We start from the raw sequence: 117,104 nt of genomic DNA on the forward strand, positions 1-117,104 counted from the left end.
TCAGTAATGAGAACTGCATCCTTTATCCTCCATTACTAGCAACATCTCTGACCTTGTCTCCTTTAGGCACACTTCAGCCCACGAGCTGCTCCTGGCTCCCAAACCACTACACTGACCTGCCTTTATGAACACTGTATTCATAAAGTTGACGTTCATTGAAACTTCCTTAATTCCTTGAGTGTGCTACCCCTTGTAGTTGCCACCTATGAGATAGGTAGGTACTATCATTATTTCCATTTTATAGATGAGGGAAGTGGGGGTTAGACAGGGTTAGGAATTTTCCCAACATCACACAGCTATCAGTATATACTGGAAACTACATACAGTGTTTCAGAGCTGATGGCCTGTCCTTCCACAGGAATGATGCAGTCCTTATCCAGGAAAGCCAAGAGAAAGGAAGAGATGCATTCTGCCCTGGTCTTGTCTGTCTTCTTCCCACCATTGAGGCTCCATTTGTCCCATGCTGGGATCTCTGCTTCTTTATCCAGAGATTTGCAGATTTTATGTAACACTGAATTGTCTCCAAATACTTCAAGCTTACTTTAAAAACGTCTTTATGGAGACTTCACTTCCTTTCTGCAAATTTCTAGTTGCTTGTTCTACATGTCAGGAATAGCTGAGTGATGCTCCAGCTCTCTCACCAGAATTTTGTCTTACATCTGTGTTCACTTTGCCTGTTCCATTGTCTCGCCATCTCGTTCCTTCTAATGGAGAAGTAAAGATGTTTGAGGTCCAAACTGAAAACCCATCACCTCTTTCCCACTGCTATAGCAGTGTTAGCCCTGGGGTTCATTATCTAGCCAGTTCACACCTTCTAAAGTGAGGCTCTGAAAGTGTCTCACTTCCCTCACAGACAAAGCGTTCTCAAGTCTCCTGAGATGACACACTAACCAAAGCAACTGCTGTCACTCGGAGGTGCAGTTGAATTCTTCTAATTGTGACACAAACTCTTGAAACTGTAAAAACTGAGAGATTAAATGAAGTTATAATGCTCAGAAGCTTTTACAAGTAAAGGTAAGTCAAATCAATAGGTCTTTATTTCATATCCATAATGGTTTAGCTCTGCAGGAAGTGTTAGCAGCTATATGAATTAGGAAGAATTTAGAAGACAATCCCTAAACACATGAAATCTCTAAGTAAGAAGATAATGTATTTATCCAAATATTTAAAGTGAAATGCTCCAGATATGGGAAGCTTACAGTTTTCAAGGAAAGGTTTTTAGAAAGAATTATGGAACTATTTTAAAGGGAGCTAAACATTTCTCTGCCTTAGGCAGAATATACAGAACATAGATTCACCTCTTCTGTATGTCTCTAGATGATCACGAATGTCAAATATCACACCACACTGTGATATGGGGATCCCCTTGGGGATTTTCACATGTATAGGGTGCCTGCAGCTACACTAAACATCTTAAAGCTACCACAATGTTCACTTCATATTTTTGCTTTTTATAGGTTTTCCTGGTCTCCTCCTATGTTCCCATCATTTATCTTGCTTTGAATCTGTAAGAATCAAGTTGAATCTTTTCCATTTTAAATTTTCTATAGGCCGAGAAACTGTTTAGCCAAGTTTGGATAAAATTGTATCCAAAGTAAGAGTATACAAGCTATGGGCAAGTCCAAAATCAAGGTATTCACAGGACCACATTCTCTCTAAAGGTTCTAGGAGAGAATCCTTCATTTCCTTTCAGCTTCTGTGTGGCTGCTGACATTCCTGGACTGGTGGCTTCATCCCTCCAATCTCTGCCTCCATCTTCACATGACCTTCTTCCTCGTGTTGCTGTGGGTTCTTTCCTGTTTTTTATAAAGACATTTTCATTGGACTTAGAGCCCATCCTAATCCAGTATGATCTCATCTCGTTTTACCTAAATTATATCCGCAAAGGCACTGTTTCCAAATTACATGCTGAGCTTCTAGATGGATATAACCTTGGGGGCCAAGGGGAACTCTTCCACTCACTGCAGAGATCCATCTCCCTAAATAGGTAAGAACAAGAGAAATGTAGAATAAAATCTCAAGCTCCCAGGATGATGTTCCAGGGTCTTTCTATTCCACCCTCAACCTGTATCTTTGACTTCCTTTCCTGCAACCACACTCCAGCCCACATGCTGTTTCTGGCTCCCAAACCACTGCACTGGGCTGCCTCGACACTGTCTTTATAAAGTTGGCATTCATTGAAACTTCCTTCGTTCCTTGAGTGTGCAGCCCCATGTAGTTGCCACCTATGAGATAGGTACTATCATTACTTCCATTTTACAGTTGAGAGAGGTAAGGGTTACAGAACATAGAGAATTTCCCAATATCACACAGCTAGCAATAAGCGGAACTGGAGTTCAAAAACAGATCCAGCTGGGTTTAGAGCTTGTGCTCTTAACCATGAAGAATAACCTTACCATGTTCCTATAACAGAAAGGACAGTGGACTTCCCAGAGCAAGACAAAAAGTGGTAGGAGATAGAAAGCTAAGAAAACCACCACTTGATTGGTGGGGTCTCATATGCATGGAAAGGTGAAAAGGAATTCTGAGTGTGGTGGGAATCCACCAGGGACAACGAAGAGGACGAGAGCTTAAAAAGGACTGTTACATTTGCTTGTTATAAAGAGACATTTCATTTAGTCATTCATTCATTCATTCAGTTATTCACTTATTACATGAATATTTCCTGAGAACCTATTATGTGCAGGCCACAGGTGTGCATGGGGGGGATACAGTGGTGAGCATGTCGGATGCAATCCTGTTCTTGAGCTGATATTCTAGTAGAGGGAGAAAGATAATAAGCAAGTGATGTGGTAAGGGAATTGTCCCCTGCAAATCTCATGTTGAAATTTGATCCCCAGTATTGAAAGTGAGGCCTAGTGGAGGCTTTTGGACCATGGGGTTAGATCATACATGAATATCTTGGTGCCATCCCTACGAATGAGTTCTTACTCTATTAGTTCAGGCAAGATCTGGGTGCTAAGAAAAAGCCTAGCACCTCCTCCTCTCTGTTCCTTCTTCTTGCCATGTGATGCTGTTCCCCTTTGCCTTCCACCATAAATGGAACCTCTCTGAAGCCCTCACCAGAAGCAGATGCTGGCCATGCTTCACATACAGGCTGCAGAACTATGAGCCAAATAAACCTCTTTTCTTTATAAATTACCAACCTCGGGTATTACAGCAACACAACAGACTAAGACTAAGACACTAAGTAAGCCATTAAACAAGCCAATACAGGTAGCGATATGCACTATTTTAAGAAAAAAAAAAAAAACCTACTATAGAGTGGCAGAGAAGAGGGGGAGCAAAACTCCAGACTGTCCAAAGAAGAAACATTGAACTAAGATGGAGGCAATGAAGAGGAACCAGCTGAGTGACTGTCTAGGGGCAAGATCTAGGGGAAAGTCAAGAGAAAGAGACTGAAGAGTAAATGTTAGGGCTGATTTAGTGAGCAAAGATCCAGGAAAGGGAGAAGTTTACAGTATCCTGAGAACAGCAATAATGCACAGACATTACTATTCCAACAGCTGCATTGAAACACCCTTGGTAGGATTGGGAGAAAGATGAATTATTGCCATTTGGTCACTCCAGAACTGTCCATTAATACTCCTGACTAATGGAAGATGATAAAGATTGGGCAAGAAAAATGACCGCAGCGAATGCCTTGGCATCTTCAACTTGTCACCTTTGACAGGAGGCCTCTTCAGCAGCTCTTCGGCTGTGTTTGGCAGCCAGGCACTCTCAAAACGGCAAGGAGACATAGCTGACGTGATCTTTGCGATGCAACAAAACCAAGAGATCTTAAGGTAACAGAGTCCAAAAGATGACAGAAAACTCATCCAACTCCTGAAGCATGTGATGCCACCAGAAAGACTTGACAACAGCCCTTGCAACCCCAGGCTACACCACCTCAGTCAAAGCCAACTCCTAACATATCTCCCTCCCTCTCCTGCAGCCAAGCTGGGCAAGAAGGGATTAGACTCCAGCCCCTTGCAAAAGCTTCAAGCTGCATATGTCACCAAAAGACCTTGAGAAAGTCACAGGAAAGTTTCTAAAATCTACATAGAAAACATTTGCCCAAGGAGACTTGTGTGACAAGGCAGGGCCCACTCTGCAGAGTTGGCAGATGTCACCATTGCTTGGCAGTTCTTCTCCTTGACTCAGTTCTGTAAACCAGATGCCCCCAAACACCCTCTAGTTTGATAAGGGCATATTTTCTTTTATCATCCAAATAAAATGGGTCAAGCTCCCATCTCGTGTACTAGGAGAGGTCCTGTGACCTTTCCAGTGCCTCAGAGAGTGGGAATGGGAAAGAGGAGTGGATGGAGTAGGGCTTACCCTCCTGCGGGTCACCTCTCTTCCCTGCTGCTTCTAAACCCCACTCAGCCTCCTTCCCTCTTCCCCCGCAACTACTCGAAAGCTGTTACAGTGTGTGGCGAACATTTACTGAGGCTTTTAGGGGTAACAGAAGTGGTTTCTTTACAACCACTCCTTCATAGCCAGAATGCACCTAATTTAAAACTGTGTCATTTTCACACTTTCCATAATGTCTCCTTCATGGGGAACTTCTCATGGCCTCGGTTTCTCCCCAGGGGCTGCCTCTGGCCATATTTCTGGGGTCCAAGTCTCACACACAGGGCCCCTCAAACCCTCATTCTTGGGCTGCCCGCAAACAGTCAAAATCCTTATTTTCTAAGCTGAAGCATTTGAGCTCCCTCACTTACCCTAGGTTTTGCCTAGAAGTAGTCAAAAAAGCAAGACAGAGGCATCTTCATCAACTACAGAGTCTCATCAAAGTATTTTACTCCATCAAAGAGCCATTCACTTCTGATAACCATGTTCTTCCTCCCTTAAAAGGCAGATTCTCTTTATTGTTTTTTGTTTTTTGTTTTTTTTTACTAAATACAATTTTTCTTCCTGTCACACTGCCTCATGAGATATCAAGACATAAGAGATATCAAGATATAAGAGATGAGATATAAGAGATATCAAGATAAGCACCAGCCATGAATTCACTTCCTTCCACAGGACACTAACGTGATGCTTTAGTGAAAATAAACAAAACAAATATTTAGAAATTAAACTAGGGCATTTGGATTCTTAGAATGGGTAAAATTGCACGGTAGTAGCATATGGTGATGTCCTAGATTCAATTCTATGACTATTCAATGGCTAGAGTGGATCCTCATGACCTATACAAATTCTTTAAGACCCCTGGGCTAGTTAGCACCCATGCAGTGGTCAGCTACATTCCCAAAGCACTGCCCATCTCCCACCATTGTTACAAGCCCCAACTCCATGCCTAGAAATTAGGCAAGTCCAGTCCCCCACCACATAAGCCAAGGGAGCTTCAGGTATTGCAACCGGGATCATAGCCACGGTCTTAGCTTCTGTCACTTTTTTCCTGGTTTTGGTCCTCACTTCCAGTTCTCCAGAATCTACCTGTATCCTGACTCTGGCTTTGCTTCTACTCTAAGCCCCATACACATCCCTTTCACCACTGACAGATGTTGCTTCTGGTTTTCACATTCGGCATTCTCTACTGTAGGACTTCTCAACCTTGGCACTACTGGCATTTGGGTCTGGCTAATGCTTTGCTGTGGCAACTGTCCTGTGCATTGTAAGATGTTAAGCAGCATCCCTGACCTCTGCCTACCAGACGCCAGTAACACCCCATCGTTGTCAAATGTCTCCTGGGGCACAACATGGCACCTGGTTGATAAATACTGATGTACTCAACTTGCACTTGTCATTTTGGGGCTATGAGAAAGACCTCTCAACAGTAAAGCTCTCCAACGGAAACCAGTGTGGATGATGTGTTGGCCTCATCTGAGTTCTCCAGTGAACCTGGTGAAGTTCTAACTGTCCAAGAAGTGCTCCATCAAGACTTGCCTGAAGAATTCTAAGCAGTTCAAATCCAAAACTTGGCCTCGTCTGGTTGGCCAAAGTCAAAACATATGATTGAACATTAATTTATCCAATTTTTAATATGCTAGCAAGACTCGGTGACTGAATTAACTTTTCCTTCTTTTACTCATATTTGGGGGCTTATACTCAACCCAATCACTGGGGAGCCAGTAGTATCCAGAGCACACAGTTGAAATTAGACATAATTAGGAAAAACTAGGCTGTTTAATATCTATATTGAGTAGCTTTGCGAGTTACTTTCACAAACTTCCCTACAGACTTAGTTCTAACAGGACTGTTCAGGGCCAAGGGTTTGTTTTTTGGAGCCTGGGGGAGTCATCTTTACAATTTTAATATTCCATTAGAATGCCTTGCCTCTAGAAGGAGGGTCCATCTCAATCGCATCAATAAATTGATCCCATCCTTTATAAAAATAAGCTTGGCTAGAAAGGCAAATGAGAAGACTAAGGAACTCTGGTAGAACACTAGAAGGAGACATCTTTTAAGGGGAGGACAAGAAAAGGCGTGAAAACAGAGAACGTGGTCCTACATAAGGCAACTGGCTTCACTGCTACCCTGCAATTCTTATTTCCACTCAACATCTGTTCTAAGGTGGCCACATTTACAAATGTTTGCAACCCCACAGTGAGAAAACAAGGTGTATTAGTCCGTTTTCACGCTGCTAAAAAGACATACCTGAGACCGGGAAGAAAATGAGGTTTAATTGGACTTACAGTTCCGCAAATTTGAGGAGGCCTCAGAATCATGGCGGGAGGCGAAAGGTACTTCTTTCATGGCAGCAACAAGAGAAAATGAGGAAGAAGCAAAAGCAGAAACCCCTGATAAACCCATCAGATCTCATGAGGCTTATCAACTATAAGGAGAATAGTACGGGAAAGACCAGCCTCCATGATTCAATTGCCTCCCCCTGGGTCCCTCCCACAACACATGGGAATTCTGGAAGATGCAATTCAAGTTGAGATTTGGATGGAGACACAGCCAAACCATATCACAAGGGAAAGAAGACAAGAAGCTATCCTGTCTCCAACAACCAATATGTTGTGTTTACATAGCTTTGAGTTTTTCAGATGCCCCAAGATTCTAGAAGGGAGATAACTCAGAAAGGAATTACAAGGGGTTTGTAGAGGAAACCTATGGTTGGCATTATAAGAATTACTTTGTGTCCACAAATTAGAAAACTGCAAGGTTCTCATGCCCATACCTTCTTGAAATTCAAATGCACTTCTCATTCCGAAGGTGGAGAATTAGGGGTTTCTTGAAGAAAATTATTTTTTAATGAAAGCATGAGAAATGAACAGTTTTCAAACAAACTTACTACATATCTAAAGTTCATTCCAACTCCCACCCCAGTTTTTTCATATACTTTCAGCTTTTGTTTTAGATTCAGGGGGTACATATGCGGGTTTGTAACGTGAGTATGTTGCACGATGCTGACGTTTGGGGTAAGAAACATCCTGTCACCTGGGGAAGTGGGCAGAGTACACAACAGTTCATTTTTCAACCCTTGCCCCCCACCTTCCTTCCCCCTCTAGGAGTCCCAGTGTCTATTGTTACCATTCAAGACAGAGTATTTGTGAAGAATATAGAGTTTAATTAGGAACTATTAGGTTGGTGTAAAAGTAGTTGCAGTTTTGGTTTTTTTTTGAGATGGAGTCTTGCTCTGTCACCAGGCTGGAGTGCAGTAGCATGATTTCAGCTCATTGCAACCTCCGCCTCCCCGGTAAAAGTGATTCTCCTGCCTCAGCCTCCCAAGAAGCTGGGACTACAGGCACATACCACCACACCAGCTAATTTTTGTATTTTTAGTAGAGATGGTGTTTCACCATGTTGGCCAGGATGGTCTCAGTCTCTTGACCTCGTGATCCACCTGCCTTGGCCTCCCAAAGTGCTGGGATTACAGGTGTGAGCCACTGTGCCAGGCCTGTAATTACTGTTAATGGCAAAACTGCAATTACTTTTGCACCAACCTAATAAAACTCAGAACACCACATTTACTCAAGACGCATGAGAAATGGCATACTAGTCATCATTAAGCCTTTCAGAACAAGGGGAAAGGTCAGCAGGAGGATTGCTCAGCTAGTTCCAGGGCACGAATGCTGCCTTGGGAAGAAATACCTTGTTCTTTCAAAAAAAAAAAAAAATGCATCGGCTTTGAAGATTTTCCTGTTTTGAAGTCCTATCAGTTCTAAAAATCAAGATATTTCCTCTAGCTTATTTATGTTAGAAGAACATTCCCGATTGATATTTCTTTTACAAAAGCATTGAGCATCCTGGGATAGGGAGTTACTCCAAGCTGCCTGTTTGGGCACATGCTTTGCTATTTGCCTTTTTACTTCAGATCCTTGAAAAGAAACTTTGACTCCTTGTTCTGATTGCTGGGCTACACATTTAAGCTACCAATGGCAATGTAAAAGACTGCTTATATTTTCAAAGATCCTGATTATTTCTTGTGCAATTATTAGTTATTATTTGAGATTAAATAAAATTAGGGTTTGTTTTTTCCTTTGCAGTGTTCTTTGTGCATCACACTTAAATTAGCACACTCTAATTCAAATACATCATAAATTTTTATGGAGAGATTGGTTCACAGAGAGGTTTAAGAGTGTGTCTTCATTTTAAAGGGAAATGCTTACTTTAAAGTTTTATAGACATTGAGCTTCCTGCCTCTTTGGTAAGAAAATAATGCATTGTGAAATGAGTTTTTAAAACAAGCAACTGATTCTTCAACTGTTTTTTCTTCAGCCTTATCTTTCCTGGTTATTTATGAGCCTGCAGTCATTCCAAGACACCATTGTAAATAACTTGCAAAATCTGGTGACATTTTTCAGGGTCAAATGCGTAAATGTAAATGAAACATGCTCTTGCCTCTGGCAGCCAATCTCCCATTCCATAATGAAGCAGAACCCGGATAGCACATACCTACGAGCATCAGGAACTTACCGTTTTGTTGATTTAATCTTCCATTAAACTAATATTTCTTGATGTCCTGTTACGTACTAGGTACTGAAGATACGGCAGTGAGCAGAACCAGTCACGGTCCTTGTCCTCATGGGGCTTACAGTGGGGGGAGAAAATTTTAAGTAAAAAGAAAACACAAAGAAATACAACACAGAAAGCACAGGCATGAGGAAGGAGGGCATGGTTCTGGGAAGGCTTCTTGGTGGCAGCAACCAGACAGCAAAACAGGCTTGGCCAGGACAGACATGGGCCTGTTATGCAGCTGGCCAGTGATGGAGCTACAAGTGCCTTTGCCTCCAGAATCATGGAGGCGGGTACTGAGCCATTTATCCTCCAGTGAAGTCCATCCTAAAATTAAGTGCTCTCTAACTAAACAAAGAGTTATTTACTTTTTTCCGTAAAGAAAACAGAGGCTCCACCTGTTGCTCACTCTCCTACCCTCTCTCCTGTATTCTTTCAAATCATTAGTTAACCACTTTACTCAGCACATAATGACTTAGAACTGCAGTGGAATCTTATTCTCCAATGAGATTGGGGTAGAGCAACAGTTGATCACTTAAAATATTTTTAAATTAATAATGTTTTTTTGAGACGGAGTATCACTGTTGCCCTGGCTGGAGTGCAGTGGTGCAATCTCCCAGATCACTGCAACCTCCACCTCCCGAGTTTGAATGATTCTCCTGCCTCAGTCTCCTGAGTAGCTGGGATTCCAGGCATGCACCACCACGCCCAGTTAATTTTTGTATCTTTAGTAGAGACAGGGTTTCACCACGTTGGCCAGGTTGGTCTTGAACTCCTGACTTCAAGTGATCCTCCTGCCTCAGCCTCCCAAAGTGTTGGGATTACAGGTGTGAGCCACTGTGCCTGACCTAAATTCATAATATTTTAAAATGGCAACTCACAATTGTATATATTTGTGGGGTACAATATGATGTTTTGATACATTTATTCAATATGAAGTGATTAGAGCAAGATAATTAATATATCCATCACCTCAATTATTATGTTTGTCATAAGACATTTAAATTTACTCTCTCAGCAATTTTGAAATATAGAATTCATTTTTATTAACTATAGTCATTATATTATGCAATAAATCTCAATAGCTTATTCCTCCTGTATGACTGAAACTTTGTACACTTGCACCAATATCTCTTCGTTTCTTCTTCTCCTTCCCCTAGCCAGTCTCCAGTACCACCCTTCTACTTTCTACTTCTATGAATTTGATTTTTCAAAATTCCATGCATAAGTGAGATGATGTGATATTTGCGCTTTCGTGCCTGACTTATTTCATTCAGCATGATGTCCTCCAGGTTCAAGTGCTACATTAAAACAATACATGTACGAAAAATATCATTTTTACCTCAAGATATATACATGCAGATTGGTTAGCCAGTGTTTGTAATGGAGAGGCAAGGACTTCTCTGTGAGTAAGGACAACTAATTGTAGGACTGTCCAGTAGAACCCCCCAAGATAATGAAATGTTCTATATCTGTTGTAATACAGTCATCCCAAGCCATGTGTGACTCTAGCTAGACAGCATCCTTGTTATCTTCTCTGCATAGATCACATTCATAATGCCTCCTCTCTGATTTCAGTTTTGGTTGGTTTAAACGAAGTGAGAACATAAAGACAACTGTGATATATTCCAAGAGTAGAATCCTCTTAAACTTCAATATTTTTTTTCTAATTTTTTTCCAGGTCTTTCACCACACCTAATCTGATTATTGTTTCCTTCAGCAATTTGAATATTTGGGGTATTTTGATAACTTCCCCTCTGACTCCTGCCTGGTTCCTCTCTTAAGATGGTTGGTTTCTTACCTGGACAGAGTGGAGGGTAGATGGGAATGAGTTCCAGTGGGCAGTGTCTATGGAGTTTCCTTATTTTGAGTTCAGGAAGAGCCACGGAACCAGTATCTGAAAACCTGGAAGCAGAGATTGCTAATGACAAATTTGCAAAAAAACTGTGATCTGCGGTGTTACGAGGACTCCTGAGGTGAGAGATAGTGTCAGTCCTATATGAGTATGTCTGGGATCCATGGCTCTTAGAGGCCACAAAGACACTCAACAGGTGAACTTAATCCTTTGCATCTGTGAAGCTAGAAGAGCACAAAGACACTTTGGCACAGAGGGGCTACCCTCAGCATGGGACTGCTGAACACCTTGTACCATATACCCTCCGCCTTCCTGCTACGGGAAAAATTCCTTTATCTTCTACCAGTCAGAGGTCAACCTCCTCTTGGGGCCCGTGACAAGCAGATCTCTGACTGCTTTTAAAATAACATAATATGGGAAACTCAGCATCCAAAGAGAGAAAGACCAACCCAAACAAACAAAACACCTGGCCAGTGAACTGAAGATTCTAAAAACAACAAAGAATGAAGCAAATAAACAAGGACACTTAAGGAGAATCCAAATGCATACACAAAAAGAATGTCTGGAACCTCAGAGATATGATTTCTCCATTGAATAGTGTTGCCAGAATTAAAGCAACTACATATGAACAACTACAAGACACTCCATTAAATTTGAATTTCACATAAATAGTAAATAATTTTAGTATATTATGTCCCATGCTATAGTCAACATACTTACACTAAAAATTTATTCAATGTTTATTTGAGATTCACATTTAATTAGTTGTTCTGTACTTTATCTGGCAGCTGTTCCATTGAACAATTGGATAGATGAGTTAAAGAGAGAATGGTCATTGGAGAGATATGAACTAGTGACTAGAAATACATTGGAAAATAATTCTCACCATATGGATCAAGCAAAATCATGGACAAATAAGAGGAAAGTTGAGACTTGGGGCTGGATCCAGGAGGTCTACCATGAGCAATCATATGAATTTTAGGAAAAAAGGAAACAAAGGAGAGGGAATGATTACAAAGTGTGTAATACAAAAAATTATCCTAAACTGAAGAGACCCTGGAATCTAGGGATTGAAATGACTCCCAGAGTTCTAGACTTGATTGATAAAGAAAAACACTCATTTGGGCATGTCCTGGTAAGATTCCTGAAAGTTTAAAACGAAAACAAAACAAAATGCTGACAAGCTAATAAACACAAAGTACACAGTATCTGCAAAGGGAAAAATTGGCATCTGACTTCTTATTGACAACATTGGAAGCCAGTAGACAATGGAAATGACATTTGCCAATAGCTAAGCTGAAAACAACTTATGATCCTCTACTTATTCAAGATGGCATTCACCCACCAGGGCAAAAGAAGGAAACTTAACACACAAGAATGTGAAGAGTATACCACCAGCAATTCCCATCTGAAGAAAATAATCAAACAAAGATCTTCAAAAGAGAGAGTTAGATTGAGACTTCAAGATATAGGGAGATGAGAGGAAAGAAAACACTGATGAAAAACAAACCCAATATAGACAGGTTAAGTGGATATTCATGGCTACTGGGGGGTTTGTCGTGTAAATGCTACATAAGTCCATTGGAAACAGGAGGGATGTACAGCAAGGAAAATTCCAATAATCATCCAGGAGTAAAATCCTAGAGAATTCCAGGAAAATCTAGGAGTTATAGGTGGAGAGGGAGAAGAGACGTAAAAATATTCCAAGGATCTCACCTTAGGGAGTGGGAAGGGGTGACGAGGAGAAAAGAGGGAAAGGGATCACTTTAGAGGTCTCGTCTCCTACAGGATCAAGGTACACAGGGAGAAGAAGACCATGGTGGAGGAATAATGTGCCTTTCTGGACGAAACACTGGAATCTCACTTGCAAAAAAAAAAAAGAAAAAATAGTACATAGATGTCTAATGAGCACGAGAAAAGAGAACAGAACAAAAATTTCAATAAAACATCTAAATTAACAAGGAGAAAACAAAAGGAAAATAGAATGAATAGCAATCCAATGAAATCAGAAAATGAGGAAAAAACAAAAACACATTGATAATTTAAATAATTATGAATGTAAATTTTAAAGTAATGTAAAATATAAGATTAAGCATATCAGTCTTTATGCTAAAGAAAAGTTGAAAATAAAGGGATGGACAAACAGACACCAGGAAAACACAATGAAAAACAAAGGAGGAAAGGAAGCAGTAATACCAGAGAAGACGGAATTTAAGGCTAAAAGCACTAAGCACTAAAACAGGGACTCTATCACGAACACAATGATCCATATAAACTCTTGTTTTTGTGAGGCTAACTACAGAGGGGAAGGAAAGAGACATGCTCTTGGTACATATCAGAGCTCAGGGAATGAGAGTGACAATCAGAGCCCAGGGACAAAATGTCAGAAGGAAGGTGAACAGTTAGAAATTAAAACTGACATCAGCAAAATGGTGGAATCAGAGCTTTCTACCATCATCACGCCTCACTCCACAGAAGCATTAACTTTAACAATTACCAATAGATAGGAGTGTCTTTGGGAGAGTCCAGTGGAAAAGTTTCAGCACACTATTGGCACAAAAACTCTCAGGCTAGGTGCACTGACGAGGGTAACAAGAACAGTTAATACTATCCATGTCATCTGCCCTCCAAGACAGCACAGCTCAGGGACAAAAAAAGATCCCTGTTGACCAGTTTCTCCCACGGGGGAAAGCGAGGGCATAGTGGTGAATGCCCAGCTTCCCCAGCCACGCAGGACACCGTTCATGAAGATTACTTCTTTCTCATCCTAGCCAGAATACTGAGGTGAACTGTATGGCTGAGTGGTTGGGAGAGCATGTTCCTGGGAAGACAGGATGCAGATCCTACCAACCACTCCACAGACTCCATCAGGAAACCCGTCCATGAGCCACTTGGGATGCCTTGCTCGTGGACCCCTCCCAACCGACCCATAGGCACCTCAAACACTGCTTACCGTCAACCCCATCTTCCCCAGACCAGTCTCCCAAGCATGCCCCTGTGGACAGTATTGCAAGCATCTTACAAAAAAAGCCAGTTCAATTTTGTGGGACTGGAGGAACGTACACAATTTGAGGGTTTCAAGACACCATCCTAGGAAAAACAAATAGGAGACTCTGAGCACCTGGCCTGGCTTTGCAGGGTCAAGAGGAGGCATACAACCTTAAGAAGTCCCCTTAGAGGGGTTGGGCGCAGTGGCTCACACCTGTAATCCCAGCACTTTGGGAGGCCATGGCACATGGATCACCTGAGGTTAGGAGTTCAAGACCAGCCTGGCCAAAATGGTGAAACCCCATCTCTACTAAAAATACAAAAATTAGCTGGGCGTGGTGGCACATGCCTGTAGTCCAAGCTATTTAGGAGGCTGAGGTAGGAGAACTGCCTGATTCAAGGAGGCAAAGGTTGCAGTGAGCCAAGTTCATACAACTGCACTCCAGCCTGGGTGATAAAGCAAGACTCCATCTGAAAAAAAAAAAAAAAAGAAAGAAGAAGAAGAAAGAAAATAAATCCCCTTAGACAAAACAAGAGGTGTACAGTGGGTGTATCCATAGAAAAGATCTAAGAGAGCCTTGAAATTCCTAGCTGGGCTGTTTGGTGGAGGCATTGCTCTCCCAAGGACAGTCAGTAAAGACTAGAGGAGGTGACTACTTCTTTAAATATGAAGATAGCAACACAAAATGTAGAGAAGCATGAAAAATCAAGGAAAAGGAGGACAGGGTAGGGAAAGAAAGAAAGAAAAAGAAATCAAGAAAACATGACACCACCAAAAGAACAGAGTAACCAACTCCAAAGATAAGGAGATCTATAATTGCCTGAAAAGATTTCAAAATAATTTATTAAGAAAACTCAATGAGCTGTAAAAAAAAAAAAAAGCACAGCAACTCAGCAATATCAAAAAACAATAAATAAATGAAACAAGTTCAATAAAGAAATAGAAATCATTTTAAAAAAACAAAAATTCTGGAATTGAAGAAAACAATGAATAAAATGAAAAAACTGCAATAGAAAGGGACAATGGCAGATATGATTAGGCAAAATAAGTAATCTGTAAACTCAAAGACAGGTCACTAAAAAATATTCAGACAAAGAAGGAAAAAGAAAAAAGAATGAAAAGGAATGAAGAAAGCCTATAAGATTTACATGACACCATCAAAAGAGCTACCATTCACATTATAGAAGTCTCAGAAGAAGGAATAAAGAAAGGGGCAGAGCGCTTATTGAAAAAAATAATGGCTGAAACCTTCTCATATCTGGTGAGACATATGGACATCCAGATATATGAAGCTCAAAAGTCTCCAATCAGGGTCAACCCAAATAATTCTTTTCCAAATCATATTATAATCAAACTGTTGAAAAATCAAAGGCAAAAAAAAAAGGGAGGGGAAATTTTGAAAGCAGCAAGTGGACAGAGATTCCTCACATACAAGGGAACTCTCATAAGGATATCAGCAAATTTCTCAGCAGAAATCTTGCAGGTCAGGAGACAGTGGGATGACATAGTTACAGTGCTTAAAGGAAAAAACTGTCAATCAAGAATATTATACCTGGCAAAGTTGTCCTTCGGCAATGAAGAAGAGATAAAGACCTTCCAAGATAAACGAAGCTGGGGAATTACATCACTGCTAGACTCGCTTTACAAAAATGCTAAATGCAGTTCTTCAAACTGCCACAAAAGAACACTAATTAGTAAGATGAAAACGTAGGAAAATATAAAACTCACTGGTAAAAGTGAGTATATAGTCAAATTCAGAATACTCTAATACTGTAATGGTGGTGTGTAAATCACTTATAACCCTAGTATAAAGGTTAAAAGACAGAACTATTAAAATAATAATAGCGACTGGCACGGTGGCTCACGCCTATAATCCCAGCACTTTGGGAGGCTGAGGCAGGCAGATTACAAGGTCAGGAGATCGAGACCATCCTGGCTAATACAGGGTTTAGTAGAAACCCCGTCTCTACTAAAAATACAAAACTTAGCCAGGCGTTGTGGCAGGCACCTGTAGTCCCAGCTACTCAGGAGGCTGAGGCAGGAGAATGGCGGGAACCTGGGAGGCAGAGCTTGCAGTGAGCCAAGATCATGCCACTGCACTCCAGCCTGGGCGACAGAGTAAGACTCTGTCTCAAAAATAAATAAATAAATAAAATAATAATAATAATTACAATAATGTGTTAATAGATACAAAATATTAAAATATGTAAATTGTGACAGCAAAAACAAAATGTGAGGGGAAGGGAGTAAAAGTGCTGAGTTTTTATGTGCAATCAAAGTTAAGATGACATCAGCTTAAAATTAACTGTTATAACTACGGTATGTTTTATATAGGCTTCATGACAACAACAAAGCAAAAACCTAGAATAGGTACACAGAAGATGAAGAGAAAGGAATGAAAGCACATCGCTATAGAAAATGATCAAATCACAAAGGAAGACAGCAAGAGAAGGGAAAGGAACAAAACATCCTAAAAAAAAAAAAAAGCCAGGAAACAATTAACAAAATGAGAATAGTAAGTCCTTACCTATCATTAATTAACTTGAATGTAAATGAATTAAATGCTCCAATCAAAAGACATACAGTGGCTGAATGGACAAAAAAATAAATAAATAAATAAACAAAAAACAAAGCCAGGTGGCTCATGTCTATTATCTTAGCACTTTGGGAGGCCAAGGCAGGAAGATCACTTGAGGCCAGCCGTTTGAGACCAGTCTAGGCAACACAGTGAGACCCTTTCTCTACAAAAAAAATAAATAAATAAAAATAAAATAATTAGCCCGGTATGGTGGTGAACGACTATAACTCTAGCTACCTGGGAGGCTGAGGCAAGAGAATTGCTTGAGGCCAGGAGTTCAAGGTTACAGTAAGCTGTGATCACACCACTGTACTCCAGCCTGGGTGACAGATTGAGACCCTATCAAACAAGCAACAATAACAAAAGAACAAGACCCCCCTCCCCTCAACTATATGCTACCTACAAGAGACTCACTTCAGCTTTAAGGACACATGTAAACTGAAAGTGAAAAAGATATTCCATGCAAAAAGAAAACAAGAGAGCAAGGTAGCCATATTTATATCACACAAAATAAAGTCAAAAACTGACAAAGAGACAAAGTAGATCATTATATAATAAAAAAGGGGTTAATTCATCAAGAGGACTAAAAATTGTAAATATGTATGTGCCCAAAACCAGAGAACCAAAATATGCAAGGCAAATATTAACAGACCCAAAGAGAGAAACAGGCAGCAATACAATAATAGCAGGGGGTTTCAGTACCCCACTTAGAACAACGAGTAGATCATCAAGACAGAAAATCAATAAGCAAACATTAGACTTGAACTATACTTTGGACCAAATGGATCTTGCTGTGTTGCCTAGACGTCTCAAACTCCTGGCCTTATGCACCTCCATGCCTGGTCCCGGTTTTGTTTTTTTCCATTCAGAAGCAGAATACATATTCTTCACAAATGTACAGAGAGCATTATCTAGGATAGATCATATGTTAGGCATCTGTCTTAGTCCATTATTCTGGCTACTAAACAGAATACCTTAGAATGGTTAATTTATAAAAAATAGAAATGTATTTCTTACAGTTCTGGAGGCTGGAAATTCCAAGATTAAGTCCTCAGCAGATTCAGTGTCTGATGAAATCTTGCAACTTGCTTCACAGACGGCTCCTCTTGCCACACCCTCACATGGCAGGAGAAGGCAGCTCCCTTCATCCATTTTTTTTTTTTTTTTTTTTTTGTAGTGGCACTAATTCCATTCGTGAGGTCAAAGCCCTCATGACTTGATCACCTCATAAAGACCCCACCTCTGAATATTATCATATTGGGAATTAAGTTTCAACATATGAATTTTGACGATAGCAGCCACAAAGCAAGCCTCAACAAATTTAAGAAGATTGACCTCTATCATACATCTTTTCCAACCACAATAGTACAAAACTAGAAATCAATAACAGGAAGAAAACTGTGATATTCACAAATAGGTGGAAATTAAACAACCTACTCCTCACATGATGATATCAATAGATGCAGAAAAAGCATTTGACAAAATCCAACACGAATTTATGATAAAAACTCTCAATAAACTAGGAATAGAGAGGAACTTCCTCAAGTTGATAAAGATTAATCAACATGCTCCTTAACAACCAATGAGTCAAAGAAGAAATCAAAAGAGAAATTTGAAAATATCTTGAGAGAAACAAAAATGGAAATACAATATACCAAACTTTATGAGACGCAGCAAAAGCAGTTCTAGGAGGGAAGTTTATAGCAATAAATTCCTACCTGGCGGGGGAAAATAAGATCTCAAATAATTCACCTAAGTTTACACCTCAAGGTAAACAAAGAATAAACTAAATCCATAGTTAGTAGAAAGAAGGACATAATAAAGATCACAGCGCCGGGCGCGGTGGCTCAAGCCTGTAATCCCAGCACTTTGGGAGGCCGAGACGGGCGGATCACGAGGTCAGGAGATCGAGACCATCCTGGCTAACACAGTGAAACCCCGTCTCTACTAAAAAATACAAAAAACTAGCCGGGCGAGGTGGTGGGCGCCTGTAGTCCCAGCTACTCGGGAGGCTGAGGCAGGAGAATGGCGTAAACCCGGGAGGCGGAGCTTGCAGTGAGCTGAGATCCGGCCACTGCACTCCAGCCTGGGCGACAGAGTAAGACTCCGTCTCAAAAAAAAAAAAAAAAAAAAAGATCACAGCAAAAATAAATCAAATAGAGCAGAAAAACAAGACAAGAGATCAAGAAAACTGAGAGTTTATTTTTTGAAAAGATAAACAAAATTGACAAACCTTTATCTAGACTAAAAGAAGAGTCAAATAAAATCAAAACTGAAAGAGGAAATATTACAACCAACAACACAGAAATTCAAAGGATCACAAGAGGGTAGCGTAAGCATTTATATGCCAACACATCATATAACCTAGAAGAAATGAATAAATTCCTAGAAACATACAACCTATTAAGACTGAATCAGGAAATAGAATTTAGAAAAGAGCAATTGAAATTACATGCTCTGTTCTCATGGATACCTGGGAGCTGAACAATGAGAACACATGAACACAGGAAGGGCAAAAACATACCCTGGGGCTTATTGAGGGGTGAGGTCAGGGGAGGGAGAACATCAGGAAAAATGGCTAATGCATGCTGGGCTTAATACCTCAGTGATGGGTTGATAGGTACAGCAAACCGCCATGGCACACATTTACCTGTGTAACAAAGCTGCACATCCTGCATACGTACCCTGGAACTTAAAATTTAAAAATTACATGCTCTGATTAATGAAATAATAAAAAATTACAGAAAATATATAAATAACCAAAAGTAGGATAAGTAAAAATTCCAAAAACTGGAAAACCTTTCACAAGTTTGATTAAAGAAAAAAGGATAGGTAGGGAAATTATATATGCAAGATTCAGAATGCTTAAAAATATTATAAGAAAATACTACCATAAATATTTTTTAAACTTTTAGGAAATGAATGATTTTCTAGAAATAAATGCTTATTACCAAAACTACCCCCCGAAATGGAAAACTTGAACAAACCATTATGATGGAAGAAATAAGATGATTAAGTGTCTACCCGTGTACAAGGTTTTAGGACAACATAGGTTCATGTTTTCAAAATACATAAAACCAATATAATTTTAACTATTTCAGCCAGTAGAAAAAGATAGAAAATTCCTTGATTTATTTTAGGAGTCCAACGTCACTTTTAACACCAAAACCTAACAAAGATTTTAAAAATTAAACATAGAACAAGATTTATCTAGAAAAGCAAACCTGTTTTTGCACTGATATTCCATCAGCATGTGTGTAATGTTTCATTAAATTATATGAATATAATAAAAATTCAATCAGTCTAAAAAGGATTAGGAACAAACATAACTGACTCTTCATGAGTATATTACACAATGATTGCCAAAACAGCACTGCACAACGAATCACCCCAAAACTTAAAGTTTCTACAACCACAAACATTTATTCTCATGTTCATGGGTCTACAGGTCCACTGCAGTTTGGCTTGTCTAGGCTGGGCCCAGAGAGTGGCTTTGCTTTAAGCTATAGTTCAGTTGGGCTGGATTTCCTGCTGTGGGTTTCATTCATATCTTTACCACTTGTCTCTCATTCTTTTGGACCAGTGGCTTCTCAGGGTTTGTTCTTTCCACTGGAATAACAGAAGTGCAAAAGCCAAGCTAAATCACAGAAGCAGATTTAAGGCCTCTCTCCACCTCAAGTCTGCTAGCCTTCCTTTGGCCAAAGCAAGTCACATGGCCAAGCCAAACTCAAGGATGCAGGAAGGTGTATTCCAACCACAGTGGAAGCAAGTATATTAAATTATGGTCCCAACCACGACAATAAGCCTACAACTCAACCAATCAAAGCTGTAAACATAAAACTCAACTGTTGAAAGCCCTAGTATGCAAGTTTAAAATAAATGAATAAATAAATAAAAACCTTATTAGCCCCAAATGTTTATCATGCTGAGGACAGACAGAATGAAGAAAGATTGTGAAGACTGTGAATTGCTTAAGTGAACAGGACTAAAAGGGCTGCTGAAACACTGCATATTGGGTTGGAGTATTTCTTCCTCATATATCACTAATTTTCAAAATGGTTATAGATGCTTATATCTTAAAATGGAATATAGGTATTCATTAAGTATAATTGTGTAAGCAATAGCCACCTCACACTGTAACTGACTACGTCTGCCTCCCTTTAAACTGCAAGCTCCTTGAAGATAGAGACCGTATCCTTTCAACTCGATGTCCTCAGCAGCTAGCATTGTGCCTGGTACGTAACAGGCACTTCATCAGTTCTTGAGTGAGTGAACGATGAGCCTCCTCGGCCTGTCCCAGGACTGTGATTGGCATTAAGGCTCCTGACTCCATTTGGATGGCCCTGCCTTTGGAAACTACCTCCCCAGTCCAGTTTTGAGTTACTGGGAGTTTCCAGTTCTATACAAAATGGCTCTCTCCCCAGGGCCTTAGACCCTGTCTCTTAAGACATCTCCTCTTAGACTTAAATCTTAAACCCCCAGACCCGTTCTTTCTTTTAGCAAGACAGAGTGAGGCTCACTGACCTTTCTCTGGCATCATTTCCTCTTCTGATGAGTCTGCCTTTCCCTTATCTCTGTCAATTCAATTCAACATTCACTGAGCACCTATTACATGCCTGACTCTTCCCTGGGAAACATGAAGATGGCACAACCAACATCTGTGTCCAAGGAAGTTACATCCTTTTATGAGAAATCATTCCCTCAACTTCTAAATAAAATGTCTCCGTTTACATTTGCAACCCTGATTTTCCAGCTATACTTGTTTATTAGGCAGCAAAGATTTCCCAAAACTAACTTCTTAGTGGTTGTGTAACTAACATTCCTTTCTTTTAAAACAGTCGTAATAGAAATATAATGCATACCACAAGTGTGATTTTTAAATTTTAGTAGCCAAGATAAAAAAAAGTAAAAAGAAACAGGAGAAATTAAGCTTAATAATATAGTTTATTCAACCCAGTGTATCTGAAATGTTATCTTTTAGTATATAATCAAAATGAAATAATTTTTTCCAGCCTCTATATTCAAGATCAATATGAAATGATATAGTTTACATTTTTTTCATACTAAGTCTTTGAAGTCTGATGTGTATTTTATGTTTATAGCATATCTCAATTTAGACTACCTACATTTCAAGTGCTTAGAAACCACATGTGGCTACCACATTGGGCAGCACAGTTATAAAAAATCAGTGATTCCTACAGAGTTATGTTGAACAGTTGCTCCCACTCAAACTTACTGACATGGCTATTGTTTCAAATATACGTGTCTTCATGTTAACTTGGTCACAGAGGTTTGGGTAAAGTTTTCCCATTTATTAATAATAATTTCCTGAAAGCCTTATATGGTAGGTGTTTTAAATAAGTTATTTCATCTAAACCTAACTTAAAAGTAGATACAATTATTCTCATTTACAGATGGCAAAATGGAGACATACGGAGGCAAAAACTTGCTTAATGTCATACAGCTAGAACATACCTAGCTTGAAAGCTTGTATTCTTTCCTCCACGGCAGGGTTCGGCAAATGTTTTCTGTAAAGGGCCAGCTAGCCCCTAGTTTAGCCTTTGTGGGCCACGCATTCATTATGACAACCTCTCAACTCTGCTGTTGTGGTGAGAAAGCAGCCATAGATAGCATGTGAATAGATGGGTGTAGTTGTGTTCCAATAAAACTTTATCTACAAAAGCTGGCAGCAGGCTGGATTCAGGCCTTGGGCTATTGTTTGTCAATCCCTATCTATAGCATTTTTTCCCTTTATTTAACTCTAGCATTTCTCAAGATACTTCGAAAATGATTATTCTGGACAACCCAACAGTCATCATTGTATGCATACATTCTCAGAATGAGATGACAAAGGCTTACATTTTGAGACAGCTCAGAGAAATAAAAAATCTCACTAAAGTCCATTCTTTTAAATATTATCTTACCTAATCCTTGAGGGATGGGGTGTCTTCCTATCCTCAGACCCCACCAGCAGGTGTTAGATTCTTGTACCTTCACCCTGTGGTCCACACTGAGTGCTCAGTTTGTACCTATTCCATCACACATGTTCAGCACATCCTCAATCTGAGTGTTCTGGCCTCTCAGTCATCCAAAGGAACAATCACCCAGAAGAACTGAAGGTCATCCTCTGAGAGTCAAACTGGCAATCAAGATACAGGAACTGGAGCAAAGATCTATGAATTCATCTTAAAGACCCACAATGACTCATAGGTCCTAACATGAAAATATGCCCGACTAGTTGGCAGGACGGATGGATGATTGAACGATGATAAATCAATTATGATAGGTTGTTGGTAGATAGGTGGTTGATAGATGATTGATAATCAATAGATGATAGATCAATTGATGATAGCTATATGGTTGATAGAGAGTAGACAGATGATAGATACAAAGATTAGATAGATAGATGAGAGAGAATATTTAACACTAAACACAATGAGTGGTCAGCAACAGAGAGAAGAGAGTCACAGGGCACTATTGGAGCTTTCCATCTCAGTGTCATCTAAGGAGCAGGCTGCCTTTTCAACTATCACAAAAATCTCTGCTGTGAGGACACAGTAGACCTAAGCAGCAAACTTCCAGTCATACAACCAGCTTCACTTTATTCTCATTCCCAGTCATCTTCTGAGTATGCTTTGGTTTCCCATGAAGTTTTTTTGAACAAAAGAATGTCCTAATCAAGCCTTGGCAGCTGCCTTATCTCCCCAACATGTTTCTTATTATAAACCAATAAACTAGTATCTGTTCGACGCTTTGGTCTCGGACAGCCTTGTTCATATGGCCTGTGATCCTAGGTCAAGTTATCTCCGGTACAAACTCTCACTTCTTAGTCTGCAAAGATGAAGGAGAGATCCTATGGGGCCTTGAAGAAATTCACCAAGGTCAATGATGAACACTTCAGTGGCCTAGCTGTTTATTTCCAGGAGGAGAGTTTTCTGGTTTCTGTACACTTTCTTTGATCAGAGAACAACTTTAGAAGAAAGAGAAAAACAAAACAAAAACTGTTTCTTTTCCAAGTCTTCGTTTTTCTCTGCCTCCGTTCTTGGAAGACACTAGCAAAACACTTTTCTAGAGTAGTCCTAAAAAAATGGGTCCACCTGCCCCCTGGTGGCAGACATAAATGGATCCCCATAGTCACTGGCTTACAAATCCTCCTTCCTGAACTTTCCCTGCAAGGGGAATTGTTTTCTCCCCTCCTCAGCATTGGGGAGCTCATTTACTTGAATCAGATGAGCACTGGATCGCCCAAAGAAGGCCTTGGGCTTCCTGACCTGACTTAGAGGGCCTGGCTTATCTGAGATCCGCACTGAGAGCAAGCCTGGGCCTTACAAAGAACCAGGAAAGTGAGAGGCTGGAATGCCTTGAGAAAAGAATGAAAGGCTTTGGAGTCCACTGAGAAAAGCATCTGGAAGACACTTCTCAAATTTACCAGAAAACAAAACAAAACAAAAACAAAAACAAAACAAAAAAACATGGTCTCAAGTCAAGAATTTGAAGAATGATAATCAGGATAGACCGCATTACAATGGTGTAATGATTCATGGGGACCTTTACCAATCCTACGATATGCGTTATCTTTATACTTCCATATCTGTGCTGATTACCTCCCATTTGTCCCTCTGGGTCCAGCTTCTGTGCCTTTCTGTGTCCCATGAGGCTGACCTATGTGGATTCCATCAATGGGCTCTCTTGTCCTCTTGCTTTTTGTTGGGTACAGCCAATGAAAGTGACCAGCAGAGATGGCAGGAGAATGAATCTGGGCAGTTGTCATCTGGGCTGTCTCTCTGCTGGGTCATTGTTGCTGTGTCCCCCTGTGGAAGGCAGCCCTGTGTATACAACCACCCTGTGTTCCCACAATGGCTTCCTCACCTTGCCCATTCAGGCCTGGGATGCTAATGCTCCAGGTTGCCACCATCCCCACTTTGGTTCCCTTAAACTCTTCCCATCTCTCTATAGGTAGTCACTTTATTAATCTCTCTTCAAATTATCCAGATCACATGTGCCACCCCTTTCCTACCAGGACCCTGACCAGATGCCTCTCTGCCAGAATATCCCTCTCTGGTCACCTGTCCCTCATTAACTCTGACACTTCAAGGAAGAACATAAACATTACCTGCTCTGTGAGGAAGTATGGTAAGGAAGAAAGAGTGTTTACTGCTTCCTACAGATGGGGGACTATGCCCCGTCTCTGCTCTGAGACCAGGGACAAGTTCTATTCTCTCACAATGGGAGTGAGGGCATTCACCTGCAGGCTGTCCAGAGGAATACGTGTTCTGTAAATATTGTTTCCATCACCATGACATTGGCAATGATCATGCATTTCTTTGCTCCCATAGCATTTTTAACAGCTTAATTGAGGTGTCACTCATATACCATGCAGTTCACTCATTTAAAGTGCATAACTTAATGGTTTTTAGAATATTCAGAGTTGAGCATCTATCACCACAATCAATTTAAGAACATTTCATTACTCCAAAAAGAAATCCTACTTCCCTTAGCTGTCACCCTCCCATTCTTTCTCCCTCACTTTACTGTCAGCCCTAAGCAGCCATCAATCTACTTTTTGTTTCTATAGATTTGTCTATTCTGGACATCTCATATAAATGGAATCATGCAGCATATAGTCTTTGCAACTGGCTTCTTTCACTTAACCATGTTTTCAAGGTTCGTTCATGTCATACCATGTATAGGTAGTTTGTTCCTCTTTATTGCCAAGTATCTTCCATTGCATAGATATACCACATTTTGTTCTACTCATCAGTTGATGGACATTTGGGTTATTTCAACTTTTTGGCTACCATGAAATTGCTGCTCTAAACATTCATGTATCCCACGGCACTTTCTAGAGACCTAAAGTAGAGCTCCTTCTACACTGTGTTATATCACTTGCTGACATGTCTGCTCTTTGTTCTGTTCCCCACTCACTCAACAAACAGTAAGGTTGCTTTGGGCAGTGTGCATGCAGGGACCCCTTCTGGGATGCATGAGACCTAGCACAGTGCCTGCCACATAACAGACATTCCATATTGTCTATGAAATAATGAATCCAGTCATTCCACCATCTTTGACAGCATCAAAAATGTCCATGGCCAGGCCAGGTGTGGTGGCTGATGCCTGAAATCCCAGCACTTTGGGAGGCCAAGGGGGGTGGATCACTTGAGGCCAGGAGTTCGAGACCAGCCTGTCCAATATGGTGAAATGGTATCTGTACCAAAAATACACAAAATAGCCAGGTGTGGTGGTGCATGCCTATAATCCCAGCTACTTGGGAGTCTGAGGCAGGAGAATCGCTTGAACCCAGGAGGTGGAAGCTGCAGTGAGCCAAGATCATGCCACTACACTCCAGCCTGGGTGACAGAGTGAGACCTTGCCTGAAAAAAATGACATAAATTAAAATCCATGGCCATATCTGTATTTGACGTTTGAAGAGGCAATGGGAAAAAATTCTCTAGCCTGACATTTCCTTCAGCCTTCTGTAAGTCACAACCTCAGTAATCTCACAATCATATTTTAACAGTCATTGACCTCACAGTTTCTCATTACCCAAAATGTGACCCTACTTAAAAAGGCCTTTAATCTTTCCTACTGTGTTTGGATGTTTGGGAAATTTTGTTAAACATTTGCTATGCAACATTAACAGCAAGACACTATAGACAAAGCCAATGTGAACTTCAGATATAGAAGAGGGTATCTGTCAGCCTCTGTATCCCTTAGAATTAGAAACAATACTAATTACTCTCCAACACTGGATCTTGATATATCATTGTATATTCAAGAAGTAGAAAATAAAAATTAATGTAGAGTCTGATGGGCCACATGGAATCAAGACCAAAAAAAAGTACAAAAAGGCCAAAAAGTATATCCTCCTAACATGGGAAGATATTGTGTCTGATTAAATATTATATACAGAAAATGGATTTTGTGTGAGGTTCTGTATATGATGATGCACATATGGGATTATTTAGAATGTAATATTGCTGTGATTGAAAGAGAATTCCTGAATCCAAATTAGACAAATGTCAGTTTAAAAAAAGGATATCTCAGAAAAAGATTTGATCCTGTGGATCAGATGAAGAATGCAAATGAAAAAGAGATGGGTAGAAACTGGGGCGCCATTTGGGAAGAGTTGCTGCAGCTGGCGGATAATAAACTCTTATTTGGAAGGATAAGGGAGATATATTGAACCTGTATGCTTGAGAGCACTTCAGTGTGCTATCATCCTGCCATCTTTTTCCATCTTTATGCTTATGAATCTCCAAGTATGAAACCATCCACGTTGACTCACCACTCTTGCTTAGAATCTGTGCTGTGTGAAGAAAATATTGGATAATAAGATGAAATTATTTGCCTGACAATTTCTGAACGTTGACTGCTGATGTCAACTGTTGAGACAGCAATCAACCACTCTTCCTGTTTCTTGATACAACCATAGATGATGGAATCTACGTGAAGGTGCCATAATGAGAAATTAAGGGAGACTACAGAACTTTCCTAAGTTGAAGAGAAAGGAGAAAGGTGCTAAGTAAGGTTCAAAGAAGATTTTCTTGTAAAATAATTTTACAATAAAGGATCACTTAGCCAGAATATCTATGATCTGATCTCTTACAGAATAATATATTTCCAGTTTTACATATGTTAACCTCAAACAAGCAGAATGGTAAAAAGAAAAAAATGCATCATAGAACATTATGGGGAACCTACAAAATAGAAAAACTTATATTAGCATTTTGTTTTGATTTTTCTTGAGACAGTCTCACTCTGTTGCCCAGGCTGGAGTCCAGTAGTGCAATTTCAGTTCACTGCAACCTCTGCCTCCTGGGTTCAAGTGATTTTCCTGCCTCAGCCTCCCGAGTAGCTGGGACTATAGGCATGCACCACCATGGCTGGCTAATTTTTGTATTTTCAGTAGAGATGAGATTTTGTCATGTTGGCCAGGCTGGCCTTGAACTCCTAACCTCAAGTGAACCACCCACCTCTACCTCCCAAAGTGCTGGCATTACAGGCATGAGCCACCGTGCCCGGCCAAAATTATGTTAGTTTTAAAAGCATATATATCCTACAAGAGTTTTATCTAACATAAATGTACCATGCAAACTAACTGAAGAATGTGTTAAATGTAAGTCATCAGTTGCACCCATAAAAAATCTGGACTAACTTAAAAATGGGAAAAATATATCTAAATATTTAGTAATGGAAACACAGCAAATATATTTTACTTATCAAGTCTCATACACACAGAGAGTTTGCTTACACTTGTTTCCTTTAAAAATAATACACACATAAAAATTATAAGTTATTTTTTTAAATGAAGTTTTTATTTTCCAGGAAATCTTTGTTGATCTGAAAAGGCAGGAATTGATGTAACAGCAGCACAGAAACTGAAGAATGAAATGGTGCCGCAGCATTGATGAAAAGAGCTTTTTTTTTTTTTTTGGGCTCTGCTTTTCTTTTTCAGGTTTCTCTTCCAGCTTCTACATCTCAGCCATCTCCTGTTCAGTAATCAGTAATAAATGACATTTGTTCTGTAAAATGTATGAGCTTTCCATAGTATAAAATAGCATCAGGTAAAGGCATCTTTCATCCATCCATAACAACTCTCACCATCACTGATACAGCCCAGTGGAGCTCACCATCACCATGGACCATTCATTTCAGGAAATTATTCCTCAATTATTATAATAAATGAATGATTTTTAAATCTAGACAATGGTTTTTAAAAAGGACATAACACATATATAACAATTCCATCATATACTCTTATATTTACACCCCCAGATAAATGATCTTTTACTAAACTTCATGAAATAAAAGAATAGTTCAGAAAAGATCTACCTTTTATGTTCAGTAGGATATGAGAAATATAATTTTTATGAAATAAGAACAATCTGACAAACTGTCAACCAATTAAAAAACTAAAATTAAAAAAAGATCATATAGGAAAAGGTAAAAGAAAGACTTAAAGGTGTCCAAACCTGATTAAATGATGCAGAGAATTAATTTAAGAAATATTAACAGAATTTTAAAAAATCAATTGTAAAACAATATTGAATAAAAGTAAAACAGAAATATATTACAGAAGTTGGCAAATAAATTGGATAGATCATAAAGATTCAACAAATGAATGTTTCTGCAGGAAAAAGGGGGCAAATAGCTCAAACCAATAATTAAAAGTGTAATAAAACTTATACAAATTAAGCATTTTTAATTTTTATAATAATGAGATAATCAACCATATTTCAGACAAAATTGACAAGTGAACATCCATACCAAAGCATATAATGCTCACTTTTTCTAAGAAAAATAAAGAATGTTAAAGTATCCTTTAGAGTAGACAACCCAGAAGTCAGGGTAAAAGTTGAACTTCTTGAAATTGCTGTCCACTCTCATGGTTCTTATTTCTTTCCTCCACCTTAGTCCTCAACTACCTCATTGTGACTTCCATTTTTTCCACTGAAACTACTCTCACAAAGAAAAATCAGAGCCTTCTTGCAACTAAATCTAAAGAACACTTTTGAACCCGTGTCTTATTTGATCTTGTTTGTCTTGTTTATCTGTAACATGTGATACCATTGACTACTCTTTTTGAAAAATACACTTTTCCCTGGGGTCAGAGCAGCCATACTTTCCTGGTTTCCTTCCCACCTTTTCTAAGTATTTTAACTTATTCTCCTTTCTTGGATCCTCCTTTGCTCCATCCTTAACATTAAACAATCTTGCAGGTTCTGTCCTTGTTCTTGACTCCATCTACACAGTTTCTGTGTGCAACTCCATCTTCTTCCTCAGCTTCCACGGCCCTTGATGTGCCACCAACTTCCAACTCCAATCTCCCAGCTCAGTCCTGTCCCACAAACTCTAGATCCATATGTTGTATTTCCTGATATGACTAGACCTGACCTCCAAACTTCTCCCATACTTGTCCCTGTGCCATTATCCCCTATTTCAATAAATGGCATCATTATCTATTTAGCTGTTCAAGCTAAAAAATCTCACTTATTTTTGACTCTTCTTTCTCTTGCATCCACTCAAAAATCTAGTCCTGTTGATTCAACATGTGAAGGATTTTCTACATCTGTGTATTTCTGTGCATCCCCACTACTGTTACCTTTGTCTTTCAAGCCACCATTGTCTTTCTTTTATTTATATATATACATATATATACACATACACAAACACACACACACACACACACACACACACACACACACACATATATATATATATATATATATTTTTTTTTTTTTTTTTTTTTTTTTGAGACGGAGTCTCACTCTATCACCCAGGCTGCAGTGCAGTGGCATGATCTCGGCTCACTACGACCTCTCCCTCCTGGATCCAAGCAATTATCCTGCCTCAGTCTCCCGAGTAGCTGGGACTACGGGCACATGCCACCACACCTGGCTAATTTTTGTTTCTTTAGTAGAGACGGGGTTTTGCCATGTTGGCCAAGTTGGTCTTGAGCTCCTGACCTCAAGTTGTCCACCCGCCTCCGCCTCTCAAAGTGCTGGGATTACAGGCGTGAGCCACCACGCCCAGCCCAAAACTGTCTTTCAACTGGGCCCCTGTAGTAGCCTCCAATCTGGCCTCCTAGCCATGAATCTTGTGTCTCAACCCCAAATCCATTTACTCTGTAATCAGAAAGATCTTTCTAAAACAGAAAGCTGGTCATGTACTTACCCATGCCCACTACCCATAGCTATTTAAAACTTTCATGTTGGCTTTTCTTTTGTAGAAGATCTTAAAATTCACATGAGCTTACAGAACCCTCCTTTCTACATACTCTAAGTATCACTCTCCTCTGTGCTTGATGTCCTCCAGTACTCCTTGATGTGGCACCTGCTTCTCAATCATTGCATTGGCATGTAATTTTTGCTTTGTCTATGTGTTTTTCTTTCTCTCCCACTTTCCATCCCTCAACCTAGCCAACGCTAATTCATCATTAAAATTTCCTGTTTTGCATTATCACTTTCTCAGGAAGGCTTCTCTTTCCTCCTTAGGCAGATTAAATTATTCTAACAGTATATCCACCACAGTCCTCTTAACCTTGATAACATTCATCATACTCTACTTTTTTTTTTTTTTTTAAGAGACAGGGTCTCGCTCTGTCACCTAGGCTGGAGTGCAGTGGTGCAGTCATAGCTCCCTATGACTGCCAACTGCTGGGCTCAAGCGATCCTCCCACCCCAGTCTCCCGAATAGCTGGGACTATAGGCACACACACTGCACCCAGCAAATTATTTTTTTTTAGAGATAGGGTGTCACTATGTTGCTCAGGCTGTTCTTAAACTCCTAGCCTCAAGCAATCCTACTGCCTCAGCCTCCCAAAGCACTGGGATTACAGGTGAGAGCCACCACACCTAGTCCATACTCTTAATTAATATTTAATTAATCAGTCATCCACTGACTAAAGTCATTAACTCAGAGCATTAGAAAGGCTTAAGCTATTATCTTTTCTTTTCCTTTTTTTTTTTTTTTTTTTTTGAGACTGAGTTTTGCCCTTGTTGCCCAGGCTGGAGTGCAATGGCACCATCTTGGCTGACTGCAACCGCCACCTCCCCGATTCAAGAGATTCTCCTGCCTCAGTCTCCCAAGCAGCTGGGATTACAGGTGTGCACCACCACGTCCAGCTAATTTTGTACATTTTTAGTAGAGACAGGATTTCACCATGTTGGTCAGGCTGGTCTTGAACTCCTGACCTCAGGTGATCCACCCGCCTTGGCCTCATCTGTATTTTAAAGATCATTTTCCACTGCCTGGAGACTATGAATGGGACTATACACTTAGAAAAAGAAGCCAAGTCGTACTAGGAACCATGTTGGGACTCAAATCCCAAGGTGCCCCCCAGGTTCAGAACTGTTATGTCTCATCTATGAATACTCAGGTGAACAGACACAGAAGGCTAAGGGCAGTTCTCAAAAATTACCCCTTCAATACAATTACTCAATCACTCAAGATAAGGACATGAAAGAAAGGGGGACTTACGTGAAAAATGTTGTGGCCAAGAAAATTCTGGCCTTGAGTATTCTTATGGGAAAACAATTAAATCTTTTCCATAATACAGGCTTATTCCATTAAAATATGAGAAAATTCTGAGGAAGGTATCTCATGTAGGGATGTGTTGGTCTACAAAATTGTTAAAAATTGGGCAAACTAGAGAACTAAACTAAGAAGATAACTAATGTTTTCATGTCTAAGAATATAGTAGCAAAAATCAAAATCATAGTGGAAGCAAAGTTAAAAAGTGTTTATGATGCAGCAGAGAATCAAATAAGTAGAGTAGAGAACAAAGATAAGAGAATGGCCAGGCGTGATGTGGCTCACGCCTGTAATCCCATCACTTTGGGAGGCCCAGGTGGGCGAATCACCTTAGGTCAGGGTTCAAGACCAGCCTGACCAACATGGCAAAACCCTGTCTCTACTAAACATACAAAACTTACCCAGTTGTGGTGGCATGTGCCTGTAATCCCAGCTACTCGGGTGGCTGAGGCAAGAGAATTGCTTGAACCCCGGAGGCGGAGGTTGCAGTTAGCCAAGATCACGCCACTGTGCTCCAGCCTGGGCAACACAGTGAGACACTGTCTCAGAAAAAAAAAAAAAAAAGAATGATTGTACTAAAAGCAGTAATAATAGATATTACAAAAGAAAATTTTATAGACTTAATAAACCATTTAATATTGTAGGTTGGCCAGGCATAGTGGCTCCCACCTGAAATCCCAGTGCATTGGGAAGTGAAGGCATTAAGACTACTTGGGGCCAGGAGTTCAAGACCACCCTGGGCAACATAGTGAGACCCTGTCTTTGCAAAAAAAAAAAAAAAAATTTGATCAGCCTGAGATAGTGGCACATGCCTGTAGTTGTAGCTACTCAGGACGCTGAGGTGGGAGGATCACTTGAGTCGGGGAGTTCAAGATTGCAATGAGGTATGGCTTGTGCCAGTGCACTCCAGCCTGGGCAATGGAGGAAGACCCTGTCCCTAAAAAATAAAATAAGGCAAAATACATTTTTAGATTGGAAGCGTTGACCATATCCTTAGACAATTTATTGAGTAGAACACATCAGGACATCGAATTGAAGAATGGGGGAAAATTCTACAAGAATACTAGTAGAACAAAAGTATTACCTTCAAAGCAATTAAAATCATGTTTGTCTCGTGTTCAATAATAAATTCTAAAAGTCGGGAGAGAAATTTTTTATATGTATAAAACGGGAATACTATACCACACCAAAACTTATTTATTAAAAGCAGCAGAAAGATATTCTCATTTTCAAAGATCTGAGAAAATTTCCATCTACTTATACTATTTTAAGAATAGTGCTTTAAAAAAGACCCTCCTGGTTGGGCATGATGGTTCATGCCTATAATCCCAGCACTTTGGAAGGTCAAGGCGAGAGGATTGCTTGAGTCCAAGAGTTTGAGACCAGCCTTGGCAACATGGCAAAACTCCATCTCTACAAAAAAATACAAAAATTAGCCAGGCATGGTGGTGCATGCCTGTAATCCCAGCTACTTCAGAGGCTGAGGTAGGAGGAACCCTTGAGCCCAGGAGGCAGAGGATGCACAGTTAGCTATGATCACTCCACTGCACTCCAACCTGGGCGATGGAGCCAGACCCTGTTTCAAAAAAAAAAAAAAACAACTTATCCTGAAAACTCTCTCTCTCTCTATATATATATATATATGTATAGTTTTATAGTATTTTATATATATATAGGTATACACACTAAGAATAAATAAGATAAAAGGACCGATATTGACTATGACTATATTGTTTAACTGTAACTTCAGCTAAAGATATACAAAGGGGTTAACCACTAATGGGAAAAGTGCTATATTTATTGTCTATTTAATTTATTTAAATAATCAATACCTCCTAAAAAAATTATGAAAGCCTCCAAAATTCCGGGAATATAGGAAGGATTTTGCTTTGTTTTAAATTCAAAGTTAGTGTTTTTACACTCTATTGTAATGAAAGATTAAACAGTATTACCCAGTTTCACTTTAAGCCTTTTTGAAATAATTGGTAGCAGACTTGCCCTCCCATCATAAACAGAAAACTGGAAAAGAAAACTGAACAGCTGCTTACAGACGTTAGACTACAGGCAGTGTGAGGCTGTGATTTCTGTGGAAAGGAAAACACACGAGTCCCCGACAATCACCTGGCTTTCTGTCCGAAGGCAATTCTAGACTCCAGCACAGAGAGGGAGAGCAAGTTGGTTCTGCTGAGCTGAGGAGAGAGGGATGAGATTTGGGGGAGGCTAAGGCAGCTGTAACTTGAAAGACTACATCACAAAAGAAGAAGCTACACAGAGAAAGAGCTAAACAAATTTTCATAAGAATCCCAGCTACTTTGGAGGCTGAAACAAGAGAATCACTTGAGCCCAGCTATGCAAATCCAGCCTGGGCAACATAGTGAGACACCATCTCTTTTAGGAAAACACACACACACACACACATAAAAAAAAAAAACTTCATAAAAGTCTCATTGTGTACATTGATGAATATTAAGCTGTGCAAGTGTAGGGTTAAACTAGGAAACTCTAAGTTCACATATTCCTCAAATTGGAAGATTTTCAAGTTCCGATCACCAGAATGACAGACTTTGTAGAACTTCTGTATCTTTATAGAACATCTATAAAGGATAGATATATATATCCTTTACACACACACACACACACACACACACACATTCTTTAAGATAAAGATAAAATAAATACTTTTTCAGACATACAAAATGTGAGAGAATTCATCTATAAGAAACCTGTACTGCAAAAAAGGTGTAAAAATGTCATTTAAGTTGAAGAAAAATGATACCAGATGGAAAGCCAGATCTACAAAAAGAAATGAAGAGCACCAGAAATGGCAAATATGCAGATAAATTTAAGATTTGTGTTTCTTATTTTTAAATTTCTTTAAAAACACAATCACTTAACACAAAAATAACAGTAATATATTTTGGGATTAATGTATGACATCAGAAGCACAAAGAAAAGGGGGGAAATAAAAATATTCTGTTGCATGGTTCTTACATGATATGTAAAGTAGTATGTTAATTTAAAATAGACTGAGACAAGTTTCAAATACATATATAATAACTCAGGGAACAATCTCATTAAACAAAGAATAAGGAGACATAGCATATAAGCTAATAGCAAAGACAAAATAGAATACTAAATAAATAAACAAAACCCAATTAATCTAAATTAGGAAAGAAAAGTTAGAAATAAACTGAAAACAGAATTAGAAAGCAAGTACTGAAATGAAAGCTGAAAGAGAACTATATCAATAGTTACATTAAATGTAAATGCTATAAGCATTCCAATTAAAACAGCTATCAGATGAACAAAAAAAAACTTCGACTATACGCTACAAGAAACTATATGTCTATAATAAATGAATTTTAAACATAAAGACACAGTTCAAAAATAAAAGACATACCATGCAAACATTAATTATTAGAATGCTGGAGTAACTACATTAATAATAGACAAAGTAGACTTTAGGAAAAGATATTTCGCTAGAGATAAAAAGGGACATTTCATAATGTCAAAAAGTTAAATTCACAAAGAAGATGTAACCATTTTTTAAATGTGCAAAATTACAGTGCTTCAAAATCCACGAAGAAAAAAACTGGCAGAACTGAAAAAAGAAACGAATATGTACATAATGATAGTTTAAAACTGTAGTATTCCTCTCTCAGTGCTTGATAGAGCAAAAAGAGTATCATCAAAGAAGTAAATGACTGGAAAAACATTATCAACCAACCTGACCTGATTGACATTTACACGAAACTACATTCAACTATAGTCAAATACACATTTTCTGCAAGTGCACATGGAACATAGGCCAGTACAGACCATACGGTGGGCCATGTAAAAGAGCTCAATAAATTTAGAAGAAATGAAGTCATTAGAGTACATTTCTGATCTGATCATATGGGAATTAAAATAGAACTCAACAGAAAAAAATATCTGGAAAATCTCCAAATATTTGGAAATTAAACAGCATGCTTAAAAAGAAAATAAACCAAAGAATAAATCACCTAGGAAATTAGAAAACACTTTGAACTGAGCAGCAATGAAAACAAAAATATATAAAAATTGTGGAATGCAAAAAAAAATACTTAGAGGAAATTGTACAGCTTAAATGCTTATATTAGAAAATTTTTTAAAAGATCTAATATCAATTATCTAACCTTAAAACGTTAGAAGAGAAAATTAAACTCATTATAGGTAGGAGAATGCAAATGATAAAGATAATAGAAGAAACAAATAAAATAGAATATGTACAAACACTTGAAATCAATAAAACTAAAATCTAGTTATTTCAAGAGGTGAATTAAAATAATAAATTCCAGATTAACTGATGAAGAAAAAAGAGAAGAAGCAAATTCTAATATCAGTAATAAAAATTAGATATCAGAACCACAGTGCAATAAAAATAGAAATAAATACCAAGAAGAGCTCTCAAAATTACACAAAAACCTGGAAATTATCAACTTTCTTCTGAATAACTATTGGGTAAAAATGAAATTAAGGCAGAAATAAAAAAATTCTTTGAAATTAATGAAAATAGAGACACAGCTTATCAAAATCTTTAGGATGCAGCTAAAGCAGTGTTAAGAGGAAAATTTATAGCACTAAACATCTTCATCAAGAGGTAAGAAAGATCTCAAATTAACAATCTAATATTGCAGTTAGAGGTCCTAGGAAAAAATAACAATCTAACTCCAAAACTATTGGAAGAAAATAACTAAAATCAGAGAAGAACTGAATGAAACTGAGACCCAAAAGTCCATACAAAAGACCAATGAAACCAAGAGTTGGTTATTTGAAAGAATAAGATTGATATAACCTTAGCTAGATTAACAAAGTAAAAGAAGATTCAAATAAGTGCAATCAGAAATGACAAAGACGACATTACAAACAATCCCACAGAAATACAAAACATCCTCCGAGACTATTGTGAACACTTCTATGCATGCAAATTAGAAAATCTAGAGGAAATGGAAAAATTCCTGGAAATACACAACCTTCAAAGATTGAATCAGGAAGAAAGTGAAAACCCGAACTGACCAATAGCAAGTTCAGGAATTGAATCAGTAATCAAAAACCTACCAAACACAAAAAGCCCTGGACCGAATGAATTTACAGCCAAACACTACCAGATGTACAAAAAAGAACTGATACCGATTCTACTGAAACTTTTCCAAAAAATCAAGGAGGTGTGGCTCCTCCCTAACTCATTCTACAAAGCCAGCATCATCCTGATACCAAAATCTGGCAGAAATATAACAAAAAAAGAAAACTTCAGGCCAATATCCCTCATGAACGTAGATACAAAAATCCTCAACAAAATACTAGCACACTGAATCCAGCAGCATACCAAAATGTTAAATGAGGCTGGGCACGGTGGCTAATGCCTATAATCCCTGCACTTTGGGAGGCCAAGGCAGGTGGATCTCTCGACATCAGGAGTTCGAGACCAGCCTAGCCAACATGGTGAAACCCCATCTCTACTAAAAATACAAAAATTAGCTGGATGTGGTGGTGTCCACCTGTAATCTCAACTACATGGGAGGCTGAGGCAGGAGAATCGCTTAAACTTGGGAGGCAGAGGTTGCAGTGAACCGAGATCACACCATTGCACTCCAGCTTAGGTGACAGAGTAAGACTACATCTCAAAAAACAAACAAACAAACAAAAACATTAAATGACCATGATCAAGTAGGCTTCATTTCTGGGATGCAAGATTGGTTCAACATACACAGATCAACATATGTAACTCAGCACATAAACAGAATCAAAAAGAAAAATCACATGATCATCTCAACAGATACAGAAAAAGCCTTCAATAATATTCCTTCATGATAAAAATCCTCAACCGATTAGGCATTGAAGGAACATATCTCAAAATAATGAGAGCCATTTCTGACAAACCCATAGCCAACATCACACTGAATGGGCAAAAGATGGAACCATTCATCTTGTGTACTAGAACAAGACAAGGATGCCCACTGTCACTGCTTCTATTCACCATAGTACTGGAAGTTCTAGCCAGGGCAATCAGGTAAGAGAAAGAAGTAAAAGGCATCCAAATAGTAAAAGAAGGAAGTCAAACTATCCCTCTTTGCCAAAAATATGATTCTATACATAGAAAACCCTCAAGACTCCGCCAAAAAGACTCCTGGAACTGATAAAGAAATTTGGTAAAGTCTCGGGATACAAAAATCAATGTATAAAAGTCAGTAGTATATGTATAGACCAATGACATTCTAGCTGAGAACCAAATCAAGAACACAATCTGATTTACATTAGCCACAAGAAAATGAAATACCTAGGAATTTATCTAACAAAGGAGGTGAAAGATCTCTACAATGAGAACTACAAAACGCTGCTGAAAGAAATCAGAGATAACAAAAATAAATAGAAATATATTCCATGCTCTGGGACTGGAAGAGTCAATAGAGTTAAAATGGTCATACTGTGCAATGCTATCCCTATCAAAATTCCAACGTCAGTTTTCACAGAATTAGAAAAATCTATTCCAAAATTCATTTGGAACCAAAAAAGAGCCCTAATAGCCAAAGTAATCCTAAGCAAAAAGAACAAGGCCAGAGGCATCACATTGCCCAACTTCAAACTATACAGCAAGGTACTGGTACAAAAACAGGCATGTAGACCAGTGGAACAGAGTAGAGAACACAGAAATAAACCTGCACACTCACAGCCATTTGCTCTTCAACAAAATCAACAAAAATAAGTAATGCAGAAAGAACTCCCTATTTATTGAATGGTGATGGGACAACTGGCTAGCCATATGCCGAAGAAAGAAACTGCGCCTCTACCTCTCACCATATACAAAAATTAACTCAAGATTGATTAAATATTTAAATGTAAGACCTCACATTATAAAAATCCTAGAAGAAACCTAGGCAATACCCTTCTCAACATAGACTTTGACAAAGAATTTAACTTAGCCAAGTCCCCAAAAGCAATCACAACAAGACAAAAATTGACAAGTGGAACCTAATTAAACTTAACCACTTCTGCACAGCAAAAGAAATTACCAACAGAGTAAACAGACAACCTCTAGAATGGGAGAAAATATTTACAAACTATGTATCTGACAAAGGACCAATATCCAGAATCTACAAGCAACTTAAACAAATGAACAAGCAACAAACAAAAAATTCAATTTAAAAAAATGGGCTAAGGACATGAACAGACACTTCTCAAAAGAAGACATACAAGCAGCTAATAAACATGAAAAAATGCTCAACATCACTAATCATCAGAGAAATGTCAATGATAACCATAGTGAGATATCATCTCACACAGTCAAAATGGTAATTATTGAAAAGTCAAAAAAACAACAGACATTGGCAAGGTTACGGAAAAAAAAGGAAATGCTCAGACACTGCTGGTAGAAATGTAAATTAGTTCAGCCACTGTGGAAAGCAGTTTGGAGATATCCAAAGAACTGAAGATATAATTACCATTTGACCCAGCAATCCCACTACTGGGTACATACCCAAAGGAAAATAACTCATCCTATCATCCTAACATACATCTATATGTTCATTGCAGTGCTATTCACAATAGTAAAGTCATATAATCAACCAAAGTGCCCATCACACTGGATTGGATAAAGGAAATGTGGTATATACACAACACAGAATACTACACAACCATAAAAAAGAATGAAATCATATCCTCTGCAGCAACATGGATAGAGCTGGAGGCCATTATCCCAAGTGACCTAACACAAGAACAGAAAACCAAAGGGCATATTTTCTCACTTATAAGTAGGAGATAGACATTGAATACACATGAACATAAAGACGGGAACAATAGATGCTTGGGATCACTAGATGTGAGAGGGAGGAAGGGAGGGGGCCGTAAGCTGAAGAACCACCTGTTGGGTACTATGCTTACTACCTAGGTGATGAGAACATTGGGACTCCAAGCCTCAGCATCACACAACTTACCCATGTAACAAACCTGCATGTGTGCCTTTTAATCTGTAATAACAGTTGAAATTTTTTTTTTAATGAGATATCACTATAGATCTTACAGGCATTAAAAGATAGTAAGAGACTGTATTAACAGCTTATACCAATATGTGGTAACTTAGATAAAACAGACAAATTCCCTGAAGGACACACATTACCAAAACTCATGCAAGAAGAAATATAAAATCTGAAAACCCCTTTGTATTAAAGAAATTAAATTCACAATTTAAAATATTTCCACAAAGGAAATTCCAAGTCCACACAGTTTCACTGATGAATTTTTGCAAATATTTAGGTAAAAAAAAAAATCAACCAGGCAAAACTGTCTCAGAAAAATAAAGAACAAGGGAATGCTTCCCACAACATTTTGAGGCCAGCATTACTCTGACACTACTCTGATAGCAAAAAAGACATTACCAAAAAAAAGTACAAATCAATATTCCTCATGAACATAAAGAAAAACTCCTCAACAAATATTAGCAAATCAAGTCCAACAATATATAAACAAGGTAATACATTATAGCTGCATGTGCTATATCCCAGAAATACAATGCTGTCTTATCACTCAAAAATCAAGAAATAGAATTAGCCATTTTTACACATGAAAAAAAAACCACATGATCGTCTCAATAGATGCAGAAAAAGCATTTGACAAAACTCAGCACCCATGCATGACAAAACCAGTGATAAGTCTAGGAACAGAAGAGAATTTTCTCAAAGTGGTAATGATAACAAGCATTTAAAAATCACTACTTACCTTTATACTTTAGAGCAAACAGCCATAAAATTTCCCTCTATGATCAGGAAGTGAGCAAGAATGTCTACTTCACAACTCCCAGTCAACATTTTAATGGTGGTCCTAGCCAGTATAATAAAGGAAGAAAAAGAAATATAAGTCATAAATCTTAGTGATAAAGTAAAACTGTATTTATCCCTAGGTGATATGATCATATTCATAGACTGTCATAAGGAATATATTTTTAAACTTATTAATTTAATTAATAAACATAATTATTAAGTAAATGTGTCAATGTCAGAGGATACAAAGTCATTTATATTTCAATCTACTAACAATTATCTGAACTGAAATTTTTAAAGTGTCAAAAACCACGAAATATTTACATATTTAACATATTCACAAGATTGCTACACGAAAAACTGCTGAGAAAATGTAAAGAATAAATAGTTTGAGATGTATACCATGTTCATGTATTAAAAGATTAAATGTTGTAATAATGTCAGATCTCATAAAATTGATCTATAGATTTAAGGCAATCATCATCAAAATCTCATTAGGATTTTTTGAAGAAATAAACAAGCTGATTCTGAAAGGTACATGGCAATGCAAACAACTTAAAATAGTCAAAATTATTTTGAAAAAAGAACAAAGCCGGAAAATTTATACTACCTGACTTTAAGACGTACTATGCAGCTTCACTAATAAAAACAACTTTGTAATAAGAATAGAATAGAAGCAAATGGAACAGAATAGAGATTCTAGGAAGAGATTAACAAGTATCAAGTTTTACCAAGCAAAGTCAGTTGGTTTTCCATTAAGATTCCAAAGTTCCAATTTAATTCAATGGGAAGAGATAGTCTTTTGAACAAAAGGTTCTGAAAGAACTAGAGGTCTATTGGAAATTGACCTTAACCCTTATCTCACATCAAACAATTTTATTAACTCAAGATGGATCTTAGACCTATATCTAAACAATTAAAACTTCTGGAAGAAAAGACAGGAGAAGTCTTTGCAAACTGTGCAGTAAACAATGGTTACTTAGGATATAGAAGGCACTAAACATTTAAAACACTTAATAAATTGGGCTTCAACAAAATTTTAAACTTTCACTCTTTGAAAAACACTTGAAATCACAAGACACAGACTGGAATAAAATACGTGCAATGCCTATATCTAAACAAATATTTGTTTTTTGGTTTTAAGTTCTGGGATACATGTGCAGAACGTGCAGGTTTGTTACACAGGTAAACTTGTGCCATGGTGGTCTGCTGCACCTATCAACCCATCTAAGCCCCACATACATTAGCTACTTATCCTGATGCTTTCCCTCCCCCAACCCCCTGACAGGCCCCAATGTGTACTGTTCCCCTCCCTGCGTCCATGTGTTCTCATCTGAACAAATACTTGCATCCAAAATATACAAGGAAAAATTACAAGTTAATAGAAAGAACATAGCAACCCAATTTTTGAAATGAGGAGAACATTTGAATAGACGCTTTGAAAAAGTTGTACATGCAATAATTAGGTTGAAGAAATATAAGAAGACATAAAGTGTAACCTAACTACATCTTAAGAAATTACAAAAAGAAGTGCAAACTAAACATAAAGCTAGTAGTAGGAAGATTGGAGCAGAGATGAATGAAGTAGAGAACAGAAAGGTAATAGAGAAAATCACAAAACAAAGTTAGTCCTTCGAAAAGCCCAGTACAATTTACAAAACTTTAACTAGGCTGACTACACAAAAAAGAAAGAAGATACAAATATCTAAAAATCACAATAAAAATTGGGACATTACTACTAACCTTAAAAAACTAGAAGAATTACAAGAGAATACTATGAACAATCATACACCAACAAGTTAGATAACCTAGAAGAGATGGAAACAATTTTAGAAACACAAAACTACCAAAACTGACCCAAGAAGAAATAAAAACCTAAACAGACCTATAGCAAGTAAAGAGATAAAATCAGTCATTAAAAGCTTTCCAACAGGCCAGGCACAGTGCATCATGCCTGTAATCTCAGCACTTTGGGAGGCTGAGGTCAGTGCATTACCTGAGGTCAGAAGTTCAAGACAAGACTGGCCAACATGATGAAATGCCATCTCTATTAAAATATAAAAATTAGCTTGGCATGGTGGTACACGCCTGTAATCCCAGTTACTAGGGAGGGTGAGGCAGGAGAATCGCTTGAACCCAGGAGGCACAAGTTGTGGTGAGCCAAGGTCGTGCCATGGGCGACAAGAGCAAAACTCCATCTCAAAAACAAAAAATAAGGGGGTCAATTAATCAAGAGTACAAGATAATTCCTAAACATTTATAACCTAGTAACTGATCTTCAAATTCATGAAGCAAAAACTGGTTGAACCATAAAGAGAAACAGACAAATCCAAAATCAGAGTTTATTTCAAAGTTCATTTCAATAATCTATGGAAGAAAGAGAAAATAAATGTGCAGAAGGTTTGAGAAACAATACGAACCAGCTTGATCTATTTGACATTTATAGAGCACTCTGCCAACAAAAGAAAGATCTCACACCTTCTTTTCAACTGCACATGGAACACATACACATTTACCAAAACACATCATATTCTGAGCCATGAAATAAGGTTCAATAAATTTAAAATATTCAGGTCATACAAAATGTGTTCTCCGACCACAAAGGAATTACATTAGACATCAGTAACACAAAGATCTCTGGAAAATTCCCTACATATGTGAAAACTAAATAAAACATTTTTATATAATCCATGGCTCAAAGAAGAAATCAGGGAAATTAGGAAGTGTTTTGAACTGAATAAAAATAAAAACATAGCATATTAAAATCTGTGGGAACTGGGGAGAGCAATTTCCACTCTTACCCATAACACACACACAAATTAGGTCCTAGACCTAAATGTAAAACCTAAACTATAAAACTTGTAGAAGAAATCTTAAGAGAAAATCTTTGTGATCTTGGGATAGGGTAAGATTTCTTACACAGGACACACAAAAAAGGAATATATCATGAAAGAAAAAAAGATTTCATCCAAATAAAAAATATTTTCTTTTCAGAAAGACTATATTTTAAAAAGGAAAAGGGCCATGTGTAGTGGCTCATGCCTGTAATCCCAACACTTTGGGAGGTGGAGATGGGTGGATTGCTTGAGGCCAGGAGTTTGAGAGCAGCCTGGGAAAGGTAGTGAGACTATCTCTGCAGGAAAATGAATAGAAATTAAAAGCAAAAGACAAGTCACAGACAGGGAGAAAATACTTGCAAAACACATATTTGATAAAGGACATACATTGAGAATATTTAAAGGATTCTCAAAATACAATATTTTTAAACACTAATTTTAAAATTGAACAAAAAATTTGAACAAACATTTCACCAAAGAAGATATATACATATGCTCTTCAACTTATGATGGGGTCACATCTCAATAAACCCATCTTAAGTCGGAAATACTGTAAGCGAAAAATGCATTTAATACACTTATCCTGTGGAACACCATAGCTTAGCCTATCCTACCTTAAATGTGCTCAGAAAACTTACATTAGCCTACGGCTGGGCAAAATAATCTAACACAAAGCCTATTTTATAATAAAGTGTTGACTATCTCATCTAATTTATTGAATACGTAACCAGAGTCCAATAATCGGTTGAAAATGAAAAATAGAATGGGTATATGGGTACTCAAATGATGGTTTCTACTGCATTCCTATCACTTTCACATCATCAAGTTGAAAAATTGTAATCAAACAATTGTAAATTGGGGACGTCTGTAGATGGCAAAATAGGCACATGAAAAAGATGCTCAACATAATTGATCAGTAGGGAAATTAAGGCCACAATGAGATGCCACTACACTCCTATTAGAATGAAAAATTTTTTTAAAAATCTATCAATACTAAGTGCTGGTAAGGGCATGGAGCAAATGGAATTCTATGCAGAGCTCATGGGGATGCAAAGTGCTACAGTCACTTTGGAAAACAGTTTCTTATAAAGCTACTCATGTAATTACCATATGAACCAATAATCTCAATCTTAGCTATTTACCCAAAAGCAATAAAAACATATGTCCCCTAAAAGACCTGAACATGAATATTTATAGCACCCTATTCATAATCACTCAAACCAGGAAATAGCCCAAATATTAATCAACTGGTGAACACATAAACAAATTATGGTATAGCCTTACAATGAAATACTATATGGAAATAAAAAGGAAGGAATTACTAAGTACATGCAACAGTATTAATAAACCCCAAGTGCATTGTGCTGAGTGAAAAAAAAAAAAGCCATGCACAAATATTTCATACTCCAATTCCATTTACATGATTATCTAGAAAATCCAAAACTATAGAGACACCAACCAGATGAAGTTGTCAGGGATCGGGGCAGAGATAGGGGATTGACTACAAAGGAGGCGAGAGAACTTTTTGGGGTGATGAAAATATTCTGTATTATGGTTATAGTGGTGTTTACGAAACTGTGTGTCAAAAATCACTGACCTATGTGTGTAAATGAGCTGAATTTTACTGCTTGTAAACTGGCCTTCAATAATCCTGACTTTAGAAAAAGAATAAAGGGAAGAAAAAAATATTAAAGACATGTTGGCTAAACATTTTCTATGCTTTAAAGAAAGTCACGAATCTTCATTTTGAATATTTGTTCTGAGACAAGAATAAACAAAAAGAAATACACATTAAATACATTGTGGTGAAACTGTAGAAGGCAAAAGGCAACAAGATCATCTTAAAAGCCGTGGCAGCAGCAGAAAGACGGTACAGAAAAGGAGGGCCAACAAGATTACCTGCAAAAGAAGACAACAACAGAAGCCAAAGATAAAAGGATATATCTTTAAAGTTTTGTGAAAAAATAATCTTAAATCGGCCAGGCGTGGTGGTGTCTACCTATAATCCCAGCTACTTGGGAGGCTGAGGCATGAGAATTACTTGAATCCGGGAGGCGGAGGTTGCAGTAAGCCAAGATCGTGCCACTGCACTCCAGCCTGAGAGTGAGTGTCTGTTTCAAAAAAGTAAAAAAAAAAAAAACCCTTAAATCTAGAACCTTCTATTCATTCAAAGTAAGAGAGGGGAAAGATAATTAGGGAAAAATAAAGACTGAAAAAAAATAGCACTAGCAAATACTCATGGAAAGAATTACTGAAGGCTACAGTACTTTTAAGAAATCAAATTCAGAAGGAAGTACATGCAAGAAATAATAGTAAGTAGAGAAGCTGGTAAACATATCAATAAAAATGATAACATCAATAACAACTGTTGAGGGAATAAATACAAAAAGATGGTGTACTAGTTAGTAAGAAAAAGGAACAAACGGCCGGGCGCGGTGGCTCAAGCCTGTAATCCCAGCACTTTGGGAGGCCGAGACGGGCGGATCACAAGGTCAGGAGATCGAGACCATCCTGGCTAACACAGTGAAACCCCGTCTCTACTAAAAATACAAAAAAACTTAGCCAGGCGAGGTGGCAGTCGCCTGTAGTCCCAGCTACTCGGGAGGCTGAGGCAGGAGAATGGCGTGAACCCGGGAGGCGGAGCTTGCAGTGAGCTGAGATCCGGCCACTGCACTCCAGCCTGGGTGACAGAGCGAGACTCCGTCTCAAAAAAAAAGAAAAAGAAAAAGAAAAAGGAACAAACTATTGACATACTCAACAACTTGGATGGATGTCAAGGGCATTATGCTGTGGGAAGAGAGTCAATCTCAGACGGCCACATACCACATAATCCCATTTGTGTGACATTCGTGAAATGACCCATGATTGAAATGGAGAATAGATAAGTTGTCAGAGGTTAGGGATGATGAAATTGGGTGGGGGGTACAGGAATCTCTCTGTACTATCTTTACAACTTTCTGTGAGTCTATAATTTCAAAATAAAAGATTTTTTAAAAAGAGATTAAAGCTGAATTTGCTGGTATGAAAAAAATAAAAAATAACAAGATGTAACCGCTAGATAATAAAAACAGAGTTGAACCAGTTTAAGGTCATCATATAGGTGGAAAGAGAATAAAGATATTAATTTGAAGTCTTCAGTCAAATATGTGAATTAAAAATTTAAGGAAGACTGAAAGAATAGAAAAAGAATACATAGTTTCTAAATCAGTGGGAAAGAAGGAGAATAATAAGGAAAACTATTAATTTATTAGGAGTTATGAAAGAAAAATAAAAGAGCTTGCTAAAACATACACATTCAAAAAATAATTAACATTCCTCTAATATTAATAACAAACTTTAAAACAGAAAATTCAATTCATAAATATAACAAAGGAATTGCAGTATCTATAAAATATCTTAATGAAAACTATATCTGACATATGAAGAAAACTACGAATATTTATTAAACATGTTCTGTTTACAGATATCTAGCCTTAAGAGATAAGGAAAGTAGAACACGTTCCAAATGTATTCATGAACAGTGTGTGTTTGATAAGAAAGCAAAAGTAACCACGTCGTGCTGGTCTGCAAGTGGGAGCTGTAAGAATGCTGTAGCTCCTAACATGGGAAACATTGACTAGCTGAGTGAAAGAAAGGATATCAGTCAGTAAGTGTTCCACGTACGTACATGCCAGGAATGAAGTCTGTGCTATTTAATCCCTGTTTCTTATGGAATGAGCTGGGTGAGGGCTGGTGAGTTGAGGGCTCCTACTTCTTTCTGGAGCAGGAATGCAGCTCAAACAAGGTATGGAGCCTGATTTAGGAGGGAAGGCTGGAGTGCTCAACCTTGCCTTTCTCTGCAACAAGCCTGGTGGTGGTACCCAGCGGTCAAGCCTAGTCTACATCACCACCGCTGCCAGCCACATCATGTGTCAATGAGAACATCCAAATCAGGGAGGGTCTGGCTGTAGGGTCACCAGAGACAGGAAAGATTGATACTACTTCTATCTTCTTTATTCACTACCCCCAGTAAAAGAGTCTTATCCTGTTTTAGACACAAGTGGAAGCATCCAGTTCAATGGTTCCATCCAGATGGATCTGGAGTGATCAGAATCCTTCCTCCCCACTCAGGTCTTAATTGCTCTAGTTAATTAAGACTCTAGCCACATATGGGTAAAACTACAAATGCTCATTGAGAAAATGTGCTATATAACTTGAATAAATCAAACTATGCTACCGAAGAGGGAGTTATCCATCTTCCCCAATCAATCCATAGCTTTGGTTTAATGTGATTGCAATCAAGATTCCCAATAGGATGAGTTTTGAACGTAACAAAATTGTGAGAATAACGAGCATGTTTAAAGCTTACTCTGTGCCAATTATTAACATATGAGCTGTACGTATTTTAACTATTGATTCTCACAACAACCCCCTAAAGATACTTTCTTTGTACAGATGAGGAAACGGAGGCATATACAAAGGTCAAACAATCTGCCCAGGTGTTTCAGGGCTGGAAGGCATCAATCGAGGATTTAAACTCAGTAAATTCTGCTCCAGAGTCCATGATCTGAACTCCTCTACAACGTGTATTTCAAAATGAAACTGGAAAAATAAATAAGACTATCAAAGAATAACACTAATGGAAGCAAACCAGCCCTAACCGCTATCTCAAGGTACGACAAACAGTGTGCTACTATATGAGAAGAGATCAAGGGAACTGGTGGAACAAAACCAATCACTGAGAAACAGAAGCCATCGTGTACATCAGTTTAATTAAAAGTGTCTCTGAAATCAGAGACAGACATTTTAATAAATTTTGTTAGCAGAACATGCTAAAACTGCAAGGGGAATGTAAAGATTCACTTTCAATCGTGGATTTTTTCTTTTCACCATCTACAAACAGAAATCCCAGCTGGATTAAACAATTAAATAAAATTATATCATAAAAACAGAATGGATATTATGAAATGTTTATCAACTTATTGAGGGAGGAGGAAAGACTATGTAATAAATTATAGAGGGAAATAGCAACGGACTTGATAACATACAAATGTAAAACTGCCATTCACCAAGTAGAAACACAAATTTAAAAATCATAACAAATATAACTTTTTAAGTAACATAAAATGCAAGTGCCCTATTTCATCACATTGCTTTACATTTGAAAGAGTAGTTGATACCTTTAAAATAGAAAGGGGGCCATGCGCAGTGGCGCACACCTGTAATCCCAACACTTCGGAAGGCTGAGGTGGGTGGGTTGTGTGAGCCTGGGAGGCAGAGGTTGCAGTGAGCTAAGATCGCACCACTGCATTCCAGCCTGGGTGACAGAGCTAGATCTTGTCTCAAAAAATAAAAATAATAATAATAAAAATAAAATAAAAATGATTCTTTTCCAGAAATCAGAAAATACTAAAACCCAGTAGAAAAATTGGCATAAGCAGAAAATCTACAGAAGAGACACTAAAGATTAATAAATTCATTTTTAATTTAATAAAACATGCAAATTAAAATAACAGGTCACTTTACATTTCCCCTTGTTGACAAAGATTTCTTTTAAATAATGGTAGTTGTGATACAGATATAAACTCATGCAAACTCTCTGTAATGCAATTTAGCAAAACAGTGTAGTTATATTTTGTCTGATGTTAAATTGAGTGAATTTAAAAGTGGGATAAACATATTGGCTGGGCGCAGTGGCTCATGCCTGTAATCCCAGCACTTTGGGAGGCCGAGGCAGGTGGATCACAAGGTCAGGAGATTGAGACTATCCTGGCTAACATGGTGAAACCCCGTCTCTACTAAAAATACAAAAATTAGCCGGGTGTGGTGGCAGGTGCCTGTAGTCGCAGCTACTTGGGAGACTGAGGCAGAAGAATGGCGTGAACCCGGGAGGCGGAGCTTGCAGTGGGCTGAGATTGCGCCACTGCACTCCAGCCTGGGTGACACAGTGAGACTCCGTCTCCAAAAAAAAAAAAAGAAAGAAAATTTTACTTTATGTGCAAAATTTGAAATAATGCAAAGCTCAGTATTTTTAAAAATTGAAAAACATAGGAAAATGACAGAGCTTTCTAGCCAAGTGAGTTGTAAACTGTGGAGAAGCAGCATGGCATGGTAGTTTCGGGTTTGGACTCCAGGGCTAAGCTTCCCGGGTTTAAATTCCAGTTCTGCCATTAATAAGCTGTGTGACCTTGGACAAATTGCTTTCTCTCTCTGTGCCTTGGTTTCTTCGTCTATGACGTGAGACTAATATTAATAACCATGTCATACCATGTCACAAGTATTAAAAGAGTTCAAGTACTTAGAACACAGCCAGCATACACAGACATGACCAGTATTTGTTATGGCGAGGATGAAGATGATGATGATGGTGATGATGATGATGGTTGATGTTGCCACATGAAGGCACCACATTAGCAGAAAACAACCCACTAACTTTTGTCATTATCCTAAGACTCATGTTGTTCTTAAATGCCAGAACTTACGCAGATGATTTTGGTGGGCATTTGTCATTTTACTATACTATACAGTAAAAATAGTAGAGTATAGTAAAAAGTATTTTTTAAATTTAAATTGTTTGTGTATTGGCCGGGCACAGTGGCTCACACCTGTAATCTCAGCAATTTGGGAGACCAAGACAGGCAGATCATTTGAGGTCAGGAGTTTGAGACCAGCCTGACCAACATGGTGAAACCCCATCTCTACTAAAAACACACACAAAAAAATTAGCCAGGCATGGTGGTGCATGCCTGTAATCCCAGCTACTTGGGAGGCTGAGGCAGGAGAATTGCCTGAACCCGGGAGGTGGAGGTTGCAGTGAGACGAGATGGTACCACTGTACTCCAGCCTGGGTGACAGAGTGAGACTCCATCTAAAAATAAAAAATATATATTTGTGTATTATAACAATTTTTATTAAATAATAATACTATGGCTATTACTGAAATGGTACCTCTAAACCATTCACTTTAAAGCAGAAGTTAGATACAACACAACATTATAGGAAGGGTCAAAAGCCATCATGCTATATTAGGCCCTTTGAAAAAAGTATCACAGTAATGCTGAAGAATATAGAATCATTAAAGCAAAATTAGACTATAGTGGTTGATGATTTATGCACACAAGAATACACTCTCACACACATTCTACATTTTTCCCAATAAAAAATTACTCTTGACAAAATAAAATAAAAATAAATTATAAAAAAGAAAATCAGTCTTAGATTTGCGGTCTTCAGAAATACTTCCCTCACATAAAATGCAAGTGCCTGGTAAAGGCAGATCAATAAACAAACAACATTCAAGATCCCTTCTGTACTAGCATCTAAATGTATAAAGCAATTACTATAAAAACTTCAAGGAAAAACTGACCAAAAATTACAGTAACACACTTCATATTTTATAAAGTAGGTAGACACAGATACCAATCATCTATTAGTCTTCAAAAATAGAATTTGTACACATCATGTGACCTCACCACTCCACCACTTAGTAAAACAATAAATAGTATATCTCAAAGAATGTAGTCAAAGCTGTATTCATCCATGCTTCCATGCTGTCATTATTAAACAAAAAAATAAAAATAAAAATAATTCCTTTACCAGGCAGTTGCAGGAGGCTGAGGTGGGAGGATCACCTGAGCCTGGGAGGTCACGGCTGCAGTGAGTGGGGCTCATGCCTCTGCACTCCAGCCTGGGTAACAGAATGACACCTTGTCTCAAAAAAAAAAAAAAAAGAAAGAAAAGAAAAACATTTTATAAAATACAGCATTCAACCCAATTATTAAAAATCTCCCAATAAAATGAGAAGTATACTTCTCTAACAAATATCAATATCAAGTAGCAAGCCAGGAAGTAATACTACACTTTTTTAAAAATACTAAAGCCATTCTCTTCATTTTATTTAATTTATTTACTTCAAAGACAGGATCTTGCTCTGTTGCCTCCCAAGTTGCTAGAACTACAAGTGCACACCACCATGCTCTACTAATATTAAAAAAAAAAAAATTTTAGAGACGGGGGGGGTCTCACTATGTTGCCCATGCTGGTCTTGAACTTTTGGCCTTAAGCAATCTTCCTACCTCATCCTCCCAAACTGCTGGTAGTACAGATGCGAGCACCACTCCCAGCCACTAAAGGCATTCTCATTAAAATACACAAGACAAGGATGCCCTTAATCACTTCCATTATTTCAGATTATGGTGACAGTTCTGTGAACCTTTGCAATAATGCAAGAAAAGTAAGTGAGACACCTAGTGGAAAGGAGACAGGCCACATACAATACAGGTGTACATCTATGAAAGAAAAAAAAAATTGTCAACAACTGAAACTAACAAGAGAGTTTTCTAAAGTGTCTTATACCGGTTATTCAAAATTCTGTGGCTGGGTACAGAGTTTCAGTTTGAGATTATGAAAACATTTTCCAAATGGATAGTGGTGATGTGACTGTACCTAATTCCACTAAACTGTACACTCAAAAATGGTTAAAATGGTAACTCTTATGTTAAATACATTTTACCACAAAAGAAAATCAATAAATTGGATTACCTGGAATAAGACTGTCACTATACAAGTGTTTAATGATTATTTGTTAAATATATGAACTCTGAAAAGTTCATGGGGGAAACATATTCATTCACAATAGGAAGGAAGGAAAGAAAAGAAAAGAAGGAAAGGGAGGAGAGGGAGGAAAGGGAGGAAATGTAGGAGAGGGAGGAAAGGGGGGGACGGAGGGACGGAGGGACGGAGGGATGGAGGGCGGGCGGGCAGGCAGGTGAAGGAAGGGAGGAAGGAGGGAAGGGGAAGGGAGGGAAGGAAAGACAATGATAAGAGAAAGAGAGAGAGAGAAGGATATGAGTCACATGAAGCTAAAAATGTTTATTAAGGGACATCAAAAACAACTTGAGTTTTTTTTTTAAGGCATATCATTTTCCTGGATGAAAACATTCAATATTGCAAAGAACTAAAATTTCCCCAAATTAATCTGTGAATGTAATTCAATTCCAGTCAAAATATCAGCAGGATTTCACTTTCAGAATTTGACACAATAATTGTAAGGTTCATCTGGAATAATAAATGACTGAGAACAGCCAAGATTTTGAACATTAGTAAAAAGGAAAGAGCAGCCACATCAGAAATGCATCAAGTGCTGTACAATTTCTTTTACTTCCTTCCAGAAGACTAGAAGTTTGGATTCTTCCAGCGTACTCATGGTTGTTCAGAGAAAACAAAGGACATTACTGCAAGCTGCCACCATTTTGTTTTTCAATGGGCAATCAAAAATTTACTTTTTTAAAGAAATTTTTTGGGGATAGGGTCTTGCTCTGTTGCCCAGACTGCAGTGCAGTGGTGTGATCTCAGCTCACTGCAACCTCCGCCTCCCAGGTTCAAGCAATTCTCCTGCCTCAGCCTCACAAGCAGCTGGGACTACAGGTGTGCACCACCACGGCTGGCTAATTTTTGTATTTTTAGTAGAGATGGGGTTTCATCATGTTGGCCAGGCTGGTCTGGAACTCTTGACCTCAGGGGATTCACCCACCTCAGCCTCCCAAAATGCTGGAATTACAGGTGTGAGCCACCGCGCTAGCCAGAAATATCTTAATTTCATATATTGTGCCAGGATACATCACTATCTTTAAAACTCAGAACCCAAATCACAGAATATCAAAATACCGAGTTCTGTTAACACACGACACATCACAGAGCACAGTTTTTCATTTCACTTCCAATTGCCATGTTGTATTTTTAAAATAAAATAGATATATTAAAAGTATGTTTAAAAAAAACAAATGTTTTCATAAAAACAAGAACACATAAATGAAGAAAAATGTTTTAAAGGGTGATAGTAATGGTAACAAACCAAGAGATTATTAAACAATAGAAAGTTTAGAAACAGCGCCTAGTGTATATATGACTTAAGTATATAGTAATTGTAATGTTTTAAGTCACTGGGAAAAGAATAAGTTATTAAACATTTGCCATTGAGGGAACTAATTCATGGAGAAAAATAGAGCCATTCCCTAAATCACAGCACACACTAAAATGAATTCCAAATGGATTAAAGAGTTTAATTGGCTGGGCGTGGTTGCTCATGCCTGTAACTCTAGCACTTTGGGAGGCCGAGGTGGGCAGATCACTTGAGCCCAGAAGTTTGAGACCCAGCCTGGGAAATATGGTAAAACCCCATCTCTACATAACATGCAAAATTTAGTTGGGCATGGTGCTGCACATCTGTAATCCCAGCTACTTGAGAGGCTAAGGAGGGAGGATCACCTGAGCACCGGAGATGGAAGCGGCAGTGAGCCTTGATCAGGCCACTTTACTCCAGACTAGGCAACATGACAAAAAAATAGTTTAATTTCTTCACACATTTAACAAATGTTTACCAAGTACAAAATTATTCTATTTATTTTATATTAAAATTATTATATATATTTACCAAGTACAACATTATGAATACAAGCAAGATCACTGTGTGGCAGTGAGGACATAACTGTTGAGAAAACCCCCCAGTTATTTCACAGTTTTGGTCTGAGCCTAACAGGGTGGTCTGATGACTTCCACAGAACTATGGTTAGGGATCAAGGGTCCTATCACAGATCCTCTGGGATTAGGTAGGGTTTTGTTCTCCAGCTTGCACGGCTTTTATCTCGTGCACAGAGCCACCAGGTGATAACATTTCATTCCTCGCCTTTCCCTTGCTGATAGCACACGTGAGGTGGTTTCCAGCTCACCTTTAAAAAATATTGGGTGGGGAGGTAATCAACAACCAGCATGTTTAAAACCCAGCTTCTTCAGCATTTATCAGCAGATGCTGAAGACAGAGAGCCCCAAGTACACAAGAAGGTGAAAGAGATCTTCCAGAACAAAGGGCAAAGGGAGCAATAATGGGTAATTTATCCCGCCATGCCTGATAACATTCCCCCCATCAGGGTCAGAATCAATGAGAGGACAGAGGAGAAATTCTGCTTAAAAACAAATGAATGCATAAGTCAGTCTCTCTGTCTGCCGTCTGTCTCTCTCTCTCTCTTCCCCTCTTGTCTGTGGTTGGACTAGGCTGTTACCTGGCTGGTATGGTCTCAGGTGTGGCATTGTGGCCAATAAAACTGCCTCCAATTCTGCCTTCCAATAGTTCTTACTTTAATTGACATGGCAACCATAATGTAGACATCAAAGGTTGAATTGCACAACCAGTTATTTAATTACCTTTGTGATAATGCCAGAGAAGTCCAGGGTCAAGGAATTCATACAAAACGGGTCAAGTGAGGCTTCCCTGAGAACACCTGAGAGCTCTGAGCGGGAGCAGGAATTAAATAGGCAGAGGGGCTCAGACAGAGGCTGAGGGTGAACATGTGCAGAGAAGACTTTGTGACTGGGCATGCAGTTTGGGGAACTGGAGAATGGCCAATGAGGCTAAAGTTCAGAGACTGGGTGGAAGAATGAGGTCAAAGGAGACTGCTGTATGTGATGGGGGCGGTGACCATGAAGGGTCCCCTGGGTCATAACGAGGAGGTTCATCTTTATCCTCAGAGCAATGAGAACCCACAGACAGACAAAGCCAGAAGGTGATGTGACTATGCTCACATTTTGAAAAGATCACTCTGGCTGTAGAGTAGATTGGAAGAGGGCAAAGGCTGGAAGCAAGAAGACCAGTAAATACTCTACTGAAGTGAAATTTAAAAAAATGATGGTATAGGGGACAAAAGCAAGAGCAGGAAAGAATGAGAGGAGTACAGAGAGGTCAAGGATATTCCCCAGGTAAACGAACATGAATTGGGAGTTGATCTTCCGTGAGGAGGAGGCAGAAGGCAGCAGTCCAGGTGACCTCCGGGTATCTGGTGCTGCCACTCCACATCACGAACATGGGAAAGGGACCAGGTTTGATGGTAGGAGGGCAAGAACGGAGTTAGAGCATGAACTTGGTTTTAGACTCATGGGTTCATTTGGAGGTGTCTATAAGATAGCCATGGGGAGATGAAGAAAAAGCAGTTGGGTATTTGGTCTTGAGCTCAAAAGAGAGTCGGGAAGGGAAATTTTAATTTGGGGAACATCAGCTCAAACTGGTCACTGAAGTCACACAAGTAAATCAGGTATCCTAGAGGGAATTGAGGGAGACGATAAAGAAAACAGAACCGAGTCTTGAGGAACTACTAAATTTAAAGACTAATTTGGAGAAAGATGTTTGTGCAAAGACAACCAAGAAGGAGGAGAATCCAGAAAGGGTAGGAATAACAGCTACTGGGTATGGAGCCTGAGAAGCCAAGGCAAGAGGCAAAGGAGGTCACCTGTCCACAGTGCCACAGAGAGACCAGGGAAGATGAAGACCAAAAGAGAAGATTATGAAAGAACCATTTTTAAATAAGGAAGAATATTATTCAACCTTTGGCTGGTATATTAGTCAGCTAGGGCTGCCATAAAATATACTGCAGATTGCATGGCTTAAGTAACAGAAATTGATTTTTTCACAGTTCTGGAGGCTGGGAAGTCCAAGATCAAGGTTCCAGCAGGGCTGGGTTTCTGGAGAGGGCTCCCTTCCTGACTTGCAGAGGGCTGCTTTGTCTCACCCCGGTCTTTCCTCCAAGCAAGCATGGAGAGACAGAGCAAGCTCTCAGGTAGCTCTTCTTGTAAGGGCACGAATCCTATGGATCAAGACCTCACACTTATAATCTGATTTAGCCTTAATTACCTCCTTATAGGCACCGTCTCCAAATGTAGTCACATTGTGGGTTGGGAATTCAATATATGCATTTTAGGCGGACACAAATGAGTCCATAGCAGATGGAAAAGTCCCTTCTAATCATGAGGGGTGGATAAAAGGTAAAAATCAAAGCAGGCTCAGTGCAGTGGCTCACGCCTGTAATCCTAGCACTTTGGGAGGTAGAGGCAGGCAGATCACCTGAAGCCAGGAGTTCAAGAGCAGCCTGGCCATCATGGTGAAACCCCTTCTTTACTAAAGATACAAAAATTAAATGGTCATGGTGGCATGCACCTGTAGTCCCAGCTACTCAGGAGACTGAGGCAGGGGAATCGCTTGAACCTGGGAGGAAGAGGTTGCAGTGAGCCGAGATCATCCAGCCTGGGCGACAAAGTGAGACCCTGACTCAAAAAAAAGGTAAAACATTGAAATATCTGACCATATAAAAATGTTAACTTTCTATGTTTCTTAAGTTCATAACAGAATCATAGCATGTTCTGGTTTTAGTGTTCTACTGTATCCCCCAAACTTAGTAGCTTACAAGAATTTTATTGTGAGCACATATTCTGTGGGTAATTATTTTGGATTGGACACAACAGGATTGGCTTGTTTCTGCTCCATGACATCTGGATCCTCAGTAAGAATACTCAAAGGCTGCATATGACTTGATAGGTAGGGGCTGGAATCATGTAAAGGTGGCTTTGTTCACGACTCACTGGTGATGCTGCCTGTGGCTGCGATCACAGCTGGGAATGTCAACTAGAATGCCTACACATGACCTCTCCGTGTAGCCTGGGCTCCTTACAGCATGGCCACCTCAGAATAGTATGGCAGCTTAGGGTAGCAAAGGAGAGTGCTCCAGTGAACAAGGTAGAAGCCGTACACCTTTTCTGACCTAGGCTTAGAAATTACAAGTGAGTCTCAGGTCTGCTCAGATTCAAATGGAGTTGACATCAACTCACCTCTCTAGGGCAGAAGTGTCAAGACCATCTTTGGAAAATACAATCTGCCACATAAAGTAAATGAAAAACTTGAAACTTTAAAAAGTGAAACAAGTGACAAATAGGTAAATGTATCATTTATAATATATAAATAAACCACAAAAAATGCTGAAGTCACCAATAAAAAATTAGAAAAGGACATAAACTGGCAAGCCACTAAAGAAGAAAACACATAATTAATTATATGCTCATTTTGGCAATTTATCCAATGAAAATAATTATTTGCACAAGGAATTAGATACGTCGACATTTATTGTAGCAAGGCAATTAATAGCCAAAATTTTTTTTAAAGAATGTCCAACAATAACTGATGAAATAAACTTTTTCTATCTCAAGAATAGGAATGCTATTCAGCCATTAAAATAGAAAAAAAGTCAATGTTATAGAAAGATATTCATAATATTTTACTAAGTGAGGGAATAAAAGCAGAATATAAAGTAGTATCCATAATATGATTTCATAGAAGACATATGTAGAAAAAATGAGAAGTATATAAACCAAAATATAAATGGTAGCATGCATTGATTTTTTCTTTTTGCTTATTGTAATCTCAAACTTTTCTACAATAAAAGGTATTGCTTTTATTTTCACAATGAAATTCTTCTAAAACATATTAATGAAATACAATAAAAACAAGAGTTTTATCACAAATAATCCAAAACAAAATTGCTTAAGAATGCCAAAATATTATACAATGCCATTTGATCTTTATGTTAAAATAATCCCAATAATAAAAAAATAAAAGGGGTGTGTGTGTGTGTGTGTGTGTGTGTGTGTGCATGTGCATGTCTGAGGGTGGCAGGGGATAAAAGTGCAGAGGACAGAAAGGGTAGATAAAGAAAGATTGATAAGACATGCTAATTGTTGAAGCTGGGTAATGGATTCTCACGAACTTATTATTATATTTACCTGTATGTATTTTTTTTAAATCCTATAATAATAAAAACAAACTCTAAGAGAGCTCTGGGATGAGAGAAAAACTGATAAATAATCAAAGGAAGGAATATTTCTTTTGACAATCAAGCCAACTTTTGAGTAACATGTTGCTTTACAATTAAAAAAATAAAAATGAAAAATACTAGATGCAAAAAGCCTGGAAGTAAATCATACCTGTTTCAAAATAGGAACATGGTTAAGTGTATTTTTGGAATTACTGTCAGCAGGCACATATTTTGCTTATGAAGAATATGAAAAAGTAAAGTAATTGAACTACCTAGATTTTCTCTCCCATCCACCTCAAAGTGTCATACGGTGGTGGTTTTATGTGTCAACACTTGACTAGGCCATAGGCTGCCCAGCTAGCTGGTTAAACATTATTTCTGGGTGTGTCTACATGGGTGTGTCTGGAAGAGATTAGCATGTTCCCCAATGTGGACGGGGTATCATCCAATCTTTTGAGGACCTATGTAGAACAAAATGGCAGAAGAAGGTTGAATTTTCCCTCCCACTGCTGACTGCTGAGCTGGGACATCAGTCTTCTCCTGCCCTCAGCACTCCTGGTCCTCCTGCCTCCAGACTAAATTGGAATCTACACTGTTACACTGTCTCTGGCTCTCAGACCTTTGAACTACACTCCAGTTTGCCTGGATCTCCAGCTCGTAGATGACAGATAATGGGATTTCTCATATAATTGGTTCTGTTTATCAAGAGAACCCTGACTAATACAAGTTTCTGTCTTAGTTCAGGCTTCTTAACAAAATATCACAGACTAGGTGGCTTCAACAATAGAAAGTTTTTCTCACAGTTCCAGGAACTGGAAGTCCAAAGTCAAGGCAGATCCAGTGTGTGGAGAGGGACCTGGTTTGCAGATGACTGTCTTGTAGAAATCTGGGTTGCAGAGATAATAATCATCTCTGTTGTGTCTCTTCTTATAAGAGCACTAATCCCATTCCCAGGGGCTCCACCCTCCTGATCTAATTACCTCCCAAAGGTCCCACCTCCAAATACCATCACACTGGGGATTAGGCTTCAACACATGAATTTGGTAGGATATAAGCATTTAGTTCATACTATAAACCTTGTACTTTCATTACATCTAGTTTCATTTTTTTCTCTTCTGCTGGGCAATATCACGTTGGTTCTCCCTCATATTTAAAGCTTTACCTGTAAGTTTTCAGATAGTGTTTTCAAATACTTGAAAAAATAATATTATCAAATTAAGAAAAGTAATGTGTCCAGAATAAAATACAGACTTGGCTACCCTGGAGAGTTCTATAGAATTCTCAGAATTCTGCTGTTCTTGGCCATGACCTCATTCAAACTCAAAGTCTGGTATCTGGAGGTAAAAACTGATTCATTAATCTCTTTTCAAAGCTCTACTTAAATTGTGTTCAAAAGCCATATTCTCGTCAATTCAGAGGAAAAATACAAATGACTAATAAATATGAAAAAATGTTCAGCACTCAACTAATCAAAGAAATGCAAATCAAAACAAGGTAATATTTTTTATCTATCAAATTTGCAAATGTTTTTTAAATGCCAATACAAGATGTTGACAAAGGTGAGATACAACTCACACAATAGTGCTCACGGTAGCACAAACTGAAAAATGTTTTCATAAAACAGAACAAGAGCCTTAAAAATAGCCATACCCTTTTCACCCCATAAATTTTCTGCTAGAAATCTTTTGTAATAAAATAACATGATCAAGGGTTATGTACAAGCCACCAGGTGCGGTGGCTCATACCTGTAATCCCAGCACTTTGGGAGAGTGAGGTGGGAGGATTGCTGGAGCTCGGGAGTTTGAGACCAGCCTAGGCAACATAGAGAGACCTCATCTCTACTAAAAATAAATAAAATAAAACAAAAAATTAGCCAGTCATAGGGGCACCTGCCTGTCTTCCCAGCTCCTTGGGAGGCTGAGGAAGGAGTATCACTTGAGTCCAGGAGATGGAAGCTGCAGTGAGGTCTGATTGTGCTACTGTACTCCAGCCTGGACAACACAGCAAGATCCTATCTCAAAAAAAAAATTATGTATTAGGCAAAAATATTCAAAGCAGCAACATCATAACAAAAAAATTGTCAACATCCTACTGAAGGTTGGGTCATGGTTTTCCAGTTCTTATCAGTAGAGCCCTACAGTTAAACACAGGGAAAACCAGTAGAGTGAGAACGTGGTCAAGTTTTTAGGACTCTGAGTTTTTATCTATTTTATGTATTGAATTCCAGTTAACATTCACAGCTCTTTTGTCTGTCTGTTTTGCTTTGTTTCTAGTAACTGTCAGTCTACCCCGACTAGAATGTAAGATCCATGAAGAACCTATCTATGAGTGAGGTGCTCCCAGATTCTTAGTTTTTTTTTTTGTTTTTTTTGTTTTTGAGACGGAGTCTTGCTCTGTCACCCAGGCTGGAGTGCAGTGGCCGGATCTCAGCTCACTGCAAGCTCCGCCTCCCGGGTTTACGCCATTCTCCTGCCTCAGCCTCCCGAGTAGCTGGGACTACAGGCGCCCGCCACCTCGCCCGGCTATTTTTTTTTGTATTTTTTAGTAGAGACGGGGTTTCACCGTGTTAGCCGGGATCGTCTCTCGATCTCCTGACCTCGTGATCCGCCCGTCTCGGCCTCCCAAAGTGCTGGGATTACAGGCTTGAGCCACCGCGCCCGGCGATTCTTAGTTTTTTGTTGTTGTCGTTCGTTTGTTTGTTTTTTGAGACAGAGCCTCACTCTATCACCTACGCTGGAGTACAATGGTGTGATCTCAGCTCACTGCAACCTCTGCCTCCCGGGTTCAAGTGACTCTCCTGCCTCAGCTTACCGAGTAGCTGGGATTACAGGTGCACATGACCACACTCAATTTTTTGTATCTCTAGTAGAGACGGGGTGTCACCATGTTGGCCAGGCTGGTCTCAAACTCCTGACCTTGTAATCCGCCCACCTCTGCCTCCCAAAGTGCTGGGACTACAGGCGTGAGCCACCGTACCCGGCCCAGATTCTTAAAATTAAGCACAGTGCTTGACGCGTATTAGGTGTTCAATACTCATATTAGGTATTCAATAAACAGTTGCTGTTTGCTGTAGATTTAAGTATGTTTTTCCTGATTAAAAATAAAGTTGAGCTTCACCCATTCATCCCTCTTCCCCCAACCCCTGGCAATTGGATCCCATCCAGTAGAGCACAGATGATCTTTAGGGCAGTGAAATTACTCTGTGTGACACTATAATGGTGGATACATGAGTATATGTTTATCCAAACCCATAAAATGTACACCACCAAAAGCAAACTAAAGTAAACTATCAACTCTGGGTGATAATGACCTGTCCATGTAGGCTCATCAGTTGTAACAAATGAATCACTCTGGTGGGGGGTGTTGATAGTGAGGGAAGGTATGGATGTGGGGGACAGCGGGTATGTGGGAAATCCCTGTACCTTCCACTTAGTAAACCTGAAACTGCTCTAAAAATAATAAAGTCTATTTTTAAAAGTTGAAAAGTATTATAATTAGGATATTGACTAAAAACCATGAATTGGCAAATGATAGCCTGTGGGCCAAACCTGGCCACAGGCTGTTTTTGTAAATAAAGTTTTATTGGGACACAGACACTCACACCCATTCATTTACATATTGTCTGTAGTTGTCTCTGTGTTGCGACAGCAGAACTGAGTAGCTGCAACAGAAATTATGTGGCTCACAAAGCTGTGAAACAGCACATCTCTTCCCACCTCTATGTTCAGGGACATCTCATTGGTAACTTGAAATCAGCAGTAGGATTATTTATACCACGGGAATTGGTAAATGCTACAAGTCAGGGCTTGATTTATTGTTTTGTTAATTTTCTAGGCTTAAAAAAGTGAAGGTGAAAAATTTAATTACACAGATTAAAATTAAGTGAGTGTTGTGTCTGTAGTCATGATAGCATAAAAAATTAAGAAAATATTCATCTAGTATTCAAAACTATTATCCAATTAGAAAAAGGAGTCACTCCTATTGTTGGCATACATATATTTTTGGTTGTTTCACTTTCATCTTACTAATTAACATAAAGGTAAATATCAACCAACATTTATGTTGGAATTACACTTGCTGGTCAATTGCAATCATAGGTTGGCTACAGACAAGAACTGTTTACAAATCAGCAAAAGCATCCTGTGAATATCGACTGGTAATATGGAATTGACAATGAAGAGTATTGCATATTTTGTCATGTGTAAATTGTGTTACACATCCTTTAAATCAGCAATATTGACAATAAACATCAAATAAACATGCATATACATATATACATTCTCCCAGGAAACTGGTTGTTAAACATTAACCAGCACACCACTGCTGAAAAAATATTTTTCAGGAGAAGGTTATCAAAATAAACGTGATTTGCCAATCTAGCCACAGTTGAAGTCATCAAAGAGGTAATGGGACAGGGACACAATGCAAAAATATGAAGGTAAAGTGGAAAAGTACCTCTTTGTAAGTAGGGCTAACAGGGAGTAAACAATTGATATTTTGTGCCCTATGTGGAGGGAAACTGTATGCTGTTAATTGTTCATCTGTCAGGTTCTGCCACATGCAGAGAAAGTAAGAAATTTGAGAACAAGAAGGGCAAAAGACCATCTCTGTAATTAACAAGCCAATTAAGGTGCACACATTTCTAGAGGCTAAGACAGAAAGAAGTGGATTCTTACAGCATTCCCCAGATTTTCTGAACCCGCTGCTATTCATCCAATAAACTGCACTCTGTCATCCCTGATTTCCATTTAATGTGGTAACCCTGATTCCCTTGCATGTAAACAGTGCTTTATACTTTTCAAATATATTATTATCTCCCTTGATCCTCACAACAATTTTATGAAGTAGGAATGGCTAAGTTTCAAAGGGAAAAAAATTATTAGGGAAAACTTAGGGTTTTGTGTGCTTAACCCTGGTTCTAAAGCCAAGTTCCAGAAAAATACTACTTTCAAATCGCCTGTATTTCTTTTCAGTGCACTCATATCTGGTTCCTTAAACATTTCTGTATGGCTTGGTTTCTAAAGCACTTGGCCTTTATCATTCTTCCTAATAAAGACAAAATCAACTGATTATAATTAACAAAAGCACAACCATTCGTTTTTTAAAGCCTGGCGTCTGCCTTTGTCATGAAATCACCTGACAGGTTAAGAGATCATCTCTTTTCTAGTTCTGGATCTTAATTTTCTTCCTTAGTAGAGATGCTTGTACCCAGTAGATGTGCAAGTAAATTAGATCAGAACGGTTTTCCCAGCCTACCTTGGGTTACATGAAAAGTATGACGCTAGAGGGAAGTTCTTCAGGACTTGTCCACGACTATACAGTTCCGAAGCAACCTTATAAAGACGGGCAATTCTTAGTCCCTGAGAAAATGAAGTGTTTACAGTTCCTTCACAGAGGGAGAAGGTGTAGGCAGAGAACAGAAAGAAAGAGAGAAAGACATGTATTGAATTTTTACTGTACCTTCCAGGAACTTTCATAGGCTTTATCTACCAAATCTTCAAACCATCTGAAGAGGTTGTCATTTATCCCCATTTTACAGATGGGGATTCAGAGATTCAGAGACGTTAACTGCTTGATTAATAACAAACTAGCTCAAGATGTATCTGTGTCTTCAGAGACCATCCTTTACCTCTAAACCAGTGACTCTCAAAGTGGAGGGCCCAACCAGCAGCAGCAGCCTCACCTGGGAACTCCTTAGAAACACAAATCTTCAGGGCTCACCCCAGCCCTGCTGAATCAGAAACTATAGGGGTAGCGTCCAACCATTGGTTTTAACAAGCCCTCCAGGTTATTCTGATAAACACTAAAATGTGAGAACTTCTTCCCTGCTCTACTGCACAGGATGTATTAGTCGGTTTTCAGGCTGATGATAAAGACATACCCGAGACTGGGCAATTTACAAAAGAAAGACGTTTATTGGACTTACAGTTCCACATGACTTGGGGAGGCCTCACAATCATGGCAGAAGGCAAGGAAGAGCAAGTCACATCTTCCGTGGATGGCAGCAAGCAGAAAGAGAGCTTGTGTAAGGCAACTCTCGTTTTTAAAACCATCAGATTTCATGAGCCCTATTCACTATCACGAGAACAGCACAGGAAAGACCTGCCCCCATAATTCAGTCATCTCCCATCGGGTCCCTCCCACAACACGTGGGAATTATGGGAGCTACAAGATGAAATTTGGGCGGGGACACACAGCCAAACCATGTCACAGGTCAACAAAGGCTTTCTGTAAAGGGCCAGATAGAAAATAGTTTAGGCTTTGCAGGACAGATGGAATGTTTTGCAACTACTCAATGTCGCTATCGCGCAAAAGCAGCCACTGACAATGCATAAATAAATGAGCATGGCTGTGTTCCAATAAAACTTTAATGATGGACAATGAAATCTCAATGTTCTATCATTTTCATGTGTCATGAAGTGTTACTTTTCTTTTGGCTTATGTCCCCCATCATTTAAAAATGCAAAAAGCCATTTTGATCCTAAGGGCTATACCAAACCAGGCAGCAGGCTGGATTTGGCCCTCAGGCCATAATTTGGCAACCACTGAAACAAGACTACGCTACCTACTAAATGGAAACTCTTACCGGAAGCAACGACGCAAAGAAAGGAGAATCTAATAGAAGGTAAAATGTTGTAAGTTACAAAATCGGCTATGGTGGGCCAGGCGCGATGGCTCACACCTGTAATCCCAGCACTTTGGGAGGCCGAGGCAGGTGGATCACCTGAGGTCCGCAGGTCAAGACCAGCCTGACCAACATGAAGAAACGCTGTCTCTACTAAAAATGCAAAATTAGACGAATGTGGTTGTGCATGCCTGTAATCCCAGCTACTTGGGAGGCTGAGGCAGGAGAATTGCTTGAACTCAGGAGGCAGAGGTTGCAGTGAGCTGAGATCCCACCATTGCACTCCAACCCTCCAGCCCCAGCAACAAGAGGAAAAACTCCATCTAAATAAAAAACCAAAAAAATTGACTATGGTCCAATGGAGGCAGGCAGCCCATTTGGTTCTGACAATTAGGAAGGCTTCCAATGAGGAGGTGACAGTGTGTGTGGGCCTTGAATGACGAGTAGAAGTTCAACAGTAGAGAAAATGGCTTGGGCAATAGGGTGAAGACTGGTGTATGCTGGGTAACCAGTTCAAAATGCCTCTTCCACGCAAAATATTCCAACCTCGGGTTAAAAAATGCTTTGGAACTTTATATTATGTAAAAAGTATTTCAATGCTCCCGTGAATACCGACCAAATTAAAGCACCGAGAAAGGAACAAATTGCAACAACTGAAATCACAGCCTTACATGTGAAAATCATTATCAGTGATCTCGTCTTCTCTCCCTACAGACCAAGTGTTGGAGGGAAGGTGTCTTATTTCCCACAACAAATTATTTCTGGTTGCAAATCTGACTGTATGAAATACACTCCCAAGTACCATACAATGCAAGAAATAATTCTCTTGAGATATTTCCTAGTTATACAAATTAGTTCCCTTGAGAATTGCTTGGTTTTCCTAATTCCTTACATACCATCCAATTGAGTTGGTTATTTTCAAACACGAGAAATCCCCTTTAAGATCATAAATTTCAGAGACATTTTTTTCAAGTTACACATTTTCATTAGATTTGCTTTGATACCAGCTATTAAAAGGAAATGCAATCTGGTCTGGCAGTATTTCCCAACTTCATATAGCAGAGCAGTAAAGAGGCCAGGCTCTGCCGTCAAAGTCTCTGGGCTCAAAGCCCTGCTCTCCCACTTAAAAAGCTGTTTGACCTTGACAAATTACTCATCTCAGAGCTTCTGTTTTCTTAAAAATAAAACGGGAAAAAGTAATAGTAGCCACTTCCGGTTGTGTATGTGTTTGAAAATACAGAAAAATAACTCAATATGTTTTGGCCACCATTATTATTTCCCAGTGATCTCTTTCCTCCAAAACTAAACAAATGTGCTTTTTTTTTAAGCTAAAATTATATTCCCTTTATGCTACCACATGATATGGCAGCAAGTCTGGGACAGAACCTGACAAATAAGATCCTTCTGCTTCCTCCCTCCACCACCTGGGCCCTGGAGGGATCAGAAACTGCTTATCAAACTGGGCGAGGTAAAGGCAGAGAAACAGAGGCAAAATTGACCATACAGCAGCAGGCCCGCTGTGGGGAGCAGGGCAGAAGTTGCAGCTTAAGAAGGTCTGGAGTTTGGATCCCTACATGGATAGGACACATCCTATTCCAGCACTTCGGGAGGCCGAGGCAGGCAGATCATGAGGTCAGGAGTTCGAGACTAGCCTGGCCAATATGGTGAAACCCTGTCTCTACTAACAATACAAAAATTAGCCAGGCATGGTGGCACACGCCTGTAGTCCCAGCTACTCGGGAGGCTGAGGCAGAAGAATCACTTGAACCCAGGAGGTGGAGGTTGCAGTGAGCCAAGATGGCGCCACTGCACTCCGGCCTGGGTGACAGAGCAAGACCCCGTCTCAAAAAAAAAAAAAAAAAAGAGTTCCCACAAGGCCATCATCTCTAAGTAAATGTTTCCTCCTTGATCTCTTTTATATTTGCCCAGAAATCATCACAAAACTCCTCTGCACCCAAGTAGAGTGTGGCTGCTAACATCCCATTATGTAGAACAAATACAGGAAGCTCCGTAAAATGCCCTAAGTCATGTTCCCCCATGACAAGAAATAGGCACCACCATGCCCTACCACCAACCTTCTCTGGAAAAGATTTCAATGATGGGAGGAATTGGTTCCACTCTTTTTTTTTTTTTTTTTTTTTTTTTGATGGAGCCTTGCTCTGTCACCCAGGCTGGAGTGCAATGGCACGATCTCGGCTCACTGCAACCTCCGCCCTTCCCCAGGTGCAAATGATTCTTCTGCCTCAGCCTCCCAAGTAGTTGGGATTACAGGCACCCACCACCACGACCGGCTAATTTTTGTATTTTTAGTAGAGACGGGGTTTCACCATGTTGGTCAGGCTAATCTCGAACTCCTGACCTCAGGTGATCCGCCTGCCTCGGCCTCCCAAAGTGCTGGCGTGAGCCACCGCGCCGGGCCTGGTTCCACTCTTTAGGCAGCAGAAAATAAAGATGCAAGAGCAAGTCACACAGCCAATTAGTTTTCTTTTCCGGATCTGCCTTCAAATAAGGGCTGCATAACTTCCTTGAAAGAGATCTCTCCACATCCTGTTATCCTGCAGAGCCCGTGCATATTTGCCAGCTAAAGGGAGGGGCCCAAGAGCATGAGAGCCTCCGCATCCCTGAGAGAATCACAGCCACTCAGAGTCGTGTTGCGGCCTGCCACACCCCTTGTCCCCAGCTGTGGCAAGGCAAGAATCCTGTTTCCAAAGCAACTGTGCCTTCGTGCTTACTAACGCTGCAGGCAGAGTCCCACATGTACACACACATGCAAACATGCACAGGCACACACCAGCACAGGCACATACATGCAGACACACCTAAGACACGTGCACAGACGCAGACAAGATCTCCTGTCTTGGGGAAACATGCAGTCTCCTAGGAATGAGAATGTCTTAATTCTTACTCTGGCTGGAGAAGTTAGCTTTCCAAGGATATATTTAGTTGGTTTCATATCTGTCATTTAATATTTCTTACAGGAGCTTGGGAGAAAATGAAAATCCAATACTCTGGTGTGCTAGTGTGTGCCTATGTCTCCAGCGCTCTGTATCTGTTTGTAGATGTCTGCTGATCTCGTTACTCCAACTTATTTCCCACGTGAGTGTCGAAGGGCCAAGAGTGTCGAAGGGCCAAGAGGGCTGGAATTACTTCTGGCCTGAGACGGGCGGCCCCTTTCTCTCAAGGCTCCAGTGAGTGACCTCAAATGGGCAGTCCATCACCCACGCTAGTCTTCCTCTCTCTTTTCTTTCCCGTTCTTCTTTCTTCCCTAATGTTCTGCTCTTGCTGGAATCCCCTCCCAGGAAGGTCAGAAACCGGAAACCACTCCTGGTGCCAGATTCTGCCATCCAAGTGTGAGCTTGGGGTGGGCATGCAGGATGCAGGCCAAAGAGAACCATGGTAGTCCTCCAAAGTTCCCAATCGACATGGGGCAGGCCCAGAGGCAAAAGCGGGTTCTGATGAGCTGGGCCTGCCAGCAGGGAGACTGAGGGACAGGGGAGGTGCCGCCACTCCAGGACACGGCAGAGCAGGCCGAGGCTCACCCTGAGGGTGCTGTGCAGAATCAGAACAGGGCACCCCCTTACGATTTGACAAAGGGAGTTGTGCTGGATGTGAGCCCCACCCACCCACTCATACCTGAGGGTTATGAACCCCATGTGCAAGGGCATAGAGGCTGTAAAGACAGGATGGCAGCCTCGCCCACTGACCAGCGCAGCTGTGAAGCGCCAGCGCACACACAACTCTCTCTCCATGCGCTTTGCTCATACTTTCATTCCCCGGACCAAACATCCTCTCAGCCCCATGAATCAAACCAGAGGCCTTAAAGTGACCTCAGTTCCCTGAGTGTGAAAAACCAAGGAACAAACGAGACTGTGGCAAGGCAGCGTGGTTAGGAACCCAAACTCCAAAGCAAGGTGCCCTGAGTTCTCGCCCCTGCCCGGCCATTCTGGGGACGCTGGGCAAATTAACCTCCCGTGCCTTGCCTTCCCCATCTGTACCCAAGAGAGCATAGCTCCTACCTCACAGTACAGTTATATGGACAAATGCGGTCAAACAGCAAGCACTTAGCACCTGCCACATCACAGGCACTCGATGTTATCTGCTGTTACTCACCTGAAATGACCACAAATTTAACTAAATTTTTCAAATGTGTTGGCGCTTTGTTTTCCTTTATATAAAACAAAAGGTGTTCTTTTCCCTGTCTGCTCACCCTCCCTCACTCAGCACATATATTTTTCTTTTTTTTTTTTTTTTTTTTTTTTTTGAGACAGGGTCTCCCTCTATTGCCCAGGCTGCAGTGCCGTGGCGCATCTCAGGTCACGGAAGCCTCGACCTCCCAGGGCTCAACCAATCCTCCTACCTCAGCCTCCTGAGTAGCTGGGACCACAGGTGCACACCATCGCACCCAGTTAACTTTTTTTTTTTTTTTTTTTTGAGACAGAGACTCGCTCTGTCGCCCAGGCTGGAGTGCAGTGGCGCGATCTCGGCTCACTGCAGAGACGGGGTTTCACTGTGTTAGCCAGGATGGTCTCAATCTCCTGACCTTGTGATCTGCCAACCTCGGACTCCCAAAGTGCTGGGATCACAGGTGTGAGCCACCGCGCCCAGTCACACCCAGCTAACTTTTTAATTTTATTTTTTGTAGAGATGAGGGTCTCGCCATGTTGTCAGGCTGGTCTCAAACTCCTGGGCTCAAGCAATCCTCCCTCCCTGGCCTCCCAAAGTGCTGGGATTACGGGTGTCAGCCACCACACCCAGCCTAGCATATATTTTTAAGGCTATCATCCTAGAGGAAGGTCATGGTTGGTGTCCATAAAGGGGGGCACATAGGTGAGGTGGGCCTTGGGGGGAGTTTCAGTTGGAGCTTCCCCATGGTGATATACTCATCCATTAGGACATTGAACAAAGTCTTGACTCTACAAAGTACAGACTCTTACAAGTGAAGGAGTGAGAAGCAACTCACCGCCACCTGATTTTTTTTTTTTTTTTTTTTACTTTAAGTTCTGGAATACATGTGCTGAACGCACAGGTTTGTTACACAGCTATACATGTGCCATGGTGGTTTGCTGCACCTATCAACATGTCATCTAGGTTTTAAGCCCCATATGCACTAGGTATTTGTCCTAATGCTCTCCCTCCCCTTTCCCCCATCCCCCAACAGGCCCCGGTGAGTGACGGTCCCCTCCCTGTGTCCATGACACTGCCACTCCATTTTTAAAGGCTGCCAATGAAGAGATTTTGTACCAAGAAATGGAAAAACCAGCAAGTCAATGCCTTCTCCATTTTCCTCATGTCTGGTGCAATTGCGGCATTTGCCCATATGACAGGCATTTGGTGCACCTGAAGGCCATGTTTAATGCCAACATCAACCAATTCCCCCCTGCCTAATGTTGGCGTTTCATATGCCTTATGTGTATGGCCTTTCTTCCTGAAACTTCCCCTGAATTTCCGAGGCTGGGCTGGGCGTTCCTCTTTTGTGTTCCTATCTTTTCCTACTACCTCAGTGGGTTACACTGTTTACTTATTCCTACCCTGCACTAGACTCCAAGGATGCTCCAGGCTGGCAGGGCCATTGTCTCTTTTTCAGCACTATGCCCTTAGCACACAGTAGGTTTCAATGTTCTCAGAATGAATGAATGACAGTGAGAAAGAGGATGAGTCAGAGGTTTTGGAGAATTTTAGACGGCTGTAGGCACCGAGTGGTGTCTCTAAGGGGGGAATCTTGGCCCTGCTCCCAGCCAGTTCTGGGCATCCAGACAAGTAGTCATTTCCCCTCACAGACAAGCAAAAGTGGGCTCTGGAATTTCTGAAGTGGGGGTGCCTATATTAATGGATCAAACTAATCAATGTGCAATAGAAAATTTAACTTACAGACATTTCCAGAGTCCATATCTACAAAGCTAAGTATGCATGTAGTAACACAAATCCCAGCTGTTAGTGTATGGTTTGGACCAAGAAACTCTGCACACACACCTTGGCCAGAGCAGGGAGAGAAGCAGAGCAGGGAGACCAGACTGGACCCACTGCAGGCGGGAGGGAGACCCATGTGGATTTAAGCCCAGTGCCAACATTCATGGCTATGACTGGCTGCCGTCCAGCTCTGGGCCTCCAGCTGATAGGATGGAGTTCTCAGCGGTGATGTGGCTGGAGGCTGGGTGCAGGCAGGGCTGCCTCAAAGGCTCCTGGGAAGCACTAGTCTCCCAGCGGCAGTGGGAGGGGTTGCAGAGGCCAGTAAACAGGAGGAAGTTTAGACAGCATCATTCCCTGGGGCATTGGCCGCTTCTAGGTCACAAGTAAGAACTCCTAGCAGAACAGAAACTTGGCTGGGGGAGGAAAAAAAAATGCTTTTGAAGCTGCCGAGTGGATCTTTCATCTTTGAGTATAGTCATTGCCTTACTGTAGTCTCGGAGTGGCCACGGGCAATTTCTGTGCTGTCTTCGGAGCAACACTCTCAAGGCCAGGCCAGTGGACGGAACTGGAGGGAGTGTCATTCCGGGACTTCTGATGGGACAGCCTGTTTGGGACAATGTGTCAGTCAACAACTGCTTGCTGAGAGCCTCTTTGCCATGCAGGCAGCTGTCTAGAAAGAGGCTTCATAACAGAGTCCAGGCTTGAAGCAGCCAATAAACGTGCCAGCGAAGCCCATGGTCAACCGAGCTTCCGTGGTGCATGGGTTGTGTCACATCCCAGATGTTATCTCTGTGTTGCAAGTGTCCGCATGCAGACCCCATCCTTTTAAAAACAAAACCCAACAAACTGTGCTGAGAAGTTCATGCGCTTGGGAGGCGCACTGAAAGTTGTGGTGGGGTGGATCACAGCGAGGAACTTGAAGTCAAACGTTGGATATCCTGTTCTTAAGATTCCCTGGCCTCTGCATCAGCAGGATCTCACCAGTCACTTTACTCCTAGAGGGTTCCCCAGGGGGAGAGAGACCCCTGGCTCTCCTCTCCTCCTGCTGCCTTCTGCCTGCCTCCTTCCATCCTTCCCTCCTCCCCTTCATTTCTTGATTACTCTCGAGAACTTCAAACTCCCTTCCTTTAGTCTTGCAAAATAATGAACTCTCCCCGGTTTTCACTTCCAAACTCAGCAACAAGCCCATCCTTGAGACGCCCGTGCTGTGCCGAACCTGGTCTCTGCCACAGCCCATCGAAGGCAAAAGTGGCTGGTTAATAACATCGTTTCTCTTCCTCACACCAGGACCGGTGATCTCCTCCCTGGTCTTCCTACCTCCAGACTCTCCCTGCCAATCCTAACCCAGCTTCCGAAAATACCACTTTTATCCACTCACTGCTTAGCCACAACCCATCACTGTCTCCCCAAACGTGCCCATCCTTCCATGTTCCCAGACTCATGACCACCCATCTGGATGCCCAAACCAGAGTTCCAGGTGCCATCTTCAATTCCGTCTCACCCTATATCCAGTCAGCCACCAAAACTGTTAGATGCTCCTGCTGAAATGTTGCTTAATCAAGAGCAACAGTTCATGGAGAAAGTCAGACTATTGGCTTGGTGGAGGGAAGGCAGCAGCTACGACCAACAGCCCTACTAGAAAAAAACACAGGGGCTGCGAGAAGAAAGCTTTCCCAGGAGGAGGATGGCAAGCAAAAGCCACAACAGGCCAGGCGTGGTGGCTCACACCTGTAACCCCAACACTTTGGGAGGCCGAGGTGGGTGGATTGCTTGAGTCCAGGAGTTCCAGACCAGCCTGGGCAACATGGCAAAACCCCGTCTCTACAAAAATTACAAAAAAATTAGCTGACTTGATGGCATAGCCTGTAGTCCCAACTACTTGGGAGGCTGAGGTGGAAGGATCACCTATGCCTGGGAGGTCAAGGCTGCAGTGAGCCGAGATTGTGCCACTGCACGTCAGCCTGGGCAACAGAGTGAGATCCTGTCTTAAAACAACAACAACAACAACGCACACCCACATACACGATCTTGAAGGGCATATAGAACAAGGCAACAAGAAATTGGGGGGCCATGGTATTCATAAACCCTGAGAGCTGGCTTCAGGATTGAAATGTGTACAGAGAACGCCGCCATAAGCACAGGTGGAGTTCATTCACCAACCTCTAGGAGAGGAAATTGGAAATCGTGGACTGGGATTGTGGTGGGGTCCTAGAGAAAGAGATGGAGGCAGAAGTCCTTCATCAGAACTAGGACTAGATTGGTTTGCAAGGGCTGCCATAATAAAGCACCAGAGACTGGTGGCTTGAACAACAGAAATGTATTTTCTCCCAGTTCTAGAGGCTGGAAGTCCAAGATCAAGGTGTGGGCGGTTGGTTTCTCCCAAGGCCTCTCTACTGGGCTTGGAGATTGCTGTCTTTTTCTGTGTCCTCACGTGATCTCCCCTCTGCATGTCTGTGGCCTCATCTCTTCTTATAGGAACACTAGTCATATTGGATTAGAAGTCCATTTTAATTTAAAAGCCCTATCTCCAAATTCAAGATTCTTACTTACAAGTGGAAAAAAACAAATACCCTACTGTAAACCATCTCGGGGGGTAAGAGGACTTTACTGTCTCATGGTGGCAGAACTTAAGAAAAGGCAAGCTTTTCGGGGGTATACTGGGTTGAACAGTATCCCCTGTGAGATTCTTATCTGCCTGGAATTGGTGAATGTGACCTTATTTGGAAATAAGACCTTTGCAAATATAATCACATTAAGATGAAGTCATATTGGATTCAGGTGGACCCTAATCCAGTGACTGGTATCCTTGGAAGGAGAGGGGTATTGGGACAAAGACACACAAGGAAGAAGGCCATGTGATGGCAGAGGCAGGGATTGGAGCGATGCCTCTACAAGCCAAGGAGTGACAAGGACTGCTGGCCACCACCAGATGCTGGGAGAGGCAAGGTTCCTTCCTAGAGCCTTTAGAGAGAACACGGCACTGCTGATACCTTGATTTCCGACTTCTGGCTGCCAGAACTGTGAAAGAACATATGCCTGCCATCTCAAGCCACCCAGTTTGGGGTTATTTGTTATGGCAGCCCCATGACACTGATACAGTGGATGCCGTGATGATCCCCATTTTAAAGATGAGAAAACTAAGGCACCTAAGTGATCAGTTATTTGCCCAAGGTCATGCAACTAATAAGTGGTAGAGCCAGGATTTTTTAAAACAGCTTTATTGAGGTACAATCCACATACCATACAATTCACTCATTTGAAATGCACAACTTGGCAGGGCGTGGTGGCTCACGCCTCTAATCCCAGCACTTTGGGAGGCAGAGGTGGGAGGATCATTTGACGTCGGGAGTTCGAGACCAGTCTGACCAACATGGTGAAACCCGGTCTCTACTAAAAATACAAAAATTAGCCATGTGTGGTGGTGGGCACCTGTAATCCCAGCTACTCGGAAGGCTGAGGCAGGACAATCACTTGAACCCGGGAGGCAGAGCTTGCAGTGAGCCATGATTGCACCACTGCACTCCAGCCTGGGCAACAAAGCAAGACTCCATCTCAAAAAATAATAATAATAATTTAAAAAAGAGCATCCCCTAAAATAGCAAGTTAACAGATGCGTATGTACATCGAGAATGTAACTTGGAATGCAAGCCTAATAGATGTTGACTTTAATGTCTACAGAATGTCAACTGCATTTGAGTCATTTGCAACTCAAGTGTTTTTGTATGAAGCGCATGTCACATGGGATGTGGGTACTTTTCATTATGATCATCAATGTAAGAAGGGGCTTCACAAAGTAAAAGTGCCTAGGGCCTATGACCGGCCCTGACAGTTCGGGGCCTCCGTGCCAAGAGAGAATTCTAACCAGAATCCCTCGTACAGGTTTTGCATGCGGTGAAGTCCAAGGTGTTTACCGAGCTGTGCCTTTGAGGGCTGCCTCCAGATGCCAGTAACAGCACTCACAGAGTCCAGTGGGCAGAAAGCCCAATTCCCCTTCACCTTGGAGGCCTTTCACATCTATTGCCTGAAAAAATGCATCCTACTGGAGCACTGCAGGATGGAGCTGACTTCCTGACCAGCGGCCAACAGCCTGCAAGGGCAGAGGAGAGCAGGCAGTAGCCGGGGGCAAGCACCTCTGTTGGAAGCAGCCAGTGGCACTTGGAAGTCACAGCTCTCAGCCAGCCTCCTGGAGGGAGACAATTGGGAAAGCAGCGACACTGCATTAGCCTGTCAGTCACGGGGAAGCAATTCTTCAGGTCATCAGTCAAAAGCCTCCTTGGAAATGAGAAACGAGCCTGAACACCAGGCCATTTAAAAAGATATTTATTGTGAAATGTGGAGGCAGCAGCACCTTCCCTGAGACGCAACAGGAACTCAGCATGAATTACACCAGGTAAGTCTAGAGAAGCAGGCGGCAGGTACCTGGATATAAGTGAGATATGACCTCGAAACATCACTGCAAACAACGACCCCAGGAAGAAAGCAGGGGTGGTAAGCAGGGGGGTGCCCAGGGCTGTGGAAGGGGACAAACAGGACTCCACAGCCCGACGCAGACGACAGTCCTTGGGCCCTACAGAGAGGGTCTTCAGCCTACAGAGAGGGTCTTAGGCGTGAAGAAGAATGAGCCTAAATCATTACCAGGCAAACTGAAGATGACAGCAGAAATGACTTTTTGCCTGGAATTTGCTTCGAAATTCTCCAGGGGAAAAAAAAAAAATTGCTGAGGGCTACATTGACAAAACAGGATGGGTAAGATATTGATAACTGCTGAAGCTGGATGATGAATATTCAGGGATTCTTGACATTATTCTTCTACTTTTGTGTATATTTGAAAATTTCAATACTGAAATTTTTCTTTGAAGAAAATGGGTCTTTTTCCCATGCTCATGAGTCTTATCTCTTTGCAAATGTATACTTTGGAGCATAAGCCAGCCACATTTTCTAGAACTGATAACCTGCAAACTGCAAAATTATATTTTGAATTATACATACACACACACACACACACACACACACACATATATGCATGTATAAGGTAAGTGTGGACATAGAACTCCAGGTGTCAGACCCACTGCTGGTCTGACTCTAGGCCTGGAATCTTACCCACTCCACTGCTAACACACACTCACTGATGCCACAGAAATCTCCAATGTACAATTACAAGGCCAGCAGAAATGGCTCCCATCTGTCAATAAGTCAAGGTCAAAGGAATCCCAGCCTGGCCTGGCTGGCTCTAGCCTCCCTTCCCATGTCTCACACCAACACCATCACTCCCTTCTTAAGTCCCTCTGGCAAGTCTATACTCCACTGAGGCCTCCCAAAGACGCCATGCCCTGGCAGCTTCGGTACGAAGAGCCTGCTCCATGTTCAGTGATGGCCCACTCTCGTATAGCTGCTGCACTTGGCTATGCAGTAGGATCCATGAACCGAGTTTGGGGGCCAAAAATGTGAAAGCGGGACAGAGTTTCCAAGTAGACAATCCACTGTTATCTATTAAATGAAATTGACTATGTTTAATTTTTCTGTTTATAAAGATCACTGGGTTCCACTAGAAGTAGATCTTAAGAATTTGAGTGCTAATAGTATTTTGTTTGTTTTTTGCTTTTTGGTTTTTTTTTTTTTTTTTTTCCAGAGAGAGTCTCGCTCTGTTACCTAGACTGGAGTGCAGTGGTGTGATCTCAGCTCACTGCAACCTCCGCCTCCTGGGTTCAAGCAATTCTCCTGCCTCAGCCTCTTGAGTAGCTGGGACTACAGGCGCCTGCCACCATACCTGGCTAATTTTTGTATTTTTAGTAGAGACAAGGTTTCACCATATTGACCAGGCTGCTCTTGAACTTCTGACCTTGTGATCCGCCTGCCTCGGCCTTCCAAAGTGCTGGGATTACAGGCGTGAGCCACCGCGCCCAGCTGAGTGCTAGTAGTTTTAAGGAAGCATCAGAAGGACAGTGGAAAAATTAATCAGGGAATGGAAGGTGGCCAATAAATGGTTCTGCTACTGAGCAGGCCACTGCCATGGACAACTGGGGCTCAGTTCTACCAGGAAAGTCTGAGAGACAACACAGAACATTTGTCGGAGTCTTACCCCCAAGAGGCAAAGATGCGGGGGTAGTATCCTCCAACTCCCACTTGCCATTGGCTGAATGCTGCTCCTGGCATTAGGAACGCTTCAGCCTTTCTAGCTTGTCCCCTGTGCATGGGCTAGAGCAGGCCCTTTGCTGGAGAGGCACAGATACTGCAGAGATGCAATCTCTGCCTCCACATTTCAATCTTTGCAGAGTCCTCTGCAATATCTGCCAATATCTGCGGAGGACTCTGTTGGCACATATTAGAATAGAGACCAGAGGATCTGGGCAGGGCATCAACAGCATTTGCTTCCCTGTAGAACTTTGAACCCACCTTCACCTAACCATGCTCCAGGAGAACCAGCATTCTCTATCCCTTCTGTAAATCATTCTGATGATGCCAACAGGACCCTTCAATCTAATATGGTGCTTCCTGAAATGCATGCACACGTCTACCTCCATCTCAGCTTGCCAAGAGCAAGTTGCATTGGTTCTTAACTTTAATTGCAATAAAGCAACTATTGGTTCCATGCTGATATAGTTTGGATATTGTCCCCTCCAAATATTATGTTAAAATATGATCCCCAGTGTTAGAGGTGGAGCTTAGTAGGAGGTATTTTGGTCACGGGGTGAATCCCTCGTGAATGAGTGAGTTCTTCTATTAGCTCATGTGAGAGTTGGTTGTTTAAAAGGGCCTGACATCTCTCTTTGTCTTTCCTGTGCCATGTGACAGGCCTGCTCCCCTTCACCTTCCGCCATGACTGTAAGTTTCCTAAGGACCTCACCAGAAGCAAACGCTGGCATTATGCTTCTTACATACTCCGTAGAACCATGAGCCAAAATAAACCTCTTTTCTTCATATATTACCCAGCCTCAGGTATTCTTTCAGAGCAATCCAAAACAGACTAATACAGGTATTGTCAGATGCTAGGGATTCTACTACTTCTCTCACACACAATTGTGTTTATACATGCCAATGACAATGCCATTAGTAGAGCAATGCCACTAGACTAGACTATATGCTCTATGAGCTTTTACATCACCATCGCATGTCCACACTAGAATACAGTCTGTCACCATAGAAATAATACCTCTGGGACCACAGGCATGTATCACCAGGCCTCGCTAATTTGTTTTGTTTTTGTAGAGACAGGGTCTCACTATATTGCTCAAAACAGACTTGAACTCCAGGGCTCAAGAGATCCTCCTGCCCTAGCCTCCCAAAGTCCTTGGATTACAGGTGTGAGCCACCACGCCCAGCCTGGGTTGGATTTTTTTATAATTATTTTGTACATTCTTCCATGTTACTCTGTGTGGGGGTTTTTTGTAAGCTGATTCAAAATCCTTTGGTGTATATCCATGGCAGGATAGAAACAAAGTAAGACAAAGAGCAGCTTCTTCTTCTGCTGGCAGAGAGAATCCTGCAGTGGGTTTTATAGTCAGTCCTGAGTAACCTGCCTGCTGGCCCCACCCACAGGCTCCCAGCTCTCAGCTCTGGAGAGAAGGTTCACAGAGCAATACAAAGTGTCATGAGCTGGGCGTGGTGGCTCACACCTGTAATCCCCAGCACTTCGGGAGGTTGTGGCCAGCAGATCACCAGAAGCCAGGAGTTCGAGACCAGCCTGGCCAACATGGTGAAACCCCATCTCTACTGAAAATACAAAAACAAATTAGCCAGGCATAGTGGTGCATGCCTGTAATCCCAGCTACTCAAGAGGCTGAGACAGGAGAATTGCTTAAACCCGGGAGGCAGAGGTTGCAGTGAGCCAAGATCACACCACTGCACTCCAGCCTGGGTGACAGAGTAAGACTCTATTTTGAAAAATAAATAAATAAATAAACAAATAAATAAATAAATAAATAAATAGCTGGGCATGGTGGTGCATGCCTGTAGTCCCAGCTACTAGGGAGGCTATGGCAGGAGAATTACTTAAAGCCAGGAGATGGAGGTTGCAGTGAGCTGAGATTGCGCTCACTCAGCCTGGATGACAGAGTGCAACTCTGTTGCAAAGAAAAAAATGTCATGGACCCAGGAGTTCTCAAAGTCCTAGCCCTGGCCCCGGCCCTATTACTCTGTGACAAGTTGTTCCTGAATCTGACTTCAGGGACTCCACCTCCCCAAATGGAGAGCAATGAGGTCCCCATATGTCCTCAAACAGCCCTTCCAGGTGCATGCACATCTGCTCAGGTTGACTTCACAGAGCAGATGGCCAGTTACCCTCCAACAGCTTGAGTAATTCGTGGGCAAGAAAGACCATGAGTACCTGACCAGCAACAGAAATACGCTTTCTGTCTGTCCCACAGTGGAACCAGCACCCAGGTGGCCAGGATCGGGCTCCACAAAGCCCTCAGCCTCCTCAGCTTTGCGTGTCTCCACCGGTGACTCGGCACAGCATTTCCCAACCTCATGTGACAAAAATACAGATTTCCAGTCTCCTCTCCTGGATTCGGATCTAGCAGGACCAGAGACAGTCCTAGAATCCTGAGTGTTAACAAGCACTCCAGGGGATTCTTAAGACCACGCACAGAGCCAAGATCACACCACCGCACTCCACCCTAGGTGACAGAAGGAGACCCTGTCTCAAAAATAAAAGACCAAACACTGAGAAACAAGAACTTTGCAGAACCATGGATTAGGAACCTGGGGGTCTAATTACCTGGTAGCCACACAGAGCTGTTCAATTTCCATCTTGATCTAGATAAACCCACCAGTTATATACTCCCTCTTCTGTCTGCCTTCCATTGTCCTTACCAATTAGGGCAGGGGTTCTCATCCCTGGCACTATTGACATTTTAGACTGGGTAATTCTTTGCGGGGGTGGGGGTGGCAGGTGCCCTGTACTCTGGAGGATGTTTAGCAGCATCCCCGGCCTCAACCCACTAGAGGTCAGGAATAGCCCCTCCACCCAAGTTGTATGGGCGTGGTGGCAGGCGCCTGTAATCCCAGCTACTCAGTAGGCTGAGGCACAAGAATTGCTTGCACCCGGGCAGCAGAGGTTGCAGTGACCCGAGATCGAGCCACTGCACTCCAGCCTGGGTGATAGAGTGAGATTCCGTCTCAAAAAAAAAACAAAACATGTCTTCAGACATTGCCAAATATCCCTGGGCAGGGGGATGGGGGTTGAGCAAAATCACGCCCCTGTTGAGAACAACTGAGCTACGGTGACTCTCCACCCTAGGTTTTCCAAGACTCTGGTGTTAGCGTTTAAAAGTCTATGTCCTGGGAGATGCCCCAGTCTCGGGCATCTGAGACAATTGCTTACCCTAAAACACTTTCCTTTTGGAGGGTTGAGGGTGATCCATGTGCCACTGACATGCCCCAAGTTCCTGTGGGTACCAAAGTCGAGATCAAGACTACAGAGGACCTTGAATTGAGGTGTGGGTAGGAAGTTGTTTTTTGTTTGTTTGTTTGTTTGTTTGTTTGTGACAGTCTCATTCTGCCACCCAGGCTGGAGCGCAGTAGTGCAATCTCGGCTCACTGCAACCTTCGCCTCCCGGGTTCAAGCGATTCTCATACCTCAACCTCCCCAGTAGCTGGGATTACAGGCACCCGCCACCACACCCAGCTAATTTTTTGTATTTCAGTAGAGACAGGGTTTCACCATATTACCCAGGCTGGTCTTGAACTCCTGAGCTCAGGCAATCCACTCACCTTGACCTCCCAAAATGTTGGAATTACAGTCGTGAGCCAGCCACTGTGCCCTGGCAGGTAAGAAGTTCTTTGGGACAACCCACCGAAGGGACCCAGGGAGGGCTGAGCACTCACCCCACTAGACTGGGAACTCCATGAAGGCCAAAGACCAAGTGTTTCCTGCCTCGACGATACCCCAGGGCCCAGCACAGAGCACAAAAATAGTGAACAAGAAGTAATTGCTCCATGGGTGGGCGACAGATGGAAGGATAGATGGAAGGAAGGATGGGTCGCCAGATAAATAGGTGGACGGATGAACAGATGTATGTATGGACTCTCAGGGACTACAGTCAGCTGTCCAGGCTTGCTAAGCTTCAGCATATCAACACTCACTATGCAGGTAAGAATACCTTTGTATTAGGGCCATTGGGAGGATTAAATGAGATGCTGAACTGCTGTGCGTGACTTCCGGATTAAAACTAACGCAGAGCCTAGCACAAAACAAATGCTGGCTCCCTTCTTCCTTTTCTGGGATCTAGAAGAACTGATTAAATTTAATTAAATGATTCTGAAAGATGAGGAAAGGTAGGCGAGGCCCTCACACTGGCCACAACACAGACAAGCAGGGAGGAGGAAGATTGCAAGTGCTCTTATCTTTTATTTCTATCTCGTGGTCATAATTTCAAATTGTTCCTAATTCAGATAATGGAGCCAATAAATGAGATTCCACAGTGTCCTGCCAAGGGCAGTCTGCCTTGCACACCCGGCCCCTGGGAGCCTTTAATAACCAAGCCTCTGCACACTGGATTGGTTCTGCCTGTGAGCCATTTGGTCTGTCTTGCCATGTGGTTCACAACGTGTTAATCCTCCCAGCCCTCTACAGTCCAGAGGAAGACAGGAGAGCAGAAGGTCCCCCAACCTTTACTCAGCATTATAACCCTTGGGACTTTTCCCTTGACCCAGCCAGGGGTCCTCTGAACCAGGTCCTTATTAAGACCAGCAGGTGATTGTGGACTGGAGACCTCTTTGAAACTTATTTTCTTTCTTTCTCTCTCTTTCCTTTTTTTGGGTTTCTTCCCCATGATTTTCTTTGCTTCCAGTTTTTTTGATGTATAAGTGACAAAAACTGTATATATTAAAGGTATACATTATGACGTTTTGATATCCATAAGCATTATGAAATGATTACCACGGTCAAGCTAATTAATACATCCATTACTTCACATAATTACATTTTTGTGTGTGTGATAAGAACATTTAAGATCTACTCTCTTAGCAAATTTCAGTTATACAGCACAGTATTAACTGTATTCAGCATGTTGTACATTAGATCTCCAGAGCTGATTTGTCCTGCATAACTGAATTTGTAGCCTTTGACCAACATCCCCCACCAGGAAGCCTATTCTTTTGAGAAGAGAGAGACACAAGACAGATTTGTATGGACTGGTCAAACATGAGTTGAAAAATAACTTTAATGACCTTCAAATTTCAGGGCTTAAGGAGAGGAGACAAGGGAATGGCCAGATGGAAACAGTGTATCTCATGAGGGACTGTACAAGGGGACTTGGAGAGCTGAGATTCTTTTCCCATGCAGACACCTCACCCAATTCCTGGGATAAGGTCCCCCCTGACCCCACCTGCCTCCTGAGCCTCCTCTCTGCCACTCCCTCAACCGTCACCCACAGCCTTCTTAGGTTCCTGGAACACCCCAAGCTCCCTCCCACCTCAGGTCTTTCTGTGCCTGGAGCATTCCTTTGGTGCCCACCAGACAGCACATGAAACATGGCACCTCTCCGGAAGCCTTTCCTGACCGCATCTGATCCCAGACAAGAAGCACCAAGTACTTTTCCATTGTAGACTTTATTGTATTATAATTTAAAATGTTTATGGAATAATGTGTTTGATGTCTGCTATGGGCTAAATTGTATACCCCCAAAATTCATATGCCGAATCTCTAACCCCCAATGTGATAGTCTTTGGAGATGAGGCCTTTGGGAGATATATAGGTATAGATGAGGTCATGGGTGGAGGGTATCTTCATGATAAAATTAGTGCCCTTATAAGAAGAGACAACACAGAATTTGCTTATTCTCAATCTCTCTCCACTATGTAAAGATACATCAAGAAGGTGGCCATCTACAAACCAGGAAGAGAGACCTCACCAGGAACCAAACTAGCCAGCACCTTGAGTTTGGAGGTCCCAGCCTTCAGAACTGTGAGAAATAAGCTACCCAGTCTATGGTATGTTGTTTAAGCCTGAGAAGACTAAGACAATGTCTATCATCCCCAGACAGGCCATGTCTGTGGTATTATTGCTCCTTTATCACTCCCAAGTCTCGCCGTAGACTGATGGCACACCTGAATTGGTTAAGTACAGGAGGGTTTAGTTACACAAAGGAGTGGGTGTAGGGGCAATAACCAATACTTACCACTCTAGGAGGGGTCTGTTAAGAAGGTCACAAGAGAGAAACTGGTAAAGAATCAGCACCCTGAGAAAAATCCTGATTGCCAATCACGTAGTCAAAGGAAAAGAGCCACAGAAGAAGCTGCCTGAGCCCACTTTCCTTCCTCCTTACCATCTTCTGCTGGGAGACCTCCCTTCCCACTACTGGTCACCATTGGCCAAGCCCAACCATAAGCCAGAGGGTACTGGAGCCTGATGCTTTACATACAAGTCAGCCTCTGGAGCCACAGCAAGATGGAGACTGGTAGAGAACAAAGGGGGATCTGAATAGGCAAATGAGGACTATGGGAACATTCCCCTCATGCAGACTGAGCGCAAGTGTGCAATCGTTATTTGTTAAATGGATGACCCTAAACTTTCTCTCCGCACCTGTAGTCTGGCTACAGAGGCAGATCTTGAGGACTTCGTGTACCTTCCTCTTTTGCTCTAAAGGGGAACATACAGAAATGATTCCTATACTCTTGTTTTGCTACCATGTAACCTTTGACAGTCAGCATCATTTTGTTCAACAACCACACATCCTGCGACCCACTCCAAAGCCATCTAGTTAGTATTCCCGATTTAGACAAAGAAAGGCTACTTGTCTGGAGTCCCTGTCTCTAAGACAGGTATTCCATGTCTGCTCTATAGGAATATGTTTTTAAAAAGCTGAAGTGTCCATGGAGAGGTCAGATTTCTCCACCCACCCCCCCGCCCCCCTCCACCCCCTGCTGCACCCATTCTTTCAACCCTTTATTTAAACACATTTCTCTATTCTAGGCATATCAGTTGAGGGCCAATCTGGGATTTAGAGTACGGTGGTCACAGAAATGCATCACCCAGATCTCCTGCTGAAGGTACAAAGTTGACTCGTGTTCACCCTGAGGCTATGCTTCTGCCAAGCTTACTCCACCCAATGACTGAGCACTGCACAGAATAGCGTCAACCCCTTCTTGAGGATGTGGGACTCCTCCAAGGGTAACTTTGGCTCCTCGTCAACCTGGAAAAAAAATGTTCTTAGACCTGTGCTGTGGTCTGAGGCTCTTTCTGTCCAATCCTTCTTCTTTCCCACTCTCCTTTCACAGGTATTGAAGGCTCACCCTGGCTCTTTCTGCTTCTCTGAGACCTGAACTGTCACCCAGAACCTAGCTGTTTGACAAACTGGATAGGCTACTGCTGCCTACAGTCAGGTGTTTGCATGAGTTTGTATGCCTATCAATGCAATCAGGCTTTACTCTTTTTGTTTTTATTTGATTTGATTTGTTGGTAAAAGAAGATGGTAGGATTTAGAGTTTGGAGATGGAAAAGAGCAGGTGGATGGAAGGGTTGCCTAGCATTAGAAGCCAGTTTTCACCTTGCATGGAAGAATGGGTAATGGCCAGAAGTTGAAGGAGCTATGTTCAAAAAAGACATTTGAGAAATTGGGCATAAGCAGTCCCACGTGACCAAAAGTGATGGTCAGGAAAAAGGACAGTCACACTCACAGTTGGCCACAAACCACAACACACCAGCAGAAATGGCTATGTCCAGTGGGAATCATTTTCATTAAGGATTGTATCAGTCAGTTATTGCTGTGTAACAAGTCACCTGAACACTCCAAAACTCAATAGCTTAAAATAACAATCATTTATTATCATTCCTATGTCTACAAGTCAGCTAGAGTTTGGCCGATCTCGGCTGGGCTCCACTGAGGCACATCTGCTTCACATATCTCTCATCTTCCTCCTTGGACTCCCTGTCCAGCCAAGGCATGTTCCTCTCATGATGTGGTGAAAGATGAGGGAGGAAGACCAAGTTGGTAACCGCTTAACTTCTGACACTACTTTCTATTAAATACACTCTGATGTTTCCATGGCCCTTTTCCAGTGGTCCAAGGAAGCCATGGAGATGGGCTTGGTGGCAAAGAGTATAAAGTGGACTCTGAGCCAATTCCACTTAACATTGCCACAAACTTTCTCATTCTGCCAGTGTGGTGTGATGCAAACTACACGGAATTTTGGAATCACAGAGACCCAAATTCCAATTCTCTCTTATCTTCATTAACTAGAGAACATGGGTGACCTATTTTAACCTCATGGAGTGGAGTTTCAATTTCCAGATCTATAAAATGGGGATTACGATACACACCTCTTGGGGTGGTTTTAACTTGGGTTGATTTGATTAGATAATATATGTAAAAATCTTTGCAAAGAATAAAGACTATAAAATGCTAGTTTGGTATAATTATAAGGAAAATCACCCTCTTATGAGAGTACATTTATCTAGCACATTGCTTTCTGGAAATGGCTAGTTCTATATTTACTCACTCCAAAAAAGGGAAATTGATTCTTGGGTCTTTGTTGCAATGTTACACTCCTACAAATGTAAGGGCCAAAACCTCCCTGCGTGACTTGATGGCGAAGCCATTTCAAATGGAAGAACACAAAGCATCCTATTTTGGGGACAGTTTTTGCCACTCAGAAAACCTGTCATTAATGACCTATCTGTCACCTGTGTCTACAGACCTCTTTGATAAATTGCACAGGTGTTGAAGCCACAGGCGAGCAAATGTTCAATGCACACTGAGATAAAAAGAGACCAAGCAAGAGGCCAGGTTGGTCCCGAGCAAAGGCCTTAACTCAAAATGGTTAAGCAAAAAAGGGATTCATTGACATAAAACAGAAAAGACCAGGGCGATGGCAGACAGAGGTGTGGCTGGATTATGGAACTTGAACAATGTCACTGGCTTTTCTCTGCCTTTTTCTTCTGCTTATGTTGGCTACAGCTCAGACAGATTTTCCCTCATATTTTCCCAGGTTCAAGTCCTGCATAAAAAGAGAGAAATTCTCTCCTGGGTGGCTCCTGGGCAAGTCCTGGGTTTCACTCTGATTTGACCAACTTGGGTCATATGCTCATCCTTCAACCAGTCATTTGGCCAGGATAGGGCAATGCTGATTGGTGCAGGTCTAGGTCTCATGCCCATCACTGGAGGAAGAGAGACGGGGCCTCAGTCAAACACGTGGCCTGGAAATGGGGGTAAGAATTGAAGACCAAACAAAAATCAGAGACTCCTGCCATTCCACTATAGACAGGCGCAGGGGGTCTTTGGCACTGTATGAAAATCCCCATAATAATCATTTGCACTTCAAAGTGACTTCCTCATCCACTAGTCCCTTTGTGCTTCACACTAACCATGGGCAGGAGTGTGGCTTTCCAGACAGGGCTCCTGACTTCTGAATGTTGACACTTGTTCTTACTCTGTCTGCTTTCCCACTCTGTTCTCCGCCCTTCCATGTGACAACAGAAGCCAACCCTACAGACCACATCACAGGGCTCCCTTATTAAATTAGTGTCCTGTGCCTGCTGTAACAAATGACCACAAACTTAGTGGCTTAAAACAGCTCACTGATTCATTCCTACAGTTCTGGAGGCCAAAAGTCCAAAATGAGTCTTATGATTTAGCATCGACTTATGAATCTAAAATTAACGTATTAGCATATCTGGCCCCTTTTAGAACTTCCTGGGGAGAATCTCTTGGGGAGAATCCATTCCTTGCCTCTTCCAGCTTCTAAAGGCCACTGACAGTCCTTGACCCTTGACTACTTCTGTTGTCACATCTGCATCTCTGATCCTTCCTCTCCTAATTTCTTCTTTCTCTTACAAGAGCCCTTGTGATTACACTGGGACCACCCAGATAATCTAGTTTAATCCCCCCATCTCAAGACCTGAATTCAATTACATCTGCAAAGTCCCTTTTACCATGTAAGGTAACATAGTCATAGGTTATGGGTATTTGGTCCTTATTCTCTCTTCCAAATGACCCTCTAGTTGTTGGTTGGGTTCAACCAACAGGAGGCACCTGCAGGTGACCACAGGGTAGGAGAGAGGTGGCCTGCTATGCTCCCTCCCTGCCAAGACAGATTTGGGTGTGGTTACTTCCTCTATGAACACACCTCTTCTCTGTCTGCCCCATAACCCCAGCTTACATAGGGTTCCTTCCATGGGGTTCCTTCCATCACTCTATTCCTTCTTCTTGCCCTTTTTTTTTTTTTGGATGGAGTTCCACTCTTGTTGCCCAGGCTGGGGTGCAATGGCATAATCTCAGCTCACCACAACCTCCGCCTCTCAGATTCAGGCGATTATCCTGACTCAGCCTCCCGAGTAGCTGGGACTACAGTCACGTGCCACCACACCACGCCATACTAAAAATTTTCGTATTTTTAGTAGAGACGGAGTTTCTCCATGTTGGTTGGTCTGGTCTCAAACTCCTGACCTCAGGTGATCCACCCACCTCAGCCTCCCAAAGAGCTGGGATTACAGGCGTGAGCCACCGTGCCCAGCCCCTCTTGCCCTTTCAAACCCATGGATGGTAACAGCTTCCAGCTGTTGCTAGTTTCTAAAAGGCTCAACATTCCTTCTTCTTTTTTTTTCTTTTTTTCTTTTCTCTTTTTTAAGACAAGTTCTCACTCTGTTGCCTAGGCTGGGAATACAGTGGCACACTCGTAGCTCACTGGAGCCTTGAAGTCACGGGTTCAAGCAATCCTCCCACCTTAGCCTCCCAAGTAGCTGGGACTACAAGTGTTCACCACCACACCTGGCTAATTTTTTGGGTTTTTTTAGAAATGGGGCCTCACTATGTTGCCCAGGCTGGTCACAGACTACTGGGCTCAAGCAATCCTCCTGCCTTGGCCTTCCAAAGTGCTGGGATTACAGGGGTGAGCCACTGCACCCAGCCATATCCCTTCTTGATTCTCTTGACCCTAACCACACCTCCAAGAATAGTCCCTTTATTAAAATGTCTTACCTGTTTGAATTGGATTGTTTCCTGCAAGAAAACTTTAAAACACTGTTCCTGGCAAGGCTCGTTGACTCACGCCTATAATCCCAGCACTTTGGGAGGCCGAGGCGGGTGGATGGCTTGAGGTCAGGAGCTCAAGACCAGCCTGGCCAAGATGGTGAAACCCCGTCTCTACTAAAAATACAAAAATCAGCTGGACGTGGTGGCGAGCACCTGTAATCCCAGCTACTCAGGAGGAGGGTGAGGCAGATAATTGCTTGAACTCGGGAGGCAGAGGTTGCAGTGAGCCCAGATCGCACCATTGCACTCCAGCCTGGGCGACAGAGAGAGACTCTGTCTCAAAAAAAAAAAAAAAGAAAGAAAGAAAAAGAAGAGTAAAGAAAAAAAGAAAGAAACAGAAAAAAAGAAGGAGGCAATTAGAGAGAAACATGAAAACAGAAGTAGGGTTAGAGAGATGCTTTGTTGCTGACTTTGAAGGTAAAAAGAGGCCATGAGCCAAGGAATGTGGGCAGCCTCCAAAAGCTGGGAAAAGCAAGCAAGCCTATTCTCCCCTAGAGCCTCCAGCCCTGCCATGATGACCCACTTCCCACGCAAAGAGTGGGAGATGTCAGTTTGAGGTAGCCCGTGGATTTTCCTTTCATCGTATTCCTAGGCAAGGTACTGCTTTCAGACTCCCAAGCCAAGTGCCACAGTGCCTGTTCCATGCCATGCAATGTTTTTGCTTCCCAAGCCTACCGCTTGCCAGATGCCTCCAGGCTTGTGTCTTCATGACTCTCACTGCCCCACTCTTCCATTTATTTTTATTTTATTTTTTTTTTTTTTGAAACAAAGTCTCTCTCTGTCGCCCAGGCTGAAGTGCAATGGCGCGATCTTGGCTCACTGCAAGCTCCGCCCCCCTGTCCATGCCACTCCCCTGCCTCAGCCTCCCAAGTAGCTGGGACTACAGGCTCCTGCTACCACGCCCAGCTAATTTTTTTTGTGTATTTTTAGTAGAGACAGGGTTTCACTGTGTTAGCCAGGATGGTCTCAATCTCCTGACCTCGTGGTCCATCTCGGCCTCCCAAAGTGCTGGGATTACAGGCGTGAATCAACACACCTGGCCCCTCTTCCATTTTTCAGAACACCTGTGATTACATTGGGTACACCTGGATAATCCAGGTTACTCTGCCTATCTTAAGGTTAGTAACTAGCAACCTTAATTCCATCTGCAACCTTAATTCCTCCTTGCCATGTAGGATAACATATTTGCAGGTTTGGGGGATTAGGACAGGCATCTATCTTCAGAAGGCCATCATTCCAGGGTTAAAAACTTGCAATTTTGTTTGCACCGTACCCAAACAACCCCAAATTGGGAAAAGCAACCCCAAATTTCCTTTGGAAGGACATCTCTTTGTAATTCTCAATCCAGGGGCTTGGAAACGGGTAAGCTCCCTACCCCGCCCACCCCACTGCCCACCTCTCTATGAGTGAGCACATGGTGCAAGTCTAACCATTTGTGTTTCTGCCCCAAGCCCCAGTGATTGAGTGAAGCAGGTCAGTCAAATGAGAATCAGCCCAAGACCTTCTCAAGAACTAATGGACAAGAATTTCTTTCTTTCTGCCAGGCTTACTGTTGGATATTAGATGAGTGTTCTAAATCCTTCACTCTCTCCTGCACACGACCTTGCAGTGCATGCGGGTAGCAGGGGTTTGTTTTCCCACCCCAAGCGACTTATTGTGGCCATTGGGATGTAGTCAGAAATGACAGTGCGTGATTCCTAGTCAAACTATTGAGAGGCAGCCCATGTTTCCATGGGCATTCTTGAGTTCCCACCATGTGCCATGAACAGAAGAGTCCATGGACAGATGCAGATACCATGGGAATATAGAGACATATGGAGCAGACCTAATTCCAAACTGTAGTCCTAGAGCCAAGCCCAGCCAATCCCTACCAGGAGCAGAGCTATCTCAGCCAAGCAGCAGAACTGTGAACTAGAAAAATAAACGTTCAGCCAGGTGCGCTGGCTCACACCTGTAATCCCAGCACTTTGGAAGGTTAAGGTGGGAGGATCACTTGAGCCCAGGAGTTTGAGACCAGCCTGGGCAACGTAGTGAGACCTCATCTCTAAAAAAGAAAGAAAAAAGAAAAGAAAAATCAACGCTTCTTGTTGTAAGCCACTGAGTTTTGAGGTGTTTTTTTATGCAGCATTATTATGGTAATAGCTGATTAAGATTCTCGTCAAGCTGCTAAGACATAAACCTTGCTGGTGGTCATCGGACCAAATAAGAGAAGAGCCTACCTGAAAAGGAAGCCAAAAGAAAGAAATAAAGAGTGCTTACATTTAGATTTAAATGACATAATTTCAATAATCAAAGGAGCCCTACTCCTAGATTCTATTGAGTTCATTAATTCAAAATTTTTTCAATAAATTCTTTTTTTTATGTAGAAGACTGTGTGTGCAATGAATAACAGTTCTACTTTTTTTTTTTTTTAGTTGTTTTATTTTTTAAGTTCCAGGATACTTGTGCAGGATGTGCAGGTTTGTTACATAGGTAGAAGTGTGCCATGGTGGTTTGCTGCACCTATCATCCCACCACCTAGGCATTAAGCCCAGCATGCATTAGTTCTTTTCCCTAACACTCTCCCGCCCCACCCTCCCCTGATGCCCCAGAGTGTGTTGTTCCCCTCCCTGTGTCCATGGGTTCTCATTCAGCTCCCGCTTATAAGTGAGAACATGCAGTGTTTGGTTTTCTATTTCTGAATTAGTTTCCTGAGGATGATGGCTTCCAGCTTCATCCATGTCCCTGCAAAGGACATGATCTCGATCTTGTCCTTTTTATGGCTGCTTCAACAAATTCTTATCGAACACCTACTATGTATCATGTACAGGGAATGAAATAGTGAATAAAACAAACAAAAATCTCTGCCTTCATGAAGCTTACATTCTATTGCCATATACAGACAACAAACAAAGAAAGTAAAATGTATAGTATGTCAGAAAGTGATCAGTGCTACAGAGGAAAAAATAATGCTGAAAAGAAGAAGATGTAATGTGATGGGAGGTGTTAAAATTTTAAATTGGGTGGCCAGGGAAGGTTTCACTGAGAAGGTAACATTTTAGAAAAGACTTGAGTGAGTCATGTGGGTGTCTGCAGGAGCCTTCCAGGCAATGGGAATGGAAAATGCAAAGACCCTGAGACTAAGCCTGGCATGTTTAAAGGGCAGTGATCCGGATACTGTGGCTGAAGCAGGAAGGAGAAGGAAGGCAGAGGACCCGGATACAAGGTTAGAGAGTAGGCTGGGCAGACTAGCATCTCCCCAAAATTCATGTCTGCTAGATCCTCAGAATGTGACCTTATTTGGAAATAGAATCATTGCAGATGTAATTAGTCAAGATGGGGTCATACCACTGTGAACCCTGAATATCTGAGACAGGTCTCAGTTAATTCAGCAAGTTTATTTTGCCAAGGTTGGGGATGCACACTTGTGACACAGCCTCAGGAAGTTTTGACAACATGTGCCCAAGATAGTCAGAGCACAGTTTGGTTTTATACAATTTAGGGAGACAAGAGACATCAATCAACATATGTAACATGAACATTGGTTCCGTCTGGAAAGGTGGGACAACTCAAAGTGGGGAGGGGGCTTCCAGGTCATAGGTACATAAGAGACAAATGGCTGCATTTCTTTGAACTTCTGATTAGCCTCTCCAAAGGAGGCCATCAGATATGCATTTATATCAGCGAGCAGAGGGGTGACTTTGAATAGAATGGGAGACAGGTTTGCCCAGAGCAGTTCCCAGCTTGACTTTTCCCTTTAGCTTAGTGATTTGGGGGCCCCAAGAGTTTTTTCCTTTCACACTGGAGGAGGGTGGGCGCTAAGTCCAATGACTGCTGCCCCTGTAAGAAGTCTGTGTAGAGAGACACACATGCAGGAGAAGGCCATGTGAGAATGCAGGCAGAGATCGGAGTGATGATGCCACAACCCAAGGAATGCCAAGGATGATCGGCCACCGTCGGAGGCATGGGATCGTTCAAGGATGGCCGGCCACCATCAGAGGCATGGGATCGTTTTTCAGACTTCCGACGGGGAGCATGACACCTTGCTTTCAGACACCTGGCCTCCACAACTGGAAGATAATAGAATTCTGTTGTGTTAAGCCATGAGTTGGTGGTCATTTGTGACTTTGGTCCTAGGAAACTAACACAGAGAGGTGACGGGTGGGGGGAACATGTACTGGAGGATTTGGGGCATAGGAGTCAAATCATCTGATTTGTATTTTAACATGATTTCCCTGAACACTGTATAGAAATTACCTGTAGGGTGCACAGGCATTGAGGACGCCACTACAAAAATCTAGGTGACAGATGATGGTGACCTCTACCATTGAATGAGACTCCAGATGGATCCTGAAAGTAGAACCAACAAGACTTTCTGCCAGTTGGATGTACCATATAAGAGAAAAAGAGGAAACAAGCATGAAGCCAGGGATTTTGGCCTGAGTTACATGAACACGGAGCTACCATTAATTGAGATGGGAAAATTGTGATGGAATGGGTTCTGGTGTGCACAGGGGCAATTGGAAGCTCTCTTTGGGACATGCTACATTTGACAGGGCTATTAGACATCTAAGTGGAGACTCTAGGCAGTTGGATATTCTAGAGTAGAATTTAAAAAAGAGGTCCCAGCTGGGGATATAAATTTGGAAGCTGTCAGCACATGGATGGGATTAAAGCATGAAGTTAGATGAGATCATCTAGGAAGACAGCATGGATAGAAAAGAGAAGAGGGGCCAGGCACGGTGGCTCATGCCTGTAATCCCAGCACTTTGGGAGGCCAAGGCAGGTGGATCACTTGAGGTCAGGAGTTCAAGACCAGCCTGGGCAGCAAGGTGAAACCCCATATGTACTAAAAATACAAAAAATTAGCCGGGCATGGTGGCATGCACCTGTAATCCCAGCTACTCCAGGAGAATCACTGGAACCCAGGAGGCAGAGGTTGCAGTGAGCCAAGATTGCGCCATTGCACTCCAGCCTGGGAGACAGAACGAGACTCTGTCTCAAAAAAAAAAAAAAGAACTGGGCCACAACCTGGGCTCTGGGGGACTCAAACCTTTAGAGAGCTCCAGAATGACAGAGATCAAGAAAACTCAGAAATGGGAGGACCAGGAGAGGAGGGTGTCCTGGAAGCCAAGAGAAGAAAGCTTGTCAAGAAGAAAGTGATGGCTGGGGGCAGTGGCTCACGCCTGTAAGCCCCAACACTTTGGGAGGCCAAGGTGGGCAGATCACGAGGTCAAGAGTTCGAAAACATCCTGGCCAAAATGGCGAAACCGCATCTCTACTAAAAATACAAAAATTAGCTGGGCATGGTGGCACGTGCCTGTAGTCCCAGCTCTTTGGGAGGCTGAGGCAGCAGAATCACTTGAACCCGGGAGGCAGAGGTTGCAGTGAGCCAAGATGGCGCCATTGCACTCCAGCCCGGGTGACAGAGCCAGACTCCATCTCAAAAAAAAAAAAAAAAAAAAAAAAAAAAGAAGAAGAAGAAGAAGAAGGTTCCCCCACAGGTTTTGGGGGAACAGGTGGTATTTGTTTATATGAGGAAGTTCTTTAGTGGTTATTTCTGATAAACTGTGACAAATGCTACTGACAGCACATGCCAGATAGAGACTGAGAAAGGACCATTGGATTTAGCCACAAGGAGGTCACTGCAAACCTAGAGAAGTGAAGTTTCAGTGGAGTAGAGGTATAAAAACCTGGTGAGGGGTGGGTTCAAGAATAAGTGGGATGAGAGAAAGTCGAGGCAGCAAAAGGATGGAGAGGTCTTCCAGGAATTCCTAGAACCCGTAAAGTTTTAATTTTTCCTTAAGTTACTGTGAATTGACTTTCTATTGCTCATAACAAGAACAAAAGTCTGGACTAATAGAGCAGGAAGGCAGGAGGCAAAGGAAGGTATTGAGTGCTTACTCTGTTCCATATATACACTATCTCATTTAATTTTAACTTAACTGTAATAAACTTGTACCGCAGGTATTATGATTTCTCCCCATATTACAAAAAAGAAAACTAAGGCACAGGAAAATTGACTACTTTTGCATTCAAACGTGCATTCACACCCAGATCGGACTCCAGATCCTACAGCCCAGCTATTAGGGGAAAACCAGTATTGAAGAGACCAGAAGGTCACTGAGGCCCTGTTTTTGCATTGATATATACAAGTGGTTCTCAATCTTCAGAACCACGCGGAGGGCTTGTTAAAACACAGGTTGCTGGGACCCCAGATTCAGCACTGAGTGGGAGAGGGGAGAGAATCTGCATCTCTAACAGGTTTCCAGGTGAGGCTGCGGAGTCCGAGGGCCACACTTTAAGAACCACAGATCACCTATAACATTGCTCTCCCTTGCTCAGGCCCAGGGTCCCACTCAGAACTCAAATCTCTCAGTTCAGCTTATTTCCAAGCTGCTAGAGGGAATCCAGCAGCATCAGATCAGAATCTCTTGGTCTCTTCTTTTGAATCCCTCCTGAGAACTGATTCTGGGCAGTCAGACAGCAGACCCTTAGTTTATTTATTTTTTATTTCCATAGGTTTTGGGGGAACAGGTGGCATTTGGTTATATGAGGAAGTTATTTATTGGTTATTTCTGAGTTATTTTGTTGTTGTTTTTTGTTTTTGAGATGGAGTTTTTGCTCTTCCTGCCCAGGCTGGAGTGCAGTGGAGCGATCTTGGCTCACTGCAACTTCTGTCTCCCAGGTTCAAGCAATTCTCCAGCCTCAGCCTCCCAAGTAGCTGGGATTACAGGCATGCACCACCATGTCTGGCTAATTTTTTTGTATTTTTAGTAGAGGTGGGATTTCACCATGTTTGCCAGGTTGGTCTCGAACTCCTGACCTCAGGTGATCCATGTGCCTCGGCCTCCCAAAGTGCTGGGATTACAGGCGTGAGCCACCACGCCTGGCCAATTTCTGAGATTTTGATGCACCCATCACCCAAGCAATACACACTGAACTCAATTTGTAGTCTTTTATCCCTCATCACCTTTCTACCCTTCCCCTGGAGTCTCCAAAGTCCATTGTATCATTCTTATGCCTTTGTATCCTCATAGTTTAGCTTCCACTTACGAGTGATAACATACAATGTTTGATTTTCCATTCCTGAGTTACTCTGCTTAGAATAATGATTGCCAATCCCATCCAGGTGGTTGTGAATGCCACTAATTGACTCCTTTTCACGGCTAAGTAGTATTCCGCCGTATATATATATATATATATATATATATATATATATATATATATATATACCATAGTTTCTTTATCCACTCATCAATTGATGGGCATTTGGGCTGGTTCCACATTTTTGCAATTGTGAATTGGAGACAACAGGCGCTTAGTTTAAAACATCTTGTGTGACTCCCATATTTATCATCATGTAGCATAGAATTATTTATCATCATGATTACAAATATGAAATGTGCTCAGCAGAAACAGTTTCTTTGGGAAATCTGATCAGCGTGGAATTTAGGGACATTGTTCTTCCCGGTTCCCATGGACTGGGCTGCTACAGACAAGACTTCCCAAAATGCACCCCCACGTCTTCTGGTTTGCAGCCTCTGTAGCCTGGCATGGAGAACAACCAATCAGTGCTTCACCCAAAACTTACAAAGGAACCCTCCGGCTGAACAGCCCACATTCCTTTGCACTTTCTGCCTATACCAAATGTCTCGTCCCTGGAATGGTATTAATATTCCTCTTTGATCCTGCCTGTCCTCACCCAGCCCTGGAGGAGGGCTGGGTCTCTTTGAGGTATTTGCATCAATAGGAGAGAATGCAGAACTACAGTGCATTGGGGTGGGCGCAATGGCTCACGCCTGTAATCCCAGCACTTTGGGAGGCCGAAGTGAGTGGATCACCTGAAGTCAGGAGTTAGAGACCAGCCTGGCCAACACGGTGAAACCCCGTAGCTATTGAAAATACAAAATTTAGCCAGGTGTGGTGGCACACACCTGTAATCCCAGCTACTAGGGAGGCTGAGGCAGGAGAATTACTTGAACCCGGGAGGTGGAGGTTGCAGTGAGCTGAGATTGTGCCACTGCACTCCAGCCTGGGTGACAGAGCGAGACTCCATTAAAACAAAACAAAACAAAAAGAGTGCATTGTGCATTGATTTGAGTGTCAGCTTCATTTTAACTCTATTTCAAACTCAGCCAGGAAGTAGCTCTATGCCCTTAAGCAAGTTAATTGACCTCTCTGAGCCTCAATACCTTGTTGGTATTGATTATCAAAACTGTTATATGCCCAGAATGAAAGACGGTAATTGACAGAGTTGTTTATTTATTCATGTAACAAATATTCATTGAGTTCCTACTATGATCCAGGCACTATCCCAGGAGCTGGGGATGCAGCAGTGAAGAAAGTAGACAAAAATTCCTACCCTCCTAGAGCATGACGTCTGGTGGGAACAGTCAGACAATTAGCAAAAAATTGTTTTGTTTTTGTTTTTTTTGAGACTGAGTCTTGCTCTGTTGCCCAGGCCTCAGGCTCCTGAGTAGCTGCAATTATAAGCACTGCCACGTCCGGCTAATTTTTGTATTTTTAGTAGACACAAGGTTTCTCCAGGGTGGCCACACTGGTCTAGAACTCCTGACCTCAAGTGATCCACCCGTCTTGGCCTCCCAAAGTGCTGAGATAACAGGCCCAGCCAATTAACACATTATTTTAAAAGGAGCTAAGCTCTTTGGAGGGATCTGGAGCCTACCATGGCAGGGAGCTTGCAATTTTAAACAGGTTGGTCAGAGAAGGCCTTGTGGAGAAGACTTTTTTTTTTTTTTTTTTTTTTTTTTGAGACGGAGTCTCGCTCTGTTGCCCAGGCTGGAGTGCAGTGGCCGGATCTCGCTCACTGCAAGCTCCGCCTCCCGGGTTTACGCCATTCTCCTGCCTCAGCCTCCCGAGTAGCTGGGACTACAGGCGCCCGCCACCTCACCCGGCTAGTTTTTTGTATTTTTTAGTAGAGACGGGGTTTCACCGCGTTAGCCAGAATGGTCTTGATCTTGTGACCTCGTGATCCGCCCGTCTCGGCCTCCCAAAGTACTGTGATTACAGGCTTGAGCCACCGCGCCCGGCCCGGAGAAGATATTCTTTAAGCAAAGACTTGAAGGAGAGAAGGATGTGAGCCATGAAAATCCCTAGGGCAAGAGCACTGGGGGACAGAAAGCGCAAAGGCCGTAATGGTGGGGCCTGCTGCATGGGTTTGAAGATCAGCAGACAGCACAGGGCCAGAGCAGAGCGAGTGGAGGAAAGATAATTAGCTGTGGGGTCACAGCATAATTATACGGGCTTTATTCATGGAAGTTATAAGCCAAAGGTAAGTCACAGTTGCCCTTGGGAGCCAGGTGAATGTGACCGAAAAGTCACTTTCTTAATATTTGCCACATTTTCTACTCAGCTCTTTGCAAGCAGATTTGTGTGATGACATCTTTCCCTAGTTGCCAACTGTAATAAAAAGAAACCTTCACAAACACCTATAAAACCCAGATTCTCTGAGGGTGGAAATGAATCTCAATGAATGTCAAGGGAAAGGGCAGCTGGATCTCTAAACTCTGGTTCCCAGAGGTGTCTTCCTTTTGAGATCTGTGACAGCCACCAGCATGCTGGCCGCGAGGGGGCATTGCTTCCCACCTAACACCCTTCCAGCCTTGATGGGCAGGGACCTCTCTTTAATGCCCTAGCACAGTTGGGTGAGGGTGAAGCATGAGATCAAGGTTGCAAATACTAGGGGAGAGCAGAAGGGAACGAAGCCCAGGGACCTTTAGGAGATGTGGTCAACTGGGGCTCCAGGCCAGCGCCAGAATCAGCTCTCAGCTGGCCTCTCTGAACTAGGCACCTTGTAGTACTTATTTGTTCATGTAACACATTTCTGCTGGGTGAATATCATGTGTCAGGCACTGTGCTTTGCAATAGGCATGTATCTGGAATAAAATCGGCATATATCTTATACTTAAAAAAGAAATCAGGCCGGGCACAGCAGCTCACATCTGTAATCCCAGCACTTTGGGAGACCGAGACGGGCAGATCACCTAAGGTCAGGAGATTGAGACCAGCCTGGTCAACATGGTGAAACCTCGTCTCTACTAAAAATACAAAAATTAGCTGAATGTGGTTGTGTGCACCTGTAATCCCAGCTACTTGGGAGGCTGGGACAGGAGAATCGCTTGAACCCAAGAGGAGGAGGTTGCAGTGAGCTGAGATCCGCCACTACACCCCAGCCTGGGCAACAGAGCAAGACTCCATCTCAAAAAAGAAAAAGAATTCTGCCCTGCAGAATCCATCATTTAAAAATGCTTGTTTAACAGCACGAAAATTTGGGGAATGTGGTATGCAGCATTCGGTAACTAGAACATGCGGCTGTGTCGAGAATTCATTGGCTAAGGGCAGGAGCAGTTTCCTAAGCATTTCAATTCCTGGAAGTCAGGATCCAAAAGAAGAAGACCCAAAGATAATTAAAACAAACAAACAAACAAACAAAAAAAAACCGGGTGCTCTTTCTTTCCTACCTGAGATAAAACTTTCAGTGCTCTTTTCCCATCTAAGGACCCAACTCACACCCAGATGCCTGGGCTGGGGGAGAACATCTTCCTTCAGGCAGGAGCGGGCTGGGTGGGAACTCATGTTTATGAACCCTCGAGGATGAAGAGAACCCAGCAGTCATGCGAATGGCCATGCACGGCACACAGGGGAGGCATCTCCTTCCTTCCACTCGGGAGCACTTGCGGCGTATCTGTCCAAGGACATGTCCACCTTAATTTCATATTGGTAACAAGTATTTGTCAAAATGCATTCATTTTTCCATGATATGTAGCATTTAGTTTCTTCAGAGTATTTTTGCTTCCTTTTAAATGTCATTTATTATTTTGCCGACTTTTAGCCTTTGGAAGACTTTTGTTTTAGCCATTTCATTCACATACATCTATCTTAATTGGCTAAAAATCCTTGAAATGCTGAGATGTAGCTAAGGAAAAATCCATCCAGAAGAGAGAGCTGCCACTGACCTTCAAGGAACAGCTCCCAGGGTTCAGTGTTTCATCTTTGTGATGCAAAATGCAAAATTCATTCTCTGTGGCCATAAAACGAATGAGACATTTTTTCATATATTATTATAAAATAAATACATGCTGATTGCATAAGTTATAGAAAATACATAAGCCTAAAGGAGGAGGGGGAGAAGGGGGAAAAGAGGAGGTGGAGAAAGGAAATGAGAAAATTAGAATTACTCACTACCTCATTAGCCAGAAAGTCATCATTTCTCATTAATACACCCTGGTAACCTATCAAGTCTTAATATGCCCGTTTCATCCAAGCCAAACTCTGTCTCTTGTTTTTGTTTACTTATTCATTTTATAAACATTTATTGGCCACCTACTATGTGCCAGACTCTACACTAGGCATCGAAGTTACAACAGTGAAGAGGTAATCCCAGCATAGACTGACACCTGCCAGGAGGGCACATGAGAGGCCCCTTACCCTGACAGTTTTTGTTTTTTGTTTTTTGTTTTTTTTGAGATGGAGTCTCGCTCTGTGGCCCAGATTGGACTGCAATGGCACGATCTCAGTTCACTGCAACCTCCGCCTCCTGGGTTCAAGCGATTCTCCTCAGCCTCTCAAGTAGCTAGGACCACAGGTACGTGCCGCCATGCCTGGCTAATTTTTGTATTTTTAGTAGAGACAAGGTTTCACCATGTTGGCCGGGCTGGTCTCGAACTCCCGATCTCAGTTGATCCGCTCACCTCGGCCTCCCAAAGTGCTGGGATTACAGGCGTGAGCCACAGCCCAGCCCCCTGACATCTTTGGTGACCAAGGAGTGCTGTCTACCCAGACTTAAAAAAACGGGTAGGAATTAGCCAGGCAGTGGGAACAGGTTGGGGGACGGGTTGGAGGGACAGTGCAGACAGTGGCCCATGTGTTGTGGCCCAGGCAGTGGGAACAAGGTTGGGGGGTGGGTTGGAGGGGCAGTGCAGAGAGTGGCCCATGTGTTGGAGGAGGTGAATGAAGGAGGTTCATCCTGGCTGGAGCCTGGGTCACCAGGAAGGAAAATATAGAGCTGGGATAACTCACCCAAGTGAGATCATGAAGTGTCTTTATCCTAAGAGAATGTGGACTGTCAGTGGCTGTGGAATGATCGGATTTCAGGAGGGGTGATAATGAAGGCAGGGAGACCAGTGAGGAGAACCCTGCACTCCCTGTGCCTGGCTAGAGATGCCAGAGCGGGGTGGAGAGGAGGAGAGAAGGGATGCCTGGGAGAGACACTCAGGAGGCAGGACCAGCAGGACACAATCACAGACTGTATGTGGAGGTGAGCAAAGGGGCAGTGTCGAAGGCGATGCGTGATTCTCAACGCAAACAAGTAGATATACTGGTGGTGGTAGCCATTAAGAGACGGGACCCAGAGAATATCGTAAGTTCAATATTTGACATATTGAGGTCCACGTTTCCATGGGACATTCAGCGGGAGGTGACCAGTGGGGAGGTGAATGCAGGTTGTGTTTCTGTCATTAGTGGCTGGTTTCCAGGTTTCCTGCAAAGCGTGTGTCCCTGTTCAACATCTCCATGCTGGTAATCAGCTGTTTCTCTGCTTGGATACTGGGTTTTGGATTCTGAGTCTTACCTAATTCTGAAGCAAATGGTTACAAAGAGAAAAAGCTAAACAACTTGTTTTATCTACACAATATCAATAATTTTAAAAAATCACCTAAAACTAAAACTAAGTCGTGGATTCACACAGGCTTGTGGGCCTGGGCCAGCTCCACCCACAGCATCTGCCAACACACAAGGCCTTCCCTCCACTCCTTATTCCAGGAACCCAAACTATTGAGAGGCCCACTTCAGCAGCTCTGCATTCCGATGGGGCTCAGGAAGTCACACTGCCCAGTTAGTGTCCTCAGGTTAGGCTGAGAATACCAAATCCATGAGGATAACCCCATACTCCATAACTGGCTTAAGACTCAGCTGCCAATGCGAGACACCAGACATCTTAACAAGGAAGATACAAGGGCCAAAGATGTGAAAAGAGGCTGTCAAAGTGTATTAGTCCATTTTCATGCAGCTGATCAAGACATACTCAAGACTGAGTAATTTATAAAGAAAAAAAGGCTTAATGGACTCACAGTTCCACGTGACTGGGAAGGCTGCAGAATCATGGCAGAAGGTGAAAGGCACATCTTACATGGCAGCAGACAACAGAGAATGAGAGCCAAGTGAAAGAGGTTTCCCCTTATAAAACCATCAGATCTCGTGAGACTTATTCACTACTATGAGAACGATATGGGAGAAACCACCCCCATGATTCAATTGTCTCCCACCAGTCCCTCCCACAACACACGGGAATTATGGGAGCTGCAATTCAAGATGAGATTTGGGTGGGGACATAGCCAAACCATATCACAGAGCTCACAAAATACATTCAGGAGACTTGACTTTTATTCAACTCATAGCCCAGTTAGTGACACCTTCTTGTGCCAAGAACATGTCTTATGTCTGTTCTTCTGAATCTCCCTGTCCCTCCCATGAGCCTCACCTTGGTAGAGGACCCCCATCAGGCTGCACCCTCCTTTTCTAAACCTTGACAGTCTATGTGAACCACACACAGATACACCACACCTGCTGGGTTATCTCCACACCGAGTATTTGGAATTTCCAAACCCCCTTAGCTCGGGGTTGTTTGTGTTCACTTTTCCTCCAGATATTTGGCATCTTGAGTGCTGCAGCTGAAAGCTTTTCAGGTGGCTCCATTGCCCTCAGCTCAAGGTCTTTTCCTAACTCATATCCTGCTGCTCTATGAGGGGGACATGGTCTGCTTCCTGATTGTATTTATGTGATGCATGCCTTTGTAGTTCAGAAAAATTAACCAAAATATTTTCAGTTCCTTAGTTTGTCAATCCATCCATTCATCCGCTCATCCATCTATCCATCTATGCATCTAATAAACACTTACCAATCACACACTCTGAGAGTACTATGTTAATAAGAACAGACATGGTCCCTGCCCTCCGGGAGGTTATAGTCTAGTGGTGATGACAAGCATTAATGAAAACACCACACAAGACCAGGTGCAGTGGTTCACTCCTGTAATATCAGCACTTTGGGAGGCCGAGGAGGATGGATCACCTGAGGTCAGGAGTTCAAGACCAGCCTGGCCAATATGGCGAAACCCCCTCTCTACTAAAAATACAAAAAAACTAGCCGGGCATGGTGGCGGATGCCTGTAATCCCAGCTACTCGGGAGGCTGAGACAGGAGAATTGCTTGAACCCAGGAGGCGGAGGTTGCAGTGAGCCAAGATTGTGCCACTGCGCTCCAGCCTGGAATGAAACTCCATCTCAAAAAAAAAAAAAAAAAAAAAAAAAACGGAGATAGGTGCTTGCAAGAAATGGAATTTGTCCTGTGAGGCAGGAAATAAAAAGATCATGACATAGACCAGGGATTAGGCAAGGCTTTGCTGAAGAAGTATCTGACTGAAGAAGGCTAAGACCGCTCTTGGAGCCCAATTTTCCATTGTTACCAATGGAGAAGTTAACAATGGCCTAAGGCCAGGTGCGGTGGCTCACACCTTTAATCCCAGCACTTTGGGAGGCCAAGGCAGTGGATTACCAGGTCAGGAGATCGAGACCATCCTGACTAACACCATAAAACCCCGTCTCTACTAAAAATATAAAAAATCAGGTGGGAGTGGTGGCAGGCGCCTGTAGTCCCAGCTACTCGGGAGGCTGAGGCAAGAAGAATGGCGTGAACCCGGGAGGTGGAGGTTGCAGTAAGCCGAGATCGCACTACTGCACTCCAGCCTGGGCAACAGAGCGAGACTCCGTCACACACACACACAAAAACTAAAGTCCTAATTGCCTTCAGACACCTCTAGTCGTAGAGCTCCATCCTTCTCATTAGAAACCTAGTCTAACTGATTTGGAAAAGTTAGGTACTTGGATCACCATGTTGAAGTTGGTGCCTAGGTTTTTTAGGCAAGATTCCAAGTCATGTTCAATTATTTATTCACTCATTAAGTACCTACAAGTGTCAACTATGTTCCAGGCACTGTTCTAAGTACTAGGGGTACAGGCCGGGTGCAGTGGTTTACCCCTGTAATCCCAGCACTTTGGGAAGCCGAGGCAGTCGGATCACCCGAGGTCAGAAGTTAGAGACCAGCCTGGGCAACAAGAGCGAAACTTCATCTAAAACTAAATAAATAAATAGCCAGGCGTAGTGGCGGGAGGCTGAGGCAGGAGAATTGCTGGAACCCGGGAGGTGGAGGTTGCAGTGGGCCAGAACAGCGCCACTGCACTCCAGCCTGGATGGCAGAACAAGACTCCATCTCCAAAAGAAATAATACAATAATTAGAATAAAATAAAATTCAACAATTCTTTCCACTTCACTATACTATAGTTTTTTTGTGTTGAATTCAAACAAAATTAAATTATTAAAATGAATACTTTTAATGAAAAAGCATCTATTTGTAGTCGCATTTTTATAAAATATTTATATCCTCTATGTATACATAAAAATATATCTGAGTAGCGTGCATCCCGCGTTAACTAAAGCTATTTCTCAGTAGTGGGATTTTTCTCTTTTTTTTCCACATGTACGCTTTTCTACGTCCTTTGATTTCTTTGAAACAGGCACCATACCTCTTTAAAAAGACAACAGACTGGTTGTGTTATTAACTACTGCTACCAGAAGTGAATGTGCCAAGATGTTAAGAGGAAAGGAGAGGAAGGTGGGGAGATGTCAGACCGAAGGAGTTGGGGGGAGCAGAGGCGAGAAAGGGGAGAGGACCGAGAGAGAGGAGAAGGGTGCTGAAACGACGGAGAGAGCAAAAGAGAGGGCAGGAGGCGAGTAGGAGAAGAGCCAGAGGAGAGGAGGACCCTGCAGACCCAGGTGGAGGGCGAGGGCACCGACCACAGGCCGGGGAGGCTGCAGGAGACGAGAGGCCAGGGGCGCGGGGTAGCCGGCAGCGCCGCCTGGGACAGAGCTTGCAGCACGCTGACCTACTTTCTGGGGCCGATCTGTTTGCAGCCTGAGGTACCGCGGAGCCAAGTCCGGAGCCTCGGGGAGCCGCGAGCGAGCGCAGCCTGGAAGGGAGCCCGCCGGCCTCCCCGCCACCCCTTCCTCCGCGCGCCAAGACCTGTCAGTTTCACCCAACCCGTGTTCCCTGGAAAGGGGGATCCCTCTGCAGATTTCCAGCTCTTGGAAGAGGACCGGTACGACTGTCTATTAAATCCGAGCCGCTCCACGGGCTCTCCGCCCAGGGCATAGGCTGCCTTCTCCGTGGAACTGGACCTCGGCAGCGGCCTGCGCAGAGCCGGGCTCCGGGGCCCTGGCCGCTCTCGGGAAGGCCCCGCGAGCTCCCACCAGGCCAGAGGGAGAACCACGAGGAGGCCGCGCGCGCGCACACGCCAGGCGCCCTCCTGGTGGCGAGGTGGAAACAGCCTGCGACAGGAGGGCCCAGGTTGTCATTTAGGCTCCTCCACTTTACGCTCGCGTCCTTGGGCAAGTCACTTGACGCTTCCGAGCCACATATATATATATATATATATATATATATATATATATATATATATATATATATATATATTCTCTCATTTTTAAGATGAAGAAAATGCCATCCACATCTCAGGGTCAAGGTGAGGATTATAAATAAAATAACGTGTGTGAAAGTGCCTGGCATAGCAGCCGGCACGTGGTGCATGCTCAATAAAAATGTTAGTTCATCCATTCGGGAGGAAGCTGCTTTGCAGGCGCGTCATGACGGATCCCGGAGCCAGCCAACCGTGCTCTATGATCGTGACCGAGTTATGGCCATCAGTGAACGCTGGTCATAAGCGATTTGTGTCATCGTAGTGCCTGACGCCGGGAGACAAGCTTGGGGAAATGCCTTTTTTCTGAAACATTTCCTATGAAATAGTTTGGCCCCACGCCCACTAACTAAAGAATGACGCTGGCCGGGCGTGGTGGCTCATGCCTGTAGTCCCAACATTTTGGGAGGCCGAGGCGGGCGGATCACCTGAGGTCGAGAGTTCAAGAACAGCCTGACCAACATGGAGAAACCCAGTCTCTACTAAAAATACAAAATTAGCCGGGCGTGAAGGCGCATGCCTGTAATCCCAGCAGCTCTTGAGCCTGACCCAGGAGAATCGTTTGAACCCGGGAGGTGGAGGTTGCGGCGAGCCAAGATTGTACCATTGCACTCCAGCCTGGGCAACAAGAGTGAAACTCCGTCTCAAAAATTAATTAATTAAATTTAATAAAAATAATGATGCTGTGGATTACTGGTGTAAATAAAATTAATAAACACTTTAAAAGCGATTGCTATGATGCAAACAGAGAGTGCCAGAGCTTCAGGTGAAATCACTAATGCAGCCTCTGGGCAGTGCTAGGGGGAGGTGCGCTCACCATGGGGACAACTGAGGCTGAAATAAGCAGTAAAGTAACAAATGGATATTTGTCATTTTGGTGTCGCTTGACATGTACTTCCTCTTCATAGGGTGAATATCTTTATTTCTTCTGGAGAAATCCCTTGTCCCCACTGTGCCATCTTAGGTAGCTGAAAATCAGAGTTTCTTGTTCTCCCTGAGTCAAGAGTGGGCCCATGATCCCACAGGCCAAAGGGACCTTCCCTTCCTCAGGACTTGGAATCTTGAGGGGAACATGCAAGGACAGAATAAAACAGTAACAATAATAATAACAATCATGGGGCATTTTCTTGCCAGTGGTGACACCCTGTCTAGGGTATCATAGCTTACACACCACCACCCATAGCCTACAAGCCTCATGGGCCCCTCCAGACCCACTCCTCTCCAGACCTCCAGACTCAGGAACCCAGATGAGGTCAGGACAGCTTCCATTTAATGTTCCAAGGGCACTAACAGATGAACTCGTCATCTTCCCCTCAACTCCAAACCTGCACCTCTCCCAGCTAGTGCAGGCCACCACCGTTCATCCAGTTTCCCAGTGGAGAAAGCTGGGAATCATCTTAGACCCTTCTTTCATCATCCCCATCCATCTGGTCCCCAGGTCTGTCCATTTTACCCCCTAAAGAGCTCACAAGTCCATTCCTTCTTCACCTGCCTCAGGTCAATGCATGCCTTTTCTCCTGGAAGTTGGCAGTAGCTTCTCAGATGCTTCTTGCCTCTAGGGCTTTCTCCTCCAAACCCATCTTCCACGTTGTAGTCAGGGTGATCTTTCTAAATGCTTACCTGGTTATGGCAGGGGCTTAAAACTCTTTAGTACCCTGCCAATTGCCCCTGAATAAAGCCCAGACTCCACATCATGATAATAAGCTTTGCATTCCTTCCCACTCTGCCCCCATTCTTTGCATCTTCCAGCACTCCTACGCAAGCACTCTCCTCTAGCTACGTGAAATCTTTCACTGTTTCCTAGACACTCCTTGCCTTTTTGCTCCTCTAAGCCTTTGCACGTGCTATTTCCTCCGCTTAGAAGGACCCTTACCCTTATCTCTACTAGAAAACTCCTCCTCATGCTTCAATAACAAGCTCAAATATCCCCTGTTGAGAGAAGCATCATCTAACTCCCACAGGCAAAAGGTAGCAGTCCTTCTGAGTCCCCCACTACACCTGCTCCCCATCTCTGCTGCAGCACAGTCTTCACCGCACTGCCTTTACCGGACGACTTATGTCTCCATCTGTCCCCTCCACCCACTGCACCAGCTCCAACAGAGTAAGCACTCATTCAGTGATCACTAAGAATGGCTAAGTACATTCTGGTTGGAGATGGGGGAAGGGAGATGGTCTTAGGTTTGCTTTTCCCCAACCAGATCATGGGAAACTGGTTTGAAATGAACTTCACATTTCTGAGAGTGAATAAGGTGTAAGCCTGGAACTGCTAGCAGCTATCCTGCCCCTACGAGGAAAACACTGCCTGAGAATGGAGCCAAAACAAAGGAAGATGGTGTTTGGAGCTTGAGTGAGAACAAGTTCCGATGGCATCTGAGCCCATAGAGGTGGCTGTGCCTGCAGTCAGTCATGACTCTTGAACTTTTTAGTTGCAAAAGCCACTCCCTGTTTTTGCCTAAGCCATTTTGTTTTTTTTGTTGTTGTTGTTCTGTTTTGTGTGGGGTTTTTTTTCGGTGTTTTGTTTTTTGAGACGCAGTCTCACTGTGTTGCCCAGGCTGGAGTGCAACGGCACATCTCGGTTCACTGCAACATCCACCTCCTGGGTTCAAGCAATTCTCCTGCCTCAGCCTCCTGAGTAACTGTAATTACAGGCGCCCACCACCACACCCAGCTAATTTTTATATTTTTAGTAGAGACAGGGTTTCATCATGTTGGCCAGGTTGGTCTCGAACTCCTGACCTTAGGTGATCTGCCCAACTCGGGCTCCCAAAGTGCTAGGATTACAGGTATGAGCCACCACACCAGGCTCTGCCTATGCCATTTTGAATGCAGACTTTCCATCTATTGCAACAAGAGAATCTTCATGCTGTTAAAGGATGTTGAAATAAGAATATCCTTTTGAGAGAAAAACTTTAAAACTCATATGTCATGCATCAAAATAGAAGTATGGGATCAACTTGAAGAGGCAGAATAGCCCTTTGGAAGGCAAGACTGGATTGCAAAGACTTACTGAGAGCATATGTCATGCCAAGACTCTAAGTTACCTGACACAGAATGTGTCCAACAGAAGAAAGGCTGGTCAGACATGACTGCCTGCACAAAGGAGGGCCATGGAGGAAGAGTTGGCAGGGCCCACCAAAGCACCATCCAGGTTAAGTGTTAAGTGAACACAAGTATCAGAGTCTCCACCTGGGGCTTCATGGCTGGCTTCCTGGAGTTTTATGAACCTCCTAAAATTGCATGTGTAATTAACTCTGCATCTTTTTTTGTGTGTGTGATGGAGTCTTGCTCTGTCGCCCAGGCTGGAATACAGTAGCACGATCTCAGCTCACTGCAACCTCCGCCTCCTGGGTTCAAGTGATTCACCTGCCTCAGCCTCCCGAGCATCTGGGATTACAATCACGCATGACCACACTCAGCTAATTTTTGTATTTTTAGTAGAGATGGGGTTTCGCCATCTTGGGCAGGCTGGTCTTGAACTCCTGACCTCAAGTGATCCACCCGCCTCTGCCTCCCAAAGTGCTGGGATTACAGGCGTGAGACAGCACGCCCTACCTCTGCATCTTTCTGAGGAGAGTGTCTATAACTTCATTCAGATTCTCGAAGTGGTTCATTACACCTAGCAGGTTAAGAATTGCTAATGTCACAAGTGAAAGTGTTTCAGGCATCCTAGCTGAGACAATCTCTTAAAACCACCCAAATTCTTGTATATATCACAGTCTCATTGCCACCCGCTGACAATCTGGGTTGCCAGGTGGCTCACCACCAGGACGAGAATACAGGGAGCTACTGATGGGAGCACTTGGATCCACCTGAGAGCTGTGGTTCTCATTGCAAAGTCAGATGCTGGGAGACAGGCATGGGGAAATGTCTCCTTTCTGAAGCATTTCCTATGGAATAGTTTGGCCCCATGCCCACTAACTAAAGAACCATGCTGTGGATTACTAGTGTAAATGAAAATAATAAACACTGGAAAAGTGATTACCTGGGCAGGCCCGGGTACAAGTATAACTAATCTTGGGGAATAATAACTAGGGTTTGTTTAAGCCTACATTTCAGATGTTTTCATATGTTACCTCATCTCATCATCATAAACCTGACAGACAGAAATTATCATCTCCATTTCTACAGGAGAAAATCAAGGTTTATTAAGATGAAGACATTTTCTCAGAGTCACACAGTTGCCTGTTTTCCAAACCCATGCATTTTTCATGCTGCCACCAACTACCACAAGCCACATCTAAGTTTCAGTGACCATGCACTGGTCTTTGTGGTAACCTTGAGTACTGTGCTGTTATCTTGATATTCGCCCCATGTGTTTCTAGCAACAGATCCTGCCACTGCCCTTCACAACAGGGTGTGTAAGCCCAGTCACAACTGACTGGGATACCCTCCTGAAAGGAGGGAGTGACTTAGGGATGGTAAGATGACCCAAGTCAGGCCCATCAGAGTTCTCCCCTGCATTGCTGTGAACAGAGACAGCACAGAAAGCCCTCTGCCTCTGTGGCCTTGGAGGAAGCTCCTCTACAGGAGGCGGGAATAGTCCATGAGAAACCAGAAGAGGTGACAGCTGGGCAGCAGAGGCGCCAGCAGCACCGGGCCTCCAACTCCTTTCTAGACGTTCTTCCTTCCATTCTGTGAATTTCCCACACAACATCCTGGACAGTGAGAGTCCGTCCATGGGCGGGAGTGGGAGAACGATAAACATCATCGCTGCCATTTGCTGCATTCATTCTTCAAATCTATTTCTATTCAAATAGAGAATAACTACCTTAGAGTTATCCTAACTACCTTAGGTATTCTTTGCCAAAATGAGATAGGTGTTCATTGCCAAAAGGTAGGTATTCTTTGCCAAAATGAGAATGAGGAACAAAATGGTAGAGAAAATTGTCCAAGGTCACACACAGGTGAGTGGCAGAGAACTCAGGAGGTAGGGCTCCAACTCAACTTCCTTCAACATGAGAAAATGCATGTCAATATTTGGATCCTGTCAGTGAAAGCAGGGTGAAATTATGCCTCAGTTTGAGGAGGAAGTTGGAAGCAGTTTTGATGCCTCCATTGAGGCATGTTTGCCCCAGGAGACGTAGGGTCTCCACCTGGCTTACCTAGAGAACCAACTTGTTAGTCAGTATTCTGTTGTAACCCAAACTCCAAAACTCTCCGTGGTTTACAACAGAGGTTTAATTCTTGCACTCAGGTCTGCAGCTCAGCTGCCTCTACTTAGCTCTGCTCCACGTCTTCTAACTCCAGGACACAGGCTGAAAGAGCAGCATCATCTGGGAACTGTGGATCTTACAGCAGAAAGCAGGAAGGCAAGAGGCCAAGCCAAACTATGCAATCTCATTGAAAGCTTCTGCTCAGACAGCATAAATCATGTCCGCTCACATTCCATTGGAAGAAGCAAGTCACAAGGCCAAACCTGCCAACATATTCCCCTTACTGGATTGCTCCTGGAAGTCACGTGGCAAGGGGTGTTGGACGTGTAATACCCTCAGACAGAGGCAGAAGATAGTTGCAAACAATAACATAATCAATCGTACCAAGAAACAAGTGCTGGAACAATGGGACTTGTGACAAATCTACCTTTCACCACAGGGAGCCCTCCAGTGGGGCGAATGGAAGAGAATATAAAGTTCCCAGGCTCTTAAACTGAACAAAGACAGAGTCTCAGCTGCAGACAGGCCAAGTTCCAGTGGCAAAAACAACGTTCTGAGAGCCAGAGCTTCCAACATCTGGAGCCCAAACAAGGACCTAACAAAATATCAGAATACAATGACCCCGGGGGATGCCTGACGAGTGTATCATAAGAATAATCGTTGTCTCTGGGCATCGGGTTATGAGTAATATCCTTTTCTGTTTTCTATTGAGTTACTGTGCTACTTTTTAATTAGAAAAAGAAGCATTAAAAAGAAGTATTAGTGTCCTCCCTGGAGCTGAAAACAGCATGGGGCACCAGAAGCGACGGCTTTTCTGTGCCAAACCTCACACTGCTAGGAAAGGTTTGTCCGTCCGATGACGCACCAAAGGTGTGTGATTTCAATCCCCTGGGGCAAATGGTCCTGCCATCTACTGTAATGACTGACAAATGGGAAGGCAATAATGAGCATAATCTTTTTTTCTCAGGTGTTTTCTTTTTGGCGGGGGTGGATGGGGGTGAATCAGTGAACAAATTAGACTTAACGTCTAAAATCCAAACGTCCCTGGGGTTTTCCACTTGCAGGTTCTGTCTGAGGTTGAAGACAAAGAAAGGCCACTATGAGTTCAGTATCCAGAAGGTCCTGGATTTCTTTCCAGCTCAAGAAGGGAAATTAGGGAACATGGGTTTAAACATGTCTTCACTGGCATTGAATCTGTGAGAAGTCAGCCCCATGGTTTTGGTAATACTAAGATAAATACTAGTTTAAAATGAGTTTGAGCCTATTTGAGCCCAATTTGATGTAATATGCACAGGGACTTAGGCCCCAGGCTTTGTTTTTTGTTGTTGTTGTTGTTGTTGGTTTTTGGTTTTTTTTTTTTTTTTGAGACGGAGTCTCACTCTGTCACCCAGGCTGGAGTGCAGTGGTGCAATCTTGGCTCACAGCAACCTCCACCTCCCGGGTTCAAGCGACCCTCCTGCCTCAGCCTCCTGAGTAGCTGGGATTACAGGTGCCTGCCACCATGCTAGTTTTTGTATTTTTAGTAGAGATGGGGTTTCACTGTGTTGGACAGGCTGGTCGCAAACTCCTGAACGCAAGTGATCTGCCTGCCTCGGCCTCCCAACGTGCTGAGATTACAGGCATGAGCCACCTCGTCCAGCTGGCCCCTGGCTTTGGACTTTGGCCCTGTTGTTTGACAGCTCTGCAACTGTGGACAAGGAACTTAATTTCTCTGTGCCTCAATTTTGTCCTTGAAAAAGGGAATGATGAGAGTATGTACCTCACTGGGATGTGTTTTAGGATTGAATATACACATCTAAAGCTCCTAGCACAGGACTTGTCATATAGTGAACAAAGAAATTTTGTTATAAACACTAATGTAATGAGGATCGGAATGATTAGGATTTGGGTGTCTGTAGCTTTTCCCCTTCCTCTCCTATTAAAAGCCAGTATTACTTGGTCAGCAAATCCTCCTTCAGCCCCTTCTCCTACACTGTCCTCTGCTTTGGGGTCTTATTGGGGAATCTGGTGCATGAATGAGTGGGAGAAGAACCAGAGAACAGGAATAGGGATTTGCAACAGAATACTCTAGAAGAAAAACAACAATAAACAAATAATGAAAAAGAAAGAGAGAATCACAGAAGGAAAGGAAAGAAGCAGCGGTATTTGTGAAGGTTTAAAAAGAGTGCAGAGGCCAGGCGCCATGGCTCACGTCTGCAATCCCAGCACTTTGGGAGACCGAGGCAGGTGGATCACCTGAGGTCAGGAGTTTGAGACCAGCCTGATCGACATGGTCTCTACTAAATTCGTCTCTACTAAAAATACAAAAATTAGCCAGGCACGGTGGCAGGCACCTGTAATCCTAGCTACTTGGGAGGCTGAGGCAGGAGAATTGCTAGAACCAGGAAGGCAGAGGTTGCAGTGAGCCGAGATTGCACCACTGCACTCCAGCCTGGGCAACAGAGCAAGACTCCGTCTCAAAAAAACAAATAAATAAAAAGGAAACAGTGCAGAACAAGAAACAGGATGAGAGATCTTGGAGCCATCACATAGTGTGAGAGGTGGTGACTGAGATAAATCAGGGAAGGAGACTGAATTCGTGATCTACTGCTGCCTGATAAATTACCCCAAACTTAGCAGCTAAAAGCAATCAACATTATTACATCTCACTATTTCTATGGGTCAGATATTTGGGACAGGTTTAGCTGTATTATTCTGTCTCAAGGTCACTCATCAGATCGCAGTTTAGATGTCAGCGAGGCCTGAAGTCATCTGAAAGCTCAAAGATTGGGAGACCATCTTTCAAGATGGCTCACTCATGAGGCTATTGGCAAGAGGCCTCAGTTTCTCACCACAATGGCTCTGCACAGGGTTGTGTGTCTTCAGTGACATGACAGATGGCTTCCCTGACCCGAGAGAGAATATGGAAGAAGCTGCAAGGCCTTTTATGACTTAGTCTTGGAAATCACACATTATCACTTCCACAACATTATGTTCATTAGAAGACAGTCACTAAGCCCATTCTACACTGAAGGGGAAGGAAAATAGCTTCCATCTTTTGAAAGGAGGAGTGTCAGAGAATTTGAATACATTTAAAACCAAGACAGGGATTGCAGGGAGTGTTTCTGTGGATTGCTAATTTGATTCCCTTGAGTATTATTGGAGGACTGCATATGAGGCTTGGAATTATTTTTCATTTTGGCTACATAATTGTTGTTACTGTTGTTGCTTTAATATGGCCTGGTCCCTAGATTGGTCTATATTGTGCCCATGGATATTTCTGGGTAACACTAATAATATGTTTCATTATAGACTGATGTGTAGAAGGAAAGCTTTCAGGCCGGTGATCATCTCTAATAATCACTGGAAATGTAGAACAAGGAAGAAAATGATTGAATATTTTCTCCTGTAAGCACAGGCTGCCACGATTTCTGGTGATGCACATTTACCATACAGCAAGTTGTCATGTAATAAACACTGTCAACGGGTTCGTGAAAACTTCAACTTCAGGCAAAACCGCATGCAATAAAACCAATTTTACCATAGACTAATTGATATAAACAAGAGTTAAGTTCCTACAGCATATTTCTGGTCACAAAAACATCACCAAACTTCTCAATAAATACCCAAAACACTTCTAATATTAAATATTGAAATAACTGTGAGCTATATGTACATTTAAAAAACATTAATAAAAACAAGTTTTTGATGAGTTAGTGACAGTGATTGTAGGGGTGGTGGGTTAAATCAAGGAATAAATGTTCATAAAATGAAAATTGTGGGAGTACCTCCTACCACCATGCAGTTCAAAAACAAACCATAACAAATATGGCAGGCTCATTGAGTGCTTTCATATTGCATCATTTATGGTAGTGCATTTGTATGATGATTGTAAACTTGTTTATTTATGCTTGCTTTTTTCATTCTTTATATCTTTTGTGTCAACCTGTGTCTTAATATTTAAAATACATCTCTTGTAGACAGCATATAGTTGAGTCTTAGAACAATCTCTTCTTTTTGTTTGTTTTGAGATGGAGTCTTGCTCTGTTGCCCAGGCTGCAGTGCAGTGGCACGATCTCGGCTCACTGCAACCTCTGCCTCCTGGGTTCAAGCAATTCTCCTGCCTCAGCCTCCCAAGTAGCTGGGACTACAGGCATGCACCACCATGCCCAGCTAATTTTTGTATTTTTAGTAGAGATGGGGATTCACCATGTTAGCCAGGAGGGTCTTGATCTCTTTACCTCATGATCCACCCACCTTGGCCTCCTAAATTGCTGGGGTTACAGGCGTGAGCCATCACGCCTGGCCCAGTCTCTTCTTATAGAGTGCTTCATCTACTTATATTTAATATAATTGCTGATATGAACGGTGATATACTTTGGATATCTGTACCCAAACAAGTCTCATGTTGAATTGTAATCCCCAGTGCTGGAGATGAGGCCTGATGGGAGGTGTCTGGATCATGGGGGCGGATCCCTCATGGTTTGGTGCTGTTTTCATGATAGTGAAGTCTCACAAGATCTGGCTGTTTAAAAGTGTGTGGCACCTCCCTTTCTCTCTTTTGCTCCTGCTTTTGCCATGTGATGTGCCTGCTCCCCAAGTGCCTTCTGCCATGATCAGAAGCTTTCTGAGGGCTCCCCAGAAGCAGATGCCACTATGCTTCCTGTACAGCCTGCAGAACTGTGAGACAATTAAACATTTTTAATATAAATTACATAGTCTCAGGTATTTCTCTATAACAATGCAAGAAAGGCCTAATAAAAATGGGTTTAGGCTGGATGCAGTGGCTCATGCCTGTAATCCCAGATCTTTGGGACGCCCAGGTAGGCGAATTACCTGAAGTCAGGAGTTCAAGACCAGCCTGGCCAACATGGCAAAACCCCATCTCTACTAAAAATAGAAAAATTAGCTGGGCATGGAGGCACTTGCCTGTAATCCCAGCTACTCAGGAGGCTGAGGCAGGGGAATCACTTGAATCCGGGCAGTGGAGGTTGCAGTGAGCTGATATCATGCCACTGCACTCCAGCCTGGACAAAAGAGAGAGACTCAGTCTCCAAAAAAAAAAAACAAAAAAGAATGGATTTAGGTATTCCAATCTGATATCTGTTTTCCATTTTACCGTTCTGTTTCCTTTCCTTTATTGCTCTTTACCTGACTTCTTTTGGGTTAACTGAATTTTTCTTAGTGTTCCATTTTATTTTCTCTATTAGCTTCTTACCTATGTCTCTTTGAAGATTGTGGGTTTTTGTTGTTGTTGTTATTTTATAGTGATTGATCTAGGGATAACAATATAAACTTTTACTTATCAAAGCTATTTATAGTTAACGCTGTACCATTTCCCACTTCACACATAGACAACAATATAATTCAACTTATCCACTCTCCCTCATTCCTTGCACAACTGTTACCACATCACTTACCTCTGCATACAGTGTAAACATCATATTGCAGGATTGTTATTTTGCTTTAAAAAGTCTATTGTCTTTCAGAACATTACCACAAAGGAAAACATAACACTCTATATTTACCCACTTATTTACCATTTCAGTTGCTCTTCATTCTTTCCTATAGATCCAGATTTCTATCTAGAATCATTTCTCTTACGCCTGAATGATATCCTTTAGCATTTCTTGTAATTCAGGTCTGCTAGTAGTGAATTCTCTCAACCACCTTTTTAGAAAGACATGTTCACTGGATATAAAATTCTTGCTTGAGAGTTGTTTCAACTCTTTAAAGATATTATTTTTTTGTCTTCTGATCTCATAGTTTCTGATGAAAATTCAGCAATCATTCTAATCCTTGTTTCCCAGTATGTAATGTACCTTTTTGCTCTGGCTGCTTTCAAGATTTTTCTCTGTATTTCTGATTGTCAGCAGTATGACTGCAGATGAGCCTAGGTGTAGCTCTCTTTATATTCATCGTGCTTGGGGTTCATTGCTACTAACACCTGTAAGTTGATGCTTTTCATCATATCAAGATGAAAGTTTTAAGCCATTATTTATTTAAATGTTTCATTTGCCCCCATCTCACTCTTTTCTCCTTCTGGGACTCTATATACATATAGTTATATATTACACATGAATATATTTATGTATTTTTACATATTACATTTATTACATGTTCATATATAAGACTATTTTATATTTTCCCACATATCCCTAAGGCTCAGTTTGTTTTCAAAAATCTTTGGCCAGGCACAGTGGCTCATACCTGTAATCCCAGCACTTTGAGAGGCCAAGGCAGGTGTATTACCAGAGGTCAGGAGTTCAAGACCAGCCTGGCCAACATGGAGAAACCCTGTCTCTACTAAAAATACAAAAATTAGCTGGGCATGGTGGCACGCACTTGTAATCCCAGCTACTCGAGAAGCTGAAGCAGAAGAATTGCTTGAACCCGGGAGGCGGAGGTTGCAGTGAGCCAAGATTGTGCCACTGCACTATGGCCTGTCCAGCCTGGGCAACCAAGTGAGACTCTGTCTCAAAAAAAAAAAAAAAGGCCGGGCACAGTAGCTCACGCCTATAATCCCAGCACTTTGCGAGGCCGAGGCGGGTGGATCATGGGGTCAGGAGATCGAGACCATCCTGGCTAACACAGTGAAAACCCATCTCTACTAAAAATACAAAAAATTAGCCAGGCATGGTGGCACGCCCCTGTAGTCCCAGCTATTTGGGAGGCTGAGACAGGAGAATCACTTGAACCCAGGAGGCGGAGGTGGCAGTGAGCCAAGATCGTGCCACTGCACTACAGCCTAGGTGACAGAGTGAGACTCCGTTTCAAAACAAAAAAACAAGCAAACAAAAAAATTTTCTCTCTCTGTTCTTTAGATGGGATAATTTGTATTATTCTGCCTTCAACTTCCCTGACTTTGTCCTCTGCCATCTTGACTCTGCTGTAAAATACCTCCAGGTATTATTCATTTTTTACTTTTCACTTCTAGCATTTGCATTTTTTTTGCAGTCTCTATGTCTTTGCTAAGATTACCTCTTTTTACTTTCTTAAATTCATTGAACATATTATAATTGCTGCATTTAAGCTTTTATTTTCTAAGTGCAATGCTGGGGCCATCTTGGGCTTAGTCTTACTGCCTTTTTTCTTGCCTAAAAGTGAAACTTTCTTGTTTCTTTGTATGTCTAGTATTTCTTGTTTGAAAAATGGGCATTGTGATTAACACATAGTAGGCTATGTATTGTACATATTACTGTACATGTACCTGAATTTTCTTATTTTCTCCTGAAAGGCATTGATTCTGCAGTTCATTTAGTGGCTGATCATCTTGAACTTATGTAGGTTTATGAGTGGTTAGTATGGATCTCTGGAAAGCCCAAAGTGTTTCCCAGGCCCCTCTAACTTGAGGACTCAACTTTTAAACCCTGCCCTCACTGCTAATCTTATCAGGAGTTTATTCAGGGTTTTGTTAGGTAAGCACAAGGTACAAGGTAGGTCTTACTCTAGGGCAGCGGTTCTCAACTGGAGGCAATTCTGCACCTAGGGGACATGTGGCAATGTCTTTTTAGATATCGCATGTTGGTGGTGGAGTGCTACAGGCCTCTAACGAGTGGAGCCACGGATGCTGCTAAATATCCTGCAATGCAAAGGATGCCCCTACTCAGAAATCTCTTGTCCAAAATGCAATACTACCTGGGAGAAACCCTGCTCTAGAGAAAACCCTGCTGCTTAGATGTGGCCTTTCTGGCACCTCAGCTGGGTACCAAGGGGATTAATCAGCCATTAATGATCTCTCTCTACCCTGGCAGAACCTGAAACTCCACCGTGCCCCAGAACTGCTCATCCTTCGCACTGCCCACCTTCTGGTACCTATATTCCACTCTCACCCCTGAAGCAGCCACTCTCTGATGAGCCTCAGGTGGTCTTGTGTGCACATGTGTCTCTCAGGCACCAACTCAGAGAATCTGCACACACAGCTCCCTCTGGATAGCTCCCTCCTCTCCGATCTCCCACCTCACAGGTTCCAACTTCTTCTGTTCCCCTGAACGCTGATCTCTTCCTCCTTCAGTCAGTAGGATCACTGTCCTTTGCTCAAATTCCAGTTCTTTATTCTACAGTTGGAATAATGTCCCCAGTCAGGGAGCTGGACAATCATGGGAATCTTATGATGAATTTCTCTACTCCCAAGGACCAAAGTCTTGCTATATCTACTATCCACTGTCAGGGATGGTGAAAATAAAAAGCTGCCCTACATATTTTGGCCAGGCCAAGTTGTTTGCATGGGAAAGATAATCCGTATCAGTGACTCCATCATGGCTAGAAACTGAACTCCAGTTTATTTATCCTGACCTTTCCATTTCAAGTCGAAACCTCGTAGAAACTGGTGAATCTGAAAGAATTGTGATAACACCCTCATACTGTGGGTGTTTCCAAC

The 117,104-nt window shown here is 42.1% G+C and overlaps 1 long non-coding RNA gene across 1 annotated transcript; it reads right to left on the minus strand.

The window, feature by feature from the left end:
* Positions 1 to 8,468: 8,468 nt before the first annotated feature.
* Positions 8,469 to 67,262, minus strand: LOC105491215 (uncharacterized). The gene is made up of 4 exons (XR_011616193.1): positions 67,163 to 67,262; positions 40,075 to 40,176; positions 10,688 to 10,791; positions 8,469 to 8,961 (listed from the first exon to the last, which is right to left on the minus strand). It is a non-coding gene; the product is annotated as an uncharacterized lncRNA (long non-coding RNA).
* Positions 67,263 to 117,104: the final 49,842 nt, after the last annotated feature.

Source organism: Macaca nemestrina, chromosome 18, assembly GCF_043159975.1.
Source record: "Macaca nemestrina isolate mMacNem1 chromosome 18, mMacNem.hap1, whole genome shotgun sequence".
NCBI lineage: Eukaryota > Metazoa > Chordata > Mammalia > Primates > Cercopithecidae > Macaca > Macaca nemestrina.